At 43.7% G+C, this 136,776-nt stretch overlaps 4 protein-coding genes across 7 annotated transcripts in view; 2 read left to right on the forward strand and 2 right to left on the reverse strand.

The window, feature by feature from the left end:
* Nucleotides 1-71,824: 71,824 nt before the first annotated feature.
* Ccn6 (cellular communication network factor 6) lies at nt 71,825-87,307 on the forward strand. Its single transcript, XM_036168963.1, is given in 6 exon segments — nt 71,825-71,882; nt 77,036-77,321; nt 79,676-79,918; nt 85,682-85,875; nt 86,941-87,075; nt 87,077-87,307. Coding segments are annotated over 6 exon segments (1,053 nt in total). The 5' UTR covers nt 71,825-71,834; the 3' UTR covers nt 87,224-87,307.
* Nucleotides 87,308-88,941: 1,634 nt separating this feature from the next.
* Tube1 (tubulin epsilon 1) lies at nt 88,942-107,078 on the reverse strand. The gene is made up of 12 exons (XM_036169313.1): nt 106,981-107,078; nt 106,809-106,882; nt 106,136-106,188; nt 103,223-103,280; nt 99,144-99,259; nt 97,462-97,583; nt 95,002-95,189; nt 94,640-94,815; nt 93,571-93,711; nt 90,902-91,042; nt 90,625-90,799; nt 88,942-89,137 (listed from the first exon to the last, which is right to left on the reverse strand). Exons 1-12 carry the CDS (start codon nt 107,003-107,005, stop codon nt 88,979-88,981), a joined length of 1,428 nt encoding a protein of 475 aa, XP_036025206.1. The 5' UTR covers nt 107,006-107,078; the 3' UTR covers nt 88,942-88,978.
* A 107-nt stretch (nt 107,079-107,185) lies between these two features.
* Fam229b (family with sequence similarity 229 member B) lies at nt 107,186-120,689 on the forward strand. 3 transcript variants are annotated; one of them, XR_004943167.1, is made up of 4 exons: nt 107,186-107,285; nt 108,621-108,762; nt 110,744-110,790; nt 111,769-111,798. XR_004943167.1 is itself a non-coding variant. In XM_036168573.1 (4 exons), the coding sequence occupies exons 3-4, from the start codon at nt 117,616-117,618 to the stop codon at nt 120,202-120,204; spliced, it is 243 nt and encodes an 80-aa protein (XP_036024466.1). In that variant the 5' UTR covers nt 107,186-107,285; nt 108,621-108,762; nt 117,602-117,615; the 3' UTR covers nt 120,205-120,689. The 3 variants fall into 3 exon arrangements, 2 of the variants coding, with proteins under 2 accessions (XP_036024466.1, XP_036024465.1); XM_036168573.1 differs by lacking the exons at nt 110,744-110,790; nt 111,769-111,798 and adding exons at nt 117,602-117,740; nt 120,087-120,689; XM_036168572.1 differs by lacking the exons at nt 107,186-107,285; nt 108,621-108,762; nt 110,744-110,790; nt 111,769-111,798 and adding exons at nt 114,910-114,941; nt 115,790-115,949; nt 117,602-117,740; nt 120,087-120,689.
* Nucleotides 120,690-132,550: 11,861 nt separating this feature from the next.
* Lama4 (laminin subunit alpha 4) overlaps nt 132,551-136,776 on the reverse strand; it is a 148,957-nt gene continuing 144,731 nt past the window's right edge. For both annotated transcript variants that reach the window (XM_036169087.1, XM_036169086.1), the window contains exon 38: nt 132,551-133,013. In XM_036169087.1, the coding sequence (XP_036024980.1) occupies nt 132,868-133,013 (146 nt within the window). In that variant the 3' untranslated portion in view covers nt 132,551-132,867. The remainder of the gene's footprint in view (nt 133,014-136,776) is intronic.

Consider the following 136,776-nt stretch of genomic DNA (forward strand, 5'->3'; position numbering starts at 1 on the left):
AGGTTTCCTAGTGAGAGCTTACTCAGGGTCCGAGAATCTGAGCTTGCTTTACCCATAGGGCTGCATAAGGGGATGATTTGACCACAAGCTGGTTACCAGATGTTTGGAAGGGCCTACACTTGGCTGTGCCGTATGCTTTGATCTAGCAAGAGGAAGGTCTTTTTGCCTCACTCCTTGGCATTGTTATAAAAAGCCCTTTTGCAGTGGCAAAAGGGACTGATGGGTTTTGATCCAGGTCCTCGCGAAGTTATCCTGTGTTTCTCTCTTTCACCGATTCACTATCTTTCTATCTAAAAGTTTCTTATCCCTCTCTCCTCCTCCTAGGAACCCTTTTAAAAGGTGGGAGCTGGCCTCCCACAAGAAGGCACTGAGCAGGAGTCACCAGCTTCAAGTAAGACATGCTCCCGCAGTGGGATGAGGACAAGGCATTTGGTAGTCAGGAGTTCAGACTCGCTCTCACACTGACTCAGCCTGTGGCCTGTGGCTGACTCTTCAACCTTAATGCAGGTGTAATGACCCTCGCTGCTTTGTGAGGGGCTATTAAAGTTGGCAACTGCGTGCCAATGCAGGGATGAAAGGGGTTAAAAACTAATTGGTGAGGCCTGGGAACTTGTGTCGCCTGTCATCTATGTTGGGCTGAGAAGTGAAGCAGATAATTCTTGGCCTCAATGCCACCTTCTTAGAAAACATGAGAGCCAAGAGGAAGAAGAAGCAACGTGTCCCCAGAGTGCAGAGGAAGACCTATCTATGTTGGCTGTTTGCCCTGTGACGTTCAGGACTGGTTCTGTTGTCAGTTGTGGCCGTCAGCCCTCTGCTGTTTTAGCTGAAGGAGGTGCTTTGCATTGTTTCATTTTGGGAAGTACGGAAGTAGAAAAACTTCATCTTAGAAGCTAGGCTCTGAGGAGAAAAGTGCTCACAAGAAAACCTGTGTTGGAACACTTGCTTCTGCATTCATTAATTTTGCGTTGCTGTGACCGGACAGCTGACAGATAGCAGCTTAGGGAGGGAAGGTTCGTGTGGCTCACAGTCTGGTGAGTGACAGTCCATGTTGGCGAGGGAGGGATCCTGAGCTAACTCAGTTGGTAGCAGTAGGCGTATGTGACACAGAGGCCTCCTGTAATTCAGACCAGGAAGAGAGACCACCGAAGTTATAGCTGAAGGCTGGCCCCTCCTTCCTTCTTCCCCCAGCCAGCTCCCATCTCCTGCAGACTCCACAGCCTCCAAAGCAGGGCCACAAGGTGGGAACCAACCACTGAAAACATGGACCTGGCTGAGACATTTCATATTGAAACCATAACAACCCCCAACTAGAGTCCCCTGGACCAATCACAGGCTGGTGCTTCCTCGGGAGAAAGGTGATTTTCACATGTCATCCATTCTAAGTTTTCCTTTGGAGACTTCATGTCTTTTTACTATCTCCCCATACTGATGGGAAACAATGCCTCCTGGGTGAATGAAGCATGGCAGAGGGACACACCTACTCCGCTCTCATGGCCTTTCTTCTTACTCTGGTCCTTAAAGGCCTGCTGCCAGGGCTTCTCCCTTGTCCCTGACCCAAATCCATGACCCTGGATCATCTTCAAAGCATTGCCATATGCGTTGGGCTGTGACAGTGTCACTGGGATGGAGCTGAGTCTCCAGATTGTCACTATTGCTGTGACAAAGCTGTGACTTCAGAGCGTCACTGTCCTCTCTTACGTGTGCCAGCTGAAATCCCCAAGTGAATTCTGAATTAGTCAAAATGATGTCATGGGCGAGGCTAATGACCTGGTTATAAAAATCACAGTCTCTTGGGGAAACTGAATTACTTCACAGGTCCCAGGGGATAGCTGTGAGTATCACCTTCTGCCTAGTGGGGACTTGGACAGCGTCGGGTGTGGTGCAATGGGTTTGGTGTGTAAAAGAAAATTTAATAACTAAGGGAAATACTGATGCTGAGGAATCTCAACAAGTTGAGTCTTCCTGCTTTGTCAACTCAGGCAACACCTGGGCTTCATGAGTGATATTGACTTACTGAACATTTCCTGGATTCTGTTGAAGCACTCGCTGGGAGCTGATACAGCTATAGAATACACAGCAATCCTTGTCCTTGTGCCAATCATTTGTGGGAGAGATGTCCAAAGCAGGAGAAAACAGGATCACTGACTGAATGATGAATGCTCTTTCTGGCCACCCTGCATCCATATGAGATTGGGATCTTGGTCCAGTTCATACCCCAATAAGTCTTTCTCCATGTCTGGGTGAGCCAGTGGGGCTCACATAAGGAGCAGTTGTGGTTGGCTTTAACTTGGATGCAAGAGTGACATTTACAATTCTTAGCACCCAGTACAGCACAGGTGCTGGCCAGTCAGATGGACATTTGTGGCTCTGGTGTCACCATCAATCCATTTGGGGATCTCAGGAGAAAGCCTGGAGTAGCTGGAGGTGCACCCAGAGGAGGTGCCTGCAACATTGACTATGAGAGGATGCAGAAGTAGCCATGGAATGACTAGATTGGACAAAACACATTCAAGTATCAATGCTGGCTCCAAAAGATTCTAGAAAAATGACATGCTCTTGTGAGGTATCAGTTGGTGCTAACTGTTCAAAAGTCCCAGGGTTAAACTTATGTATTTATGTATTTTTTTAGTTTTTAGATTTATTTATTTTATATGAGTGTTATTTTATATGAGTATATGAGTGTTTTGCCTGAATGTATGTATGTGCACTACATGCTATGGTCCACAGAGGCCAGAAAAGAGTGTCAGATCCCCTTGAACTGGAGTGATAGATGGTTGTGAACCTTTCTGTGGGTGCTGGGAATTGAACCTGGGTCCTCTGCAAGAACAAGTGCCCTTAACTACTGAGCCGTCTCTCTGGGGCCCCTACTGTTGACTTCAAAGTTGGAATCTGGATTAGCACTCACAGCCACTGAGTCCTCAAAACCTTATGAGATGATGTGGAAATAAAGTGACCTTAAAGATGGTCATATGGGGCACCAGCTGGAACACCAGCTGTCAAGGCACTAGCCTTTACTGGGAAGACTGTGGCAACCCTGCTGTGAGCTTTGATGTGGTGACCTTTTCCTTTGGATCTGCTTTTGCCCAGCCGTGACCTGCTTTCCCCAAGAATGGCTAAGACTTGGAGACACTCCTCTTTGACAGGGAGAGAGGACACACTGTTTGGAGGGAGTGGCAGTGACCCAGCAATCCTGGTTGTGGTTGCTGGAGAGCTGGCTGGCACATTACTGGTCCTGCAGGTTCCTAACTTGTCATCGTGGCTGGCAACATCTTCTGGCTTTTATTGAAGACTTAATTGAAGAGTGTCTGATGCCCGCATGTCTTTGCTGCCTGCCAACCTTGGAGATGGAGGAAGAAAGAAACTGAGCCAAGCAACAGTGTGTCCTGTGCACGCTTTCCACTCTCAGGTGGAACCCGGCAGGTGTGCAAGATATCTTCTCTATGGTGTGCACGATAATGCGAGGATGGCTAGGCGGGTTAGAGGCTGCCTGGAGCGTCACCCACCTGTTTAAAAGGCCGAGGTGTCAATCATTTATAGTCCTTAATGAGGGCACTGCTCCATGCATGGGCTCTGGTGGTTGTTCACTTGGGTATCATGTGATCAGTGATGGCCAGAAGGCTCCAGGTGAGTTCATTCACAGTCTGGGCCAGAGTACTGTGACATGACACACAAAGAGAACTGGACCAGTTTGGTTTTGCCTCTTGGGATTATGATCCAGGAACTGTTGAGAGTCTGGGAGAGGGACGAGTGGGTGCAGTGACTTGACAGTCATTGGGTGGAGTCTGAGAGGGGGTGTGTGACTGCATTCATGGCGGTGCAGCTCAGATGAGAAGAAGGATGTGGGAAGGTAAATCGGTGCCATGGTGATAGGATTGCTTCAGCCAACTCTCATTAATGAGCTTCTCTTATATGTCAGTCACTCATCTGGGTAGCAGCGATCCATTAGTGGACCAAAGTGACAAAAATCTAACCCTCATAGAGCTGATGTTCTAGTGGGGAGACAAACCAATCAGGGGACATTGAAAATAGATATTAGGTGCTCAGGAGGCTTAGAAATGATGCAGGGAGTGCTGGAGGGGTAGGGTGTTGGGCTTCCAGTACAAGGCTCTAGGTTCCATCTCAAGCAGTACACACACATGCAAGAGAAGCGCTGAAGGGGAACCGAGTCAGCAAAATGGTCAGAACCGGACATCCGATGGGTAGTGGATAAGTGAGATTCAGTATACTACTTTTCAGTGTATTTAAATTTTCTTCATAATAAAAATTCTGTAAACATATGGGGAGGCCCTGGAGGAAGGATGTGGTCACACGGGGCCTGTGGGTCATGATAAGAACTTTGCATCTTGCCGTGAGTTGTGACATAGAGCCTTTAGAACATTTTGAGCAGAGAAGAGACACTGACTGGACAGGGCATTTTGCACATCTTAGAACTGTGTGACGTGAGGCCTGCTGCCTGCCTGGAGTCCGTGGCGGTTCTGGGGGTGGGTCTGTTACAGTTCCTTTTTCCGATAGAGCTAAAGCACTGTTGTTGCTGGTCCCCTGTGTATTTCCACAATCAGCTGCCTTTCAGCTATCTTCAGGAGTCTCTGTCCATCTAATAGGAACAGCCTATGACAACAACAGTTGCTCTTTCCTACATTTGGCTGGCACTCTTGGGCATCAAGCAAGATGTACAGCATGAATAGCTGGGCTGCTCTTCACCTCAGGTCAAGAGGTCAGGGAGAACCTCCAAGTGTACGAGTGGTACAATCACCCCGTTACTTCAGGTGACTTAAGTGGCCTAAGACTTTTTATTTCATTTGGAAAGCTTAGGACAAAAAGCACATTTGGATCGAGAGCGAATGAAGGTCTACTAATTTATTTTAAAATCTCATGTTATTAGAAACTAAGAAATTACAAAAGCAGGAACTAGCGAGGTGGCTCAGTGTGTTTACTGCTCTTACAGAAGACCCTAGTTTGGCGCCTAGTACCCATGGGTGGCTCACAATCACCTATAACTCCCTCTACTGGCCTGCATTCAGGTGAACATACAAAAAAAAAAAAAAAGACACACAAAGACACATAATTAAACATTTTAAAAGACTACAGTGACACTCCCTGTGGTCCTCAAGTCTGGGAAGGTGGACTGCTCCCTAGAAGTTGTTGGGTACACCTGACCGGAGATACAGACACTGAGGCCAAGCGCCCTCACTTATCTGCCGCTGTGTTCCATGGACCCACCAGGTCTTGTCCCTAATGGTCCTGTCTAACTTGTCATGTCTCTAAGATTGAAGAAATACTATCGAAGGACAGAGCTGCCTCTGAGGCCGGCTTTGTTCCCATCTCAGCCTCAACAACTACACTCTTTCATCAGCCTTTGCCCACGGACAACACCAGGGAAGCCGGGATTCACACTTGGAGATGGGTGCAGATGCCCATGTGACTTCCTCAGGATACTAGAATGTCACAGAACCAGTTTGCCAGAGAGCACTGGAGCTCTTACTAATGAACAAGCAAGTATGAACTCGATAGCTTCTAATAACATTATTTTGCCTGTGATTCCTCTTGTAATACTTGAGCCAAATGCCGCATTTAATTTTTTCCAAGTAAATGTCTTACTGAGGGAGGGAAATTTTGAGGCGATACGTTGGTTTAAATCCATTGGATTTCTTATACCTCGTAGGAAGATGTTGAAACATTGAGACTAATTAGCATGCACACAGTGTTTGTATATAGTGCTCTGCATCTTTGTGTTTATAGCTCATTATCATCCAACATCTATGATATGAAGTACCCCTCCCCCATGAACTTGGCCAGTTTCATCAGTCCCGTTTTACAGAAAAGGATGGAGGAGGCGGGGAAGGTGGTTTAGATGCCCTAATGCTGATAAGATGGCTGTAGTGACAGTTGGAGGCAGCATACACACTGGTCAGGACTGATGTCTTAGGGCAGCAATGTATTTTGACTTGAGACTCACCCCAAAGCAGCATGCCCAAGCCTTTGTGTAGTTGTGCAAAACTGCAGCATGGTCCCTGAAGTCAGGGCTCCTGTTTGGCCCCAGTACTTATTATTTCAGGCCATGGTGGGGGGACGGGATAGGATCATGGTCTAGAAAGGCCCTGGGGGAGAATATTCATCTGATGCTACAGAGATCCTAACTGTGGTTTAAATGGCCTGTGCATAGAGGCAATTCTGGCTGGAATGTGACTTTGCTCCTGACTTTCTTTCCACCTAGGGCACATAAATCAGAATCATCTTAGTGGCCGCCATGAGCACAGAAACAATGAAAACTTTACTTGCCTCTTGACAGCTGCCAAAACCCCTCCCAAGAAGCAAGCTGGTTCACATAGAGTTATCAGCTAACAATGGTCTAAAAATACTTGATACTTTATTAACATGCTTCAAGATAAGTTACGTTCCCACGAAGGCCACCCAAAGCAGAGCATGGTATGTCTCCTGGGCTGGTTTCTTCAGATCCATGACAGGAATCATTGTCTTTGGACTTCACTTTTTACTTCTTTGGGTAGCTGCTGAAACACAGGGAGCAAACGTGTTTCATGGTGAACATAATGGAGGTATGGTTTTTCCCCTGCTTGGTGCCTTTCAGTGTGCTGGCTAGTTTTTTAATTATTATTACTATTACTATTATTATTATTATTATTATTAGTCAGCTTTATACAAGCTAGAGTTATCTGAGAGGAGGGAACCTCTATTAAGAAAATGCTTTCGTTAGATTGATTGATATGGGAGTGTCCAGCCACTGTGGGTGGAGCTATGCTCAGGCAAGTGGTCCTAGATGGTAAAAGAAAGCAGGCTGAGCAAGCCATAGGCAGCAGGGCAGTGAGCAGCATTCCTCTGAGGTTCCTGCCTCCAAGTTCCTGTCCTGACTTCCTTCAACGATAGACTGTGAGGTGGAATTATTAGATGAAATGAACCCTCTCCTCCCCAAGTTGCTTCTGGTCATGGTGTTTTAGCACAACAGCAGAAACCCTAAGACATCAATAATCGTGTTCTTTCTGTCTCCCTTGCTATCCCCTGCTGTCTCCTTCAAGCTGGAGGAATGGGGAAGAGAATGCAAAGCCCTGACCTGTAAGGCCAGATGTCACTTCATTCCCTTAGTGAGACTGAGCCGAATAGGAGTAAGCAAAGCTGGGAAAACAGGGCCCCTGGCTGGTCAGCCAACTCTTAGCAAGAGTGTTACATTGCAAAAGAGGGGATGAGAATGTTGGTGGGTATCTCTCATTTCTGCTACTTCCCGTAATAACAACAACTACTTCCCATGGTGCCCTGAAACTTGGCACCATTTTAGAACGTACCAGAATTGCACAATTCCCTGTCTTGTCAAATTACCTGTGACCATTGTAGAGCAAGGACCCATGTCACACAGCTATTGTGGGTGGGTTCTGGCATGCACACCTGGCCTGTCTGGAGGGCTGGATGGGACTCTGATTGCATACAATCCCGATGAGCTTCAAGGACAGGCCTGGGAATGGGAACCTTCCAGGCAGTGATGGGGATGAGGACAGAGCAGCTGTGAGAGAGGCTGAACCCTGTAGGTCTACAGTTTCTGTCAGCAGTGTAGGCCAGCTCTCAGGGACCAGATCAGAGAGATACAATTGGACAGTAAAGTTGGCATTATTGGATCTTGATACTATTGAGAACCAAATCTCTACCTTGCAATGTGTACACATAATTTTCCTCTTCTACCATCTTGGTTTATATAACTTTACTCCCCCGGGGAACTCCTTAGGAGATAGAAGTCATAGCTGGCTTTATGCATCATTTTAGACATTTCCTGGAAAAACTGTCCTTTAAGAAAAAGCATCAAACAATAGTTTGCGTCTTAAGATTCTTGCAAACTCTTAACTTAAAAACCCACTTTGGCTGGGTGGTGGTGGTGCATGCCTTTAATCCCAGCACTCAGGAGGCAGAGGCAGGCGGATCTTTGTGAGTTCGAGGCCAGCCTGGTCTACAGAGTGAGACCCAGGAAAGGCGCAACGCTACACAGAGAAACCCTGTCTCGAAAAACCAAAAACAAACGAACAAACAAACAAAAAACAAACCAAAAAAACCCACCTTGTTTTGTCCACCAATCCTAAACTTTGGTATTATTATCCTTGATCAGTCCTGACCAGGCTTCCACATAGAAAGACTGTCTTCAACAACACCTCCGAGTCTCTGCAACTTCCCTTTCTCTGCAACTGTGCAGAAACAAACTGGACTCTCCCGTCTCAGCAAGGTGTTTGTGGGATATCCTGTCCTGTGCAGCCGGTATTCCACCTCATCTCTTAGCGCAGAGGATGTGTGCCAGCTTCCGAAAGGAAGGGAAACTGTAACAATGTTATAAATAATGTAATCAAAACGTTAGCGTGACAGAGTGGCTCCACCGGCTACTGAGAGACGACCAGGTAAGCCACGTTCTTTGGTTAACTCAGTGGTTCTCAACCTTCCTAATGTTGCAACCCTTTAATACGGTTCCTCATGTCGTGGTGACCCCCAACCATAAAATTATGTCATTGCTGCTACTTCATAACTGTAATTTTGCTACTGTTAAGAACTGTAATATAAATATCTGATATGCTGTCCTGGAACTCGCTTCGTAGACCAGTCTGGCCTCGAACTCACAGAGATCCACTTGCCTCTGCCCTCAAGTGCTTCGAATAAAAGTGTGTACCGCCACTGCCTTGCTAATGAAGAGACTTTTAGCATTGGTGAGGGAAGGATTTGCCCTTCGGTGAATCAGAAAGGTCGGAACTCATCAGAGCCCAGCCTAGTGATTGGAGTAGCTGCAGAATAACTGGGACACAGGGTCTCCCAGGGAAGAACTTGAGGGTACAGAGTGGCAGAGCTGGAAGACTAACAGTGGCCATCCCGGGAGGCACTCTAGACACAAGCAGCCTCGTGCAGGCAGCAGTGATGATTTCATGGATGAAGTCTTAGCCTGGCTCCAGGTGCTTCTGTAACCTTCAAGCATCCTCATACATGCTTTTGCTTAGAGGACTGGCATCAGAGGTCCTACACCCTTAAGAATCAAGGGTCTCAGTCTACACTCCAGACCACTGAGCAGCCAGAGAGAGGCTGTTGTGATGTGGATGCATGCTGAGCAGAAAGCCTGTGCAGTTGGGATGGAAAAGAGCCAGGGGAAAGAGGTGGCTGTCTTCCCCACACACCCACACCCTCAGGCTTCCAGGCTCCTCCCATAGCAGGTAGGTCAGTAGGTCACAGATTGACATTACTCTGGGACCAGGAGGGAAGAGGAAGGAAACACAGAGGATCTGGAATCTCAGCAGAGTAGAAAATCTGCACAGACCACTTCTGTTCACCTTCGCTTTCCCTGAGAAGTCCCCAAGGTTGCTCAGTCACACTATAAATCCCGTGATGGAAGCAGCTTACTTTGCTTTTTGACAGTTTCTAGGGGCAGGGGAAATCTGGACTGTGTGAGGGGGACCTCTGAGAGGCATGGGAGTGTTGGGGGGGAGAGGGAGTTCTGTGGAGTTTGGCACACTTCAGAAAAAAAAAAATCAGGTGTGACAGGATGTCATAGGGGGCCCTGCAGCCAGAGGAAGCAGCATGACATTCAGCATGGGCTGTGTGGGCTGCTCACAGGAGAGGAGGGAGTAGACAGCCCTGCTTACAATTTCCTTTCCTACACTACAAATCTGGCGCATTTGGATTAACATTGGCTCAGTGCTCTAGAGAATTTAACCTGTGGGATGAAAACATCTGGTTGGCGCTGACCTGCATGCCTAAAGAATAAGTATTTCATAGTAAAAGTATCTAAGACAAGCAGTATTAAGAAGAAAATGGAAAGACATCAGTGGTCTGAGCTTTCTATGTAAGTCAAGTGGCCCCCTCTCTGTGGGTACAGGGAGGGGACCAGCTTCACTCTCAGCCCCAGCTGCTGAGAAACTCACCCTGCAAACAGAGAGGTCAGGTTTATGTCTGGAGGGTGAACCCAAGCCATGTGCACCTGAGTGGTTGGTTAAGTGTTCAGAGAAAAAGGAAAGCAAGCATCAGGGGCCTGTTTCCACTGAAGAGCTCTAGAAGGATCCACTAATTCAGGTGGAATGAGTGTAGCCAGAAGAGAAGAGTGAGCAAGAGGAAATGCTTGGAAAGAGCTGGAGGAAGGTTCCTGTGGAGAGCTGGGGGAGGGGTTCCTGTGGAGAGCTGGGGGGAGGGGTTCCTGACCCCTCTATAAGCCACTATCAGCACCTTGCCACAATTAATACATGTTCGCTTAACAATAAATGTGTGGAGTAGAAAATACGTGAAACAGTTACCGGCAGACACGTGCCTGCAATCCCAGCACTCAGGAGGCAGAGGCGAGAGGAGTGTCACCACAAGTTTAAGGCCTTCTGGGTCTGCCTAGAGCTCCAGGCTAACCTGTGCTGCACAGAGAGTTCCTGGACACCTTGGCTAGAATGAGATCTTCTCTGAAAAACAAATAAAATGAGAGTACTTATTGAACCTACTACGAATAAACTGAAATATGAGGAGGTACATAAAAGGGTAAACTATAACTCACTTTTGACAAACTAATAAACACTCCCATCCGTTAAAAATGAAAATATACAGAGAAGTATAACCCATAATTTCTTCAGTTCTGGGTGGATGGACACATTAAATTTACCCCCTCTTTCCTTTTATGGTGCCACAGGTTTAGCTGCCCATAACCCTGTAGGAGGAATATGGTGCTGAACCTTCTCTCGGGTACCCACTGGCTAAATCAGAGCACTGGGCTGGCTGTGTTAATAGGGGTCCATATAAAAATCATGGTAGGTCATACCTGCCCTTTGAGGAACAGCTACTTGGGGCCACAGGAGAATTTGTTCATTATTTTAATCCTTATAATATGCTTGCAAGAGCATTCATATTATCAGTGATCACAGATGAGGGCGGAGGAGAAATCTGCCCTGGTAAACAGCTGAGTAGTGGAGCTGGCATTCACCAATGCAGAGCCAGCCAAAGGTTATAAGAGAAAATGTTAGAGATGCATGGGCCTCCGTTGTGTCCTGATCCCAGCCTGGCTGCAGCATGTGAGGCAGGGAGACCCTGGTAAGCACCATTTCTTGCCAAGAGCTAAGGAGCTAGGCTGGAATTCAGCTGCTACCCTGGGGGGAATCTTTCTAGTACTCTTGTGGGTTTGCATGTGTGGGCCACAGAGGCCGTTCTCCCCAAGAAACACTCCTTCAGACAGAGACTCATCCACTCTGCCTCAGTCACAGGAGGTGGCCCTGAGACCTGGTCCTGGCCTGTTCTCCCCCAGGCACTTGTGAGGGACAAAGTGGGGAGATTATTATTCACACCACCCTGCTTCTGCATGGCATGGTCGCCATCCTTTCCTGTGGCATTGGGCAATGCTGGTAACCGAAGCTGCTTAGTGCTCATGTTCATTGACTGTGTTTTCAGGAAAGGTGAAGCCCACCATTACCAGTCTCTCAAAGTGCAGGGAAAAGCATCCAGAAGAGACATCATCAGCACATCAGATGTGGTGAGGCCATCTTCTGCATGAAGGGGCTTCAGTCAAGAACCATGAACAGCCAGCTTGGGCCGGATGCCACACCAGAAGTGGGTTCAAACATCAAGAAACCAAACAGGAAGTTCGATGTGAATCATCGACGTCAGAGCAGACTGTACAGAGGAGGACCACATGGCTTAGTCAGAGGAAGGGACCCTGCATTGTGCAGGGCTGAGGGCAGCAGTCACAGGAGTGAAATCTAAGATTCAGATGTACTACTAAGGTTGTGTAAGGCTGACAGGAATGGGTTCTGTGGCCCAAGAAAGGACAGCTTAAGACACTGGACATGAACCTCAGCTCCAGGCTCTGTGAAGAGAGGCCCTGTTGACCCACTAGCCAGCGAGGCCAGGTGTACTGTTTCTGAGGGGCTGTGAAAAACCTTCAGCTTCTGTGTTCCTCTGGCTCCCATTCTGCTCCTTTATCTACTTATTTCTGTGACACCTCCTACTGTGGGGCTGGGTGACAGCATGTATATATGTGCTGCCAGGCATGGCATAAGTCCAGCGGCACAAAGGTAAGTTCCACTCAGTAAGAATGTTGTCTGGAGTGAGTAAGGCTGCCTGCACTTTGTGTGGGTGTCAAGAGATGTCTCTGTGAGACAAGGCCTAGAGTCACAAGTTTCTACTCAAATTGGTTTCTTCCACATATGCAGGCCCTAAGGGGGGTGGGTTGTAAGCAGGCTACTGTGAGCCTTAAAAACTGGAGGGTAGCATGCTGAACAAGGCTGAGACCCAGTTTGTCTCAGGCTAGTCTAAAAGCAGCAGTGGGCCTCCTTACTCACCATCTACCCCTCCCAGGCTTCAGAACTGACTCTTGGAGGCCACCGACACAAGCTTGTGATGCCAATACAGGCTGTCCAAGTGGTTTGGAAGCCATCCACTTGTATTCCGTAAGGGCATTAACACAGTTCTGCAGTCTTAAGTGGAAAGAAAGATGCAGTGTGGTCCAGATAGCTCTGGGCTCAGACTGGAGATAGATGTGGTTTCAAAAGCCCTTCTCGAAACTGCACTTGGGCGTGCCATTTTCCTGTCTCCCTCTCTTGTGTGTGAGGAACAGGTTCATTCCATTTTTGAGGGACAGTGGGAAATAGTCCTCTGACTGCTTCCTTACATCATCCAATCTCTCCTGTGTCCAGGCCAACTTGAGCAGAAATGAAATGAAAAGTTATAGAGTGTCTATTATAATACTATGCAAAGTGCTTTACACATAGATGCTTGCTTAATTCTTACAGAACTCTATAAATTTAGGTAATTGGTTTTTTTTAAAGTATTCATTAGTTCTTTGAGAATTCTGTACATGTTCTGAACACATACATCACACTTGCCCAACTCTCTTCCCTTCCAACTCTCTCTCCATCCACCTAACATTTTTTTTTTCTTAATGTATCAAGAGCCAAGAGGTGATGGCGCACGCTTTTAATCCCAGCACTCGGGAGGCAGAGCCAGGAGGATCTCTGTGAGTTCGAGGCCAGCCTGGGCTACAGAGTGAGCTCCAGGAAAGGCTCCAAAGCTACACAGAGAAACCCTGTCTCAAAAATAATAAAAATAAAAAATATAAAAATATAATAAAATAAAATATATCAAGACCTACTTGTGCTGCCCAAATATGCTTGGCCATGTGGCCTTTTACTGGAGAGTGGTCAAACTACCGGCGGCTACATGTAAAAAAATCTGTCCTCTTCCTCTCCCAACAGCTAAAAATTGTCAATAACTCATGCCTAGGTTGAGCTTTGTGCCCAACCCTGCACATACTAGGATTTGGTCTGGCTTGGACTTGTACAGTGGTATCACAAACACTGTGAGTTCATATGTCCATCTCCCCTGCTGTGTCCAGAAGATTCTGTTTCCATAGTCCTTACCTGCCTCAGTTGTTCCCACCCTCTTCCACAGTGACCCCCAAGCCTCGGGAGAATAGGAGGCAGTGTGTGTGTTCTACGTATGCATGAACACTCCTTATTTCCTGCACCTCGACCAGTTGTGAGTCTCTCTGTCAGTCACCATCTACTGCAAATAGAAGCGTCTTTGATGAGGGTTGAAAGATGCTGGCTGGCTGAAGAAAATGCGTGATATAGGTACAGTGGAATATTAATCAAACTTAAAAAGGAAGGCTGTTCCTCCATGTTGCAACATGGAGGAGCTTTGAAAGCATGTTAAATGCAATAAGCCGGGCACAAAAAGACTGACTTTTGTATATGATTCCATTTATGTGAGGTACCTAGAGTGGGTTAATTAGGGCTCTCCCAAGGACCAGAGCTGACAGAAGGAATATAAATTATACAGGATTTATTAGGCTGGCTTATGTAATTTGAGTGGGGTGATCCAGCAATGGCCATGCACACACTGGAGAGGCTGCTCCGGCTAGGATACCTCAATAGTCCCAATATGGCTCTGGAAGCTGAGGGTTTTTGGAGAACCGCAGTCTTTAGTCTGTGGTGGAAAGCCAAAAAAGCTGTGTCATGACAACAAGGTAGATGTACTCACAGACCAGCAGTGAAAACAGGCAGACAAGAGCAGTGGCTTTATCCTTGCATGTCTTCACATCCGGGCCATCGCTGGAAGGGACAGCTCACTCTGGAGAATTTTACCCTCAGCCAATCCTTCCAATAAAATACCTCCACAGAGCCACCAGGAGGCCTGTCTCTTAGCTGATTCCAGATCCAGACAAGCTGACAATGGAGATTAGCCATCCAATGCAGGACACCTAGCACCGGCAAATTCTTGGAAGAAAGGTCATTAGGGGTTGGCAAAGAGAGGGGAGGGTGAAGAGCTATGATGTGATGGCTGTAGGATTTCAGTTTGGGATGACAGGAAGGTTCCGGAGATCCATCCTGGTGACGGTTTCATGGAAATGAGAATGTAATGTATGTCACTGAGCAGTCTGTTTAGAGATAATTAAAATAGTAAATTTCATATTCATGTCTGTCAGTTTGAGTTGCTGTAACAAAATACTTTAGGATGTATACTCTAGAAGCTCATGGCTCTGAAAGCTGAATGATTCAAAATCAATTGAAATTCAGTGTGTGGTGAGGCCCTGTTCCTCACAGATGGCTCCTTCTGGGTGTTCCTGGGTCTCCTTTATTTATTTATTTATATTTTTATTTTGAGACAGGGTTTCCTTTTGTATCTCTGACTGGCCTGGAACTCACTATGTAGCCCAGGCTGGCCTTTAAATCACAGAAATCCACCCGCCTCTGCCTCCAGAGTGCTTAAAGACATGTGCCACCAGGTCCAGTCTCCTGGGTCTCCTTTAAAGGAAATTAATCCTACTCAAGGGAGCTTTGCCTCATGACTTAACCATCTTCCCATGGATCCTAGCTCTTAGCAATACAGCATTGGAGAGTAGGCCCTGGTGTATAATGGGAGAAGGAAGGGGCAGGACTCACACACACACACACACACACACACACACACAGAGAGAGAGAGAGAGAGAGAGAGAGAGAGAGAGAGAGAGAGAGAGAGAGAGAGACTGTAGAAGTTTTTTGTCATGATTTTTAAAAAGCATTTTATCAGGCTCCTCTGCCCTGAACAGCAGAAAGGCCATGGCCTTGGGTCTCCTACTCCTTAGTGACCCCTTCTTCTTCTCCAACTCAGCAATGGCAGCTCAGCCTGGGGCTGCAGAGTACACAACCCCAAGCCTTTGCACACTCACATCTCTTTCCCTGTGCCTGGTCAGTTCCTGCTTGTGGCTACAAAGTCCCCGTTGTGAATCAGGAATCTCCACCCTGTGAACATCATTGCCCCCGGCTCTGCTAGCCGTGGCCACGAAACCTTGTATGGAGTTGGTGCCACAGTCTGCGCTGAGCTCCACTCAGTAGTGTTGTCTGTGTGCGTGGCCACACCCATCGCCCTGGAGCTCTGAAGAAGTCCGGGAGTGAGAACTCAGCAGATAGCAAGTTCGCCACTTGCCCTGAAACCGTGACCCCGCCGTGTCGGCCGTGGCTTGTACACCACCTCTGAGACTGGTCTGTGTTGAAATCAGTGTCTAGAGTCGGCACCGAAGAAAAGACAGGCAAACACAATTAGGAAGAATAGCAGGCAGCTGGGCAGCCCTCTGGTTTATTAATAATGGCTCTGATTACAGTCTTGCGCTTTGAGAAGCATCTTTAGAGCTCTAGCCGTCGACAGAAGCTGCAATTGCTCAGTCTTCCGCTCTGCTGTCTCCTCGGGCTTCTTAGCTAGTTTATATTCTGGGCATACTTGCAGCTGGAAAGAAACCCAGTGGTGTCAGGTAGTGGCTAGCTACAGGTATATTATAGTCTGTGTTTCAGCTTGGCTTTTTACTCAAGTCTGATTGCTTCATGGTCACCTGGGGGAAAAAATGATACATTGGGGGGGGGGGGGAACAGACGGACAGACTGCAGGGGACCAGTTGAAAAGTCAAATTGTGCAGTTTTGGGAGAAAATTCTTTGATGATTTGCTGTATCTTCGTTTGACTTCTGCAGTAGTAAGCAGTGTCCTTGCGGGCAGCATGTACATACTCCGGGTGTGACCCGAGATGATTTTTCTTCCCTGACGTCTGCAGGTTACTCTGTAGAGAAGACCACGCGGCTCAGGCTTCCCCGCCCAACAGGGGAGCCGGGTTTGAGTGTGACGAACAGCGACCTCTAGTGGATAAATCAGAATTTGCATTTGGCAAAGACAACACCACCAAATGGGGAATTCTGATCAAATTCCAAAGGAACAAAGGCAAGGCGCTTTCCCATTGTTTTCTCGGATGAGGAAGCCCAGGACCCAGGTCTGAAGAGTTCCTCTCCTTTGCCACTCCTGGAGAGGATATCAACACATTGTCTTTTTTTCTTTTTCCTTCAAACCTTTTCACTGGTTTTGATTTTTGAAGGCTCTCCTGCGTGGCTCAAAGATTTAACCCCGAGAACTCCCATAAACAGCACCTACTTCTCTTCCTGTTCTTGTGCGTGCGTGCGTGTGCATGTGCGTGTGCGTGTGCATGTGCGTGTGCGTGTGCGTGTGTGTGTGTGTGTGTGTGTGTGTGTGTGTGCATCACCCTGAAGCTAGACGATAGGAAATCAGAAAACTACACAGGCCTGTCTCAGTGAGCTATGGAGTGGGTCTGAGTGCCTACCTTGTTTGTCACAGTCACAGATTCTTCCTTGGGCTTCCAGCCCTTGTTCCCACACGTGGCTGTGTGTTGCCTATAAAACAGACGATGCTTTCCCTGACCCAGCTCTTCCACTTAGCAGCAGTTGGCTGGTGTAGGTTTTCCCCTGTTCTTTGGCTCTGGGCTTGGCTTCAGTCATACCTCGGATTCCAGGGTCTGGTCTCCTGGGTGATGTCCAGGCAGTTAGCTCTGTCGATAGTACTCATTCCCAAGAAAAAAATGGAGCCAGACAGTCAGTGATCTCTGACTTGGTCAGGAGCCAGGAGAATTCTACTGGAAAAGGGCTAAAATCACAGATCCTGACCTGTGACCTTGCAAACTTGTGATCGGAAAAGGAGTTCTGGGTCAGGGGAATGAGAATATATGTATATATATTGTAACTTCAGAAAGTTTAAAGCCAGTATAGCTTTGATATGTGTATGTGTATGCCAAGCCCGATATGGCCTTTTAACCAAGTTTCAAAATGGAAGTGCTGCGTGTCTTGTTGTCGCTCTAAGCTGTGAGTGATGCTTGTACTCAGACTGCCTGTCACCTGTCACCTGTGCCTCCCTCATAATTTGACCAAGGGTCAAGCAGTCACTCAAAGACCTCACTCTCGGGGCCAATCTGCCTGTCCCACCACTGCACACACGGTCTCAGAGTGTGATTTAAAAAAACAAACAAAAAACCTTAACCTGTTAGGAATAAAAAAATAAATTATGTAGACACTGTTTGCCTTCTATTCCGCAGCGACTGTTCTGACAAGGATTCTCTTCTTGGCTAGATTCCAGGCGGGCTCCTCTGAGCCCTCTTCTTCACAAAGACCTACAAAGACTTGGACAAACTCGAACATAGTTTCTAAAGTTTAAAGCTACATCCCCTGGCTGGGCAGTGGTGGCACATGCCTTTAATCCCAGCCCTTGGGAGGCAGAGGCAGAGGCAGGCGGATCTCTGTGAGTTCGAGGCCAGCCTGGTCTACAGATCGAGATCCAGGACAGGCACCAAAACAATACAGAGAAACCCTGTCTTGAAAAAAACAAAACAAAACAAAAAAAGCTGCCTCCCCTGGATGGCCCCAGGCTTCCTAAACATGCTGACTTTTGAAAATTCAAAGCTACCAAAAGGACTTACTGCTTGTCCCAGTCAGTACCTGAAGACAGGGCCCCCAAATCTCAGTCTCTGTGCATAGGAGGAGCCAAGTGTCAATAAATGCCAGTTACCAAACCCAAGTGGCCTTGAGGTAGACCAGCCCCCTCTTATAAGAACTATTTAAAAATGCATATGGGCTGGAGTTTGAGTCCTAAAGTGTACATACACTCCAACGCAAGGCATTTTGGCGTGAACCTACAATCCCCACCCTGGGGGCCAGGAAAGGTGAAGGGATGAGAGAGTAAGGACAGAGATGGGCGGATTTCTAGGTCCAATGAGAGACCTTGCCTCAAAACACAAGGTATGAGTAAATGAGGAAGACCCCCCCAAAATGTCCAATGTTGGCTCCCCACACATGCACACACACATGTGTATATACCAAGCAGAACACATACATACACAAGCAATGTTAAGAACATAATTTTATAGTTTTGAGTAATTTTATAGTGACTTACGGCTTTCATTTGTCTTAAGTCTACTCTGTCCCCGTTCACCTTCCTATTGGTACCCTTCCATTCTCCCTTTAAAGCTCCCAGTCACCTCTTCAGATGAAGACCAAGCTCAGCCCAGGCTGCAGCTCTCACCCGTGAAAATGACATTAGTTGTCAATATGGTCGTCACCACCCTTGCGTCAAGCCTTGCTTATCTCTGCTGCTCCATTCAGTGAATGAGGGACACTGTGGGCACTACTTGTACACAGATACCACAAAAATTAATACTGAATATACAAAGAAAGAGACCATAGCCATAAACTCATCAGAAAAACAAACACAAGATGTTAAGCCCCAATGTGGTTCTCCCACAAAGCCCCTGTGCACAGAGAATCATAAAGACCCAACTGAATTCCATCTGGGGGAACCAAGAGGGTACAGAGAACTTTAGAGAGTGGATCCAAAAAATGTGGACTCACTCCACACTTAGCCATTCTTGTCCATATTTGCATGCCCGGAGTGGGGAGTCACTGATGGGAATGTGCACACAAACACCACACAGCAAGACAGTAGTACCAAGTCGGGAGCTGCGTGACAAGAAGGTCTGCCATTTTAAATGGACACATTCATCAAAACTGCCCAAATGTCATGGCTGAACATGTGGCACAGCCCAGGAATAGGTTGTGGGCCAGATGTGGAACAAATTCAGAAAGCCAAAGGAGACGGACTCAAAGGAGATTAAGACAGACAGAACCCCACAGTCTTTGGTCCGGAGCTAACACCTCGGCTTTCTCTCCAGTGCCATGAAAAGATGTGAGAATCCCGACCTAGAAGGCTAACATAAGAGACACGAAAAATGATGGTTTCATAAAAGCAATATGGCTGTGGGAAACTAACTTGGGTGGTGAAAGGTTAAGGGGAGAGTGAGGGTAAATTCTCAGGAAGGAGTCTGAAGTGGACAAAGGTTCTCATGGGAAATGATCAGTGCCATCCTCAGAATGTGGCCCTAGAAGGGAGAGGCAGGAGGTGACCTGGGGAGCGGGGCTGAGTGACAGTCAGAACTGATGAGGCAGACTGAAATCTGAGGTCACACAGAGGTTCTCTGCCATGGGGTTGGCACTCAAGAAGAACCAGCCTCTTTTGGAGACAAATGGAGAACTAGATACAGGTTGTGTGTGCCCTGAGGCCGAGTGCCTCGTGGCCTCGCTTCTGACTACAGCTGTCCTTTCTCTGTAATCTCTGCCTGGTTCCCGATCATCTGCCCCACAGTCATACCTGCTCGATGCCAGGGACTGTTCCAAGCCTTCCCTCCTCCTTGTTGTCCTCCTCCTCCTCCTCCTCCTCCTCTTTGTCTTCCTCCTCCTCCTTCTTTTTCTGAGACAGGGTTTCTCTCTGTAGTTTTCGCACCTGTCTTGGATCTCACTCTGTAGCCCAGGCTGGCCTCGAACTCACAGAGATCTGCCTGGCTCTGCCTCCTGAGTGCTGAGATTAAAGGGGTGCGCCACCACCACCTGGCTTGACCTATGTTTTTACCATTTACCTCTCAGATCAGGAAGAGGCCAAAGAAAAAAACGTCCTGTTCTGTCCCTGGTCTGTCTGGATGAGGCTTTGCTAGCTAACCTGTGTCAAAATGTATTTGCATCATCCTCTGCCCCATTGTCCCACATCATCTGTACCCATTTTATCTTCCCTTTCCAAGTGCCTGATACATGTTTATTTGTGTCATCTTCTCTTTTGCACCAAAATGGAACTCTTTAGGGGACCCTGCTGTGTTCAACACTGGACTCAGGTAAGGCCAGCAGTGCTTGGCACATTGTAGCTGTTTGGTGAATGACTTATGGACATCTCTCTCTCTAACATTAGTAACCCTTCTTTCTGGAAAAGCTGTCCTCATCACATCTTCCTTCTTGCCTCACCCTCTGGGTTATAGTTTCCTTATTTTCTATTCTCTTATTTTTCAAGCTCAGGTTCACACTTTTCTATTGTTTGCATCTTGAATGTTCCACCAAGGCCCATTTATCGAAGGCTTAACCCGCAGCCCAGAGCACTGACGGGACGTGATAGAACGGTTGGGGGAAGTTGGGTCATGACCTTGAAGATAATTTCTCTTTGCTTCCTGGATACCACAAGCTGAGCAGCTTGTCCTGAGAGGCCCATGCCACGATATACTGCTTTGCCACAGACCCAAAGTGACAGGGCCTATTGATCATGGGTTAAAACCTCTGAAACAGTGGGCAAAGCAAGCCTTCCTACTAAGTCAGTTGTCCTGGTGTCGTCTTAGTGATGGAAAATAAAGAACAGAGTTTTTTCAGTGGGGAGTCTGTATGTAGTCTCGGATGATATCCCTCATATCTGTGTTCACTTCCAGTCTTAAATGCTCAGCTTCCCATGGTTCATGAAGCTGTCTCATGGCCCCTAAAACTCAAACCACCTTCTGCTCTCAGGAATGCCATCCTCACCAACGTCATGAGTTTTCTCCCATTAACCTAAGCTGTAATTCCAAGTGTTCTTAACGGTCTCCTTTTTTTTTTTTTATTTATTTTTTTTATTTTTTGGTTTTTCGAGACAGGGTTTCCCTGTGTAGCTTTGCGCCTTTCCTGGAACTCACTTGGTAGCGCCACCACCGCCCGACACCTTTTAAAAGTGTTCCCCGGCTGGGCGGTGGTGGCACACGCTTGTAATCCCAGCACTTGGGAGGCAGAGGCAGGCGGATCTCTGTGAGTTCGAGGCCAGCCTGGTCTCTAAAGCGAGTCCCAGGACAGGTGCAAAGCTACACAGAGAAACCCTGTCTCGAAAAACAAAAACAAAAAATGTTCCCCAAATCAGCACCAAGTCTTAAGAGTTTTTCCTCGCAATTTTATTTAGTTTTCTGTCATGTGTGTGGAGGGGGGTGGCATGTGCATGTGTGTGTGTAGATGTGTTCACCTGCCCATTCCTGTGTGGAGGCCAGAGGTCTCCTTCCAGTAAGTACCTGGCTCTGTTGCTTTCGGTATCTGCCTCTTTTGCTCTCCACCTTATTTTTTTCTGAGGCAGGGTCTCTTACAGAACCAGGGCTTACCACTTTGGCTGCACTAGCTGGGCGGTGAGCCGCCAATGTCTGCATCCCAGCACACCTGTTATAGATCTGCCACCATTCCCATCGCTTACCTGGGTGCTGGGGATCCAAACTCAGGTTCTCAAGCTTGTCCAGCAAAATGAGCCTGGTCCTCATCCCTATTTGCTTACTTACATCTAAAAGGTTTTGTCATGTACATATGCAGGGTGCATAGGTAAAGTCCTAAGACAGCTCATGGGAGTCAGCTCTCTCCTTCCTTCCACCACATCAGTTCTGGGGAGTCAACACAGGTCATCAGGCCGGTGGCAAGTGCCCTGACCCACTGAGCCACTTTGCTGATCCTTACTTCCTTGTTACGGGGTCGTCCACGTTCAGATCCACTATGTAGCTGAAGCAAACCTTGATTCCACCTGCCAGGAGATGGGATTGCATGGGCGTGTGCCACGGTACCCACTTTCACATGTATAGAGAGTCAGCTTGGCTTGGAGCTTTGTGCATCCCAGGTGAGCACTGTACAACTGAGCCAAATGCCCCACCCCTTAAAACTGTTAATTAAAGAACTATCTGTTTATTGCCTTGTATGTGCAAATCACTCTGTTAAGTGCTCTGCCTGGGGACGTGGTATCAAGAATTCTATTCTTTTCATGAAGAGTTTTTATACATGAAGTACAACTTAAGGTCAAAAGCATTGAGTCACATGTTGCATTTTATGAGAATCTAGATGAAGTGGGGGGGGGTAGAGAAAAATCCCTTCTATTTACATTAGGGAAGACTTCAGAAAGATGAGACATTTTTTGGCATGGGCCTTGAAACTCAGGTGGTATTTGAACATACAGATCCCAGGGGAGGGAATACCATGAACAGAAAACTCGAGGCAAAGCAACTGTGAGTCTGGATGGGAGGACTCAGCTGAGTGGACACAGGGCCCAGGGGTGCAGGGCCAAGAAGCGTGAAAGGTCAAGTGGGGAAGAGTGGCTGCAGGGGGGGGGGTCTTCAGTTTATTTGAAAGGCACTGGGAGGAGAGGAAGAACACTGAGCAGATAAATAATGCATCTCAGCTGCAGTTCAGGAATGCTAATCTAGTTGCAGCCTCTAAAATGCATTACAGATGAGAAATGCAGAGCAGGGGTAATTATCTAGGGCAGAGGACGTCGCATAACCAGGGCAGTGGATGTAGAAATGCATCCGGAGAGACGGATGAGAGGGTAAAGCAGGCTGAGCAGAACTTAGCATGCCATCGGATGTGGAGGACCAGAAGGAATCAGTAACAAAGGGATGCTGAGATGCCGGACGCCCAGGGAAACAGGGACGCCCAGAGGACCCTGAAACTCACAGCCACAGTTGGATAGTTTAATAGCTGTTGTGGGGCTCTTCTCCCCTCAGTCACGATGAGCCCTAAGGCTAAGAAATCGCGGGCTATTACCAGGGTATGGCTGCAAGGAGAAGACGCCACAGATCTGTCTGAAGCACACCATTGTATTGGAAGGACGAGCTCTAGAGGAGGAGGCATTGAGAGGCAAGGAGGAAACAATGTCAGGAGAGGCTGAGTGCCGCTCAAGGGGTCCCCGGCACTGCCAAATTAGCCAAGACCGGGAAAGATGGAAGAGGATGCTGGGTTCACATGGCCATAGCTCCTCTCTTCACCAGGCTCTTCATTTTATTAACTGGTAGAAAGAAGTCCTTGTTTCAGAGCTCTGGGATCCTCTCTCTTCTTCTCCCAGCTTTTACACTCCATGAACCCAACAAGCCCATATGCTGCTGTTTACAGAGGGTAGAATCGATGGGTGCTACTGGGTGAGAGTCGAAGGAGGTTTTTGAATCAGAAGGAACTTGAAGAGTTTGAAAATCTAGATGCTAAAAGAAAGAGAAAAAGCTGTCATTGGTAGAGGGCCCTGGAAATGTTTGCATTGTGGGGGTGGTAGAGAGGGAAGGAGGTTCGAAAATCCCAAGTCATCAAGTGTGGGGCTGAATTAACTGAGGCAAATGTAAGGGCTTCAGCATTAGGAGGGAGGTTTGCTGTTGCTCACATAATAGATGAGAATTAAAGATACAACTTGCCAAGAACAACCTAAAACATGCTAAGCGGATTCTTCTAGTGACAAGAGCAAGAATTCTTGACTGAACTGTTTTTAGATGACAAAAGACTAATTTTTGTCTGGAAGTTGGTTTATTTCAAAAAGAAATTGTGGAGATAAAGCCTTGTAGGGAGTAACTACACACACACACACACACACACACACACACACACACACACACACACACCAACAGCAAAACAGCTTACAGCAGAGATGCAGATATTATTGCAAAACCCTTGGAATTAGCATCGCTGAGAAATTCCACAAACTGATGAGTTTCACCATTAGCCTTCTGTGCGTCCAGGCAAGGAGGCATCATTCCACAAATTACAAGCCCGGAGAAGGGGCTTTTCGCTGGGGTGAACTTGCTAGAACAATTAAACCAAAAGCAATTTCGCCTGTCTGCAATTCCCTCTACTCCCCTCACGACCGTTGAAGATATTCATGCTTGAGCAGAGTGCTCACCCCCAATCTGCTGCTCTCTCCTCTTTCTCAATCCAGCCATGAAGTCATGAAGGATTCTGTTTGGGACAATATGATTTGCTGCCATGGAAACAATTGAGATATCATAAATTTATCAAGCCCCACGAGATCAAAGAGGAAAAGCAATAATACTAACATTTTGCAGTTCAATAATGCCATTCGCCCAGCAGTCCCTGCCTAGTAAATACCATCGATCTGCCCACGGGGGAAAATGAAGCTGCAAGCTTCCATGTCTTGGTCTAAAGCTCTTGACTTATAGACTGTGCCAAGAATGTCCAGAGAGTTCTAATACCCACTCAGAGCAGCCACTCAGGAGTCAACTCTGGGTCTCCATTACTCTCTTTCTGAATGAGGATAAAGAGTTGGCCCCTTCTCAGCGCCTGCTGCTCCTCGTTACAAGAGTATTTGGTGGAACCTTGTTTGATGACGCAGACAAACAAAAAGCCCTTGGCATCTGTCACAGGGTGGAAATATTTATAGAGGGAGTGGAAATGAGGCTTAACACAGGGCTTTCCTGCCCAGCTCCCTCCTCCAGTGCCCCCTGCAAGTTCCTTCTCTTGGCTCCCAGCTCTGGGTGAATTGCTCTAGAAGCTAATGGGCCTTACTTAATGAGCCCCTCACTTGTACAGATCCTCCCCCCAGAGTCTAGGAGAGACCTTAGTGATGTATTCATTTGAATAGACTAAAAGCCATTTTTAAAATTTCCTCTTGTGTTAGAGGATGCAGAAGATTTGGGGGGATCCTGTGATGGGGAAGTGAGTTAGAGAGGCATTTGGGTTAGCCAGTTTGTATTTCAGTTCATCATAGATTATTGTCTGAGTGTGAGTGGCTTTCAGGAATATTTTTAATGGCCATTGCCTGCTAACTCCTCATCCCAGGTGTGGTAAGAAGTTTGAGTATGTCTTGGGTACTCACCACTGGAACAAGACACTGCTAAACTTTGTGAGTGGGATGAGCAAGATGCAATAATTTATCTCTTCTTTTGGAGTGGATGACTTGGCAGTCTTTGGACCATCTGATGATGAAGTTCCTGAATCTCCATCAAGTTTGTCTTCTGTCTTTCTTAGTACATGTGGCCTTGCACTTAGGTATGTGTGGGGTACGGTTTGAGGCTCTTCTCCATGCCCATAGCTACTGCCCAAGGAATCACTCTGCATCTATAGGTATCCAGTTTACATCTGGAGTCTATAGAAGGTACATTGATTCAATGGCTCCATTCTGAGTGACACTGATGTAACCCAGTTCACCTTCATGGTTAGCTGGGGTTCTTGTTCCTTTGCTCTAACAAGAGGGCCATGATGATGCTTCGGTGATACAGTTATCAGTTCAAAGACTGACAGATGTGTCTGGGTATCCACCTTTGCCTCAGCATTACTGAGGCAAATGGCCATGAGCCTCTTCCAGGACAGACTGGAAGCATCATGACTGTGTGCACTTTCTATGATATTACAGGTGCTTTATTTTAAGGACCCAGACTCTCTTTCAGTTACAGCTCCACATCCACAGGCTGACTCACACCTAGAAATCTGGCAAAGAATTAAAACATTTGATTATGGTCATAGCCTTCAGACTTTTGAGCTTCCATTTTTTATTTCTTTTTGTTACCAACTTTGGTGGTGATTCTTGTTGTCAACTAATTACATCTGGAGTTAACTAAAACTAGACACAGCTGAGAGGTTCTTCTTCTCCTTCTTCCTCTTCCCCTTCTTCTTCCTCTTCCCCTTCTTCTTCTTCTTCTTCCCCTTCTTCTTCTTCTTCTTCTTCTTCTTCTTCTTCTTCTTCTTCTTCTTCTTCTTCTTCTTCTTCTTCTTCTTCTTCTTCTTCTTCTTCTTCTCCTCCTCCTCCTCCTCCTCCTCCTCCTCCTCCTCCTCCTCCTTCTCCTCCTCCTCCTTCTCCTCCTTCTCCCTCTCCCTCTCCCTTTTTTCATCAGAAGACCCACTTCTAATACAGATCTTGGAGGTGGGAAGAACCATCTTTAATCTAGATCTTTTGCGGTATGAAGGCACACCCTTAATCTGGCCCACACTTTTTGCTGGCAGCCTAATTAAGGACATGGAAGAAGGAAGCTTGCTTTCTCTGCCTACATGCTCTTACTCTAGCTGGCAAATCCATTCCTCCACAGGCATTAGAGCATGCTTCTTCAGAATTCTGGCATATACTGAAGATCAGCTGAGACATCCAGCCTTGTGGACTGAACAACTACTGGATTGTTGGGCTTTGTGTTGGCAGACAGCCCTTATTGGACTAGCTGGACCACAGCTTGTAACCCATTCTAATAAACACCCCTTATATATAATATAAAAACAATGAATATGTATGTATATATGTTTATTCTATTAGTTCATTCCTCTAGAGAACCCTGACTAATCCACTAAGTAGCATTCTTGTTGGGTGGCTGTATTTTATCCATGGGAGACTATTTGTTACTAGTGCACTGCATCTCCTTTGAGGGCTCACAATAATCCAGAAACTCAAGATCTTTCCTTAGGACTAGATAACTTTCCAGGTGAGTTCAGCTACAGGTATCTCTCAGGAGTGACCTGCTCTAGCCAATTCTAACACTCCCTAAGAGGCAGCAAAGTACGCATTCTGGGGACAGATCCCAAAGGCTCTACAACTTACTACCTAGGGAGCCTTTAGCAAGCTACTTAATATCTTTGGGACTCAGACTTTTTTTTTTTAAAACCTGCAAAATGGGGACAGTATGGGACTCCTCTGGAATGAGTTTAGGTATATAAAGCATTCATAACAATACCAGACACACTTTGGCACCATTACCCAATGGCACCCTCATTTGACTCACTCACTCATCTTCACCCATTTCCAGATGCAAGCTGTGGTTTCTGCCACCTCTCTGCCCTTGCAGCAGGCTGTGATGACCCGCACTGCCACACTCTGCATGCTGTGGAGGTCCACGCCTGTCTGTTTTGCCTGCCTGCCTTTGTGCCTTTCCAGGGCTCAGCTCTTGACACAATGCAAGCTGTTTTCAAATTAAAAAAAAAAAAATGATCTTAATCACTCACTTATGATCTTGTGGCACAGGAACTAGTTCCTCTCAGGCTGGGTTCTCAAGTGATTTTAGAACCCACCATTTCTTTGCCAGCTGTGACTAAGTACTGTCAGGTGTGCACATCTGCATCACTTGTTTGAAGCTATTTGCCAGCCAGGCTCAATAAATCACACTCCCCACCCTGTGGTCAGCTGCTATGATACTTACCGCTCGGGCTCATTTGGATTCTGGACCCTTGACTTGTTTGGGCTGTTGGACCGGCTCGTTTCTGGTTGTCTCATCTCTGGGTTCTCAGCTTCTGGACTCCAGTAACTTCCACCTTTCAGTGTCTTCTTTGACCTCCAGGTTCCTATGCTGGTGCTCTGCTTTTAAGAAGGTTACACCAGATCCTTTGTTTCTGATGTGTCTTCCTAGTTCTTAGATTCTAACATCCCGAGAAGTCCCAAGATCCCCGTTTCCCTGCTAATCTTGCCCAGCTCACAATGCCACCATCTCTGTGTCAGTCAGAACAAGGGCTTCCTGGTATAGGAATAGTTGGGATTAAGCCACTTCCCCATTCAGCTACAGCTGGCCAGCTCCATGCAGCCTCATATAGGAGAAATTTATCTGAGGAGGAGGCCAGGGTCTAGAGAGCTGACTCAAGATCATGAGGAAAGCCACCAGGAATCCTGTAGTGTTTATGGCTTTGTCTGCAGTGTGAGCGTTAACGGTACTGATCCTGGGTCCACAAAAAGGCCAAATGTCCTACTTTGGGTGACTGTTGCTGTGATGAAACACCATGACCAAAGCAACTTGGGGAGGAAAGAGTTTACTTGGCTTACACTTCCACATCACTGGTCATCACCAAAGGAAGTCAGGACAGGAACTCAAACAGGGCAGGAACCTGGAAGCAGGAACTGAAGCAGAGGCCATGGAGGAATGCTGCTTATTGGCTTGCTCTTCATGGCTTGCCCTGCTTTCTTGTAGAACCCAGGATCAACAGACCAGGGATGGTATCACCCAAAATGGGCTGAGCCCTCCCCATCAGTCACCAATTAATAAAGTGCTTAACATGCTTTCCTACTACCCAATCTTGAGAGGTATTTTCTCAATCAAGGCTCCCTCCTCTAAGATGACTATAGTTTATATCAAGATGACATAAAACCAGCCAGTACACCATACTATCTTGCATCATGTAAAAGATCCTGGGACCATGTAAAAGATTCCAGGCCTATAACTGGGATGTATTAGCCAAACTGAACTGTGCACAGGAGATAGACACGTCTACTTACACTACCCCCACCCCCGACTTCCACCAATACAGTCACACATCAACAGCCAGGAGCCAAAATGGTGGTAATAGCACATACCTCCCCAGTCCCATTCATTCTTTTTAATACACAATATGGTAGCTTGAATCCTAATTGGTCTTAATAAGAAGAACCCAGAGCCAGATATCAGAGAGACAAAGGAGCAAGCCACAGCCACCTCTTTATATTTTATTTTATAATTAACTTAATTTCACATATCAACCATGGATTCCCCTGTCCTCTCTCCTCCCAACCCCAGCCACAGACACCTCTTACCTCGCCAACTCCTCAGCCAGAAAAGGGCCTAGCTCCTGTCTCCACCCCACCTTATCACTTCCTCTCTCCACCCAGCCATATCACTTCCTGTTTCGTCTCCCAAGTGCTGGGATTAAAGGCATGAGATCCCAAGTGCTGGAATAAAAGTGTGTGCCACCACTGCCTGGCCTCTAGTGGCTAGCTCTGCACTCTGATCTCCAAGCAAGCTTTATTTGTTAGAGCACAAACAAAATATCGCCATACAATATTCTAATTTTGATATCATCTTTGTGAAAGGACATGGCGTTTTCTCTCCTTTCTTGGTTTCTGTGGGGGAGTTTTCATTTATGTTGGTTGGGGGGTGGGGTGGAGAGACAGAACATTTAAGTAATACACTGAATCAAGGCCAGACTTAGCCCAAGGTGGAGCTGACTGTGTCACTGACTGTCTCAACTGCCCAAACCACAGATTTATCAGTGCTCACGAAGCAAGGCCAGCGCCATGCCTCTAATATTTTAACTCTCTTCTGGGTATGGTGGAGATAAGTCATTTTTGTCCTTTTTGTGACATAACTTTACATAATTAAAGACTAATTGCTCCCCCCAGTCTCTTTCTTACACACCCAACACAGGCTATCTTCAGTGTATTCTCTCCTAAGACTTATTTTTCAAATTTTTAATAGTTCTCATTTTTTTTTCTTACTCTGAAACTTCTTTGATTAGTTTGCATTGATTTTGAAATTTGGAACTTGAAGAGGAATATGCTTAGCATTCCCACTAGGTTTGAACTTGGCAAAGGCCAGATCAAGAGTAATAAACACATTCCTCTTGGCTGAAGAGTAAGATATCTACACACCCAGCCCAATATGCTGTGGTTTGCTGTTGAGGGGGAGCTCTCTGTGGACTTCTCAATCATTACTGATTCCATGCTCAGCCAGCCCCCAAACCCCAATTCTCAGCTTGATACATATGGAAACCATTTGTTTTCCCTTGCTGAGTCTCATTTTATTGATTGGAGCTTGCTCTCCAATTCTGGCTACACACATATTTATTACCCTCCCTCCTCCATAAGGTACTTTTTTTCAGTGTCCTAATGCTTCAGCGAGAACTTTTTGTCTGATAAGATTCACATCTTTTGAGCACATACTAAGTGAGACATTTGCTGATTTACTCTTTCAATAATGACTAAGATTCTGGCCTATGGAAGGACATAGGGAATGTTAATGGAAGACAAGCATAATAAGAACTAAATCTGTATTTGTTCTTTCTTGGACATAGTTCTTATTCAGAGTTTATGCTCACTAAAGGGCCTTTCTCTGTGACTAAACATAGTGGCCTAATTGATTCTCATAGCTCCCACTCCACCCTCTCTTTAATACACACACACACACACACACACACACACACACACACACACAAAAAAAAAAAAAAAAAAAAAATGACTAACTATGTTGGTTTCTAGTTGAACTCTTGACAGTTTTAATTTTGTAAGCGAGTAGGGAAAACAAAAGAGTGGAGGAGGTAATGTAACATCTTGCACACCTAGCCATAAGGAATAGTGAGTCTCATGGTAGGGCTATGGGATGCATGTTGGAGTTGTTTACACTGTGAGCATAAACCCAGGTTGAAAAGCCAAGAAGTTTATTGTTCTGGAACTCTGATTACTGGACATGGTGAGCCCATTGTGTAATCCTCTTGACAGGAGGTCTTCCAGTAAGTGGGTATCCATAGAGTATATAGGAGAGGCCCATGATGCTAAACTGGCTCCTCTTGGGAATTCTAAGAAACATGAATTGGGAGTGTGACAACTATCTTGGAAAGTAATGAGCAGTATATAAGATCACGCGGTAAAGACTTGACCATAGCAGTCAATGAGAGTAGAGCAGGGAAAAGGGAAAGTTAATATTATCTTGAGTTTTTAATTATGTATTGGCCTATATTTTATACTAGGCTTGCCTTTCTGTTTAATAACCCTCTGAGACAGACAGCATTATCTTTTTTTCCAGATAATTAAAGTAATATTAATAGGGCTAAGTAACTCGGCTAAATCAGGGTTTGGTTGTAATTCAGCTTGGCTCAGAGACTATACTTTCCATGACATCATGTCATTGTTTATTGGGAATGAGATTAATTTCATATTGTCAATTGTCATGTCATATGAGCTAGTTGTGTAAACTCAGTGTCCCATGGGAGAGAGGCTTCACTCTTACAGTTTTAGGATGATAGTATGACTCATCGTTGTCCTCTCGTGGAATCCCTCAGGGAACAGTGAGGAAGCTGGACAAGACACCTCTTTTCTCTAATGAAACTCTCATGAACTTGGTCTGGTATGAACTTGGTATAGAACTTTTCTTCTGTGGCATAAACATTTGTGACTTCCTTTTGGAAGAAAGGATACACACATTCAAGTTTCTATTGACTTTTGCTAATCTTATTATATTAGCATTTGGTCTAGGAGATAGTGACTCACCCTGTTGACTCTCAGGTGACTATCAAGAAAGAGTTCAGAGGCTTTCAACCAGTAATTCTGCTTTCTCAACCTGCTCTCAGTATTTCCAGCATTCCCTCTTCCTTTGACTCAGCATAGGTGAAAATTTGAATGAGAATGTCCTACATAGGCTTGGATGTTTGAATACTTGGTCCCTAGATGGTAGTTCTGTTTGGGGGCGGCTTAGCAAGTAAGGTCTTGCTGGAGGAAATATGTTACTAGGGGAATGCTTTAAGATTCCAAGCCATCTGCCATGCCCAGTTAGCGCTCTGTTTTGTGCCTGTAGTTTGAGACATGCGCTCCAGCCATCAAGTCTGCCACTTGCTATTATTCTGTCCCCGCCATTATGGGCCCTAGTTCTTGGGAACTATAACCCACCCCCCAAAGAAACTCTTCCTTCTTTAAGTTGCCTTGGTCATAGGGCTTTATTGTAGCAATAGAGAAGTAGTTAAGACAGCTCACTGCAGGCCTTTTCTACTTACATTACACTAGTGATATAACGTGTTGATACTTGCTTCCAACTAGATTATCTTAACACTTTTCCTTTATCAACTACAAATCATAACCAAATCCTTAAAATTCATCGAACTCCCACCAGGCAGGTTTCTAATCACATTACACATGTTATCGTAATATTTTTATAAACAGCTGATAAAATATACTCTCACAAATGAGAACATGGAGACCCTGAGAAACTAAGTAACTTGCATGCCTCATGACTCATTCAGGGATATAGTTGTCTTTATGAATCCAGTTTAACTTCAGTTGTCCAGTTTGAAATGTCATGATCATTCTATGACCTTTTCACCATCCCTTCAATCATGAACTTGGATTTAAAAAAAAAAAAAAAAAAGGACCCAGTTAATTAATGTCCAAACAGACATCATGGAAGCTGTAGAGAGGGAAAAGCAAAATCACTTGTGTAGCAATGACTGTTATTGACCCAAAGGGTTGAAGGAGTGGGGTTCCCAGCACACAATCATGGTGATCAGCCAATCTAAAATGAGCAGGAAAGGTCTTGAGCATGGTGTAGGATCTGATAGAAGCAGATGCAGCTGACTCTAAGACAAGTCTTTATGAAACCCTTCAGTGACAATTTATTCTGGGAAACTGCTGAACACCAAGGCCTGCTACATGCAAGAGAATGCGTTAATAGCCAGTTTAAAAAGAAAGTAAGATAATATACTCTGCCCATTATCAACACCCATACAGCAGCATTTCACAAAGCAAATTCAGTAATATGTTGACTCTAGTATACTTCCATGTTTTGTTTCTATCTGTGGACCAACCACATTCTAGGTACTGGGTACATAATAGTGATAAGAGAGTATTTTATAAGACCCTGACTGTCTGCTGACTCTCAAGGGAGATGACTTTAATTATTGAGGGCACAGATGTTTTATCAGGTTGTAGAGCTGAAGAGTAATATTCAGAAGTGAGGGTCTGCTTGTTGTGCAAGTGTGAGGACCTGAGTTAGGATCTCCAACATCCATGTAACAGCCAGGCACGGTGGGACAGAGACAGGTGGATTCTAGCTCATTGGTTAGCAGGTATACTGAAACGATGAACTTCAGATTCTCTGAGAGACCCTGTTTAAAAAAACAAGGTGGAAAGTGATAGAGGAGGACCCAACATCAACCACTGGCCTCCATTTGCACACATTCTGCCCCTTTCCTGTGTGTGCACACATGCACACGCGCACACACACAAACAAGGATGTAATGATGTATGTTATGTGTGTGTGTGCGGGGGGAGTAGGGTCCTTGCAAATAAGATACTTTGAAGTTTACAATTGTATTGCCCTTTAGAACATGAACTGCTCTTGTATCTAGTTTACAATCTTATTTCAGTGTTCTTTTTCTTTCCCCAGACTGACTACATATAAATCTATATTTTGATTTTCTTTGAATCAGCTCTATCATTCTCATTAATAAGTGGCTTAAACAATTATCCCATGATCAGAATACATTTTAAGAACATTGCTTTTGTGTGTGTCTGATGGGTACAATGGGTGAAGAAGGCAGGAAGGAGATGGAGGGTTAGTGAGGGAGAGGAGCTTATAAGATCAAGTAGGGTGGTCTCAACAGGCTTTGGGACAATGTAGCATTTGAGCTCAGCGCTCAGAGGTGACTGATGCAGCCTGCAGGCACCCTGAGGAAGAATGTTGGAAGGCAAGGGATGATGAGGACCCAAGGTAGTTCTGAGCCAGAAACTTTTTTTTTCCTCATCCCCTCCCCACCCTTCCCCTCCCTCCTTCCGCCTGTCCCTTCTCCCTCCAATTACTCTATTTTTTATGGGGATGGGGGTGGGGGGCAACCCAGGACCTTGATGCGCATGCTCAGCAGAAGGTTTTACATCGCTGATTACAGTCCAGTTCTCTTTTTGCTTTTGCTTTTGAGACAAGGTGTCACTAAGTTGCCCAGGCTGTCCTTGAACTCACCTGTGGCTCAAGCATGCCTTAAGAGTTGTGACCATCCTGCCTCAGTCTCCTGAGTAGCTGTGATTAAAGGCATATACAATCAGCCCAGAGGAGCCTGGCATTTTCAAAGTCCCATAACGAGTTCCAGAACACCGGGGAAGGCCTGACAGAGGGAAGGGGAAGGTATGGGGCAGCTGAGCTCAGAGAAACAGGTCATGGAGCAGAGACCAAAGAGCCAGAGGCTCCTGTAGGTGTTTGTAAGGCCGTCTTTTCCTGAGGTTTTGGTTTGAGGAGTGACATGATCTGACATATCTTCAAAGACTCACACTGTGCTAGCAAGGATTTGGGTCTCCCCTATAGAGATGTTTGTAGGAGCATCCTTCTGAGTACCCATTTCCTGAGTTGTATTTTTTATAATGTCATTTTTTAAATTTGATTATCACTTTTATTTTAACTTTCACATCTAAAATTGCTTTTTCCAGGGCTGGGGAGTTAGCTCAATGGGTATAGTGCCTGGCATGCAAACGTGAAGACATGTGTTCAGATCCCCAGTGAGAATATAAAAAGCAGGGTGAAACAGGCACACATCAGTAACTATAGTGCTGGTGGGGTGGGGAGTGGGAGGTGAGGTCGGGAAAGGGGGATGGGGAAAGGGAAGAGATGTCTCAGATCTCTGAAGCCCATGGACCAGCCAGTTTAGCTGAACTTATGAGATTGTCTTAAAAATTATAGATGGAAAGTAACAAAAAGATGTAGCTGAAGTTTTCCTGTGCTCTCCCAGCACTAAGGTCCCACAGCAACTTATAAAATTCCTGTGTTCTGCTGGTCCTGCAACCACTTAGACCCAAATAAATATACAGAGGCTTATATTAATTAAAACTGTTTGGCCATTCATTGACTAGCTCTTACATTTAAACTCAGCCCATTTCTGTTAATCTATATGTTGCCACATGTTCTGTGGCTTTACCTGTGTGTCATTACATGATGCTCCCTGGACGGTGGGCTGGCATCTCTTTCCTCCTTCTTCCTGTCTCTCCCTTTTAATTTCCCACCTGCCTCTAAGCTGCCTTTCCATAGGCCAAACGGCTTTATTTATCAACCAGTCAGAGCAACACATATTCACAGCGTACAGAAAGACATTCCTCCATCAAAGAGACACCTGGTATTGACTCCTAATCTCCACACGCATGAGCACAGACCTTTACCAACCAGCACATACATATACACATTCCTCTCATGTGCGCACATGACTACATTTTTCATGTTCTGGTAAATACCTTTTGAGGTGTTTGGCAAGCTATACTTTTTACTTTTGGAGAGAGTCATTTCCCCAAATCTCATGTCTGTTACAGAATTCTTGATAGGTACCTTATGTAATCCTTAACAAATAGATAACCACTCACTAATTTATCAGTTAATGAGCCTTCATTTTCTTAGGTAGGCTTTGGCTGTCAGGAAGATAAATCTCACAAGTATCCACAGAAAATGTCATTTAAATGACTGAAGTGCACATGTGTGTATCCATGTATGCTCATAGATTGTTCTTACTTGTTATGGTTTGAATGTCTCCACAGGTTCATGTGTTTGGACACTTGGTCCTTAGCTTTTGGTGCTGGTTGGAGACATTCTGGAGCTTTGGTAGGTGGGACAAAGCTGAAGGAAATTGGTCACTGGGAACCCAGCCTTGAGGATTATAGCTTCACTCTGCTTCTAGTCCAGTCTCTACGTCCTGGTCCACTGACATAAGGAGTTCCCATAGTGTGTTCCCAACACTGTTCATGCAGCTTGGCCTTCCTCACCTTAATGGACCAAACCCTGCTTGGATGTCTTTCTGTAGGCTGTGAACATGTGTGGCTCCCATTGGATAATAAAGAAAGCAGCATTGACCTATGGCAGGGCAGGATAAGGTTAGGCGTACATTCAAACTGAGGACGAGGTGGAGAAGGGTAGAGTTGGGGGAGACTCGAGCCCACCGCAGAAGGAACAACAAGATGTCAGCAGACCAGGAACACCACGGTCGTGTGGCAACATATAGATTTATAGAAATGGGTTAATTTAAGGTGAAAGAACTAGCTAGCAAGAAGCTGAAGCCATAGGCCATACAGTTTGTAATTAATATAAGCCTCTGAATGATAAGTATATAAGCAGCTGCAGGACTGCAGATGGGAGAGATTTGTCTGGACTTCTGGGCAAGGCAGGACTGGAGAAAATTCCAGCTACCGAACCCTCTCAAACTGTGAGTCGAAATAACTTCTTCTTCCCGTAAGTTGCTTCTCTCAAGCATTTTTTTCAGTGGTGGAAACCATATCTAGTCTGTTTTCAGACGCATTGGCGTCTTAAGGCTATCAACATCTAAAGTATGGTCTCCAGGAATAGTCCTCAGCTGGGCTGCCTAAACACTCTTAACTTTATCAAGTTCTTATTCTTGAATCAGAGAGAGAGAGAGAGAGAGATGAGGCCCAGGTACCCAGCAGCCTCCCCAGGGCTCTGACGCCCCAGGTGTAAGGGGGCTATGTCTTCACCCCCTTTCCTGTCTATTTCTGCTACCCAGTGAGGCCACCCAAGGTATTTTAGTGGCAGCTACCAGTCAGACCACCTTGTTGAGTTCTTGACTGCAAGGGACAGAAGTGACCTATGCACAAAACGAATTCACTGAGTAACTGCGGTGGTTTGAATCAGAATGTCCCCGTAGGTTTGGAGGTTTGAATACTTGTCCTCAGTTGATGACCCTGGTGGAGGTGTGGCCTTGTTGGAGGAAGTATGTCACGGGGGTGAACTTTGAGAATTCAAAGACTTGCCCATTTCTAGTTGTTGTTTCTCTCTCTCTCTGTTTCATGCTTGTTTAAGATGTGAGCCTTCAGTTTCCTACTCTTGACTTCACACTGCCATCGCGGATTCTAACCTTCTGGAATTGCAAACTAAACCCTTTGATCTATAAGTCACCATGATGGTGGTGTTTTCCTCACAGAAACAGAAAAGTGACTAATACAGTAATGAACATAAGGACAGGTCCAGGGCAGTTTGGCTTCAGGAATGGAGGGATCCAGGTGCTCATAGGACCATGCTAGGAACCTGTAGCTCTTCATTTCCTGACTCAGCTTGCTTTGATCCTCAGGCAGGACGAGTCCATACCCATTGGCTGCTCTGGGTTAATTCTTCTTGGTTTGTGACTGATGAAAGGGGAACTAACTCCACAGCTCCATCTCAAGATTCAGTGCGTGTCCCTAAGCTGCCTGTACCACCAGAGGTGATGCTCCATGTGGGACATTGTGGTGGTATCGTGTTCCCCAAAATATTGTGCACCCTAATACACTTACCTGGGGTCAGAGAACAGAACAGCCACTAGAAACAGAGGCTAGAAAATGGTGGCACTCATGCCTTTAATCCTAGCATTCCAGAGGCAGAGATCCATCTGGATCTCTATGAGTTCAAGGCCACATTGGAAACAGCCAGGCATGGTGACTCACACCTTTAATCCCAGAAAGTGAGCCTTGAATCCCAGGAAGTGAGGGCAGAAAGAAGAAAGGTATATAAGGCGTGAAAACCAGGAAGTAGGCTGGTTAAGCTTTAGGCTTGTGAGAAGCAGTTTAGCTGAGATTCCTTTGGGATGAGGACATAGAGGCTTCCAGTCTGAGGAAACAGGATCAGTTGAGGAATTGGCCAGATGAGGTTAGCTGTGGCTTGTTCTGCTTCTCTGATCTTTCACCGTTCACCCCAATAACTGGCCTCAAGTTTGATTTTATTACTAAGACTCTTTTAAGATTCACGCTACAGGACATAATGGGTTTGACTCTGGAGGGAGAGTGGGAAAATGATAGAAAATTGAAAACTGCCAGAGGAAGGGAATAGATGCTGAGCTGACCTACCATCAGGGAAACCCCTTTTAGATCTGAGTTACTTTTCTGCCCCCTCCCCCCTTGAACTCTGCTTAGGGGCCTAACACCCTCCACTGGGGCCAGAGTTCTACCTGCCCACTGAATTCCCAACTCAAGACAAAAATTGTCCTTTTTAAAAGTTAAACAATGGAGTTGTTTCTTGAGGAGTTTTAAGAAAAAACATCCTCTCCCACTCCCTGCTTGAATTTAATCTCTTGTATTCCAATAGCCCTAATTTCTAGTGTTCTTTCATTTGCAAATAAGTGCTGGTGTTGTTTTGGTCACATGTTTTATTTATCATTCATCTCATGGTGAGCCTTCCCTCCCTTCCTGGATCAGCCTGTGGGGGTGTGCTTGAATTGAAATGAGGGTGTATCTGGATGGTCAAGAAAGTCCTTTAGGCAATCAGCCCTGGGAAGAGGCTAGAAGGGCTCTGTTGGCCTGGTGCTGGTGGAGGAGGCAGGCAGCCTGCTAGCCTGCTTGCAGCAGTGAAGCCCACAGGGGAGCACAGAGCCCCTCTGGGCTCTCAGATTACCAGGGAAATGCATTGATCTAGATGCCTGAGAACATTTCACAGATGGACTCCAGCCCTGTAACTCTGCCCAGTGGAGTTCCTAGGTGTTACACTGCCAATGACACCCAGTAGAGGATTACCTGTGTCTCACACCCCTGTTCTTGTTTCTCACTTATAGTTCTCCTCAAAAGAGAGAAATGCCAGGGTAAGGAGCCAAAGTTCGGTTCTTCCGATCCTTTTTGCTCTTAGTTGGGTATAGGTGTTCTGAGTTGGTTGAAATTATAGGTGCTGTTGGAAAAATAAAAACAATAACAACAGCAACAAAGCCACGCATCTCCACATGAAGCCGGTGATGGATACAATAGTTCTCCCTACCAGAGGGCTTCTGTTCCCCATGGCAACAGGAACACTCACAAATAGAGGCTGGGAGACAAATACCCTGGGGCCCCTTGGCTCACTCTGTGAACCCTGGGCTTGGTTTTGTCCATTTTGGCTCTGAGATTTTGTTGGCAGAGTCAACCAACCACTAATGTCCCTGGCCTTTTGGAGCTGGCTTCATCTTGATAAGCCCCAGAGAGCAGATCTCAAGGCGTCTCAGTTTGTTTGATGGGATTTTAAGGAGATTTTTTTTAAATTGAGACTGGATGTTTTTTCAAAGAATTGTTCAGTTGGAAATTATTCTTTAGAATTCCTAAAACATATATATATATATATATGTATGTATGTATATATATATATATATATATATATATATGTATGTATGTGTGTATATATATATATATATATGTATGTATATGTATGTATGTATGTATGTGTGTATCCTCAAAGGTTTTCTTCTTTCCTTCTCAAATACTAAATAAATACTAAATGCCATTAGTTAAACACACATCAGGGCATCAGCCAAACTGGAGAGACAAGACTGAGACAGAGCCAAAAGCAGCCCATGGCAAGAGACGTGCTCAGGGCCCCATCACACAGTGACCACACCAGCCATCGCGGTCTCAGAAACATGAAGCAATGTCAGACAACAATCGTTCCTTTTGTGACTCACACAAGAAAACATTTCAACATCAAACACGTCCTCAGAGCATCGTGCATCGTTCACGAGATTAGACAAGCTGTCCCTGTAATGCCACCACCTGGACTGAATTTGAGTTATGACTCTCGGAATGTGATTCTATTTTCCCTTTGTCTCTTTCTGGCTCTGGCTCACCTTCCTTCACCCATACTTTTTGCACAGCATCTCTTCTGTGTCTCGTTCCTGATGGCATTTGTTCATTCTTAGTGGGGGAGCATCTTCTCCTCTAAGTTTCCCTTTGAAACATTCCATAACCGTGAAGCTAAACACACAGATGTCTGAACCGTTCCCTGCCAGCTGGGCACGGAAGGCTCCATTCTCCTCATGGAAGCCCTCTCCAGCAATACGGCCTGCATACTGTTGAGATCAGCCGGTACTCAACCTTAAGTCTATACATATTGTGTAAAGCGGGGATTTCTCCGCCTGTGCCTTGCCCTGAGGGGTGCCAGTTTACCATGATTCCATTCTGAGTGCAAATTCAGAAGCAAGATGACTCTGCATCTTGAGGGCCATGTAAACAGCACCTTTAGTCTCCAGCCACCCACGAGGTACAGAATGATAAATAACTTATTTCTAAAAGTAGAAAGGTCCCCCTATAAATTTATCAAAGAAAATGGGGTAGAACACATGAGCAGATTAAGGCCATATGAGGATAACCAGGGCCAAGCACTTGCCAGACATTCCATACTGAGGAAAGTGTGCAACTTCCTTACCTGGACCCATCACGGGAAGAGCACCTAATGCTGTGATGGTGACGGTTACACCAACCTGTCATCCACAACCCTGTGTGCGGATTACTCAAATTGCCAGCTGTTCATTTATCCAGTGGGTCCATCTGGACCTGCTGTCCATCTGTCCACCCCTTTGTCGATGTTTGTCCTTCACCTCTACTGCCTCCTCACACTCTGAATCCTCAGTTTATCTCCGGCCTGCAGCCTGACTGTAGAGCAGAAGCAGGAGCATTTGCACTGGATCTTTCTGCCTCCAAATCAGCTTCCCAGTTCGGCAGCTCGGAACTCTGAGATTCCTTGAACTCAACTGCAGCCTCTTTAACCCTTGGCAGCCATTCTTTAACCTACATTATGTGCATACATACATAAATACAGAGGAAGGGGAGGAGGAAGAGAGTGTGAAGGGGAGAAAGAGAGAGGGAGGGAGGGAGGGAAAGAGGGAGGGAGGGAGGGAGGGAGAAGAAGAGGAGGAGGGGGGAATTACTGTGTGATATATAATGCATCATCTGAGAATTAATGATTAAGACTGAAAGAAGAAGCCAGTGTTAGCTTTGGAAGGCTCTCAAGGAGAAGGCTACTTGGCAAATTATTGCACCGTGTGAAATGTTATTCCATAAATTCTGACACTGGGAAAAGACACAAGTGTGTTCATCTGTGTTTCTGATATAACCAGCTCCTAACATTTATTATACTTTTTCTTCTAGGGAGAGAGTCCATTCACAACATCTCCTTTGCCCCAACCAACAGACTTTTCTTGTCATAAATCAGGGCTCAGCCTTCTGCGAATCCTAGAGCTTCCATTAAACGTCACTGACTGAACTTGGTGGTTGTGGTGAACGTGCAGTGGTTGCTGCCGCTCTCCTCGGGTTTGTGGAGTGGGCCCCGTCTACGTGACCTTGGCAAAACACGTGGTCCTTCTGTGCTTTCATTTTCTGCTTTTCCAAATCAGACAAAAGCGCCCGTATTGTAGGGTAGTTGTGAACAATTAAATCTTTTCCTTATGTCCTTGTGCCCGGTAGTTTTACATAAACTCGACACGAGCTGGAGTCACCTGAGAAGAGGAAGTCTCAATTAAGAAAATACCCGCAAAAGATAGGGCTGTAGGCAAGCCTGCAGTGGTTGGTGTGGAAGGGCCCAGCCCGTTGTGGGTGGTCTGGTGGTCCCAGGTGTTGCTATAAGAAATCCAGTAAGCACCATTTCTCCATGGCCTCCACATCAGCTCCTGCTACCAGGTCCCTGCTCTGCTGGAGTTCCTGTCATGATTTCCTTCAATAATGAACAGCGATGTGGGAAGTGTAAACAAAACAAACTACTTCCTCCCTGAGTTATTTTTGCTTGTGGTGTCTCATCACAGCAATAGTCACCCTGATTAAGATTGTACTTAAGTTGACACAAGTGCTTAGAACAGTGTTTGGTCCTGGGTCAGCGACTGCTCACATTTTTTTCAAGATAAGTCACTCCGCACGGGCTGCCTTCCGAGGGCCTTCCAGGTTTGTGTAGTCAGCACACCAACATGGCAGACTTTGGGTGCTCTTTCCTGGATTTCTTCAGCTCTGGTTTGCCAGATCTCAGTTTATGAATGCCATGCATCGTTGTGGAAATTACTTTAACTGTGTAAAGGAATGTTACATTTGTTTCTGGTGCCTTTGTTAACTGTGTAAAGATGTGTTACCTTTGTGCTGCATTTGTTTAACTATGTAAAGATGTGTTACATTTGTTTGTACTGCATTATGTAAAGGTGTGTTGCATTTGTTTCACCTTGCCTGCCTAAGGCACCTGATTGGTCTAATAAAAAGCTGAACGGCCAATAGCTAAGCAGGAGAGGGATAGGTAGGGCTGGTGGGCAGAGAGAGAGAATAAGTAGGAGGAGAAATCTAGGCCTGAGAGACAAAAAGAAGGAGAGAACATGGGAGACTCTTGCAGCCAGCTAGGTAGCCGCTAGCCAGCAGACACAGAGTAGGGCATACAGAAAGGTAAAAGTCCTGAGGCAAAAGGTAGATAAAGAGAAACAGGTTAATTTAAGTTAAAAGAGCTAGTCAGAAATGAGCCTAAGTTAGGCCCAACATTCAAAACTAATAATAAGTCTCCAAATCATGATTTGGGAGCTGGTTGGTGGCCCAAATGAAAAAGCCTGCTACAATAAATACTTAGGGGACTGGAGAGATGGCTCAGAGGTTAAGAGCACTGACTGCTCTTCCAGAGGTCCTGAGTTCAATTCCCAGCGACCACATGGTGCCTCACAACCATCTGTAATGAGATCTGGTGCCCTCTTCTGGTGTGCAGTCATACAGGCTGTATACATAATAAATGAATACTTTGGAGGGGTGAAGCTTTGGCACCATGTTACATTCAGTTGGTTAAAAACATCACCATTATGTGTTTTTTAAAAATAGCGTCTTCTGGGGTGGTAGTTTGAATGAGAATGGCCCCCCATAGGTTAATATATTTGACTGCTTAGGTCATTATGGTGTGGTGTTACTTGACAGGGATTAGGGAGTATGGCTTTGTGGGAGGAAGTGCGTCACTGGGGGTGGGCTTTGGGATTTTAAGGCCCAGTCTCTCAGTCTCTCTCTCTCTCTCTCTCTCTCTCTCTCTGTCTCTGTCTCTCTCTGTCTCTCTCTCTCTCTCTCTCCTGATGCCTATGAATCTAGATGTAGGGCTCTCAGCTACATTTCCAGCACCGTGTCTGCCTGCGTGCCACCATGCTTCCTAACATGATGACAATGGACTAAACATCTAAACTATAAGCCAGCCCCAGTTAAATGCTTTCCCTTGTAAGAGTTGTCATGGTCATGGTCTCTCTTCAAGCAATAGAGCACTGACTGAGACATCTGAGGACATTGAAATTATCTTTTGCTTGTCTTTGTCTCCTCTCTTCTTTTTTCAACTCTGGGGAATTGAACCCAGGACTTCATGCACACAAAGCAAGTACTCTACCAACTGAGCTCCAGTTACATTGCCTCTCTCTTTATATGCTATTCCAGCTGAGTGATAAAGTACAGCCTCCTTCAGTGTCCTCCGTGAACTGCCTTGCTCAGAAACAAATGTCTCTATGATTACCTACTTTATTTTCTATTTATTTTTATGTGTATTCGTGTGTGTGTGTGTGTGTATGTGTGTGTGTGTGTGTATGTGTATGTGTGTGTGTGTGTGTGTGTGTGTGTATGTGTGTGTGTGTGTGTGTGTGTGTGTGTGTGTGTGTTCCTTTGTCTTTATGTGGACCACACACCTGTCAACCCCTTGGAGCAGGAGTTATAAGCAGTTGTGAGCAGCCTGATGTGTGTACTGGAAATCCACAGTCCTCTGCAAGAACAGCACATACTCCTAACTGATGAGCCATCTCTTCAGCCCCTTTAAGGGAGAAGTTTGACAGCACTGGCAATTTCAGATGTCGGGCAGTAAATCAGGCTCACACTCAGACATCCAGCCTCTTCCTAGGGCCTTGAGTGTAGTTCCCTTTCTGACCTGCAGGCTCCTTTCTAGGTATGGTGGTTATGCACCCATCTGCAGTTCCCAAGGTAAAGACTGGTCACCATGTGACCTCACTGAGTCTCTTTCAGCTGTCTATAAAATGAGGCTGGCAGAAGCCACTGTTGCACAGGACTCTTATGAAGATTAAATGTCAGTGCACATGTGTGTAGCACATGGGCCAATGCTTGTCACCTGGCAAGCACTCAGTTTGTGATAGCCGGTGCTATACCACCAGCCTTGATTGAAAATGGTCCCTGGTGACCTCTTAAGTGGTGCCCTTTTGAGAAAACAAGTGTGTTGACCCTTTCTTCTCAAAGCCTAAGCAAGAGCCTTGTGGTTTTCCTTAGCAGACTTCTTGCAAGCTGTTGCTAATTCAGTATGCCTCTTCCCATTAGCATTGAAGGAATGTCTCACAATTTCTCAAACCTGAAATTAAAATCAGAGACTGCAGTCATTGCTCCAAGTTACACTAAGGCATAAATAAACTTCCCCGGGAGAGTTGGAAACTTGCCTAGTTTGAAGATAATTAGCTCTACATCTCTAGAGGCAGTATATAAACATGCTTGGGCTCTCACCAACTCAGAACCTCACAGTGTTTAGGAGCTGGCTGTGTAGCATCTACCTTAGGGCCAAGGCACCCCTGCTTATGTTTGGGGCTTGTATTGGGGTATGCCAGCTTCCATCATGAAGGACGTGCTTTTTTATTTATTTGTTTGTTTGTTAATTAATTAATTTATTTATTTATTTATTTTTTGTTGAGGTTTGTTAGAAGGACTCATGAGATAGACTTTGGACAAAAGAACCAAGGAGAAAAACCCTACATCCATTTCCTCTCTGCTAACTCCTAGAATTGTTATTATTATTGTTGTTAATTTTCAAGACAGGGTTTCTCTTTGTAGCACTAGTTATCCCAGAACTCCCTTTGTAGACCAAGCTGGCCTTGAGCTCACAGAGATCTATCTGCCTCTGCCTCCTGAGTGCTGGGAATAAGAGTGGGTACCACCACCAGGGGTGGTTCCTAGAATTCCAGCAAGATCAGCTACAGCTATTGGAGCAGGAAAAGGAATTCTGCCCAGTAGTGTCCTTCTGGACAATACACCTTGAAAAGCTCTTGGAAGTTCAGAAAAATGACTTAGTGTCTGCATGGTGATATGCACCTTTAGTGTGAGTGACTTCATTTTTACTCTCAACCTGGTCTGTGCATAGATCTGGAATCACCCCATGCCCCTGTCCAGTACAGAGCATAGTCTAAAACAGTGGACACCTAAGGTTTTTATTTAACAACATTTAAGTTATTTCCATGTCTTGTCTGTCATGAACAATATGGCAATTGGCATGGACATGCTATTTTTTTGTGATCTTTGGATATATACACATAAGTGGAATTAATGGATCAACTTCTGTTTTTAACTGCTTGAGGGGCTTACATATTGGACATCTTGGCCTGTACTCACTCCCAGGCTGCTCCACACTTGACCACATTACCTACCACCCAAGTACTGAGGATGTACAGATTCATGCATCTGTCTCCATCACTTCTCTGAAGTCCAGACTCATCGAGGGCATGGCTAAGACAGCATTTGTACCTGGATACCTGCAGTGGTCTGAGAAACGGCATTCTGAAAACATCCACAGTTAAGCCCCTGCTACTTGTGTGGACCTTAAACAGCAACAGTTTTGCATATGTGCTGTTTTAAGGGTCTTGAGGTAGATAATCCTGTTTTGTCTAAGTGGATCATAAAAGCAATCACATGTATCCTTCTAAGAGTGGGAGGACAGGAGATGGGACACACAGAAGAAGAAATGGCAAGGTGACTGTGGAGCGGGGCAGACGTGGAAGTGATCTATCTAGTCCCAAGTCTGGGGATGTGGGCAGCCACTAGAGACTGGAGACAGCAAAGAGTGGATTGTAACGAGCTTTTTATTTTGGGCCACCAACCAGCTCCCAAATCACAACATGGAGACCTATTATTAGTTTTGAATGTTCAGCCTTATCTTAGCCCTTATTTTAATGTTTCTTGTTATCTCCGTTTTGCCTCAGGACTTTTTAGCTTTCTTACCTTCTGTGTATCTTACTTTCACTGCTTCTCATGTCTGACTGGCGGGCTGCTCTGGCTTCTGGTCCTGGGCACCCCCCCCCCACTCTTTCTCCCTTGTTCTCTTCTTCCTTCTTTTCTTAGCCTAGGTCTCTCCTCCTATTTATTCTCTCTGCCCACCAGCCCTGCCTACCCCTCTCCTGCCTTGCTATTGGTCATTCAGCTTTTTATCAGACCAATCAGGTGCCTTAGGCAGGCAAGGTGAAACAGCAACACATCTTTACATAGTTAAACAAATGCAGCACAAACAAATGTAACACACCTTTACACAGTTAAAGTAATATTCTGCAACAGAAACTAATGTAACATATCTTTACATAGTTAAAATAATTCCCACAACATGGATTCTCCCTTCAAAGTTCACAACAGAGTACATCCCTTCTAATACCTTAATTTCTGTCCAGAGAGACTGATTTCAGACTTCCAGCTTACAGAATGGCTTAGAAAGTTTGCGTTATTTTAAGCCAAGATGTTCCTGGTAACGTGTTAGTTGTAGAAAATGAATACCACATCCACTTGGCATCTCACCCCTACTCATCCAGTCCTTAGCTCCCTGCAAGCCTGAGCTTCTCACAGTCTTCCTTGTCTCAGAACAGTGACAATTCTGCCCTTCCAATTGCTCAGGCCAAACTCTTCAGAGTCATCCAGAAGTCCTCTCCTTGGCCTGCACTTCACATCCCAGCAAACCCCACATCCTCTGCTTTGTGCATAGATCTGGAATCGCCCCCATGCCCCTGTCCTGGGTGAGTCACCATGACCTCTGGTTTAAGTTACCAAATCAGCCTCCCAACTTATTTCTGTGAGTCTTGCTCCTCTTGCAGACCACACTGCACAGATGTGTCTCATGGCTTCTTCCACACTCAGTGCAGAAGCTGAAGGTTTTGGGGTTCTTTGATGATCTCAGGCCCCTCTGAGGCTGGACGGCTGTTACTCCACCCTTCATCCCCTCTCCTCTCATCCCCTGTCATCCCTCTCTGGCCACCCTGCTGTCTTCCTGTTCTTGACACTCTAAAGCAGACTCTTGCTTCAGGGCTCTGCATTCGCTATTCCCTCATCTCTCAGATGTTAGGAGCTCACACTATCACCTCTTTTCAACCCTTTTTAAAATGTCAGCTTCTCAATGAGGTCTCCCTGGCCACCTTAATGCAGACTGTACCTTCAATCCATACTCTCATCCAATAATATATTCCTGCTTTGATTTTCTCACTAGCATTTATAACTATAGATTTTACTTATTTATTGTGTTGGTCATCTTTCTCTGACACGACCATGAAGATAGGGGCTTTTGCTATTTTGATCTATTACCGTATTCCCAACACCGAAAACAGTGCCCAGCATGTAGTAACTGCTCAAGACAAACCCTGTTTGAGGACTGTCAGAATGCACTTCCTAGTGGCATTTTAGAATAAAGAAGATAGAGAAATTCATACAACATTCCCCAGAAACCTGTGCAGCTCACATACCCCTTAATTAAGAGTCACGCATGCTGGGCGTGATGGCTCATGCCCATAATCTCAGCTCTCGAGAGGCTGAGACAGGAGGATTGTGGAGGATGTGAGGTTAGACTGACATGGTAGTTTGAATGAGAATGACCCCATGGACTGCTTTGTTTGAATATTTGGACCCCAGTTACTGGAACTGTTTGGGAAGAATTAAGAGGTGTGGCCTGTGTCACTGGGGGTAGGCTTTGGGGTTTCAAAAGCCTCCTGCTATTCTGAGTGCACTCTCCACCTCCCGCTTGCAGCTTTGAGATGTGAGCTCTTGGCTGTTCCTGTTATCATGTCCTCACTCTGCTATCATGGGCTCTAACTAACCCTCTGTAACTGTCAGCCCAATTAAACACTTTAGTTTATAACTTGCCTAAGCCATGGTGTTTTATCCAGCAAGGGAAAAGTAACTAAGACACCTGAGCTGCATAATGCAACACTGTCTCAAAAACAAAGAAACAAAAAACAGTGATCACTGGTGGCCTGTAGCTAAGAGGGGATACTGTTGGCTAAGCAGAAGACCCTCTGGAACAAAACAAAATTGAAATTTGGCTGAACATGATTCCACATTCATAGACCCTGACAGTAACTAGAGCAGATACTGAGTAGCAGAGGCAGGGCTTGAACCTGCCTCTGCCCTGGGCAGCACACTGAGCTCTGTCCTAGTCATGCTCAGAGTAGGTGGGGTGAGTGTTTAATCTTGGGCTAGAATAGTTGTATGATTATGTGATGACCAGAAGATTCACTGCCTTTCCTTTCCTACCTCCATGAAAGAGTGTAGAGTAGAATGGAGCAGATGTTTTGCTGTTTTTATAATGAAATTTGTGGACTGTTCAATTGTATTTCTGACGGCTTGATGGTTTTCCTTTGGTAATTTAGGATTTACTTTTGGGTATTATGGGGTGAGCATGAGCCCCCTCATTTTGAGATGAACTGGAAACTTAAGGATTATTTTTGAATTTTGTATAATCAATAAATGATGGATTGAGCCTTCCTATTGTGCCTAAAATGTGCTGGTCACAGGAGTAACCTGGACCTGTGTCTGATGTGTAGCTCTGGAAGATTAGTCTTGCATCACATGGGAGATTACAGTAGAGCAGGACAGACACAGGACTGCAACCTGGAGCAAGCCTTGGACGTCCAAGAGCAAATGTACATACAGACAGTGGTGACAAAGAACCAACTTACAAATGTTTTAGTCTCCCCTGAACCCCATCATCAAGGCCAGAGGAGGACATCAGGTAGCCTTCAGAATTACTTTCTGCTTTATTCCTTAGAGACAAGAGCTATTACTGACCCTGGAGCTAGGCTGGTAGCCAGAAAGCCCCAGTGAACCTTCTTTATCTGCCCCTGCTGTGGGATATTCTGTATGCTGTGAATGTGTTGCTCTGATTGATTAATAAATAAAACACTGATTGGCCAGTAGCCAGACAGGAAGTATAGGCGGGACAAAGAGAGAAGAGGAGGCTGGGAACAAGAGAGCTGGGTAAGAAGACACTGCCAGCCGCTGCCACGAGAAACAACATGTAAAAATAACAGTAAGCCACAAGCCTTGTGGCAAGGTATAGATTAATAGAAATTGGTAAATTTATGATAAAAGAACTAGATAGCAAGAAGCCTACCACAGCCATACAGTTTGTAAGCAATATAAGTCTCTGTGTGTTTACTTGGGTCTGAGTGGCTGTGGGACTGGTGAGAGAGAGAGATTTGTCCTGACCATGGGTCAGGTAGGACTAGGAAAACATCAACTACATGCCCCCTCATAGCACTGAGGTTACAGGCATGTGGCCATACACAGCTTTTTACAGGCGTTCTGAGGATTTGAACTCAGATCTTAATGCTTGCACAAATGATGTTCTGGGAAGGCAAGACAGATTCCATCTTAGGGTAGGACCACCATCTTAGACCACCTGCTGTACTCAGTTCCAAGAAGGACCTCAGGAATGTGCCATGACAACTCATATCAACAGACACAGGGAAGTATGCTCCTGCAGACATCCTGTCTGTGGCTTAGGGCCCTTGAAGGTATCTAGATAATCCTGCTAAGCAGCCCAGGTAATCCTGCCCAGCAAGTTGTAGTTCCATGCCAAAAATTCCAGCCCAATAGTTTCAAATGTGGTTTCGTGCTGAAAGTCTAGACCAATAGTTTAAAAAAATCACCTTGCCCTGTATCCCTTCTACCTAATCCCAAGTTGCCAAAGCATGTATTCCTGGCTTGTCATTTTTCCCTATAAAAACTCTCTACCCCTGGGCCTGAGGCTGCCGCATTTCCCTCCATCTGCCTGGCAGTGGCCCAAGTTCAAACCTGACAATAAAAGGACCCTTATGTGCTTGCATCGGAAACTGGCTCTTTAGTGGTCTCTGGGGGTTTCACAAAACAGGTGCAACAGTTCCTGACTGAGCTATCTTTCTGCTGTGGGATGTTCTGTATGTCAAATGTGTTGCTCTGATTGGTTAAAATAAATAAAGTGCTGATTGGCCAGTAGCCAGGCAGGAAGGATAGGGTAGGTGGGACAAGGAGGAGGAGAATTCTGGGAAGTGAAGGCTGGGGCAGAGATACTGCCAGCCACCGCCATGACAAGGAAGATGTAAGGTAATGGTAAGCCACGAGCCACATGGCAAAGTATAAATTAATAGAAATGGGTTAATTTAAGATAGAAGAAGTAGATAACAAGAAGCCTGCCACGGCCATACAGTTTATAAACAATGTAAGTTTCTGTGTGTTTACTTGGTTGGTTCTGAGTGCCTATGGGCCTGGTGGGTGAGAGAGATTTGTCCTGACTGTGGGCCAGGCAGGAAAACTCTAACTACAATCTTCCCAACCCAGAACCAACTTTTACTATCAATGAGCAGTGATTCACAATTCAGGGTAAGACTTGACTCCAGCTTCACATCTTAAACAGTACTGAGGATACGTGGATGCAGGACTCGACCAGGGGTCTATTAATGAGCAATGAAAAGGTGGGAAGAAGTAGAGTGAAGTAAAATTCAGATGGCTGCTCTACCAGGTCCCTTCCATGGTGGTTTCCCACCATCTCCTGTTTCTGCTCTGCTTGACCTTGTCAGAACTAGCTGTGATAGAGAATGAGCTGTAGGATAGGGCACTGGATTGTTTATACAGGAGCACACGGAGCCCACCTCCACTCAAAGGAGAATCTGCCTTTGCATCAGGTGCCAGCTGCAGGAAGCGGTTTCCTTCATCACACTCCTTCCGTCCCATCTTTTTACTAGAAGTACAGGTATCTTGGGGTACTTGTGTAGAACATACACCCAGGACTGCCTTCAGTCCTGGAAGATGCACAGAGTGAGATGCCACCTCTCAGCCCAGAGACAGGAAAAAGTTGCACCATGGGAGATGCTGCCAACCCCCAGCCTCAGAACTCAGACCCTGTCTTCATACAGGTTTCCACTGGTGCCCGAAAGACAAGGAGGTAGACTCCTTTCTCAGAACCCAACACATGCCATTTAAAGTTATGTGCTTAGAGACTTCTAGGTGAGCTGTGTGCCAATGGGCACAAAGTTCTTTCTGGGGTATCATTTGCTTCAACCTTTTCCCAACAAACGCTTTGTTTAAAAACCCTCTGAGATACTGCTTTAGGTAGACAGATGGAAGTGAACCCTACCTAATAATTCAAATCTAGTTATCAGAATGGGAAAAGCACAATCCTTCCAGAAAGGAGCTTAGGCCAGGTTCATTTCAGTCCAAGTCTGTAGGGCAATGCACCCTTACTTCAAGCAGCCACTGTCTCTGTGAAGCTAACGCAGTACCTTGCACAGGGTAGTCATTAACTAAAGTTATTTTTAATTAAACTGAATTTCCTAACATTGTCAACAAACCCATTGCCCAATAGGGCTCCCCAGATCTCTGAGTTTCAACTGCCTAACCGCATCCTGTTGTGCTCATCCGCTCACAGCCAAGGACTTGCAAAAACAGTTGATTGTACTGAAGTCTACAGTGATAAATGATTGCTTATGATAATGTTCTGTAGTTGCCTCCTGAGTATGAGAGTTGTATTGTCCCCGTTGTTTGGAAGTTAGATGGGAGGTGAGGTCTCTTTCAAAACTGTAGAAGGGAACAGATCTTCTAAGTGGCTTTGGTCAAAAAAAGTATCAAATTCAAAATGGCCTCTAATTTTGAGTTAAGGTATTTGATATGTAAGAGTGTTCCTAGTACAGACTGGGGATAGAGCTTAGGTGATACAGTACTTGTCTAACATGTATGAAACCCTGTGTTTGACCCCTAGCACCAAGTAAAACCAGGTTACTATCACATACCTCCAATCCGACTATGGGAACTAGAGGCCTAAGGATCACAAGTTAAAGGTCATCTTCAACTATATAGGGAGTTCAAGCCCAGCCTGAACTATGTGAGACCCTGCCTCAAAACAAACAAAAAAGTGTGATAATTAGTTCTATTGTCAACTTGACACAATCTGGGACCACCTGAGGAGAGTGAGGGATTGTCTATGTCACGTTGGCCTGTGAGCATGCCTTAGAGATTATCATGATTACATTAATTGAGGTGAGAAGATTTGCCCACTGAAGGTGGCACCATTCCCTATGCAGGGGATCCTGAACTGTCTGAGTGGAGAAAGGGAGAGCACAAGCATGCACTCATGAGTCCATTCCTCTCAGCTCTTGATAGGATTCACTGCTTTAAGTTCCTCCTGCCTGGAGTTCCCCCTAGCGATGAACCTGCCACCTGGAATGGTGGGCTGAAATAAACCATTTCCCCGTAAGTTGCTTTGGTTGTGATATCTCATCACTTCAATAGGAAATGAAGTGAATACACAAACAAACTAAACTAAAACTCACTGTAGTGGTATTTGCTCCGCCCATGACCCTGAGCTATACAGCCCAAAGGAGGTGGTGCTTCCTGCCCTTCTACGAGACCTCTTATAAGGAGTTGGAGAAGAGTCATGTGCCCTTTCTCTCTGCTCCTGCCTGTGAGGTGGATTTGCTCCCGGTCAGATCAGAGGATGACTTCAGCTGTCTACTCCGTTCTGTAATCATGAGTGCATTTCCTCATTTTGTATCTTAATACATTCTGTTACCCATTTAATAGACTCCCGTGGATGGATCATAATAACTCACATGCATGAAAGTAAATAAACTCAGTCCCAGGTCAAGCAGAGGCCAAAGGACTGCTCCTTTTCTGGTGGGGCCTTGGAGAGGCGGTGGGTGCTTGCAGCCCTCCATGAGGCCCAGCTTAGCTTTGGCTTGTCTTTCTTCTCCTTCACTTCTTTCTCGCTTGCTGCCAGTCCGCCCAGCCTTCCAGACTCACTTTAGAAAGTGTAGGCTTGTGAGGTTACCAGCCTCTGGGACATCAACCAGCGAAAGCTGCCGAGTGATGGTTTTGGATTTGAAATCAGTGAGTTTCCTCTGGTGGGGACTTCCTTTGTTTTAGCCAAATAAAATGCAAAACCAGTGATACACGAGGTAGTGAGGAGTCGAGAGGAGCAAGAGGCTTATACCCCCGTTAAATTATAGTTTAGGCAAATGGCACAAAGAAAGCACAAACTGAGCGCCTTGAGAGGCCTGGCTTTCTGCTTGAGTCTCATGCAATGGGCAGGGGAAGGAATGTCTTCGGAAATGTCCTGATGGGGCTGAGAAATGGCTCAGCAGTTAAGAACACCCATTGCTCTTGCAGGGGACCTGGCATGAGCTAGCATGGCAGCTCACAACTATGTAACTCCAGCTCCAGATCTGCCTCTCTGGGCACTGTGCTCACCTGCTGTACTTACATACATGCAGGCAAAACACTCATATACATAAAAAAATAAATAAATCTTGACCTTCTTAACTGCCCTGAGGTCAAGAGCAATGTGGACCAGTTTAATGGGGAGGAGACTGAAGGGATGTGTTGTGAGTGGTGTTCTACCTACTCTGTGAGGCTTGCATCATTCACCACACTCCTTGTAGATGACACCCCGCTTGGGTACTTGTCACACTTGCTCATTAAGATGGCACCAACTTTTCCAGTGGGTTCTTCTTTTCTTCTCAGGTACTTGAGGTTGGACACATATAAGCGAAGGAGTCGTTGCTGTAGGCTGGTCAAGGGTCACACACAGACACAGCATGGTTTGCGTATGGCTAGAAGCAAGAGCAGAAAGAAGAGAAATACAGACTTCCGTCTGCAGTGCTTCTGGAGGGATTGCTTCTCCTGAAGACTTCAGTAGCTTTCTCCACGGACCAGCAAGCCCTTCTTTTGTATGTTTTTTTTTTTTTTTTTACTATTTAAGAACCAGAAAGCTGCTCATTTACTTCCCATACAGATGTCCTATGAGTTCTATGTCATGGACATTGTTCAGGTAAACAAAAGATGCTCAAAGGAATTTTAGGGCTGAAGGTTCAATATGGGCCATTCTTGCAGAAGAGGCCTGTGTCCAGGGTCACATCTCTGTGGGTACAGCTGCTCCAGGGGCTGTTATCCTGGTGGCAGCTTTCTCGGGTGGTACAAGATCCATCACAGTGACTTTGACTTACCATCTCTCTGCTATCCAGAAATCAGGACAGAGGCACAGCCCAGGCACTGTTCTCTGCTGACTCCCACTCTGTGTCTGAGTGGTCCACCAGACTGGGGGAGTCCGAAGACCTGAGAAGTATAGACTTCTACCCGTCTGCCATCTCAGAACAACTCCACAGAGATGCAAATATGACATTGGTGTCTTGGTGCCGTGTGAGAACCGGAACCTGTGACTCAGAGAAGACTGTTCTGGGTCCCGAGCAGTTTCCTCATTTTAAATCAAGCATGAGTTCAACAAATCGTGTTAGGACACTGTGCCCTGAGACTTTAATTAGAGGCTTTCATGTTAATCTCCTTCTTCCCCGGGCATTTTGTGATATGGCCTCGCCCTGCCGAATCTTACTTTCCACTCAGGCTCAACTTGCTTTCCCTGGGCATCTCTCTGGGTGGGTGGGAAGTGCAGGACTTCCGGGCAGCTGAGCCTAGCTTACCTGCCACATCACCTTCCATCCTTATTCTGCCTGTTTCTACAACATGTGAAGAGCTGCTCTGTCATCAGTGTTTGGTCTCTGGATGAGCTTGTGAGGTCATCCTCTTTAAGCAGCCAGGAAAACAATGGTAAGGAGTGTTTCGAGCCTCTTGGTGCCACAGGAAGAAAGGCGGGGTGGGGTGGGGGGCAATTTGGAAAAACAGGAATCTAGGACAGTTTCTGCTTAGCATTGGAACCAAAGCTGAGGTCAAAGGCTGCCAGAAATCTGGAACCATTTTGCTGGCTGCAAGTTTTCAGTGACAGCATGAACCAGCATGTTTCCTTTTTCATGAGACCAGTTCCTAACACCCTGGAAACTGTCCTTGGCTCTGTCACTGGAGCTCCATGGCCTCCATGCTGCCCTCCCCTGTCCTTTGGGTTGGCTTGTCCTTCCCTCTAGACTGTAATGACCCTCATTCCATCCCTCCCTCTTGTTCGTCCGGTGTCTTTGATCTTCTCCATTTTGGTTCCCAGAATTCATTGTCATACTTCGCCTTTTTCTTGGAGGCGGTCTGAATGTTACCAACATGGAAATGGTGTTCTGAAGGATTTAGTAAGTGACTTTCCACATTCAGAGCTGGGCTGGACAAACACAGGACAGGCCATCACGCAATCTCAGCAGCCAGCCGTTGGGTGTGCCATCCTTATGTTGACACACTCACATGCGTGGATGTTTGGGACTTGGCACCAACTAATAAGGACTCCTTACCCTTCCCTTTCTCTCCGTTTTCCGTGATCTCTTTTCTTTCACCTGCAAAATGGAAAAGAAGGTAGTCTGCTTCACAAACTAGGTAATTTACCCCGAAATCCCACCTAGGCATTCTTGGTGCCACCCGGCATCATGCCCAGCATGCCATGTCTGGTGCTTGGTAGTTTGTTTTTTGTTTGTTTGTTTTTTGTTTTTGTTTTTGTTTTGTTTTGTTTTGCTTTTTGGTTAGGGGAATGAATGAATGACATAAGAAAGCATTATATTTGCACACATTAGGAACAGGCTGGAAAGATGGATGCACAATGCTGACAACTAGAGACAATAAAACCTTACTTCCCAAAATGCCCTTTTTTGGTCACAGTAATTTTTAAATAAGATTTATTCATTTTTATTTCTTTTGTGTGAGTGTTTGCTGGCACATACGTGTGTGTACCACATGAGTGCAATGCCTGATGAGGCCAGAAGAGGGCATGGTGCTGGGAATTGAGCCTGGGTCCTCTGCAAGAGCAGCAAGTGCTCTTAGCCACTAGGCCATCTCTCCAGCCCTAGGTACAACAATTATTTGCACCATAGCTGATCATCATTGTTCCTGGAACAGCCAGGAAGAAAATACCCCTCAATGTCTTCCTAAGCTCCATTTGTTGACATCCTCTGACTACACTATCCTATCTATGTGCATGTTGCCTGCTGACTTTCTAAAGCAAGTCTGACCTACTTGCTTGGGCTGCACAAAAGTGTGGGCCTGTTTGCAAAAGCCTTCCTCCTGGACACTGTGTAAACGTACCCAGGACTACTCACATGGAAATCCAACATGGAAGGAGGGCCCTCTCTACTGAGGGCCCTGGGTTAGGCTCCTTGAAACCTGGCAGTTCGGGTTAGCAAATACATATTTAATGCACATTTTTGAAATGGCAGAGAGGAAAATTTGTTTTGAAAGGAAGGAAAGGAAACAAAGCCTTTCTCCTGTAGGTCCTCGGCTGACAAGCTGCAGCTGAAGGGTTGGCTTGGGCTCTGTTTTCATTTCCAGTGGGTATGCTTTGAGTTGGCACACATATTCAATGTGCGAATGGCGTGGGAGTTGAGAAAGTTGTATTGCTACTTCTCTTTTTAAAATTAACAGTGGAGTCCTTCTGAGAGCAGTGTAGGCTCTGGAATGTGCCGCACACTATTCTCTGACTGCATAATTCAGGAGTTCTCCATCATAAAATAGTCTTCATGCTTGCCAAAGTTGATGCCCCTCCTCCACTCCCTCCTCCAAGAGGCAGCAGGCTGATAGTTGGTTTGCTGGTTTCCCTAAGTCTTCTAAATCACTCCCAACCTCGTAAATGCCCTGGTAATGGGGTTTTTTTCAGGGAAGCCTGAGATTGCAATTCTCTGCCCTGAAGCCAGCCGCCTTTACCTTCCTGGCTCTTCTGAGTCCACTTTGAATGAGACTCACTCTGTACTGTGTACATGAGTGCTCCATGGGGTGCTCCCTGTGAGGTCAACTTCTAGGGGCTGGCTGCTCCCTTTGTAGGAAGACTGTGGGGCTGTAGTCCTTCACCTGCAAAATTCTGCTCAGCAGTTCTCATTAAGAGTACAGACGCAGAGGCCCCGACTCAGCTTTACTGAATCAGAACTGCTTTAAAAACCAACAAAGAAGGTCCCTGAGGTTGAACCCAGGGCCTTGCTCCAGCTAAACAAATGCTCTGTCACTGAGTCCACCCCTGGCCCCAAAATCTGCATTTTAAGATGTTCTCAGAAGACAGTCTGAGAAGACAGTCTCGGCATTGAGTATCAACCAAGCACTCAGGAGCCATCCAGTCGATTCCTAGGGAACATTTACCATGTTCTACTTGTGGAAATCAGAATCACAAAAAGGAGCTGTTTTGGGGTTCCTAAGGAAAACCTTCTCCCAAGCTTGTAAGATCCAAGGCAGTAACTTGGTCTATGAATGGGATAACGTAGGGACATGTGATGATTCTGTGGCCATTGTAAATGCAGACGCTGTAGTGAAGGCTAGCCCCGCTGTGGTTATCTTGTCCTGGGAAGTCAGTGCAGACAGAAGAGGAAGTAAAAACTCTCATTTGGGGTTTGGATAAAAAGTGGTAGCTGGAGCTGGGCGGTGGTGATCTCTGTGAGTTCAAGGCCAGCCTGGTCTCCAAAGGGAGTTCCAGGAAAGGCACAAAGCTACACAGAGAAACCCTGTCTCGAAAAACCAAAAAAACAAACAAACAAACAAAAAAAAGAAAAAGAAAAAGAAAAAGTGGTATTTGGGGCAGATGAGTGAGTAGGAAAGAAGGTGGACACATGTCCTATTGTGGCTTTTCCAATGGTGACATCAATGCTCTTTAAATTGTCAACTAGACATGCATCACGCTATAACGGCTCTGAAACCATCCCTCGGGGACCCATTTCAAGTGTTCCTTTCATGTTCCTTAAAGTCATGCTTAAGTCTTTCTCTCCCATCATCCAGTGTACGTCCAAAGCTGGGTACTTTCCCTTTGGAAAGGCTTTCCTGTTCATTTCTTCCCCTTTCTTTCCTGTGCCATCCCTAAAGTCTGGATACTCTAGCAACTGACTATAACAGTTACATGACTTCCTTGCCTAACAAGAAACACTATAACAACATAAACCCAAACTAAGGCAGAACTCAACTAGAGAGCAATATCCTACAGAGACAAAGGCCGACATCACACTGAATGAAAGGCTTGATGTTACAGGGTTGTTATGCCCTGATTGATCTAGGGAGACAGGGTGTCTCACTGAGCGTGGTGCTTATGGATAGACTGGCTGGCCAATGAACCCAGGTTGTTCCTGTCTGCCTCCTAGCACTAAGATTACAGGTGAGTGCTGCTGCCCTCTGCCTGAGCTCAGGTCTTTATGTTTGCACAGGGAGCCTGTTACTGATTGAGGCCCCTCCCTCACAGCCTCTTATACTTTGTTTGTTTGTTTTTGTTTTTGTTTTTGTTTTTTTTGTTTTGTTTTTCGAGACAGGGTTTCTCTGTGTAGTTTTGCGCCTTTCCTGGAACTTGCTTTGGAGAACAGGCTGGCCTGGAACTCACAGAGATCCACCTGCCTCTGCCTCCCGAGTGCTGGGATTAAAGGCATGTGCCACCACTGCCCAGCTGGTTTTGGTTTTTTGTTTGTTTGTTTTGTTTTGTTTGTTTTGAGGCAGGGTTTCTCTGTGTAACTGCCCTGGCTATCCTGGAATTCACTCTGTAGACCAGGCTGGCCTAGAACTCACAGAGGTCTGCCTGTCTCTGCCTCCCAAGTGTTGGGATTAAAGGCACCACTCTTATAAATTTATCTTAAAAAGTGAATGGAACCTTATTTCATCCTAACGAAAGCCCTCAGTTGAGTATAGCCATTCCTTGATCGTCCATGTGAATCAGACACTAAATGCGTCTGGCCTAATCTTATTGTCCCACAGAACACGAAGCAGCTGAGTAAATGTAGACTTGATAACCATGTTTAAGACATTAGGACACAATCAGAAAAGCTTAATGTTTACAGCCTGGAGCAATACATTCCAAGGATTGTTTTCTGCATCTGTCCTTAAAAATAAATAAGTAAGTGAATAAACTAATAACATTTTCACTGTCAACTTCATTAGGAAAATGTCTGCATTACCATCTTACTGGGGGCTAGCCCACTGCCTCATGAGAAGATGTGGGCAGTTAGGTAAATAAAGCTGGTTGGTAGTTGCCTGTTTTTAACCCAAATTATATCACTAAAATAATAATACACTAATTTCTCTTTTTAAATGGTGCTGATGTCACTACAAAATTTATGTTTTGCAGAGTATGCTCTAGAACCCATGTGTTGGCCAATAGTAGGATGAACATAGGCTCTGAGAGCTTAGGTAGTCCTAGATACCCAGAGATGGACACTCCATGGCCAGTCATCATGACTCTGCAGGAAGGTAGCAGTTGTCACTAATATGAGCCCAGGAGGCCACTGGAAGCTGGTGGTCAGTGCCCGTGGTGATTCATGGTAATAGTTGCTCTAGGGCGGCTACCCAAATCCTGGCTGTGCATGGGCAGTACCCAGGAGTTTTAAAACACCTTGTAGCCTGGTCTCGCTTCATAGACACTGAAGGAATGTTAGAACACTCTCTGTGTCATTGAATCAGCCACCAAAATTGAGACCCTCTGCTCTGGGAGTATGAGGGTTCATGAGCACTTTTCTTCTGTAGTCTAGGATCCCTTCTCCCCTGCACCCTCTTTCCCCCTGTTCCCCTCCCTTCACCTCCTCTCCATCTCTCATCTTCTGCTCCTCCTCCATCCCTCCTCTTCCCTGTCTCTTTTGTGGTAGGAGCTGAACTCAGGTCCTTCTTGTGCATGCTAGGCTAATGTATGGCTGAGCCCCAGTCCCAGCCCCTACATTCCCTTTACCAGAAATCAGAAGCTGGATAGAAACACAGGATTCCGGGCCCTAGCCAGCTCTTCTGTGCACTCACCTGAACAGGGTTGGGGAGCACTGAGCTGAACCTCTTGGGCAGGGGACTCTCTTCCATTTCACACCTGTGGTCCTGATGTCCATCCTGTGTGACTGCTCTCTAATTCATGGTCACCTAAAATCTTTGTCAATCCTGGGCTTTTCAGGCATCACCTACCCTGGAGGATGGTTTTCTGTCTGTCAGATGAGCACCCAAGGGCCTCCAATTGAAGGTTTCAAAGGCCTGTAAGTTAATATTTTAAATGGGGACCTGAAATTGGTGACAATCTCTCCAGCCCTGAGATAGTACGTTGGACATTTTAGAAATGTCATTTTATTGACACAGATGACAAACAGTATCAGAAATTATCCTTTTCCCTCTTTCTTTCAGATGACATATAGGAGAGAGAGAAATCAAAGATGGAGGCACCAACAGGTGAGCAATTGATCCAACACATTTGAATGGAATAGAGATGAGTTTGCCAGGCAGGTGGAGAAAGAGAATCCCAACAGAATGGACGGAAGCTGTCCGACTCCCGCTTTCAAAGGATCCTGCCAGCTCCATCAAACAGGACTTCAGTCTGCTCCAGGCAGGACCACTGTACAGCGCACGTCTCTATTCTGACTGTGTTCTTGTTCTTTAGCAAAGGGATTTGCTTGTCAACTCTCCTTGCAATGAAAAATAAACCAACTAAATAGCCTTGTGTTTTTGTGATAAGTAGATATTGTGGGTCCCCGGATCTACTCTTTTTCTCTACCCTCAAGCTCCCTGAATGTTATTTTGGTGACCACACACAGTCTCTCAGTGTTCTCTCTCTGTCTCTCTCCATCTCTGTCTCTGTCTGTTCTCTCTCTCTCTCTCTCTCTCTCTCTCTCTCTCCCTCCTTCTCTCTTTCTCTTTCTTTCTTCCTTCCTTTTGACAGGGTCTCTCTATGTGCACCAGGTTGGCCTCAAACTCACAGAGATCCATCTACCTCTGCCTCCCAAGTGCTAAATTAAAGGCATATGCCACCAAGCCCGGCTCCTCTCACATGAAAGCAGCCGTTACTAATTCCTCACTCTACTCTTGTTTTAGGCTTGGCATTGACTCATCCATGAGCTCGGTTATTTACCTGTTCTGCAGACCCTGGTTAGCCATTGTGCTCTGAGAGCAGCATTAGTCCCTGGGCACACCAGTGCTTGTCCACAGCTGAACTCATAGCCTAGAGACAGTTTCTAGGAATAATCTTGGATTAAAAGAAGACACCTGGAATCCTAGCAAATGGGAGATAGTGGCAAGAAGATCATGAGTTCAAGGTCATCCTAAGCTACCTAAAGGACTCAAGGCCAGCCTGGGCTTTATGAGATCCTGTCTCACAAAATTAAAAAGAAGGGCTGGCGAGCACTTTTTGCTTTTATAGAGGACCCGGGTCCCGTTCATTCACAGCACCCACATCATGGCTTACAACCATCTGTAATTCCAATTCCAGGGAATCCAACACCCTCCTCTGTCCTCTGAGGGCACAAGACACACACATACATGCAGACAAAACACTTATACAAAATGTTTTTTAAACAAAACAAATACAAAAAGAAAGTCTGATATATTATATCATCAACAGAGCAGGCTCATTTTTTTAGCTAAACAAGATGATTATTTTGGAGCTTGCTCTGGTACCTTGACTTTCAATTCCATCTGAAAGAGAAGGAAGATTGTCAATTTGTTTATAAATCTTGTCAGTCTGAGGACAACTTATTTCTCCTTTACAGGAAGTGAAGAAATCTTCCCCAAATCTGATACCAGTATCCTTGAGAATAAAGGGCATGGTCCTTCTGGTGTGTCTGTCACAAGCTATGACATGGTCTGACAGTCAGGCTGAATGGAACCAAGTAGCAAGAACTGACAGACACTTTTGCCTGTTCTGGACACTGCAGCAATAACATTCCTTCCTGTAGCAAGAACACAAGTCTATTTATTTTGTCTCTGAATTCCTCAAAGGGATGGAAGGGAAAGGTGAGGTTCTTGGTTACAAATCAAAGACCCCTTCTTGGCTATCTTATGCAAAAAGCAATTTACTGTTAACACATTGGGCAGGTTACAGAGCTAACAGGAAGTGTGGAAATGGGCAACCAAGAAAGGCCGGGCTGGGAAGCCAGTGAGAAGGTCATGGCTCAGGTACTCCAGGTGAGCACACTGCTATTCTGCAAGGCCTGCTCTGAATAATAGCATCATCCTCACTGTCACACCAGTGCCATGCCTCTGTCACCCCTCATTTAGCTAGCCTGGGCTGTGTATCTACATTGCACAATCTAGAAGGTGGGTCCAAGTGTATGTGTGTTTTGTGACTCTTCCTGGGGAGATGTGGACAAATGTTTATTTGCCTCAGATAAGGCACCAGCAACAGACCAAGGGAATGATTCCACCTCTGTGTAGTTGGGTGAGCCAACTGAGTTCTAGGAAAGTGGAGGACCCCAAACATTTGCATCAGTGGAAAGTCCTAGCCCAGAATTCCCAAATGGAAAACTGCACAGGTAAAGACTTGTCTTCAGTCAGCTTTCTACCCTCTTATATGTTCTAGAACCTCCCAAGATCACATGCAGCTGCAGCATTATTGCATGCAACTTGGATGTGGGAGATTCAGGAAGGACTGAGTGTCTAGAATCTCAGGTGAGGTCTAATGACCCTCCCCCGACATTCTAGGAGAGAACTTGATAGTATTCATCCTGTATCATGTGGGGTAAGCAAAGCTGCTCTCATTTGAAGACGTTAATGGACATGCCATGCATGAAGGATAGCATCTACAGCAACAGTCTGGCATGTACCACTCCAAGAGTACATATTATAAGAGGTTAGTTACATACAAATGGGGGGACAGGCCAGACATGACATGTATCCTCCCAAGGTGGTCCTCTTTTTATTTCTGCACTCACCATAATAAAGTGATTGAATACTTTTCAATAAAGATGGTTCCTTTAAGACTGAGTTCACCCGCCCTCTTCTATTTTGTGCCCCTTGCCTATGCTATGGTAAGAGTCTGTGGAGGTTTGGTGTTGTAATGGTTTAATTGTAAACTTGACACAATCTAGAATCACCCGAGAAGAGAATCTCAGTGACAAATTGTTTAGATTAGATTGACCTGTCTGCAAGGGACATGCTTTTTTTCATTCAAGACAGGGTTTCTCTGTGTAGCCCTGGCTGTCCTGAAACTCAATTTAGACCAGGTTGGCTTCATAATTCAAAGATCCACCTGCCTCTGCCTCCTGAGTGCTGGGATTCAAGGCATGCACCACCATTTCTTTGTAGGGATTTTCTGGAAGACCCACCATGAGTGCTGGTGGCACAGTTTCACGGGCTGGGTCTGGACTGGATGGAGAGGGAGAGGTGCCCTACACTGGTGGGCATGCACTCACTTACTGCGTCTGCTCTCGACCTGGACATAATGTGAGTGGCCGGTTCGGGTTCCTGCTGCCCTGACTACCCTTCAGTGATGGACTGGAACTGGGAACCGGGAGCCAAATAAACCTTTTCTCCCTGTAGTTACCTTTGCCCTGGTGTCTTAACGCAGCAACAGGAAACAGAGCTGAGACAGGTCCTCACAGTTAGCCTGTGCAGGGAAGAAGACAGGAAGACTTCCAGACGAGGCAGCACCACCATGTCGGATCCAGAAGCCCCATCTGAATTAGCTTAAGCAAAACTGACAATTTATTGTAAGTGTATGGAGATTTGTAAGTCGCAGTTTAATAAAATAAAATAAAACAACAATGAGAGAAGTGTGCTTCTCATGGAACCCTAAAGGGACAGGATGACGCAAATCCAGAAATCGCAATACTTTCAGGCTCTGCCTTTAATACTGTTAGAGAACTAATATAGTATTTGAAGAATAGTTTTTATATCCTAGGAATTATGAATATTGCTTGGGCCCATTGCATTTTTTTTCTTATAACTTTATGAAGCCAGAACTAAAATTATCCCATTTTACAGAGCAGGAAACCTCGAGTAACAGAGGCATAAGGTCAAGTGCTGCCTAGCTAGTCTCGGGTGACCCAGAGCCTGTCCCTGAGACATCACCATGCCCATTTTCCTGCCTTAGTGCACTGTTCTTAGCCCTTTGTCCCGCAGATCCCAAGAGTTACACATGCCATCATCAGTCCAGACAGAGGCCACTTTCCTGTGTCTAAAGCTCAGTCCCTCAGAGGGAGGGCTATGGCTAGAGAGCTTGTGTTTGGTGTTGGGGCCGGCAGGTAGGATGTAAGCTCTGAGCACCGTGCCTGCCTGCCGCCATGCTCACCACAACTGTGATCATGGACTAACTCTCCGAAACTGTAAGCCAGCCCCCAGTTAAATGCTTTCTCTTGCCCATTGCCTTGGTGGTGATGTCTTTTTCACGGTAGTAGAAGAGTTACTCAGACAAGATATTCACGGACATGCGCTTCTAACTAGGGGGATGGGTGAGTGTGGGGCTCCGGGTGCTGGACAACTGTTTCAGGGACAGAGGTTGTGGGGCCCCCAAACAGTTGTTATCTGCACAGTTCAAGTTTGCCTTCAGGGTGGCTCCTTTGTTTTCCTTACTTTGCAGATGTGTAGAGGTGCATTTAACTTTCCAAGGCCTTGACTTACCCGCTCTGTGTTGTGAGCATCTGATTCTGGTCCTCTTTCACATAGCTTTGTTTTCCTACCACTATCTTGCCATTAATAATAGTAATAAAAAAATCAGTTCTCTTCTTTCGTGCTGTGCTTGGTTACTTTTTTTTTTTTTTTTTTTGGTAGACTATCTTAGAATAATCATGGAAATAGGGGTGAGGTAGAAATCATTGGTCAAAAAAACCCCACAACTATTATGTTGTCACAGTCACCTCTAGCTACATATGGCTAGTTAAATTTAATTAGTTAAATTAAATACAATTAAAGTGTCATTTCTTCATTCACAACAGTTACACGTTCAGCACTTAAGGGCACACCAGCATTCTGTACCATAGAATATTCCAGTCACTGTGGTGGAATACTGTTTTAAGATGTGTCATCCCAGATTGGCGCACAATCAGCAGGGTCTTCGGGTTTGAAGAGAACCATGAAAGGAGGGCAATGTGACCTGCAGGCTGCAGAATCTGGAATCTCAACCCAGAACAGGACGCAGGAGCCTGGTAATGATGGCTATCAGCTACAGGAGGGGAGCCTGGGGTGACTTAATTTAAAGGATTTTAAATAGATCCAACATTTCTTGAATACTTGGGCTTAAGAATGAAAATACTTGGTTGCCTCAATTGTGTGTACTAAGGTTGGATACACAGCCTTGAGAATCTCTGCAATGGGCCCAGCAACCAAACGGCATTTTAGTGGCAGCATCCAGGACTGACTGCAACATTGCTTTCCACACTGAACTCTTGACATGGGCTTATTTGGGGAATCTTTTGTGGGCGGCTCTGAATGAACTCAGTTAGGATCCACTTCAAGGCAAAGGAAGACGTATTTCCAGTGAAAGCCTGTGTAATGCTTTGGAAGACTCAGGAAGAGAAGCCACAGGAAGATGGAGAGTTATGTTCGAAGGCTTTAAGTGCAAAAGCTCTAGGGTTTGTTGAGTTGCTCAGCACTGCATTTAAACGCTTATTTTGTTTAGGAAAAAAATCCAGACGAGACAACCAACATAAAGATGCCTCCTATGTCTGATTTGCAAAGAAAAGGAACAATACAGCGTTCTAATCTGCAAATCCATGGTCAAAGAAAACACTGACCAAATAAAGGGAATGCTGCGTTAACACTTTCCCCTCTACACTGCAGTGGTGAGCGGTTGCATTGTCTGAGAGTCCCATTAGATCCATCGCCCTCTACTGGTCAGAGGGCGAGGTGCCACCGCGGGGATCACGTGGCGGCCCCACCCACGGTTGAATGTCCGAGCATTTCTGTCTGTCCAATTGTGCACATTTCCGGTGACAAGGGTTGGTGAGCACATGGCTGCGGTGAGACCGGCACAACGAGACCGTTTTATGGGACGAGTCCTGGCGTCGATCTATATAAGTGTGTTTCGTGACTGGAAAAGCCTAGGGACTGATGGACATCCCGCCCCGCCCCGCTATTCATTGTCTTTCTCTTGCTGATGTGTTATGTATCACCACTCGGTAGCGAGGTAACACAGATGAAGATTTCCAGGCGCTCGAAAGCTCCAGCTGCCGTTCAGAGTGCAGTGTGAAATAAAAAATGATTCTCACTGCGGAAAGGTCTGATCTTGCTGGGGAATGAAAAAGCCGAACGCCTGCGACAGAGAAAGCCCTCTTCCTACCCAACCGGGGACTTATCATAGGGACGGCAAAGCCTCCGGCAGCAACCCTCCTAGCGCTACTGCAGGAGACTTGGCGAGATGGCGGCGGGCTCCTCCCACCTCTGCGGCAGCAGAGATCAATAAAGCAAGGCTCTGCGGCAAACACGCGCCTCCTTTCTTCCCTCGCAGCGGCCACCCAGAGCCTGCGGCTGGAACATTGATCCGTGGCGCCATCTAGTGTCCTTTAGGGTCCGATGCAGCTTTGAGCTGGAAAGTCTGGAAACAGCTTGAAAGCCGCACGGGGTGATGAGTTTTCAACAGCCGACCTCAATTAAAAGGACAAAGGGAAAAATCAGTAGTGTGTCTATTTTCCTGTGAAGCTTAAAGTAAAGGCTAGAACTCCTAATGCCAATCATCACATGACATAAAGACTTGTTACGTTTTATTCCCCTGTCTTAGTCAGGGTGACAGTTGCTGGGATGAAACACCATGACCAAAGCAACTTGGGGAGGAAAGGGTTGATTTGGATTACACTTGTATATCACTGTTCATCATCGAAGGAAATCAGGGCAAAAATTAAAGCCGAGCAGAAATCTGGAGGCAGAAGCTGATGCAAAGGTCATGGAGGGGTGCTGCTCACTGGCTTGTCCGTTATGACTTGCTCAGACTGCTTTCTTACAGAACTCAGAACCACCAGCTCAGAGATGGCACCATGCACATTGGGCTGGGCCCTCAACCCATCAATCACTAATTAAGAAAATGCCCTACAGGCTTGTCTACAACCCAATCTTATGGACTCAGTTTTTCAATTGGAGTTGCATTTAAATACTTGTGTCTTAATGACTCTAGCTTGTATCAAGCTGACATAATTCTAACTAGTTCACCCATTATTTTGAATTACTCTGTTTCCTACATGATCCAGGATAATAGGAAAACCCTATACAAGCATATCGGGCTAACTTTGAATTTCAAGTTAAAAACCAATAATTATTTAGCATAAGCTTGTCATATATATGTTAAAGCATCTCACTAGGCATCCTGTCCTGATTGTTATCTTTGGTTTTATTAGCCAAGGTTGACAGCACACCTACAAACAGACTGCTGTAGTACAGGTTTTACAAGGGCAGGTAGCAAGGCTTGGACTGCTTAAGGCATTTTGCTGTGGGTGCCTTCTTCTGGATTCCAAGGACACTGCACCTGCCTACTCCCTCCCATACACAACTCAATATAGATCCATTTAAAAAGAAAACCTAAAAGTTAAAAAGAAAACTAGGATCCAGACGGTGGTGGCACACACCTTTAATCCCAGCACCGGGAGGCAGAGGCAGGTGGATCTCTGTGGGTTCAAGGTCAGCCTGGTCTACAGAATGAGTTTCAGGACAATGAGAGTTGTTTGTTACACAGAGAAAACCTGTCTTGGAAAAAAACCAAAAAAACAAAAAAACAAAAGAAAGGAAGGAGGGAAGGAAGGAAGGAAGAAAGAAAACCAGCAACAGCACACTGCATTTTGCATGCTTTTCTTTTCCTGGGACATTAGTTCCACCCACACTTGGAGCTTAGACAATACTCGGTCGGTCCTCTTTTCTCCCTACTTTTCCTGTGGCAGTTTTCTGTGTCTGTGTCTAATTAACTCAGCTCTCTTTTCCACTCAGAGCTCCCTCTGCAAACCAGACTAGCAAGGCAAGGTATTGCACTTACATTTGGCCTTGTGTTTCTCACGCCCTTGGAATGAGGACATTGCTTCTTTTCAAAAGGCTCTGACCCAGGGCCCACACAAGTGGCAGGGCAGGGCATTTTGTGGTTTGAGTGCTGTTAGGGAGCTGATTCACTAAAAGCCAAGCAGAGTGTGTAGCTCCTCCACTCCCCATGCATGGAGAGAGACACTGCAAACCTTGGGCCCTCTCCTCACGCTGCCTCTGAGAATGTACAAGCGTTGGTTCATGGGGCTGGGCACAGGTTAGTGAAGGAAGAGAGGGCACGCCTTCCCTCATGCGTGTGTTGCTGCAGTCGTGTTGGTACCTTGAGGCTAGAGCTTGGTAGATTTGGGGACACATTTAACAGAAGGGCTCAATAATTAGTGTCAGCAAAGGGGCATGAAAGTAAACATCCAGGAGATGTACTCAAAATTACACACATGCTAGACTTTTGTGGTTAAAATGTTATTGCGAAAAGAATTGTTTCCAACTCCCAGCAAGTTTCTATTCTCTACCTGCTGCGTGAAAGCCCCTCAACACCATTGAGCCTGTGGGACTAGCCTGGCTGGAAGACTCTCCAGGTTATGTACGTTGCTGGCTGTATGAGTTAGTTTCCCTATTGCTGTGATAAAATGCACCGGCAGAGAAAGCGCTTCCCTAGCTCACAGTCTGAGGGTACAGGCCAGGAGCTGGGGTTCTGTCTACAGTCGGGGAGCAAAGGGCAAAGGATGCTAATGTTCATCTCACTCTCTCCTTTTCATCTGGTCTAAGGCAGAGGCTCCAGGACTGCTTTCGATCCCAAGGCTTGAAGATTTTCACATTATAGTACATGCAATCATATGCGTTCTTGGGATTTATAACATATGTGACTATGGCTCCGCAAACTCACTTTCTCTGGCTCTAACCCTCCTCCTCACCCCTACCTGAGGATGGACTTTTTTCTAACAGATCAGTAGTGTACCCTTCCTCCTCACCTTCAGTACTACCACCTCACGGACCACTTCTACCACTAGTAGAGGCTGAACAGCAATGTGGTGGTATTGTGTTCCCCAATATATCGTGCATCCTAATAAATTTATCTGGGGTCAGAGGACAGAACAGCCACCAGACAGACATAGAGGCCAGAAAATGGTGGCACTCACGCCTTTAATCCTAGCCTTCTAGAGGCAGAGATCCATCCGGATCTCTGTGAGTTCAAAGTCACACTGGAAACAGCCAGGCATGGTGACACACACCTTTAATGCCAGGAAGTAATGGCAGGAAGCAGAAAGGTATATAAGGCGTGAAAACCAGAAACTAGCAGCATTTGGCTGGTTAAGCTTTTAGGCTTTTGAGCAGCACAGTTCAGCTGAGATTCATTCTGGATGAGGACTCAGGCTTCCAGTCTGAGGAAACAGGATTAGCTAAGGAATTGGCAAGGTGAGGTAGCTGTGGCTTGTTCTGCTTCTCTGATCTTTTAGTGTTCACTCCAATACCTGGCTCCAGGTTTGCTTTTATGAATAAGACCTTTTTAAGATTCGTGCAACACAGCAGCAGTGCAGGAGGCCCAGATGGTGCCTTGACAAGTGTTCCAGCCACTGAGCTTCAGTCCCCAAGTTTTCTTACTGCACCTGGATTTTCCTCCTCTGCAGATATGTGCTTGAGGCTGTGGATCCACAGAGAGTCCTCCAGATCCATGGAGAGTGCTCCTAGGAAGTTTGCTGACGCTGGATCCTCTGAGATCAAGCGAATTTCCTGGATGCATCATACTGAGCCAAGTCCCACCAGGGTCTTGTTCCTTCCCTGGGGTCACTCCCTGGTGGGGGCCGGAGTACCCTGTCCTTACCCAGGCCTCCAACAGCATTCTGCCCCCTGTACCATCTTCACTGAGATCAAGACAGAGCTTCAAGTGACAGGATGAGCCACTTTGGTGGCTTCCACTTTCTGTTTGGGGCATGGTGGGAAATAGAGCATTCCCCACTTTCGTGAACTCTAGGAGGAGAGCAAGGGAAAGAAAGGCTCTGAAAACGCCAGGCAAATTAACGTGCTGTGGGTTACTACTGTGAGACCTCTAGGCTCTGTGGCGAGGCTGTGGAAAGGGACAGACAGCTTGGGGCCCTGGCCCTACCTCTTACTCTCCAGGTAACCTTGACTAGCTTCCTAGTCAGTGAAACAAAGGAGGTGGTGGTTCTATCCATCCCACACAGGGGGTTTTAAGATCACGTGATCCCTCTCCCACAGTGAGCGCCCTGTGGAGACCGGGCGCGGGGGAGGGGTAAGGGGGGTGCTCATCAGATGGTAGCTGTTATTATTATTCAGTCTACTTTCCCTGAAGGGAACACAGACCCTCTTTCACAGTGTGCCTCCTTTCCAGTAGGTTACTACACAATAATCTCTCTCTCTCTCTCTCTCTCTCTCTCTCTCTCTCTCTCTCACACACACACACACACACACACACACACACACACCTATTGATCCGTGACCCTCTCTATCACCCAAGAGATCAGAAAAGAAGGATGAAGAAAGGAACTCATGCTGTGGGAAGCTTGCTCACCAAGAGTGTGGGTTCTGACTTTTGCCTGCCCAAGAAGGCTGATGGTCCTGGAGAAGGGATTAGACTCCCTGTGAAGATACCCTTAATGGAAGGACCAGCAGAGGGATGTGTCCTTTGCTGATGGGGGCCTCTCATGATGAGAGGCGTGCAGCCTGCCTGAGCACTGGGGCAGAAATCCTCTCTTCACCTGGTGTCACGTCTGAACTTTTGAAGCTACTTGTAATGTAAATTAGCTCTTATCTGTCACTCTGTCTGAGCTTCCCTTCTGTCATTAGCCTTTATGCAGTTTTTAATGATGGATATTTTGTGTGTTTATGCATTCAAGGTCTGCTCTGCTGGTAGATTGCATAGCTCTTGAGGGCAAGGATTAAGAGTGTTTTATTGACCGAGTACAATGACTTAGCTTTAACTTTTTAATCTGTTAAATGAGGACAGTAATACTGCTTTTGTCCACCTCACTGAGCTGTGAAATTAAAAGAGATAATACATGGGAAATGTCCTTGTGAGTCACGAAATGTGCTTCACATATTAGTTATGCTTAGGGCTGTGTCTGTTTGAGGGGACATCACAGGCTGAGTACTTTGTGAATGAGAGAATAGGAGAAAGTCCTTGGAAGAGGATGCACTGTGACAGCTTTTCCTGCAGAAAGCTGAACACAGCAGTTCCCACCTCTGAAAATACCCAATTCACTCAGTTCACTCCGTCAGGATTGAACTAGTCAAACAGCAGTGACGGTTGGAGAGTCTAAGTGTGGGTGGCAGGGAGTAACCCAGAGCTGAGGAGTCTTTTAAGTGGGTGGCAGGGAGTAACCCAGAGCTGAGGAGTCTCTTAAGTGGGTGGCAGGGAGTAACCCAGAGCTGAGGAGTCTCTTAAGTGGGTGAGGTTTTGCTAGCTAGTTCTTCCTTTCCTACTGAGAGCAAGGAAGGACAGACAGTATAACACCTTCCTATTCCATGACAGAGAGCGAATGGGAGGAGCAGGGATCTCTGCAAGATACTTGGAACTTCCCGTTCGAAACAGAGAGAGTTAGAGCCAGAGAGATGGAGTTGATGAGCCAGGGACCAAGAACTTATCAAATCTGATGGGGCAAGAATCACTGTGCCTGGGGATCCAAATGCCAAATGATCACCAAACCGGAAAATAAAAAGAGAAAGAGCAGACCGGACCAAAAGCAGACACAGTTTCCTTCACTGAACCACTCCGGGGTTTCGTCTTAATTCTCAAGGAGCAGGATAACCCCGTGATGCTCAGTCCTGACAGGCTCTGGGATCAGTTAAGAAATATGTCCTTCCTTGGATCTATAGGGGTATTTTTTAGAAAGGACGAGCTGAGGTGGGAAGACCCATCCTGAACACAGGCATGGACTGGGGACCTGGGCTGGATAAAAAGGAGAGAGCAAAATGAGCTCTGACTTTCCGTCTCCACTTCCGGCTGTGACTGCAATGTGAACTGCGGCCCCGCGCTCCCTCCACGACTTCCGTGCATGAACTGTGCATGGAAGCTCTTCTTCCTTAAGTCGCTTTCTCAGGCATTTTATCGAAGTGAAGAGAAAAGTAACTGATCGGAGGCCTCAGAGCTGGCGCAGCATGGGGTGTCGGTGGTCCGGTGTGCATATAGCTCTGGGCTGCGTGTGTTTGTGTACACACTGATAGCATTGCGGGCTCCGTGGGAACATTAGGCTCCTGGCGGTCACTGCGGGAGGCCTTAGGTGCTACAAGGCCCTGGTCTCCATCCTCAGCTTCAAAAAAAAAAAAAAAAGACACCAGGAGTAGGCTAGGGGACGGGTCCAGATGAACAGGCACGGGAAGGTGTTTTGACTGCTGGGTCCTCAAGAAAGCAAGGCTCTGGTGGAGAAAGAAGGAAGGGCAAGAAGGGTACACAGAGGTTCTAGGGACAAGAGGGGACAGGCTGTCAACCGCATGTGGGGAAGGATAGGTGGAGAGAAATGGTACAAATTCATAAAAACTTAACTTTTTAGATTTTTTTTAAAGGTTGTTTTAACTGATACATACAAACATAAAGTTTATATTAATGTGTATCTTGCAGCGTTTCGTAAAATTTTAAAATCCTACTATTTCTATGAATGTGAATGTTTGGTCTTAGGCTGGGAAACATCTGGGGTTAACTTCTCTGTTGTCTTCCACGGAACTGTGACCGCAGAAAGGGGCCTAGCTTAGGCAATGCACTATGGGAGTCCACTCACACCCATCTAGGTGTACTGGTTACCGGTTCCCAGGGGCGAGGTATGTGTTGGAGCAGAGGACAGGGGTGTGGTGGGGGCAGCTCAGAGACGGTGAGCTGGGGGCTGCCCGCTCAGGAGAGGCCTCTAGAACATGGAACTCAGGTGGTACCTGTAGGGGAGGGGGCGTACCAGCACCCAGCAGAGGAATCACAGACAGAGACCAAGGCAGGGAGGGAAGGCTAAGGCCACCCACCTCCTGGAAGACAGGCTCAGACCTCAGAACAGGGCGCCAGCCCTCCCTCAGAGAGAAGCCTCCGCTTGATTTTACAGAGTCCCTGCAGGAAGGTGCTGGGCTCTCCTGACTGAACTGTGCAGAATGAAGTACTGCTAGACGTCACATGAAATAAGCAGGGCACCGGAATGGATGGATCCTCAGAGAGAAAGTGCAGCCTGGGAGTCGGAAGCCTGGGAGGTGGAGACTTGGTTCCCAGTGCAGGACACAGGGGAGCTTTGTGCCCTAAGCAAGGACTCGCCAGTGCTCCTCCATCTCCATCCTCCCACGTTCCGGGATCATGCACGGGTTCCTCTTTTGCACTCTGCTCATTACTGGATTAGCACAGGTAAGTCTTTGTTTTACACCCAGGCTTCAGCTGTACTTCTTCAGGCCCAAAGTAAAACGGCAAGATAGGGATGGGGTAAGATGCGGGTAATTATTTCGTGAGAAATGGGGAGCCATTTTCCTTTCCAGAAAGTTCTGTTTAATTTAGCTCAAGAGCTTTGTGAAAGATGCTCGACATTTCCCCCTTTGAGGTGTACCCTCTGAAGTTTGCTTGTGATCGTGTGCACAGTCCACAAACGTTACCTTGTATCTACTTACAAACGTTACCTTGTATCTGTTTACAGTAGTGGGGGCAGCCACAGCCCTAAACACTGTCCCTTACTGCGGCCGGGTAGAGGTGTGGGCTCATCTTTCCACAGCTTGCGGTGTGCAAAGAGCCCCTGGAAAAACGGTTTTGGGCAATAATTTTTTTTTTTTCCAGCTAAGCCTGTCCTTGTTTGAAAGGGGCACTTAGGAAGGAACATTTAGTTTTTAAAAATGTACTATTACTTTGTCTTTTCTCAAGCCTCGGGGCTCTCACTTTTTGTGAGTGACTATCATATGGAAGAAAGCTCCAACTATTTCAGAGGGCAGATCAAAGGAAGTTTAATTTAATATGAGCAATTCATTGTTTTAGTGTTTTTAAATGAGACAATTAAAGCAGGGCAACTTATTTATTGATTTATTTACATGGTGAAGGTCACTGCTGGCACGGAGGACAGAGCTCTGACCTCTTCCAGGGTCACTTAGAAAACATGCACGGATGAGGAGTTAAGAGCGGATTCTGGCCTGGGCAGCAGAGGTGTTTTAGCTTACAAGGGAAGTTGTTACTCTGCTGAAGGATGTAAGGTTTCAAAGGGATCCCTGGGAGGATGTCGGGTGGGGTTCTTCCGCTCTCACAGTTGGAACACATTTCTTCAGCAGCTGTGCGACCAGCTCTCTCCTGTTCTGCATTCCCAGAGGAGGCAGGTGGTTGTCAACTGAGGGCTAGGATATGTTCTTAAACAGTCAACATTGCAGCACACAGAGCTGTGGACAGAATAGAAAACAAGTACAAACATAGAAAGATATTGGGCTCAGAGCAGAAAATATCACTTTGTGCTTATTTTTGCATTATTGAGGGTTTTTTTTTCCCCCTCTTGGTCACTGGGATTAAAAAACAAACCCTCCCCTCTTGGTCACTGGGATAAAATACCCAAGAAAAACAACCAAGGGAAGGAAAGGTTGACTTTGGCTCGTAATGTCAGAGGTTTTAGTCCACGGTTGGCTCACTGCAACCTCTGAGGAGACACGACATGGTAGCAGAAGTATGCAACAGAGGAGGCAATTTACATCAGAAGCAGAGGGAGAAGTCAGAGGAAGAGGCAGGAGAAAAGCTGTAATGATACCCCCACCACCACCACCAAATGACGTACTTCAGTAAGGTACCACCTGAAAATCCACGAATGTGTGGATCCGTAGACCAGGTCAGCATACTCGTGATACATTCTGAACAATGGTGACCAGGCTTGTGTGTGTACCTCTGGCAAGCGTGTGCACCTGTGTGTAGGTGCTCATGTCTGTGTGTCTGTATGGTGGTCAGAGTTCAGCAAGAGTGCCTGTCTCTGTCACCTTTTTTAAAAAAAAATATTTTATTTTATTTTATTTTTTCGAGACAGGGTTTCTCTGTGTGGTTTTGGAGTCTGTCCTGGATCTCCCTCTGTAGCTCAGGCTGGCCTCGAACTCACAGAGATCTGCATGCTTCTGCCTCTTGAGTGCTGGGATTAAAGGCAAGCGCTACCACTGCCCAGCCACCTTTTTTTTTTGAGGCAGGGTTTCTCACTGAAGCTGGCACTTGTAGTTTCTAGACTGGCTGTCAGCAAGCCTGGGGACTGATTCTCCTAGTCTACCCCTAGACCAAGCTTTTCTAAGGCACACTTCCGAACATAACCAAGGGTTTGATGCCAGGCACTTTGCTAGTCAATAACTTAATCACCTTGACTCAAAACAACTGAACCAAGTGTGTATTAATCCCATTTCACAGAGGCTTGATACTCAAAGACCAAATAATAGGAAATTATTTAAGATCATAGATCTATTCCAAAGCTCAGATCTGTTTGTAGAACATTCTCTTGCAACATTCTTGTGGTCTCAAGACTTTGCTTTTGAAACAAAATGTCTGAAAAGAAAAAAAAAATATGGGGTTGGGGATTTAGCTCAGTGGTAGAGTGCTTGCCTAGCAAGCGCAAGGCCCTGGGTTCGATCCTCAGCTCAAAAAAAAAAAATGTAAAATTCATTATAGTCTCAACATATTTTCTTTTTTTGTTGAGTCCTACTTTTTGTTACTTTTGTGGAAATTTTGTAGTTATAATTTCCTTGATGGTTTTTTGTTTGTTTGTTTGTTTTGTTTTGTGAGGTGAGTCTGCTAAGAAAAACAAAAAACAAAAACACCCCCCCCCCAAAAAAAAAAAACCCACAAAAAACCTAAGCCAGAAATACAACAACAAACCAACCAACCAACAAAACAGTTTTGTTTATCTGGAACTTTTTATTCCACATTCATTAGAAAATATCTTTGTGCATGTTTGTGTCAATGTCATTTTGGGTGTCTGTCCTTACCCTCCACCTTGGTTGAGATAGTTTTCCTGTTTACTGATGCTTTAGATAGGTCAGGTGGCCCATCGATTCTGGGGCTGTCCTGTTAGCTCCCTGCATCTGGCATGCTGGCAGTCCAGATGCACACTCTGCATCACATCTGGTTAATTCAGGTTCTGAATTCCTGTCTTCATGTTTTCAGTAAAAACTGCCCATTGAGGCATCTCCTCAGCTCTGTTTGCTTTTGTTTATGCTGGTGTCACTAGACACAGGATGCTAGGTAGACAGTTTGGGGCTTTGTTTGTTTGTTTGTTTTCTTTTCTTCCAGCATCATCTCTGGGCACCTTTACCCCTCCTTCTTGCCTCTTCTGCTGAGTCAGCTCTGTTCTCTAGTATGTAGCATTTCCCTCTTCTCAGGCTTCTAACATGAATTTCTCTTTTATTCATGGATTTCCCCTGTGTTACTCTTTAATTTCTGGGATGGCCTAAAAAAATTTCAAGACTGGGAAAATAAACATTTCCAGGTGGACAGTTTGGGGAGTGGACATTACATAAGGGAAGGGAGTGTATTAGTCACCTTTGCTCTGCTGTGGCAAAAATATCTGATGGAAACAATTTGGCTCATGGTTTCAGGGGGCTCTGCCCTTCATGGTGGTAAAACTTTTCATATCATGATGGAAGAGGCTGCTCACATTACAGCGGACCAAGAAGCAGGAAGCCAGATGGGAAGTAGGCAGGGATAAAGGGATAAATATGCCCATACTCCCCAGCAGCATATTTTCTCCAGCTAGACCCTCCCACCTCCAAAATTTTCAGAACCTCCAAAAACAGCATCACAAGCTGAGGGCCAAGTTTTCAAAACAGTCTGTGGTTGACATTTCAAATTCAAAGCGTAACAGGGATCAACAGGAGAAGCAGGGATGAGAATGTGGCATGGCATCTCATAAACAGCAGGGAACAGAAGGAGACCATTGAGATAGGCATGGCCGGGACAGACTTGAATGTCCCATGCTCAGAAGTTTGCATTGTAATTGGCAGACAGTGGGGGCCACTGGGGGACTTTAAAGAGTAATACAATCATATAGTATGGCATTTAGTATCTGTGAAATAAGAAAGAATAAACCTTAGAGCATGAGGACGATACAATAAGCAGTATTAGCCATGGCATGGCTATGGTTGTGAGGGAGAGGAGCTTGGCCTGGATGACTCCAAGTATTGTCTGGGTGAAAGATGAGTTTTGAACCCATTTTTTCCTAGAGGACATTTGGGTATCCATGCCCATTGGATAGTCAGCTGTGTGGGCCTCTAGGTCAGTGGAGAAGTCTCTGCCAGGAATTTGGTTTTGAAGGTACATAACATAGGGAGAAAACTGAAGATGAGGTGGGAAATGAGACTGACAGGTCGTAGTATTATGAAATGAGTAATGCATCAACATGACAGCCATGTGTCTAAGGTACAGTCCAGCATAGGCTAACAGGCCAGGAGATCGGGGATGGTCAGGTGTAACAAAACCAGGGAAAGGGTTTCATCTGGAAGCATGAGGGACTCATGCCCTGTGAACATAGAATAACATGAACTGACGTATTAAAAAGTAACTGTGAGGGGTTGGGGATTTAGCTCTGAATAAAGGTGACTGTATAGGTGGCTTTTCTAATCATCCAAGTGGAAACTAATAGTGGATTTGATCACTGTAGTAGGAGTGAGGATACAGAGGCCAGGGGGTAATGGTGGTGACTGACTGTCAGAGGTCAGCTCCAATCTGTTGAAGGGTTCTTGGGGGAGGAGTGAGAATTGAGAAGTACTAGATAGAAATAGAGACAGAGACAATGATGAGAAAGACAGAGACATAGGATAGCTTCGGGAGGGCCCTGGGTCAATACCCAGTTGCCTGAGTTTATTCGTAATGGGCCTTTTATACATCAGTAAGGTTGAGGCATAAAATATTAACAAGTGTAGACTCTTCAAAACTCCTGGTGCCCACACCTTTGGCCAAATCATCCTATTATGCAGCCCTGACCTTTCTGACTTTTAGTAAGGCCTTATGAGGGAGCCTCTGTGGGCCTCCAAAGCTGATATATTTTAAAGGCACAATCAACAAGATTGATCAATGAAATTGCATGCTAAAATGTGAGTTCAGCATGATCCAATACACCAGGTATTTTGTAAAAATGCAATAGACATTTGCTGAAATAGGGAAATGGGTAGATGGAAGATGACTGGGGGGAACTGGGAAGTTCATTCTGGCTATTTACCATCTAAGTGGGGCAGTTAAGCAGTGAGTTCAGAGGAGAGAGCTGGTTGGGAGATGAGATGAAGTGAGGAAAGGAGAGAGCTTACCCAAGAGGCTTCAGTGATGAGCTCAGGAGGATGAAAACAAAGCAGCTCGGAGACTGAGGAGTGGTATAGAGGAGGAAGAGGATAGAGAGATGTCTTAGAAACCCAGTGAGGAGTCAGGGAGTGGCCACATCAAATACTGATATTGTAACTCACTGGACTGTCAAATACTAGTATTGTAGCTCACCACCTGTTTAGCACAAATCTCCTACAGACCTATGTTGTCTCAGGAACCTTTTCTAACATCACCTTTATTATCAAATGAAGTTCTGCTTTAGGACGCAGGGCACTGTGTCATCAGACGAGACCTCTGGAGGGCCTGGAGAAGCATCTCACCGTAAACAAATCTGTCATTGGCCCTGCAAATGTCCTGCTCAGAAGCCCAGTTGTCCTCCTGGGGTGAGCTTGGTAAGGGATGGCTGTGGATGCTGCAAAATCTGTGCCAAGCAACGAGGAGACATGTGTAATGAAGCTGACCTCTGTGACCCACACAAAGGGTTGTATTGTGACTACTCAGCTGACACGCCTAGGTACGAGACAGGAGTGTGTGCATGTAAGTGTCTTCTGGGCCCATTGGAAAAGCTGAATTGAGACACATTTCCCTGCCCAACTGTTAATTCAGAGTGTGAATTTAGTCCAGCCAAATACAAGATGGGTGCAGTTTTTGTGCACCAGTGGGTTGGCTCAATTGTACTGGCTAACATGAAATTCATAGACATGTTTGAAAGCCTGTCACAGTTATCTTGCAGGTCTCAGGTTGCTGTTTTGTTTTTGAGATGGGATCTCACTACACAGCCCTGGCTGTCCTGGAACTCACTATGTAGACCAAGCTGGCCTAGAACTCACAGAGACCCACCTGCCTCTGCCTTTAGTGCTGGGATTAAAGGCATGCGCCACCAAGCCTGGCTCAGGTAGCAGCTTTTCATGACAGAATATAGCAAAAACCATATAACTAGGGTCTGACTTAAAAATGATAGCCTTTGTTAATACTGTCTAAAATTAATCTGAATTCAGCCTTTCCTGAAAGGAGAAAATAATCTGCTTTAAAAATGCATGGATGTTTTCTTCAGAAGGAGGAGTGGAGGGGAGGGGGGAAACTTTGGTCTGGATGTGAAAACAAACCAACTTGTGGATGTGCAATGTGAGGATGTAGACGTGGCATTCACTTTCGGCTTTACTCTGACTAGCTGGGACGTACCTTTGCACACGTGGCTTCACATAGAACATGAGACCTTTAACAGTAGAAGGGGAGGCGGTCTAGGACTGGGACCTCAGCTACTGCCAGGGTTAACCCAGACCAGACTGGCCTGTAGCTGAGGCCTCATGGGAACACAGCTCAGCCGTTTGCAGTCTATGCCTGCTGCACAGAGCAAACAGTGCAGAGACCATGCGGCCTGGAATGATGAAGCCGTTCAGTCTTTTATGGAACATTTGCTGACTTCTGACAGAGAACACTGATGATCAAACTTCTGTTTTAAAGTCCGGGCATTTCTTTACAGTCCTAGCAATCCCCGAGGATTAGAGCTTCTGCTAATGTGGGTTTTTGCCAATTGATATTTAATGGATTTGTAATTTTGAAGTTTGTTTAAATGAAACACATCCAATATAAGCTAATAGTAATAATATATTTTTCTTAAAAAAGACTGACAGCAAAGAAAACTTTAGTGAGGAGAATGTGTAATTTGAATTGCTAAATGGTCTTATAAAGAAAAAACCCGGAGCCAGACATTGGGGTGAGAACTGAGACCAGAGGAATAGAACAACCTCACCTCGACAACTCCTCAGCCAATCCTGGTTCCACGAATCCTGACTGAAAGCCTCTGAGTCCTCACCCCTAAGGGTCTCAGTTGAACTGCTCTAAATGGTCTCTAGTCCCTGGTCCTCACACCTTAAATTTACCTTTCTGCTTCCTACCATCACTTCCTGGGATTAAAGGTGTGTGTCTTTCCCAAGCAAAGACATGAGATCTCAAGTGCTGGGATTAAAGGTGTGTGCTACCGTCTGCCTCTGTTCCCAGTGTGGCCTTGAACTCACAGAGATCCAGGTGGATCTCTGCCTCCCCAGTGATAGGATTAAAGATGTGTACCACCATTGCCTGGCCTCTGTGTCAAATTTAGTGGCTGGCTCTGTTCTTTGATCTCCAGATAAGTTTTATTTGTTAGAACACAAGTAAAATATCACAAGAATGCTGTTTTACATTTTTCTAAGTACAAGTGCACAAAAGGCTAAGCACAGCCACTTCCTGTACTGCCCAATTGGTTCCAGCCATTGCTGACTGTCCCATTGATGTCATACATCAATGACAATGCCTATTACGTCCCAGTGTCTTGAAGAGCTTTGACTTTTCAGATTCTTTGAACATACACCAGCTATTCCTAGAGGGTTGGTGGAACACATTTGGAAGGCTGCTCATCCTGAAAGGGAAGACAGTCCTTGGAGGAAGTCAAGGTCTCCTCCAATTTCCAGTTAGCTTGCAGTACTCCAGTTAAACCATGGTTTCTCCAAACTGCCTATGAATACATTCTGGCCTGTATTTGCGCTTCAAGGTAGAACTGTCTCACCAGGCATCAACCCTTTATTTATAACCATCTCATTGCCAAGCTTAGGGTTTTAATAGCTGCCTTCAAGTAGAACTTCTGGGATTTTTGGAAGTGACTATTTAGGGCTTATAGCCTATACAAAAATACAAACACCTCACTTTGACCTTTCTATAGATGCTTTGTGAAGGGAGATTCCAAAGTGGCCTAAGGAATTAAGAACTACATTCATAAGAGACAGCTACAATTGGATTAGGTCTATCTAGCCAAGCTATATAGTTTTATTATATATATATATGTGTGTGTGTGTGTGTGTGTGTGTGTGTGTGTGTGTGTGTATTTGACAATCTGCTGCTTTTTTTCTTTTCAGATCTTGTGGCTGTTGGATGTGAGTTCAACAGGGTCCATTATCAGAATGGCCAAGTATTTCAGCCGCATCCACTGTTCAGTTGCCTCTGTGTGGGTGGTGCGATTGGATGCACACCCCTCTTCATACCTAGGCTGGCTGGCAACAACTGTGTTGCAGCTGAAGATGTAAGGAGATCTGGTGCAACCAACTGTAACCCGGGACCACTGCAACAGGGGCGCTCAACAGGCTACAGAGCAGTGCCAGGTGATCCTCAAAACTACCCCAGGACCAAAGTACCAGGGGCACTCAGCAGGCTGTAGGGCAGTACCAGGTGCTCCTTAAAACTACCCCAGGACCACAGTCCCAGGGGTGCTCAGCAGGCTGCAGGGCAGTGCCAGGTGATCCTCAAAACTGTAGCCCAGGACCACAGTGCCAGGTGATCCTCAGCAGGCATGCTTTCATGGATTTCTTCTGGTGGCTCTTCCATGATTTCTTTTATGCACCTCAAGCAATAAGAACCCACCAGCTGCTGGTTAGAGATTTACAGTGAGTGTACTACTGTGGTATTTGCCTCAGGCAGGTATATTCCAAGTGTCTGAAAAGAAAACTTTATATTCTGGTTTTGAGGATAAAAGATTCTGATTTTTAATAACCTACTAGATCAGGAAACTTCTAAAATCTTATACCTCTGTTTATCCCCACCCCCTTCTTAGAAAAACTGAATACTGTCCACATGTACTCTAAAAACCTCTCATTTGTAATCTATTACAGGCAAGAAGTTTGACCATCCAGTTCCTGCAATTTCAAAGTTTTTTATATGGTACTAGGAGGAATGGAAAGTTATTTAAAAACTTTTTTTTTTTTGAGGACTAACACATTTTGAGGTTCAAAATATTATTTTCAAAACTAGCAACAGCTCCAGTTTTCTTGTTCACTTTAAAGCAGGCCACTATGTCTGTAGTCAGGACGCAAAGTAAGACTCCTGAGTGCTCATCCTGAGCACCAGGTGTCTGAAGGCATAAATGACGTACTTATATGCTGGAGAATTTTCCATATAGGAGTTCCTCTAGGCTCACCTTCACTATGTTTAGTCAGTAAAAATTATCAGAGAAATGACTTTTAGATATTTAAAAATACAACACACACACACACACACACATCTTCAGGGATTCTTGTTGGGTCAGTTAGTTTGACAAACATTTACCAGGTGGTTTACATGATCACTCAGCCAACAGCATGGCATTACTCACATTCCTAAGAACTCTGAAATGGGAAGCTACAGAAGTGAGCCAATCTCCTACCTCTGGTATCTGAGATTTAGATCTCGTTTGTTTCAAAGGCATGCTCAGTCTATCACAACTCTCCTTTGCTTATGTGTAAAGATGCATTCATGACCACACAGGAATTTGGCTTTCGCAGCTAATGTTAGTGAAAGCATATGCTTTTAAAAGGCATGTGTGAAAATAACTAATACGATCTATTATTCAAATCTAGCTTTTGCTAGGTTGGTACAAAGCAAGCAATTGCATAATCCCTCACACTTTCTCAGTGCTTACCAACACTAAGCTTTTGTTTTATTAATCTCATAATTTCTTTACTTTTTAATGAATGCTGAACAAATTCCTGAACTGCAGGCATTGGTTACCTGTACGCAGGGTTATTAGCAATGCAATAATCTAAGCTGCCTTTATCTATTGCAGATGTGTGACAGGCTTCTAATCTGCTTCCTGCACTGAGGTCTTTAACTGTTGTCTGCCCTCCACTTGCTGTTACTCAGCTATGTGAAGTACAAGATCTCACTGCACTGAGGGCAGCATCGTGATGCCACTTTCATTGGGCAGCACATGTTTCAAAGTGACTGATATTTTCTATTGAGGTGGTAGTTTTTTGTTTTTTGTTTTTAATTTTTTTTCAGCTTTAAGTTTGATATTCTCAAAGTATAACTGTGCTATGTTAACTGTGGGCTCAAATCACCACTTTACTCCCAAAGTATCAATTTTAAGATGTACTGTGGGGGGCCCAACCCTACCTTTTACAGGGTTCCTATGAGGAGGAGAGATGCATAAGGAGTTAGTAGATAGAAAGACAGTGGGGATGAAACAGAAACACGGGATAGCTTCGGGAGGACCTGGATCAAAATCCATTGGCCCCCTTCTGTCTCTTCTAAAGGGCATTTCAAAGGAATGTCAAGGGGCAGGGCAAAAGACTTCCCCCGCTTGCTAGATCAAAGCACACTGCACAGCCAGGTACAGACCCTTCCAAACACCTGGTAACCACACATGTGGTCAATCCACCCCCTTATGCAACCCTGCCGGATAAAGCAAGCTCAGATCTCACTAGGTAAAGAGCCCCTCAGATAGACTGTGTCTGCCTTAGGTCGTCTTCTTCAGTTAGACAAACCCATGGAGATATACTTTCCATCATTTGTCTTAGGTTGGCAGCTAACAAGAAGAATGTTGCCCGTCCCTGACTACCAGCCTCTGGCAAGAGGGTGTACAGAGCTTAACTCAACTCTGACTTAGGTCCCTATTAAGAGCTTGCAAGTAGTTTGAACAACCCAGCAATTCCTAGGCCACATGCCGTAGTAAAGGAGTAGAGGATGACCAAGATGGAATATTCTTTTTTGAATGGGTCTTAAGATGTCTAAGCTTTAGCTGTGCCAAGTCCTTTTTTAAATCAATACTCTTGATGCAAACTGCATCCAATAAATTACATCAAACTTAAAGCTTAGCTTCCCTTAGCTTCCCCAAACCCTGGTTCATTAATGTCAACATAATTCTAGTATGAACATACTATACATATTTACAACTAGCATGACTATTTAGTTTACATATTTACAGTTCTTACAAACTTACATTCAAAAGCATATTCTCTATAGGATTACCATGTAAACTTTAGTAAACATCTAAAATAGATCTCTTAACAGAACTATTTACATTTTCTCCAACAAGATGGAGTACATGAATCAAGAATCACCAGTTAAAATTGCAGGTGAACTCAAAACTGCTTCATTTCTGAAGTTCACAGTCAGTTTTGATAACATCCTTAAAGTTCCTCTGACAGAAACCAGAGCCAAATTCGTCAGTGGCTCTAGAGTCATATCCAACTCCTCCGACCCTGGGGTTTGGTGACTGCTGTGGCTTGGGGGCTGTAACACTTGGGATGATGCCACTCCCCAAAGCCACCTTCTGGCCGTTCTGGAATCGGCAGATGTGTGCACAGCAGCCAAACTCACTGCAGCTTCCCTGAATGCCACAATTCAAACAAACATTGCTGGATTCACTCAGTTACAGCAGCACTTCTGGTTCATTCTACCCAGAAGCCTAGCCTCAGGGTGAGGGTAGAATTGCTGTATTGAGCTTCTGTAAAGCTTTCAGAAAAAAAAAAAAAATTCTTGTGTAGCTATTAGGAACCATCTTTCTTAAAGGTGCCTCACATCAATTTGCCAACAGTCAAACAAAAGCGGTGCGGCTTTGATCTCTGTTTCTTTTCAGCTTTACTAAATAGTGACAAAACCTTTGTCCCAAACTCCTCAGTAGTCTCCTGCTTTCCCCAGACTGCAGGATGGAACCTCAATATCAGTAACATTGGTTCAGGGGCTTTCACCCCAGTTCCTCTGAAGGAGTGTCATTGGAGCTGACATTCCTCTGTTCCACATTTCTCACCAAATGCTCAGACAGCCATCAGGTTTCTGGGGGTACAATTTCCCCCTTCTTAATTTTTAAAAACTGCTTTAAGAAAATACTGGCTTGAAGGGGAGACAGGACTAGCAGAGAGGGTTGCCATATTCCAAGAGGTTTTGTATTTTTTTCTAGGGCAATTACAGGTGACTGGCTCTTTCTGATAGATTTTATTTCTAGGTGAATCTAATTTTGCCCTTACAGGAAGAAAAGAGATCTGAGAAGGAAAGACCTGAAAAGCTTTCAGTTTTTTAGAGAGAAATTACTAGATTTTTCCCAAGACTTCCATTCCCTAAACTCGGCTTTTGCCAAGAGGAAACTAATTCTGATGGTACGATGCTGTAAAAGTGTTCTCAGGCACCGCTGGTGGAGCGGAGGGTTTTTGTCTCTTCCACATCAACCTCAGGGAAAATTACCCCATGCTTCTCAGGGCTTAGATCTAAACTGTCTTAAATCAACACCCACAGGCTAAAAGCTCCTATGGGAATCTTTTCTGGCCCGTATTCCTCATAATATTTTTTTACATTTCAATCCCTGATTCTTCCCCAGGAGTCTGCATTCAGTCCCAAGAACACAGCTCCTCTGTCTTGTTGCTTTCCTAAGTTTTTTCCTATTTATATTCCTATATTCTACCTTACCCTGTTTTATTCCCCTATACTATATTCCTATACTTAAACCTATATTTTTATTTAATAGAAATTGAGAGAATAAAAAAACCTAGACAAAGAGAGGTACTCACTGCAGCTTATTTCTATACTGCTTTATATTTACAGTTATAGCTCCCGAATAAAATACCACTGTCCTTATTCTTCACTACAAAACCGGACATGTCCAACTGCTTCCGTGGGGTTCTTTCCTACTCTCACTTAACTTCCTCTGTACCCAAGTCCCTAGTTCTGATACCATTTGTGTGTGTGGGTTACTTCTACCTTTTACAGGGTTCCTATGAGGAAGAGAAAGGCATAAGAAATTAGTAGATAGAAAGACAGTGGAGATGAGACAGACAGAAACACAGGGTAGTTTCAGAAGGACCTGGATCAAAATCCACCAGCCCCTTCTGTCTCTTCTAAAGGGCTTTTTAAAGGAATGCCGAGGTACAGGGCAAAAGGCCTCCCCTTGCTAGATCAAAGCACACTGTACAGCCAAGTGCAGACCCTTCCAAACACCTGGTAACCACACCCATGGTGAAGTCATCCCCTTATGTATCCCTGCTGGGTAAAGCAAGCTCAGCTCTCAATAGGAAACCTCTGTGGGCTCCCACAATGTACATCAACTTTAGAGAAGTGCCTTGAGGTAACAAATCTATGCTGTTTACTTACTATGAACCAAGAGGTCTGTTCCACTCGAATATAGTAACAATCTCCTAATGTTTTTTCATGGAAAATTATTATGGAAGAATTATCTTTTTCCTGTTTCTTCTAAGCAATAGGCAGTGAAGGGTTTCCATTTCTCCCTTCATAATTCATCCACAGTTGCAATGCCTAAGTATTTCATAGGTGGTTTTATGTGGCTAGTTTACATAGAGTACTGTGGGCCCGACAACAGGGAATGAGACATTTGCAATGATTTATATATAAAACTAATTTAGTGCAGTGTGGTATTGATTCAGTTTGTTATACATTTGCTGTGCAGTCTGGTGACCTGAATTTGAGCTCCACACAAAGGGGCAAGGGCAGAACTGATGACAGAGTTGTCCTGACCTCTACATGCACACTGAGGCATGTGGGCCTCACCCTAAGATTTTCTAAGACTAGATTTTAAAGTGGAAGGGACTCATTTTCTTGTCTCATTCTTAAATATGACTTTATTTTAGATTTTTAACATACCATGAAATTTAAATACTAAGATCATACTATTACATCAGCCATGGTGATACAGGTATGGAGCCTGTATTCCTAATGCTTGGAAGGCAGAAGGACTGTAAGTTATCGGGCAGTCTGAGCTACACAGCAAAACCATGTCTCAAGGAAAGAAAACCCACACTATTCTGACTAATATCCCAAATTCCCTAATCCTACCAACATTTACTTCAGTATCTGCTGAAAATATCAGGCAAAAGCAAACTAAAGACAGGCACTGATCAGAACCAGTCTGATACTTAAGAGATAGACGTGGCAGAATGACATCAGTGGGTGAAGATAAAGAGTCTTTATTCCCTAGGAAACTACATGGTCCACTTGACAGAAAGGAAACTTAGGTACCAGGAAGGGAAGGATGATTTAGATTGTAAGCATTTACACTTCCATGCAAAAAGCCTTACAACTTTTAAATACAGACTTTATGTTTAAAAATTAAATCCAGGTTAAGTACATATGTACACACATACACACTCCCCCATTTATGTTAGCTTACAGGAACCTTCCACTTACTTGGAAAAAAAAATGCCTTGTGCAAGCAACCAAGTGGACTCCCTGCTCCAGAACATGTGGAATGGGGATTTCTAACAGGGTGACCAATGAAAACAGCAACTGTGAAATGAGGAGAGAGAAGAGGCTATGCTATATTCAGCCCTGCAACAGTAACATATCAAAGGCCGTGAAGGTAAAGTGTAAACAGACTTAACTGAATTATGCTTCAGTGTTAAGAAGTTCCTGAAAGTAAGTATGTGTATACATTCTGGAGGGAGGGATAGTGTTTGGAGCTCATCAAGCAAAATCCTCTCACTGTGACTACTCAAAGTCAAATTGTCACAGAGGACAACAGGTGTTGATCTACCTCAACTCTGCAGGAAAATTTTATATAGCAGTGATGTTGACCTGCTGATTGTAGGTGTTCTGTCAGTTTAATAATGTGGGTCTTGCTGGGCAGTGGTGGCGTACTCCTTTAATCCCAGCCCTCGGGAGGTATGCAGATCTCTGAGTTCGAGGCCAGCCTGGTCTGAGCTCAAGTTCCAGAACAGCCAGGGCTACATAGAGAAAACCTGTCTCAAAAAACCAAAAACCAACCAAACAAACAGAAAATATGGGTCTTGAGTAACCCAGTTTCTTATAACCCACCATGCATACCTTTTCTTCAGAATAGATATTTCTTGGATTCTAACTTTTTTATTTATACTAATTATAGGAGTGAAACCACAGTACTGAACATAAAATTCCTGTTGTTATACCACAGTTTTGAAAACAGATGTTCTGATCATAGTTACATGACTGGCTGGCTCAGAGGAGGATCATACCAAAATGCTCTGCACATTAGAGTAAACTTACCAAAAGACATTTTATCCTACAACTGGCATAAAAGTGTAGAGCTGGTCTGATTTCTTGATTGAAGCAAGAGGATTATCTTTTTATTTATGTAGTTTTAGAGACAAGGTCTCTCTGTACTGTCCCGGAACTCACTATGTAGTCCATGCTGGCCTCAAACTCACAGGTATTTACAAAGAGGGCCTTAGCTGTCACAAACAACTACTACTATTAGTGCCCAACAAAGAACTGTATCTAGTATCTGTCACAAAATTCTTTTTTTTTTTTTGAGCTGAGGATTGAACCCAGGGCCTTGCGCTTGCTAGGCAAACGCTCTACCTCTGAGCTAAATCCCCAACCCACAAAATTCTTAAGTTATTGTAAGCCAATTTAAAGAATGACTTTGTAACTTTATTATCTTTTTCAGATCCCCAGAGGAAAAACCTGTCAACCCACTTTCCAGCTCTCCAAAGCTGAAAAGTTTGTCTTTTCTGGATGCTCAAGTACACAGAGTTACAGACCCATTTTCTGTGGACTATGCCTGGACAAGAGATGCTGTGTTCCCCAACAAGTCTAAAATGATTACCGTCCAGTTTGACTGCCCCAGTGAAGGGTCATTTCAGTGGCAGATGCTCTGGGTCACATCCTGTGTGTGTCAGAGAGACTGCAGAGAACTGGGAGATATATTTTCTGAGCTCAGGATTCTATAGAGCCAAACACAGGCAGGAAAGTTGAAGGCCAAGTCATTCATGTCATAGAATCAAAAAACTAGAGTGCCTATAAAAGGTTGAAAATTTTATTTAATGGATTTAAAACAGAAAAAAACATAAGTCATTCTTCAGTCGCTATATTTGTGACATCAGAAGTTTCTAAAAATATTCCAATAAAACAAAAATGAGGGGTTGGGGATTTAGCTCAGTGGTAGAGCACTTGCCTAGCAAGCACAAGGCCCTGGGTTTGGTCCTCAGCTCTGGCAAAAAAAAAAAAAAAAAAAGAATGCCTGAAAAATTTTAAATACAACTCATTTCTTGAGTGTATCCCTATAATTATGTAATATACACATAGATGATACCATATAAGGATTTCACATTATAATGAGGAAAAAAAACCCAATTTATAAGAAAATATTTTCTATAGATATAGAAAGACATAATTTAAATTTTATCCTGTACTTAGCAATGCAATCTATCAGATCCCATCACATGATAATTAGAGGGAAAGCAAGATTTTTTTTTTTTTGGTTTTCCAAGACAGGGTTTCTCTGTGTAGTCTTGGTGCCTGTCCTGGATCTCACTCTGTAGACCAGGCTGGCCTCAAACTCACAGAGATCCACCTGGCTCTGCCTCCCACGTGCTGGGATTAAAGGTGCATGCCACCCTGCCCGGCTAGATTCTTAATGACGATCCTGTAAAAGTATCTATAGTCTTCATTGCCACATTTTGAATATCAGTTAAGATTCTTCTAGGAAGGAGAAAATGGAATGTCTGTGACTACTGTTAATAACTGTAATATTGCAATTTTTATACCAAATACTATAAAAAACTAAATTACCAATATAAAACCAAAATTAGAACACTTATTTAGCAAAAGAAACAAAAAATATTAATAAACAAAAGATACAATAGATTATTTTTTTCTTGAAATTTTTTCCCCCAAAATTGTTTCCTTGAAGGATTAAACCAACCAATGGATCAGAAATATAAATTGTAACTAAAAACAGCATTAAAGATTCCAAAGATTATGGAGACTTGAATAGTTTCCATAGATAAAGACCATTTACTACCAAATTCAGATGACGACAGCAAGCCTAGCATGTTCTGCTCAGTGTGCAAATGGTGATGTGATAAACATTTGCCTTTCAATTTTTCATTTTAAAAGTGACTGGATGTCTAAGTTGTGATTCTCTTGAATACAAACATATTATTACTCAAAGAGCAAAGCAATCTTATCAGTTTTAATAAACACTACCCCCAAAAGTCCAGACATCACATACACTGTGTTCTTCCATTCCTAGACCTCCTTTTCCAGCACTTAAACCGAGTATGAGAACGTAAAGCATGAATGTAAGAAGATGTGCAGTCTTTGCTGAGGTGTCCACAGTGTGCAAAGGACTGCAGAGGAAGCCTGAGTAAAGCAAAGGGAACCACTCTCTCACTCTACAGCGGCTCTGGTGTAGCCCAGGCTGGCCCTGAACACGCAGTCTTCCTGCATGTCAGACACACTGGGATTATGTGTGTGTACCACCCTGCCAGGCTCTATCTTAATTTCAACAAATTGCTAGGAGTGATCCCACACACTGGTATAAAAAAATTATAATAAAACAGAAACCATTGTTTTAGAGAAAATGCTTCCTGATACTGTGAAAAACAAATTGGGCTTTCTGAATCACAGAAAATGCTGAAAGAGAAGGGACAAACACCAGTGTGAATCAGAACAAAGTAACAATGCATTTTTAGCTGCTTCTTTCACAATGCCACACTCAGCCTAGGCACATCCTGCACAGGCATGCCCTTTGTGGCATCCAGTTCATTATACTCCTGTATGAGTGCTGACAGAGAGGACAGAGCATCTGCAAAAGCACCTTCCTCCATCCCGTCAACGTGCAGATAGTGATGCAGGTGAGCCTGCAATGGAAAAATTGCAACGTTACCATCTCAGGAACTCTACAACATACAGCTACCCCATAAAGCAAATATTGTTAAAGTTATAGGTCACTCACCCATTCTTCCTTGGGAGCTACATGCACTTAAGGGTTGCTGGGGAAGGGGTGAGGCAGTCCTCAGTGGTTAACCCACTTGTAAGTAGCCTTGCTTAAGTACAAGCCCCACCCACACTCATTCAAGGACCCTAACTAATTACAGTGGGGGAACACACACACACACACACACACACACAAAGACATGAAGGTAGGAAGAAGACAGAAGGATGGGGTTCAGCTAGAGGGGAGTAAGAGAAGATAATGGGGAAATATGATCAAGTAGGTCCTATGTATGTAGGAAAAAGCGAGAAAGATTAATTAAAAACCCCACACATACAGAGCATTAAGCTCTAAACTGGGAGCAGGAACTTACGTCAAATAAATATTGTGCCTAAAGATGTGTCCACATGCACAAGAGTGGCATGACTGATCTGGGGGTAACCAACCAATTTCTCATTGGATCTGAGGCTCCCTCCATTGGAGCTGTAACCCAGGCCAAAGCCCACTACTCAGGAGGTCCTAGGATGTAAGGGACAATCTTTTGCCATTGTTCTGCTAAATGGACATGTTGTAAAAGTGTCCATTTGTATTTCTATTCATAGAATAGTGCTGCTCTCAATGTTGGTCACAAAGGCTTTTTTTCCTTCTAGTGGACAGTGCAGAGACTAACTAGTCAAAATGTAGAGAATTGACTATTGAGAATTTAGCTTTAAAGGGGACATCTAGAGAATCCCTCCCCCCAAGCCTTGGCCTCACCGAGGCTCAGGGCACACTGTAGAAGATAGTGTAGAAAGACTGTAAGAGCCAGAATATGGGAAGAGTGATGTGAGCTCAAGTTCTGGACATGGCATGGCCACTGTGCTCATGAACTCACGGTAGCTGTGGTTACCTGCACAAGATCTGCATAAGATCACGCCTGCCAACAGGGTAACATGGATTGGGGAGGGGCTCATGAGGCCCCACCCCTAATGCAGAGCTACTGGGAGTTAATCTTTGCTGGGGAAGGGTGAGTCACTCTTGTTCAGTGATGCAGCCACTGGTAAATTGCCATGCACCAGTGAAACTCCACACTCTGCTCATGCAAGCCACCGCAATAATTCAGTGAGTCACTAGGAAAAGCAATGAAACTGGGGGACTAGTTGGGAAGAAGCGGTACAAAGGGAGTTGAGGGGGACAGTGTGGGAAGAATATAATCAGAATACATTAAACACATTTGTGAAATTGGCGAAGAATTAACAATTTCTCTTAAACACAATTAGTGTACTGCCTAAATCCTTTGAATTCATGGAATTTCTCATTTAGATTTAAAGTAGCACAGGTGAACTTCTCTTTGGTTACAACTTGAATAACAAATATGCTGGACAACTTTAGCCCTGACTTCCAGTACCTCTTGGCCAAAGTAAGCGCAGTTACCTTTTTCTTGTAGAGCCTCATGAACCTTTCTCTCAGTTCCATGAAAGTAGGCTTCACACACGTGTTGTTTGCTAAAGCTAATAATGAGTGGGAGTGGCCCACGGGTGGTACTGAACACAGGCTAGTCTTCCAGCCTTCTTGATTCCAGGAGACAAATTGCAGAGCAGGTTTTAATCTGAGACACAAAAACCCTAAGGTAAGAACTAAGGTACTAAAAATGCCACATTACAGCAGCTCAGTCCACATCAGCAAAACAAGGACACCAGCAGAAGCAAACCTTTCAATATTTCTGCGAAGATCTGAAATCTGTACGTTTCCTCTAACGATGAGGGCACAGGCGAGGTAGAGGCTATGTCTGGGGTCTGCTTGAATGAGTTGGTGATCTTTACTAAAGGCATCTGAAAACATCTGGTCCAACCTACAACAGGAAAGCGCCACTGTTTACACATAGTAAATCTTTCTTCTAAACATAATTATAAAATGAAAACATACAGCAGTATGATGGCAGCCTTTGGATTATCTATAGGAGAGCAGATATAGAAAACCAAAACAAACAAAAAACCCACTAAATCCTTGATGACAGAAAAGGACACCATGACAAGGTAGTGTAGCATCTTAAAAAGTCCTTGTGGATTTTTACTAAAATACTTTAATGAAAATCAGCCACCACAAACTGTCATGATTAAAATTAAAATGTTGGCCGGGCGGTGGTGGCATATGCCTTTAACCCCAGCGCTTGGGAGGCAGAGCCAGGTGGATCTCTGTGAGTTCAAGGCCAGCCTAGGCTACCAAGTGAGTTCCAGGAAAGGCGCAAAGCTACACAGAGAAACCCTGTCTCGAAAAACGGAAAAAAAAAAAGTTGATACAAATATTATTCTTATCAAAACATACCAAGAAGATTACAGAATATTTCACTAACTTTTTATTTTATTTTATTTTATTTAAGTTAGAGGACAAGTCAAACGTTCCTTTTTCATTATGATGTACCTAGAAATACAAGATTAACTTTAAATATAAAAATCCCACTACATAATAGTTTACTACTGTTGGGTGTGGTGGTGCACGCTTTAACCCAGCACTCAGGAGTCAGAGGTAGGTGGATCTCTGAGTTTGAGGCCAGCCTGGTCTACAGAGCAAGTTCCAGGATAGCCAGGGACACAAAGAGAAACCCTGTCTCAAAAAATGGGGGGAAAAAGTTTCCTACCAATTTCCAATTGGTGTGTCCACAATGAAAATGCTCACTCTTCTTAAACTTGGTAAGTACTGATGATCCAGTGAACAATCAGTGATTATGATCAATGCACAACACCCTGCTTCCCTACTGAGATCATTTGTAGGATCCCTGGCAGACAAGAGTCCTAGCTACTGGCTGGCACAACTGGCCATTTGCTAGTTGCTTAAATAAAGTTTACTAACATCACTTGTAATATTCCTGAAGTATAGAACTGTTACCTTACCAAAACTTTAACTATAAAAAATAATTTTTGAGGGCTAGAGAGATGGTCCCATGGTTATTCTGCAGAGGGCCTGAGTTCAATTCCCAGCACCCACATAGAACAACTTACAGTAAGTACACTTTCAGGGGGATCTGTTGCCTCTAGCCTCTGCAGGCACCTGTTCTGACACTCACATACACACCTACAACATACACTTAATTAAAAAAAAAAAAACTTAAAATAACAATGATAAAACCCTTTGGGCTCACAAGATGGCCTAGCAGATTAAGGTGCTTGCTATTAAGCCTGGCAACCTGGGTTCAATTCCTGGGACCCATGGTGGAAAGAACTGAATCCCACAAGGTGTTCCCTGCTCTTCAAACACACCATATCACACACAAAATACAAAATTTAAAATGTAATAGTAACAAAAAGTGTCTTTAATTTCTCCTCTCTCATTTACAATCTCCCCACTTGAGTTTGTAAGAACCTTTTTCTTTCAACAGTGAATGCCAGTGTGAGCTTTTCAAGCTCATCATCGCTGTATAAGCTAAAAGTATCATTTTAAATAAAATAGTTAATTTAATTTTATTTTTTTATGTGTACGTGTTTAACCAGTGTGTGTGTGTGTGTGTGTGTGTGTGTGTGTGTGTGTGTGTGTGTGTACCACCACATGCATGCTTGGTGATCCTGGAGACCAGAAGAAGGCATCAGAACCCCTGGACCTGGGGTTACAGGTACTTGTGAGCCATCATGTGGGTTCTGGGGTTGCCAGGGCTTCATGAATGCTAGGCAGCATTCTGCCAGCTGAGCGACACCCCAGCCAGTTTTTTTGTTTTTTATTTTTGAGACAGTCTCACTATATATTCCAGACTGGCCTGGAATCCATGAACCTCCTTCCTCTGGCCCCCAAGTGCTGGTATTACAGATGTGTACCACTATGCCTAACCTAAAAACATTTTTTTTTTCCCCTTGAGACAGGAGCTCACTATGTAGACCAGGCATGGCCTCAAACATAGAGATCTGCCTGTCCCTGCCTCCTGAGATCTTGGATTAAAGGTAAGTGTTTCCATGTCTGGCCCTCAGGGCATCTTTAAGGTGGTCTGAAAATGATGTGCATTAGCTACCATATAAAAGCCTTCTATGGTGCTAGGCTGTGGTAAGAACACTAAAACATATACTTTCAGCTACTCCACAAACAGTAAGATGAAGAATTTAAGACATTTGCCCAAGATTCTACAGCTAGCAAAAGAATCAGGATTCAAGTCTGCCAGATTCTATTCATTTTCAAAAGTCCAAATATTAGTTACCAGGTTTAGTTTCAGTTTAATACTGACATCTTAAAATAATTTACTTATAAATAAATATTTGCGTAATTAAAAAATGGCTGTCACTAACAACATTTTATATGATTCTTACCAATAAAATATGAATAACCTGAGTTAATACAAACTTTTCACTGAAATTTCACTTCAAGTTCTCAGGAAAATGGAACCCAGTTCTGCCTTACCTTCGAGGGGGAATGTTAACATCTGCCAGTGTGTACAGAGGTGTAAGGCTTGAGACAAGATAATGAAGTTGAGGGAAAGGAACCAAGTTCATGCTGATCTCATTCAAGTCCATATTAAGGGATCCCTCAAATCTCGCAGAGCTAAAAGGTCAACATTAGAACAATGAGAAACATTTTCCTTTAAAAACAGTAATTCAGCAGGTTATTTTCTCAGATTCTTAGTTATAATGATCAGAGCAGAATGGAGCCTTTTTTTCGGAATCACTGAAATTTACTATCATGAATAGTCATGTAAAAGGCTAATTAAAATACAACAATGCCTAGCAAGTCTTATTTCTAGATTTCTAATGTGCAAGCAACATTTATTATACTTGTTTATTATACATGTAAAAGTATCTTCTTAAAACAGTCTTTATACCAAGTTAAACACATATAGGTCAATTACTTATTGTAGAAATTTTGTTAAATTTATTAAGGGTCTCGGTAATACATTCATAGTTATAAAATCATAATCACAATCCTAAATGCTTGAGAAATTTGAGACCCACGTCATGGGAAGGTTTTGGATCTGATGACAAAGGTGTATAGATGAGCTGGTTCACAGCAGTGGCAGCACGTCTACCATGAGACTGCTTATCATGGAACTCCCACCAGTGTTCCAAGTAACATACGTGGAAAAATGCTGGCTTATCACTCCAGCACATGAAAATCCAACACAAAATGAGTATTTGGGCAGTACAAACTGTCCTTGATAGGAACAAAAAACAGACAAAGTTGGGGAGGAGGGGCTAGGAGGTTAATCATGACCAAATTATGTTGTAAGAAATTCTCAAAGAACTAATAAAAAAGTGTCAGACAAATCTGGACAAAAGCAATCAAAGAAGCTCCTACAACTTAGAACAACTGACTAAATGTAACTGCTGAGTCTGTGGCTCAGTGGTTCAGTGCTTGTTTCAACACGTTCAAGGGCTGGATTTGACAGTGTCCCCAAATCAAACAAAGGAATAAAACACCTGAGTGTAAACATCACAAAGGCACAGTGACTTTGCCAGCGTCCTGGGAGGGTTACCTTGTCAGGCTGAGGAGCAGATTGGCCACAATGTTGTTCATTGCATCAAAAGGCTTCGTGTGGCGCTTTTTAACAGCCCCCATATTTGAAGTAACTAGACTCTTAGGCTTCACAGCTGTACCCAACTTTCCAGAATTTACCACAAGATCAATTTTGCTAATGATGTCAAATAAAGACTTGAGAAAAAAAATATTGAGTAAGAAACTATTAGTGAATGACTTAGATGACATTTACTAGGCAAGAAAAGAAAAACAATTCAAACTTATTCTTTTTCTTAGATGGAGAATACTGAACACGAAGGCACACAACACAGGATCAAATGTCTACAGCATATGTCCGTCAAGTCCAGTACCATTTCTTACTTGGTTGTCAATGGGAAGCACACAGTCTGCGTGCTCATTCAGTTCCTTCATGGCCAGCATGCTGTTGTAAGGTGAGGTGATGACATCGTCCTCGCTGGAAGGAAAAACCGCTGTCACAAATCTGTACACTTCTGGGAACTCATCTTCAAGCACCTTTAACAGAAACGTGCCAAGTCCAGAGCCTGTTCCTGAGAATTAAAATTTTAAGAAGAAAACAACACAAATGGTTCAAAGTATAATTATGATGAGCCCAGGATGTTTTAGTTGTAGGCATAATTTTCAACTCAGAGAGCACAGGCAAGGCTGTCAGGATTCAAGTTGAGAATTCCATCTCAGGCTCTGAGCACAAGTCTGGGGTGGCTTTCTCTAACCTTTTTTTAATTTAAGTCATTAGATAACAAATAAACTGAATATGGAAAATTCAACTAAGACAGCATCCAGTATTCCTTATAGTAAGCAACTTAAAAGCCAAACCAAACCTATTTTGACAGCTTTGGTCTCAAGATGCGTATTGTCTCAATGATACAGGAAACTATCAAGTGATTAAGCAACTTCAAACACCCAATAAGATATGTCCACTTTGTTGACAACGTTTCCACACATGTCATCATTGACTTACTTAAAAGCAGAAACTCTGGAGAGCTCATTAATAACTTTGACATTTAAAGTCACATTCATACAAATTCAGAAAAATTTTAAGGACTTAAAGTGGATCCTATAACTTAGTTCTATGAAACTAGTAATGAAGTTGGCAGGAGTGTTTTTAAGTTGAAACAGGAGAAAGCAGCAATGTGTCAAATGTAGTACAGATAAGTGATATTCTGAATCATGTTTTACAACGTGTACATATGCTATGTTATATGATTTATTGTGGTAAAAATGTGGAGCCAACGCTCCCAGGTATGTCCATCAGGTGCAGCAAACATAAACCCACTAATCTAAGACATGAAACCTTTATTCATTTGTTTCTGTAACTCTATTACCCGGTTCTTCACTGGGAACTTTGTATATGATAATGTCATCTTGCAAGCCCCAGAAAGTAGAATCTTAATGTCAGTTTTAGGAAGAAAAGTATGTTAACTTTTTCTTCCAAACTTTGTTACTATTACCATTTTAAAATTACCACATTATCTTGTTTCTGTTTTATGAACAGGAGAGCAAAATATTTCCATTCCAAATTAGACTCATCTGCTTCAAGCTCAGCAATTAAGTACCATGAAATGAATGATTTTTAAGGAACTGACTGAAATCATTTCTTTTACTCTTCAGTTTTCTTATTTGAGGGAGGCATGGGAAGGTTTAAAGGTCATTAATAGAGTATTAACTAGTATACTCATAATGGCGAGCCATGTAAGAATATGTCAGAAAAGCTCAACTCTACTTGGGATAAAGGAACAATCATTTCTCAAAAGTGCATTCCTACTGGAATGTGGCTGAAATATTACGAGAGAATCTAACAGTGAAAGAAAAAATTCAAAATTAAAAAAAAAAAGGATTAATAGCGAGTCTCACAATTTTTTTATGTGTGCACATGCCTTTTTGTGTCTGCTCATGCACTGCATATGTGTGTGAATATGGAGGCCAAACGACAATGTCAGGCACTATTCAAGTGCCATCCACAGTTTTGCTTGAGACAGAGTCTCCCACTTGTAGGGGGTAGCCATCCCAGCCTTGGCCTGTAAGTTCCAAGCCCCATTGAGGCTTTGGTAATGGTCACGCCCACAAGGCGGGGCTGAGGGAGGAAGCTGAAGACCCAGGATTGAGAGGAGAGGTCTCTCTTGGTTTTCTGGGACCCTGGACGCTGGAGGTAGACCGAGCAGAGTTCTCCAGAGAACACTGCTGGACTGCGCCATACCTTTGCCAGACCCTACAACCTACCTATCCCTTCATTTGTAAGTTACCCCACAAAATAAACCTCCCTTTTAACTACATAGAGTGGCCTTAATAATTTCACCAATACCCACTGGCCTGAAGATGGTCGTCCCGCGAGTCCCAGGGGCCCATCGGTCTCTTGCTCCCTAGTTCTGGAATTATAAGCACGTGCCAACACACCCAGCTTTTTTATGTGGGTTCTGAGGCTCAAACTCAGGTCCTTATGTTTGTATTTTATTTTACCCACTAAGCTATCTCAGCCCCAGCTTCACAAACTTTTAAGATGAAAAGCTGAAATGTACAAATGCTGCAGCATACAAATACTGTATCGGCACATCCCACCTACATCAAGGGTCATTTGTACCCTGGGCTAGCCATGAATGCGGCCCAACACAAGCATGAGACATCGTGAGGTTGTTCTGCGTGCATGGTCCTTGAGCAGAAACCCTGTGGTCGGCACGGTGTCTCGAGTGAAGAGGCTGGACAAGCTGGCTAGCTCAGTTCAGCAGGCATCAGGTCTGAAAACAAGACTTGTGCCTGCAGACTGACTCCCCACGGCACGTGACTTGAGGAAGGCCCGGGGCTCACCTCCCCCCATGGAGTGCACGAGGAAGAAGCACTGCAGGCAGTCACAGTGCTCGGCTGACTTCCGGAGCTTCTCCAGCACCTGTTCCCGGTAAAGACTTCCAAACACTCTGTGACCCACAGCCCTGGAAAACAAGACACAGATTACAGAACATCCTTGATTTAACACTTCACGATTTTACTATTTCTGCTCTAAATAAGGATTGAAGGAAAACAGTTTAAATGGTACTAAGAAACCTATTCTTCCATGTAATAAATCCTATTTATTATAGATTATACACCAATAATTCTTAAATACCCTTATAAGCAAGCAATGAGCATTAACTATTGTTTTCTAATTTTAATTTTTCTCCAGATAAATTATAAAAAAATAAGAATTCAGTTATAATTTTAAAAAATTTTTATTTAACCAAACTCTGAACTGCAGTGAATTTACATATTAAAAAGCAGATTGAGGTCAACAGATAACGAAATGAAACATTTCAAACTAATTTGTAAACATGAGCAAACTCCAACTTAGAATTCTCTTAGCTTGGATTTTCTATCAAGCTGTCAACAGCTTTGCCTTCAATTTGTGATTAAAGGTTTTGCAAACAGGATCACTTCCAGGACCTTGACACACTGTCATTCCTTGCTACTATATTTCCTGGATTATACAATCTAGTGTAAAATAGGAAAAACTGGTCACATCACATTAACAGGTGAAATGGCAAATGGTTGAAAATGATAGTGAAGAGTCTAAGTTGTCTTCACTAATCAAATCTTGGAGTATCACTATGATACAACACAAAATAAAAATGATCTCCCTGTAATCATTGCAGCTTGGATGGAAAGGTATCCTGGCAGCTGGAAGTCAAGGAATACCACAAAGCCACATTGCACACAAACCTCACACAAGAGATTTATTGGGAGGGAGAACCCAGGAGGGTGGCTGCCTCTGCAGTTAAAAAGAGCAGCAAACTGAACAGGATAGAGGGCTTATACAGAGCTTCTTGGGAAGGGGGTGGAACTTTCCGGCGTGGAGATTGGTGGGATTTCATGTCCAGAGATCGGGCTTTTTGTTCTGCAAGGTGGGGCAGGGTCCAGCAGTTAGGGCAGTTAGAGTATTCTGTGGGTGGAAGCTGGCAGTTAGAGGTCCTCCAGGAGGGGCTTACATTCCTCATTACATGCAGCTTAGTATAATGCAAACATTACATAACAAGTTCAGTGCAACCAGAGAAAGGCTAGGCGGGTGGTCAGCAATTGGAAAGTTTTGGCTGTCCCTGGTCTCCTGACACATGGAATTCAAATTCATGTTTTTTATAAAACTATACATCTGAACAATGTGAAGAGACTTAACTTTTAAGCAAGAACAACAACAACAAATCAGTGTGAATTCTTTTAACTGTTGGGGGTGTTTTTCCCCATTAAAGAGACTACAGATTTAAGACAGCCTGTGCCAGCTTGGATAGGAGGATCCTGGTTTGACTTAGATCTTTCTGTTAAGTCTACTGACTAGACAAACAGAAGAAATTGAAGAATCAACCATCATAAGACATCATCATCAATTAATTAATTATTAAAAGGTGAGCAGAAAGGCTGATGCTTGTGTGTGGCAACTGCACTTTGCTTTCGTTTTAGCAGAACCTATTAGGATAAGGCAGTGCATACTCAACTTCTTCAAATGGTATTCAGTATGTTCTCACCAATTATTTCCTGAGCCAGAAATATCTGTGATGAGCTGCTTGCTATCAAACACATCTCTCAGGGGTCCTTGGAGAATTTCATTCACTACTCCTTCTTCCATGTCAATCAAAACAGCCTGGAAAGAGAAGCTAAATTTAGCATCTTTTCTCTAGTAATTTATAAATTCAAGAATTCATGAGCTGTAAGCTATATTGTTCTTTTTCACAATTTAAGGCTAATTAAAATTTTTCTTTATGTACTCTACTGTTAGAATTAAAAAGATAATTTTATACAACTCAATAAGATGGAATTAAAAAGTGGATTCTAAACTCTTAATTCTATTCCAAAAGGGGCTATTAAGGGACAAAGGAACCCAATAGTCCTCTCAACTGAAGGATTTCTAACAGGGTCTTTAGAAATCTAGAAGGAAGTCCTGACCAGAAAAAAAATTTCAATAAATTAGGATGTATTAATGCATTTGCTCACTAGGAATGAACGTGGAACAATTATAGCCTAGAAATGTCCAGTTCAAGTGAGTTAACTTCTAAAGCCAAGGCACTGGACAGATGTTAGTGAGGACAAGGCCTTCCTTCAAGTAACACAGTCAAATTGATTAACTCTGACTATACTGACCGGGGAGACACCTACACTGAACAGTCAGAATATAAGAGAAAGAAGGTACAGCAAATGTGAGCAGGAACGGTCTGCCAATAGGACTGTAGGCTCCTCCTCCTGGTTTTCTCCTTTACTTTCCAAAGATTTAATGTGGACCATGCAATGGCCACTCAGCACTGAAAACAAGCTGGAATGTAAATAAGCTTGCATACTGTGCACCTCATGAGCTGCTCAAAATGAAAACAAATTGTTTTGAACTACTGTCCTCTCTTACCCTAGGCAGCAACAACAAACCATTCTAGCTTGGGGTGGACTGAGAAGTCTCAAAACTTTCCAAAGCCAAATTTACACACTCACACACACACAGAGTCACAATCACTAGTTGGTCTGCTGGTGGTCTGATCCACAACATCTTTCTGAATCCCACAGAAACTACTATAGCTCAGCAAATTGATGGGATACACTGAATTGCAACGCCTGAAGCTGCCATCAGTCAACAGAAACAGTCCAATTCTTGTCAACAATAAATCCTAACCACATGTCACAACCAATGCTTCAAACGCTGAATGAAGTGGTCTATTAAATTTTGCCTTATCCACCGTCTGTGTCAACCATCTTCTGCTTCAAGTATCTGGTACCTTTATGCAGGGAAGATGCTCCAAGAGTTTGTCAAACCTCAAAGCATGATTTTACAATAGAGGAAAAACAAACTTACTTCATTGGCAATAATGTGTTGATTCTAATGGTCCCTATGTGTTTGGGCCTAGTTATTTAAAATTCATGGTCTGGAACAGCAATTCCTTTTGCTCCAGCCTAGTCCATGCCATTTTTTAAACACTTTACTGGCCTAACCACACAATGCTGTGCACAGCACCGCCATTTTCATTTCACACATAAGGAAACTGACATCTAGAAAAGTCTGATAATTGGTGTAAGTACTGGTAAATGGTAGAGCTGAGACCCAAACCTAGATTGCCCAGAGGCAGACTCTTAACCACCAAACACTATGCAAGTTTGGTATTTACAGAGTGCTAACTACAATGGAGTTATATTTACACACATATAAATTCTGTGACTTTGTATAATTATGCTTATTTTAAGATTGTACTGGTTGTTCTGTCAACCTGACACAAACACAGACACATACGAGAAGAGGGAATCAGTCATAATTGAGAAATGTCTTCATAGACTGGGAAGGCCTGCTACACTGTGGGTGGTGCCACCTCTGGGCAGGTGGTCCTGGAGAGAAGAAAGCAGGCTGAGCAGGTCAGGAGAAGCAAGCCAGTGAGCAGCTTCTGTGTCTGGGTTCCTACCTTGAGTTCCTGCCCTGACTTTCTTTGATGATGAACCATGATGTGAACACGAAAGTGAAACAAACCCTTTCCTCCCCATATTACTTCTGGTCATGGTGTTTTATCACAGCGCTAGGAACCCAAAGACAAAGATACACAAAGGACATATAACGGCATATGTTCTAAAGACTGTAACTATCTAAAATTTTTTTTCAAAGATGTTGGGCATGGTGACACATGGCTATAATCTCACCATTCAGGAGACTGAGGCAGAGTACTGTAAGTATTTTTTTTTAATTTATTATTTTTACTTTTGTGTCTGAGTGTTTTGTGTATCATGTTCATGCCTAGTTCCTGTGGAAGCCAGAACAGGGCATTGAATCCCCTGTAACAGAGCTGCTATGTAGATCCTTAGTAATAAAATTCTGGATCCTTTGGAAGAGCACAGTGCTTTTAACCTTGAAGCCATCTCTTCAGCCCCATGTAACATTTTCTTTTCTTTTCTTTTTTGTTTTTTTAGGATTTACTATTGCTGGGTGGTAGTAGCACACACCTTTAATCCTAGCACTCAGCAGGCAGAGGCAGGTGGATCTCTGTGAGTTCAAGGCCAGCCAGGGCTACAGAGTGAATTCCAGGGAAGCGAGAGCTGTTATACAAAGATGTTTTCATGATTATGTGTGTGTATGTGTGAGTATATACATGACTGTGGGTGTCCTAGGAGGCCAGGGGTGTTGGAGTCCCCCTGAGGCTGGAGCTGGGGGCAGCTGCTAGACCTAGTGCTGTGCTCTTGTCTTCTGCAAGGACAGCAAGCATTGCTGACGCCGGCCATCTCTCCAGTCCCAACAACTAGGTTTTACAAGCATGCTCCAGTTATTTTTTAACATAAACCAGACTATACATGGGTGTGTATTGATTAATTTTAGGGATTTTCAAGGATATGTTGAGCAATATGCAATTTTTACCTTAAATGCAGACACTGAATGCAACAAGAGAATCTTGACTGAACACACAAATTATATGTAGGATTACAAATTGTATAAGATGATAATAAAAATTATATTGGTCTTGTTCCAAGCCAGACTTGATATGAACATGGAAGTTTACAGCTGAGTAAGCCACACCACCCGATGGCCTTGCTGGCTGGCAAGGGAAACAGTATGTGGCACATTTGCTGTAATTTGGGCCACAGCTGAAGGGAGATCTGACAGAATCATCCCTGTCCTAGTAACTTATGTAGCTCTTCTGAGCTTTCCTTAGACACATCAAGCCCCTGGTTTCTTCTTCCTTTGAGACTTAATTAGATGTTCAGAGTATTTTTGATTCTTTGCTTAGGCATCCCAAGTCTGCAGTCAAAACTGTCCAGGAATACAGAACTCTGTATTCATTTCCAGAGCTACATGACAGTAACCGGAATACAGGATTCACAACATTCTGTGTGCCTGTTAGCCTAAGACACTACAAATAATTAGTAGTCTAGGAGATGTCTCTAAAGTTTGGGATGCCAGCTTTCTGCCCACATCACTCAGCTCTTCTTCCCACTGTATTGGCGAGTAGGTGGAAGGTAAGGAAGGCATCCTGGCAAGGATAAGGGAGCATATTCCGTAGTCTGACTGTCACTGAGAAAGCACTTTCATTTCCTCCTCAGGAACTGGTTGTGTTATGTGTCAGGCATAACTTGGTGCCTGGCTTTTTCCACTGTTCACTGCGTCCATCAACTGTGCTAACTTGCATGCACATGATCTCTCCCTTCAGTTCTGCTTCCCAGGGATATCAGAGATCACAGAAGAGATTCTTCAGGTGCCACCTTGCTGCTCGACGGTCTCTCAGCCTCAAACACCATGTCTGACCACAGCACCTCTGTTCCTTACACACCACTTACACTGCCTTTCTTTTTCTTTGTGTGGTTTTGTTGTTGTTTTGTTTTTTGAGACAGGGTTTATCTTTGTAGCCCTGGCTGTCCTAGAACTCATTCTGTATATCAGGCTGGCCTCGAACTCACAGAGATTGGCTTGCCTCTGCCTCCTGAGTGCTGGGATTAAAGGCGTGCACCACCACCTCCTGGCTAACCTTTCTTTTTCTTATAGTCAAAGACTACTAGCCAACAACCAGCAGGGAAAAACAAACTTGCAGAGAAACAATGAACTCAAAATTGGCCATATTACAAAGAAAGAATCTCAGAATATGTATCTTACTCGTGCTTTTAAAGAAGATATTCTTCCTTTGGAAATGCTGCCGCCATCACCAACCACTCTGAAACACAAAGGGATTGAGAAAGGGTCACGAGATTTTCCAGGGCTGGGAGCACTCACTTGCATTTACACGAGGCAGCACACTGTCCTCCTATCACACTGGTCCAGAGGAATCAAAACTCAAGTGCCCAGCCTGGCAGCAGGCACCCTGACCTGCTGAGCCAGTCTCCGTGGCTGCTCTTGAGGCATTTCCAGTTTTGTGAGATAAGTGAGTATCTTTCTTGTTTAAGCTACTGTTAATTAGGTTTTCTGCTGTAGCCAAACAAATAAACTGATATAAGCATTACACACCACTCAGGCCATTTCTAGAATTTTGGTGAAAATACTACAACCTATGAGTGCTGTGGATATTGCTCTGTGTAAATAAAGTTCTGATTGGCCAGTGGCCAGGCAGGAAGTATAGGCGGGACAAGAGAGAAGAGAATTCTGGGAAGTAGAAGGTTGGGGGGAGACACCGCCAGCCGCCGCCAGGAGAAGCAACATGTAAAGACACTGGTAAGCCACAAGCCATGTGGCAAAGTATAGACTAACAGAAATGGGTTAATTTAAGATAGAAGAAGTAGATGACAAGTAGCCTGCCACGGCCATACAGTTTCTAAACAATGTAAGTTTCTGTGTGCTTTCTTGGTTGGGTCTGAGTGACTGTGGGACTGGCGGGTAAGAGAGATTTGTCCTGACTGGGCCAGGCAGGAAAACTCTAACTACAAATGGCGCCCAACGTGGGGCAATAATTTCCACCTAAAACCTGACAAAAAAGATTCTAAAATGGAGCTAAAAACAGCTTCCTAATTGTCTCTCTCAAGTTAGCGGCAGCCTGCCGGTTTCAGCTACTATGGCGAGTATGAGTAAGCATAGTGTGCGGGTCAATATAGTTCACAAGACAGAGACAAGATGAGGAGCTGAGCAAACAGTTACCACAGGCCAGCAGTAAACGAACCGTAATACCCAGGCCAACTCCGATTTCCGGCCTGTTTTGCTAAACAGAATTTTGTTTAATTCAGCCATCCCCATTCGTTTATGTGCCTCTTATCCCTGAAGGCAGATGAGGACCTGCAACTTACGCTCTGACCAGTGTCCAAGGACTTACCATCTGGTTGTTCGTGCACCCTCTACCATCGGCATATTTCTACCGCGCGGTTAAAAAGGACTGGCAGGCAGGTGCCCACAAAGGAGTGGTAGGAGTTTTCACAAGGAGTTTTGGGTACTAAACCTGGGGACCAGAGGCTGTACTGACAGCACAAAGGGAAGAACGAGCGAGGCACCCATGCCTTTCCCTCCTCTCCACACTCCAGACTGAGGAAATCTGAAAGCTTTCAGAGAATCACATGACAACCTTCTTAAGAAAACTCAATCTTAAGTGTCAACTATGAAATAAATTTATTTATTAACTTGCAAAGAATTTGGGTTCATTATGTTATTTTTCAAATATATATATATATTTGTTTCTCTCCCAATTCTATGCCCTCTGGTCTCCAAAGCTTCCTTCCTGTTTTCATGTGACATATGATCTCTGCCCATCTCTTAGTCCCCTCTCATGGTCTCCTACCTAGTACCATTCAACGTTGCAATAATCAAAGATGAGGCTAAAGAGGGTGTGGAAGTGGAACCAGCAAGGGAAGCATGTGTAAGGAATATTACACAGACAAACTGGAGTACAAGCATCCGAGGGAGGGGAGACTGTGGGCCTCAAATCAGTGAACTGGTCTAAATGACAGCCATCTCCCTATAATGACGGCTCTTCCTGCCACTATGGAATCACCTAATCCGACACCGTGTCTCCAAATAGCCTTGTGATTAGTATGTAGCTTCGGGAGCGTCCTTCCCGAAAATGTGCTGACAATGCAAAAGGCCAATCTGGCCAGAGTTCAGACTGTTCACCACTAACAATGACTTCCCACTTCTGAACCTCCTATTTCTGTGAATTTGACTCATCTGACCATACTGGAGAGCAGTGGGAACAAGTGTGAGCCTAAACACGAGGCTCTGGGATTCACCAACAAAACAGACCACACAGGTTTCCTGGGAAGATAACAGCTCCACCACCTAGCCCACAAATTCAAACTAAATTTCCACCAAATTGGAACAAAGCCCAATATTACTAGAGTTGCCAATGCGAGCCCACCGCAGTTGGTTTTATAAAGCCTTTTGAAAATGAGCAAACTTAACAATTTAACATGAAAGGCCCATGCGAATATCTCAAATGTCAAATTACTCTTTCAGGTAAAAGAATTATAACACATAGATCTCATATGAAACAAAATTACATGGTGTGAGCAGTTTCCACATCTGTCTTCTTTCTTGTCAGCATATTCTAAGACAGTAGCTGTCAACTGTCCTAAGACTGTGACTCTTTAATATAGTTCCTCATGTTGTGGGCCCCCCAACCATAAAATTATTTTCATAGGTACTTCATATCTGTGATTTTGCTACTGTTGTGAATCACAATGTACATATCTGATATGCAGGATATTTGACATTTGACCCCTATGAAAAGGTCACTGTTCTAAGGTCAAGTAATCAGCAAAATAATCTTCCGTACATTGGCCATTACTCGGCACACGCTACATGGTACCCTCAGTGAAAACTTCAGGCTTCTCTGATTGAAAGTTAATTTCAAAATCAATACGGGGGTGGGGAGGAGAGGTCTCTTTAAAGGTTCTTTTTTGTTGTTCCTAACTGAAGCCTGTCAAGGAAGCCTGCTGTTTGGCAGATAAGAAAATGTGACAGGAGAATAGGCTTTCAATCAGAAAGGCAGACAAAAATCACAGCTGGGAACTGCTCCCTAAGGAATCCTTCCACTCTGCTGACAGGACAGGACAGGAATCACAATGCTGAGACCGACTCTCGTCCTCTTACCTGGTATCCACATTCCTGAAGAAGCTGCTTAGTGCATCGTCATAAATTCCTTTCTAGAAACAAAGCAAATCACAGCATTTAAGTTTATTGTCTTCAAAGTCCTTTCAATGTTAGTAATTCTACAAGGATGAAAAGGCTAAGATGCGGCTCGTAGAAAGAGAAACCTAAGTCGGTCCTTCCAATTGCGTGTAAAGAGTGAAATACCTACAGAACTCCTGGCTAAATTTGAGAGAGCGACTAAAAAACGTATGCCACATAGCATTATACAGCTGGTACACCAAGTGAGAATTTCTTGGGATTCTCGATCGTTTGATGTGTTATCTATTTTATATCGCTTTCTACAGCACTTACTGCCTTTCAAAAACAACTTTAAAAAAAAGGAAGGCGGCTGAGAATGAGGGGAACCAAAGACCAAACTCTTTGGCCAGTGCCTTCTGCCTGTCACTTACAGCAACGTTGAGTTTAGAAAGAAATCCTACGCAACTTACGGTACAGACAAAAGACAAAAAACGCTCAGGTGGTCGCGGCACCTCTAGGGAAGCAAAGGCAGAAGGACGGCTGCGAGTTCGAGACCAGCCAGGGCCCCGTATGGAGACTCAAACCCTCCAGGGAACCCTTCCTGCCCTGCTGGCAGGCCCGGGTGCAGGCCGGGGGCTCAGGGCGAGCGGGGTACCTGGTTGACCGCGGCGTGCTCCCTCAGCGCCAGGTCCCAGAAGCAGCAGCCGATCTGGTTTCCGCACTGCCCGACTGCGGCCGGCGGCGGGGAAGACAGAGAAGGACATTAGGAAGGTAACCGGGTGACGGGGCTCGGCGGCGACCCGGGGGACGGGGAGGGGGTAGCTCACCCTGGACGACCACCGACTGGGTCATGCCGCCCCGCGCGCGGGCCCGGGGACACTCCCGCCCGCACTCCCGCCCTCGATTCGAGCCCGAAGACGCGCTACGAGGGGCGGCCGTAAGGCACGTCGCTGCCGCAAGTGTAGCCACCGTCGTTAAGCCCCGGTTTCTCCAAGACGCCGTGGGGGGTTTCCGCGCAAGCGCAGGTGCGGCTTGCCGTTACCATAGCGACTAGGCCTCCGGCAGGGAAATCCTAGCTGCCTTGACAACATCCTTGGGCATCCGCAGCTCCGGAGGCCCCGGAAACTGACGGGTAACTAGGTTTCGGAGTGGCATTTTAAATAAGGGTCTTCAAAACTGATCACGGGCCACGAGAGGCTCACAGTCTCAACAGCCAGGGCCGTGTGGGTCAGATTCCTTGGGTTGTTGCTCTAGTGTCGTTTTCTAACAGAAAACGAATGTGGAGGAGCGCAGAGAAACCCCAGACAACCGGAGCTAGGTACACCTGACCCAGTGGCACCGCTTTTAGAGGCCAACGCGGTATACTCCTCAAACTAACTTCTAAGGTTTCTGGAGAATTAAAAAGCAATTAAGACATAAATCCATCTTCAGACAGCCGGCAACGTCATTGAAGACACACACACGATGCACTCAAAAGACATGACCTAAAATGTTAGTAGCACTGACCAGGAGAGCAGTAATAGTCAGTGGGCAAGGGTGTAAGATAGAAGAGATGGGTTCAACGTTAAGGCATTTGATGTATGTACGACACAGACGGGATAAAAAAAAAAAATGCAGGGATGGGGGCGCAAAGTTTGAAAAAATTCAGTTATTTCCAGAAACTGAATTTTTACTGAGTAAATTAAGTGAGATTGCAATTAACAACTAAATTAAGAATTTAGGCCGGAGAGATGGCTCAGTCAGTAAAATGCCTGCCACAGAAGCATGGGGACCTAAATGCAGATCCCCAGCACTTCCAAAGAAACTGGAAGTCTGTAACTCTGGCCTTGGAAGAGGGGAGAAGAGAGGATCCCTGGAATATAGCTGAATCTGTGAGTTCCAAGTTCAGTTGGAGACAATGTCTTAAAAAAGCGAGATGAAGAATGATTAAGGAAAACACACCTTGTTTCCACACCCGTGCGCACACACAAAAACCCAAGAACTCTAGCACTTTAATGAAATTAATGTTTTTCCACAAAAATTCTGAGAAACTACAAAACCTTTAGGCTTGATTGAACAAAAATGAAGTTATACTTGCTATTAATGTGTTGGTGATATGAGCCCCAACAGGTGGTTGGTTAGAACACCTTATCCTGCCAACAAGATAAATAATAGTTTGTTATACATTTTGAAGTTGTAGTAGGTTGTTTATATTGCTGAGGCCTTTTCATATTGTTGTTTGGATGTCTTACACCTTAGTTCTTACATCTCCTGTAATTAAGGGGCAGATTTTAGCCAAGGAAACTTTGAAATTGCCTGATTTACTCTTTCCTGCTTATTGGGAAATGGTCAAGGTGTAGTCAGACACATTGGGTCTTAATGTTGAAATCCTCAAATCTGGGGCTTCCAAAGCTTAGACAAATAGGTACGTTGTGCTGTGATTGGGCTGAATCATGTGATTCAGGTGCCAACTCACTTGGTATTCTAGCCTTTGCAGAGCTCGGCCGGTGGTGTAGTTCCCATCATTCTCCAGAAGCCGCACATCAGCAAGGAGGTGTAAGAAAGATCCCTTCCGAGATCGCGGATAACTTCAGTCTGGAGTGAATCAGATGCGTCTGCTTACTAGCCAGGTGAGGCAGCCTTCTACTCTAGTCTCACCAGGACCGTAGGGCTTGCACACTTAGCAAGATGGAAGCAGCTTAATGGCGGATTGTCTTCCGTCTTACAAACAAGACATTTTTTGTTATGAAGTCATTGAGATTTTGGGGTACAATTGTATCAGAGTAATAACTGACTAATACATAGAAGTGATAGATTCAACGAGATTTTACGTGTTAACTATCGGCAGAAGAAAAAGTCAGTGATATAGAAAGAAGGAAGGGAAATGGAAGAGGAGGAGGAAGGGAAGGAAGATGACATATTAAGATGGATGGAGCACATGATGTAAGATAAAATCTAACTTGAGGAGAAAAGAGAATTTACACGAGTAAACTGCCCTGTGGAACAATGTAGGAATATGAACAAGACGCTAAAGTAATTCATTGAAGAATACAGGCTGAATTGAGATAAAAGAAATAAGGAAATCGATTAAAGACATTTTAAGGATTAATGAACAAGTTTTAAAGTCATGGAAAAAGCAGTCTAGAGGAATGAAATCAGATTACTGGAGGAGGAAAGGCTTGAAGTAATCACAGAGAATGCGGAGGGAAAGGTGAAACGTTTGAAGCTATTAAAAATAATTTTTGCCGGGCAGTGGTGGCGCACACCTTTAATCCCAGCACTCGGGAGGCAGAGCCAGGTGGATCTCTGTGAGTTCCAGGCCAGCCTGGCCTACAGAGTGAGTTCCAGGAAAGGCGCAAAGCTACACAGAGAAACCCTGTCTCGAAAACAAAACAAAACAAAACAAAACAAAACAAAACTAATATTCATGGGGGAGGCAAAATGGCTCAGCATAAGATTAATAAATACTCCTGAAATAGAGAGCACAGAATACACAAGGACAAATATACTTAATGATATAAAACAATGAAGGAACGGATGAAAAGGATGCACCATATTCCACAGGAATATTTCTGTAGAGCAATCATCATCAATAACTATGTCTTGGTTAGGTTACTAAGTTTTCAGAATAAGTAATTCTTTAGGTTTCTGGCTAAGAAATACGGAGTGAGGTGAAGAAAAGCAAATTAGGTTGCTTTGATTGACCTAGAACAGGGAACATCACTTGTTCATAATTATCTGTAGTATTTCAGCAATTGTGAGAAATTCTGTCCTAATCCCAAGGCAAAGCTCATTTAATTACTTTAAAAATTGAGATTAAGGGAGCTGGAGAGATGGCTCAGAGGTTAAGAACATTGACAGCTCTTCCAGAGGTCCTGAGTTCAATTCTCAGCAACCACATGGTGGCTCACAACCATCTGTAATGAGATCTGGTGCCCTCTTCTGGAATGCAGTCAGAACACTATGCATAATAAATAAATGAATCTAAAAAAAAATTGAAATTAAAGTCAGCAACTGAAACATCAATTTTAGAAGTCACACATTCTGACATGGTACAATCCAAAAATTCATTCATTTGATACATGCTGATGGATGACAGTAGGAAAATATTAAAAATCATTGTTTTGTATAATTAAACCACTGTGTTTCTATAAAAAGCAGAAAATTTTGCACGTACAGTAGAGACAATACAATTAATAACTCACAATCTCAAACCTGAGCTGAGGCCTTTCTGGCATTGTGTGTCTTGATAGTGTGAGTAGTGCAGTGTGCATCTGTGTGCTCAGAACCAAGACTACAGTGAAATTACATGGTACATGATAGGCAGGCACTGCCAGATACACGACAAGTTCGTTATATAATTAATTTCCAGTTGTTCTGTGTTTAGAAACCTCGGATGGTTGTTAAATATTTCATTTGGTTACATGACCCCACAGTTTAAGAAGCCACAATCAAACATATTCAGTACTGGATGTCACTGAAAAACCTCTACAGGGTTGTAAGGAGAATATATGTTCAGATGAAATTATACTTTTATGGCTTCCCAAGTTGTCATTTAAATAAAATTTGATTTTTGTCACTTATCCACATTCTTGGACACTGTCATTTCAGAATCCATCCCTTGTGTGACTTGACAGTCAGTAGCAGACACCATGTTGGTAAGATTGCCTTCCAACCTCTCTTACAGCACTTAAATCCATTAGCTAGATGCTCTGCATTACAGGTCATTACACTTCGCTTTATACTTTCCCCCCAAGGCTGGGAATAGTAACACTTGCCTATAATTTTGAAATATGGGAGGTAGACAGATGAATCTCTGAGTTTGAGGCCAGCCTGGACTACAGAGGGAGTTCTAGGCCAGCCAGGGCGACATAGTGTGACCGTGCCTCAAAAAGGAAGATTATTCCTCTACTATGTATAATGTAGATCACTACCCTATAAGCTTTCAATAACAGACTCTTGTCAACTGCTGCTGATGAGTAATGTGTAGTGGCCTGTAGTAGTACCTAAGTTTGGACCTAAGTCTGTTTAAAACCAGAATAAACTTTGCAATATTGTAGATACAATAACTGTAAGACTCAGCCTTAACAGTTCAGTGGTATCTAAGAACAAATGTTCATCTTCTGCATATGACATATGTCACTCAGGGTCCTCTGTCTGACACCTAGGCTGATGGGATGCCATTATTTGGTCCATTGCTGGTTCATTTTCAATCGATGAATAATAATTGTACACATTTACTGAATACAGTTGGTATGTTTTTACATTATGGGATGATAAAATTTACATATATTGCCTCATATACTTAAACTTTTTTATAGTGAGAATACCTGAAATTTGTTATCAACTTGGAACATATTAACTATAATCACCATGTTATTCAGTAGATTTCTAAAATTTCTTTTTCTACCTACTAAAACGTTATGCCTTTTGAAGATCTCTTTACTCCCCATCTTCTTCCCCTCTGGTAACCACCATTTTCCTCTCTTCCTTAATCCTTTAGCTCCCACACATAAGTGAGACATGTAGTGTTTGTATCTTTGTGCCTTGTGTACTTCCTTTAACATAATGTATTCCAGAGGCTCCTTCATGTTGTTGTGAGTGACAGGACTTTTTTTTTTCCTTTCTCCTTCCAGTACTGGAATTGAGCCCAGGACCTTGTGCATGCCAGGCAAGTGATCTACCACCACCAAGCTACATCCCCAACCCAGGATTTCTTCTGTTTTTAAAATGCCAATTAGTATTCAATATAGCAAATTAATTTACATGGTTGGTTATGGTTCACACTCACATCACCTTGAACAAAGACTCCTTATAATCCACAGATCATTGAGCAGCAGACAGGTTAGTCCTAATGAAAGGTTCTGGTGATGGAGCCTAAGAAAGCATAAACCAGTTTTCCGACAACTGGGTTTCTGGGTCCCAGACGAAAATTTAAAAGGACTTAGAAGACTAAAAATTAAAATTATTCAGCAATGTAAGATTTTCATTGTCTGGCATTCAAATAAATACTTCCCAGTATGCAAAGATGACGTCTGTGACTAGATAAAAAAAATTCAGTCAGTTAAAACAGACTAAGAAAGGGCCACAGATGAAAAAATTAGTAAACAAGAACATTAGTAAACAGGAGGTAAAAAGAATAATATCTGATTATGCAGCCTTGGCTGTCCTGGAACTCTCTCTGTAGACCAGGCTAGCCTTGAACTCAGAGAGCTCTGCTTGCCTCTGCCTCCCGAGTACTGAGATTAAAGGCACAAGCTAGCACACCTGGCCATATCAGACTTTTGGAATAAATGAAAGTCAGGAAATAGTGGAGCAAAATCTGGAAAGTACTAAAGCAAGCAACAGAAAACTGTCAGGTTTGAAAATTCCCAGTGGAAATAGTGTGCAAAACTTAGAGGGATCCAGAACCTGAGTATATTCCACACATCAGCCCTGTTCAGTGAAAACCTACAGGCAAAGGGGAATACTGGATGAAAACCTGGGCCTACTTAGTGTTGTAGGAAATACTGAAAATAATAAGTATAAACTATACCTATTATATTAAAAATATTTCCCCAAAAGATAATTGCTAAATGAACATTGATATGTTACATCATTCACAGTATAGGTACAAGTAAAATATATAATAATAAAAGCATTAAATTTTAATTTTAGTTTTGTATTTATTTATATTTTATTATGTATGGCAATAGAGGACAAATAAAATATACCTTTATTAGATTCCTTTACAATATGAATTGGTATACAGTCATTGGAAGGAAGTCCATAAAAAATTTAAAAATGTATACTATAAAACTTAAAGCAATCTCAAAAGTAAAGTACAAGAAATAATGTAGAGAATACATGGAAATACACCAGCATTGTAGGTAAATTTATAAAAAAATAGAATATTTGAAAAATTATATAAATGACTCATAGGTTAAAGGAGAAAACAAAGGACAATTATTTTGTTTGGTTTTTGAGTCAGGGTCTCTCTGGCCTGGAATGTGGGATTACCCTGCCTCAACCTCCCAAATGCTACGTTGTAGACAAGTGTAGAAACACCAGATTTTTACTTTTATATGTATTAAAAAATTAAGGGAAAAATTAACTGAAGGAAAAGTACAAACCTTTAACATTTGTAAGTGCAGGTAGAGTAGTTCTTTGTTGGAAATTTATAGACTTAAATCTGCTGGAACTGATGGAAGGTCCTAAATCAATGACTGGATTTCCACCTTTAGAAGCCAGAAAATAAGAAAAGCAAATTAAGCCAGGTGTGGTGGCATAAGCCTTTAATCCCAGCACTCCTGATCAGGTGATCTCTGAGTTCTAGGCCAGCCTAGTCTATATAACAAGTTCCAGGACAGCCAGGGTTACATAGAGGGACCCTGTCTGAAAACAAAACAAAATGAAAAAAGGAGAAAGAAAAAGGGGAGAGGGAGAGAGAGAGAGAGAGAGAGAGAGAGAGAGAGAGAGAGAGAGAGAGAGAGAAGAAACCAGGAAAAGGGAAATCATAAGATTGGAGTAGAGGGGACTGACGATAGGGCTCAGCAGTTAAGAGCACTGGCTGTTCTTCCAGAGTACCTGGGTTCAATTCCCGGCACCCACATAGCAACTTACAACTGTCAGTAACTTCAGGTCCAGGGGATCCAACATTCACGGCAAAACAGCAATGCGTATAAAATAAAAATAAGTAAATTTTAAAAAAGATTGGAGTAGAGATCAAATCCATAGAAATAACAAAATTTTTTAACAAATCAATGAAATTCATGTCCTGAGAAATTAGAATTCTTTGATAGGCTCTGTTCATAAAACAGACTAAAGTCTTTCACTGGGTTCCCTTCTCCTCAAGGATAGAGCTGTGCTTATCTCTTGGACTACACTTCTATGCAGTGTTTTACCAGCCTTTCAGATCTGTGTTTTTCTTACTGGCAAAGGACCTTTGCATATGCTGCTATTCACTCCTTTCCTAACCAACCAGATGTCTTTGCCCCACCTGCTTCTATGTAGTTAATGCCTGTTTATCTTTTACTTTAGATTGGCTATTCTCATCAAGAATTTATCTAATCTCCAAACTCCACTAGAGCAGAAACTGTTTGTTTTTGCTCATTCTTCTTATCATTTAACATAGTGTGGCTCATGGTAGAGTCTCAGGAAAAAAATTGTTGGAAGGATGAATGAAGTATAATAATGGGAGTGTTTTCTTACGATATAATCTTTTCTTGTATTTCATGAATATGTTATTTAAAGATCACTATTTGGGGCTTGTGGTCAAGAGAGCATATTTAGAGATTTCAGCATTCTTTTTATTCTTTGTTTATGCTTAGGTATGCATTGCTTTGTGGATGCTGCTGTAGAGCAAACCCACTTGGTCTTCGGATATGTTGCCTAGTGTTGCCAATTTTCACCAATAATAAATCTGTTGTCTGATTCCATTATACTAACTGCAGAGGGAAACTACACAGTTAGTGTCAAACCACTAAAACAGTACTAAAAGTAGTTAAAGAATAGTTGCCTCGAAGATACTTTACTTTATGGTTTTAATGCCATTTTACATACAAACTTTTGGTGATCTGCTTAGAGTTTCAGTGCTAACATCCTGTCAAAAGCCCACCTTTCCAGTGTTATCTTGTCTCAAACACACCAACTTAAGCTTTTTTTTGTTTTTTGTTGCCATCTTAAGATGTTATTCGTTTGTTAGCTAACAATGGGCAGCAATTATTTCAGTTGTCTGACTGTGGCACAGTAAGCTAAACGTAGTTTTCTCTAAGATAAACTTGTGATCAATATATTTACAGATAATCCTCGTAAGAGAAAGAAGATAGAGGTAAGATTTTTGTCCAACATAAACTTCATTCCTAGATAAGATGCCAGTTTTCTGTAACTTAAGTTCTGAAGCACAACAGAGGGGACTGAGTATAATTTGTGGTTACCAGGACTTTCCTAAACTTGAAGAGTATTGTCTGTCTTAAGGGTACACTAAATCACTGCCAAGTAGGGCAGACGGTGAGTGAGTCAGCGGTGGCTACAGAAGCCTAGAACCGGCGGAGACAGGACTCCTAAGACAGGGTCACCAGAAAAGAAGCTCTAGGGCAAGGAGCCACAGAACAAGCGGACAGAATGTAGTCTTCCCCTGGCAGCCGTCATTCCCTCCGTTTGGGAATTTCAAGGCTGTCTGGATGAAACAGGAAAAAGAGATGATCCAGGCATGACAAGAAATGGCCCAGGACCTGAAGAATTCCAGGCAAGAAGAGACAGAATCTCTTCTCAGCCTTTTAGCTGCTAACACAGAGAAAGCTTGGGTCTGAGTTTCATGATTCTGAGGTGGGAGAACGGTATAGACAGACTGGATGACTTGCTGTTTATTGTTACAAGAAGTCGGGAGTGAGGATGAAGAGGAAATGGTATAGAAGGTGGGAGGAGCCAGGAGTGTGGCTTTATGCGGACTGATTTGTTATATGTCTTCATGGACTAAGATGTGCAATGTTGAAAGTAAGCCACTGACAAGAACAAAGCTAAAATCCTTAGTTTTTTGAGCTGAGGATTGAACCCAGGGCCTTGCGCTTGCTAGGCAAGCGCTCTACCACTGAGCTAAATCCCCAACCCCAAATCCTTAGTTTTTGTTGAGCATTCATCTTGTCACAGAGCTATGAACTGAGATGCTTGATTCATTAGCAGGCAGAAAGCTATGAGAAAGAATCTTCTGATGTCATAATTTCTGGGGGTCACTGGAACATTTGATCATCATTCCTTTGGCAAGTCTAGCCTTCTATGGAAAGTCGGTCAAAGCAATTCATTTATTCACCTCTACAGGAATCAGACTGAGCCTATTTTGGTAAGTCCATGTTTCCTTGAGCAAGGTAGCTAAAGCTTAATGTTTACACAGCTAGTTACAGCAACCCACAGGTGATTGTGTTTATATAAGATAATCTTGAATAAGATCCCCTTTCTTGATAATGGCCACAGTCTACTAATCAGATTCTTAGAACTAAATAATTTAGTTTATTATTACTTCCAATGAATATTTATTTATTATGAATAGACTACTAGGTATAAGAAATTAAGACATTTTCATGTTTCCTATCCCTTGTGAATTAATAGTTGAAGATATGTAAATTTATTCAAGATAGAGTTATTAAATGTTCACTGTGTGCCCAAACTTTAGCTATAAAGGATTAAATGGTGACAAAGATGGACAAAGAATGGTTGAGGATATTTATTACAATTTTTTGTATTTAATACAAACATTTATTATAATAATTAGGCCAGGTCTTCTCAACAGGAGGATTTTTGCTTCTCTCTTTACCAGGAAATACTTGGCGATATCTGGGGATCTCTCTCTCTCTCTCTCTCTCTCTCTCTCTCTCTCTCTCTCTCTCCCTCTCCCTCCCTTCCTTTCTTTCCTTTTCTTTTTTAAACTGTCAAAACACTGGGAGAATGTTGTTGCTGACATCTAGTGGGTGACTACTGAAGAACATTTTGCAATGCCTATGAGAGTCTAACTTTCTCCAGATTAGAATCATGTGATCTCTCAAATGTCTATAGCACTCTGGTTGTGAAATCCTGAATTATTACAAAACAAAAAGAGAGTTCTGTGAAGACATAGACAATCAGGGTTATGGAAGAGTTCTTTCTCTAAGAAAGGGAAATGTAAATTTAAATTTAGTGGATGAGTTCACACTAGCTAGTAAAAGGTAGGAGCAGTGAGTTGTGGGTTCCAGGCACAGGAAACAGTAGGTAATAATGAATTTGTGTATGTGTGTTGCATATATTTAATGTTTCCCATTTACATTTGTGTTTACTAATGTTCAGCATCTACTAAATAATAATAGTTATTGACTGAGCACTTACTATGTGTCAGGCATTGTATTTTACATGATTTATCTCCTTTAAACCTACTGTTATCTGAAAGCAGGTAATATCATTACCCTTTGGTAATACAGACAAGCTGAGTGTTTTCACTAAGATCATGATGGTGGGATGAATCATATTGGACTGTTAACTCATGAACCCAACCCTCCCAAAGCCAATGCTTAACTAATGCACTATACTATAGGGAGTGGGTGAACTACATGGTTTCAGGAACAAAAGGATTATCTGAAGGTATCTGGATGGGCATGAAATTCTACTTGAAGAAAGCCTTAGTGGAGAGGCTTGGAAGGGTAGAGAATGAGGACTCAAGCTTGCTGATTTCAATAATCATGGGAAGGCAATTTGATCTTTTCTTTCCCCATAGTGGAGACATCACTGTTAACCATAGGCTAACTACAACATAGGCACAGTTTGCTTATACTATGAGGGGTTATTTTGAGTTTGTTATAAGACTTTAACTTGTTTACAAGGGATATTTGTATAATAGAGTATTTTACAGATTTTTCAGATGCCACCTTCTGAAAGTTTTTGTATACATATTACAAAATTGTAGAATTAAAAATGTCAACTTATCTTTGATATAAGCACCATCATTATTTTAACTTCGTATTCTAGGATTCCAGTGAATTATGCCTTTTCGGTTTGGGACCCAGCCAAGGAGGTTTCCAGTGGAAGGAGGAGATTCTTCAATTGGGCTAGAACCAGGCCTGAGTGCCAGTGCTGCCTGTAATGGGAAAGAGACATCACCCAATAGGTGAAGTCTACTCACTGTGCCAACGGAGGTTATGGGAATTGGCCGTCATCAATGGGAGCTCTAACTGACATTTAGTATTAGCAAGAGAAAAATTAAACCAGGGAATTCAAACACTGCTGTTATTAAATTAGTACTAACAGAGCCCAGATTTAACAGTCTATATTTTGTAACTTTGTAAGTATAGACCAATCTTTCCCCTGCTTCCATAATTTTATATCTAGATTGTGTCTATATTCTCAAGATCAACATCAAACCAGTAGTATAATTATGTGGTAGGGAATTATTCTAGGTACGAGACTAGAACTATAAAGAAAAAGATAGAGACCTCAGATTTAGTGTCACCTGGACTCGATAGACCATTGGCTGAGACGGCAGAAGTGAGATTCCTATGGGAGAAATCACTTGGACGAAATTAAAGCAAGCTTATTGTAAGCAGGATTTGTCTCACTCTTGTGCTGTTTACCATAGCGAAACTGCAAAGAATACACTGCTAATTCTCTCAGTGGATTAGAGTCTTGGAGGTCACAGAGTTAAACTTATTCAAATCAATACGTTAAGAGCTAGAGTTACTTATGGATGAAATTGGCTAAAATATCCAAGGTTGGTTATTTGGTGGGAGTATCAGAAAAGGAACTCAGTCACTGGATACATTTTAGACTAGTGTCATTTAAGGGTTCTTTTGACTCTGAAATTCTACCAACATTTGAGCATTAAATCTGCTAACTTTCACCCCACAAATGTTCTAGTTTTGAAATTACTCAGCCAAAGTGATTGAAGGTTCACGTCTGAATTAATTTCCATACTATAGTCACATATGCATTTTTGCCATTTAGTAATTACTGCACACCCTTGAAGATGAACATCTCAAGTGTTAATTTCATTTTTATGAATTTCCTGTAATTAAATATATGATAATAGGCATGTTTTCTTTGATATGTAAGTGTAGAATCTCATCAGAACCTCCGTGTTATAGCTTTTTGTGACATTTGAAGGCCTCAGGGAGATTTTTAAACAGTTGAATGCCGGGAGCCATCCCGGTGGGGGATGGGTCCTGCAGAGGATGTAAAGAGTTGGCTGGGGAAGGAAGTGATCCAGGTCATGGTGGTCAGGAGAATCTTGCAGCCTGACTGACTAGCAGCCAGAGTGTTTCTTTATTTATACAGAATTTAGTAAGCAGGGATACATTCATGATGTTCCAAAACCTAGATCATATCATTTTTGTTTTTGGACATGTGTTTCACTTCCTTTTGCTCATCTTTTAGTCATCATTAATAAACTATGACAGAACAGAGTTTTGACATCATTAATAAACAGATTTATCATTCTTACTCATTAACCCCATAACCCAATTTTTGAGAATCTAGAGGCATATGTATGACAGCATGTTCTCAGGCTGGTAGCTTTGGTTACTTCAAGGACACTAGACCAAAACAAAATCTTCAACCACCCTGGGCATTTTGCCATGTCCGAAGCAGTGTATTATTAACTCTTGCTGGTCAGAGTGCCCAAGAAAAATTTTCAGGCCAAAGCTTCTGCAGTTATTAGTCAAATTCTGGCATAAAACAATCAATGTTCACATTTATATCTCTGTAGAATTTGTCTGTATGTCTAATCCTGGTACTCTGTTGTTCCTTGGTCATATGACATTATAGTGGCTCTGCATGAGCTAACTTCTAAGAGAGGGAGGTCCTGACACCCCATACTTTTATCACCTTTCCTCTCCATACTTTGCTCATCAGTATGTCTCTATGTAGGGCAGAGTTGTATGCCACGTAATTGTCTGAGTGTACAGTGGAAAGAGCTTTGTAATCTGAACTGTGGTCAACTCCTCTAGCCCACCGGATCTTGTTGACCTTTTAAAGTTTACTTTGTTTTGAATATCTTGTTCCTCTGTAAGTACAGGGACAGGTGTTTCAAGAATATCTCATAGCCTCATGAAGAGACCGCTGGCTTCTTTATGTGTCACAACCTCCAAGGTGTAAGGAAGACCTTCAAGTAAATAAGGACATCTCCCTCAACGTGTGTGTGGGGGGATGGTATGTTCAGGACTTTCCTGGGAGAAGGCATAAATGATTCATAAGGAATTTTTCATCAACCCAATATCCTCAAATTGTACAAATATTAAAATTCCTCCAAGTATGTAACAGGTGGAGATGAAAACCAAAGGTGTCATGGCGGCCATTATGTGGCTCAGCTCTGCTGGATCTTTGTCAAGCAGCTGTGCTGGCTTTATGACTTCCGCCATTCTATTCAGATATGCCAGTTGAAAAGATATTAAAATGTTTTGCTTTGAAAATAATTTCCTATTTAGTATCTTAACTACATATAATTTGCCCTCTTATTCAGGCAACTCCGAAGATGCCCTGGAAGTCATTGCCTGACAATAACTGATGTTCCCATCACCGTCTATGCAACAATGAGGAAGCCATCTGCACCGAGCAGCAAGGAAATGCATCCCAAATAGCATCATTAAGTCTTGTGTCGAGGGTTGACTAGGTCAAGGGTGATGGACCAGCATCATCTTACGGTCTGTCTGGTAATCAAATAAAGGGGGAGGCGCTGCGCAGGTGATGCCAACAGCTGAATATCTGATTTTAATTAAAACGAACAACGTATTCAGTAGGGCACACATGATGATAAGCCATTGGTTACATCTGACAAGACAGAACACTTCACACTTACAAAGTACCTTAGAGATCATCTTGCTCACAGATTACTAGTTCTGAAAATTCAAGATAAAACCTGATCCATGGTGGTCATAATGCCAGATTCTCAGAGCTTATACAGAGCTGAGAGGCATTTGAATTTTTATTAGTTAAAGAGAAGAGGTCATCCATAAATGTGGGCTCTGAGTCCTGACTCTGTAGGTCCAAACTACCTGTATGAAGAGAGACAGTATAACTGTACCAAAGCTTGAAAATAGATGAGGCGCAAGGTGATCCCTAAGAACAGTTGTCTATCAAAAGAAAGAAAACTAAATCTAGCCTGGAAGTTGCCTAACAGTAGGAAAAGAATACAGGAAAGGTGTCATGAGGGTCCCTGAGAGCTCATCCAAGGGTGGGAATGATAGGTGCTTGCTTCAACTATAGCTAAAAGTCCTCAGCCGGGCGGTGGTGGCGCATACCTTTAATCCCAGCACTCGGGAGGCAGAGCCAGGCGGATCTCTGTAAGTTCCAGGAAAGGCGCAAAGCTATACAGAGAAACCCTGTCTCGAAAAACCAAAAAAAAAAAAAAAAAAAAAAAAAGTCCTCTCCTCCCTGCCTCCTTCCTGTCTATCCTTCCCTCCCTCTCTTCCCTCCCTCCCCTTCCTCTCCCTCCTTCACTTTCTCTCTTCTTCCTTCTCTTCTCTCCTTCCTTTCTTCCCCTAGAGATCCTACTCCGGGTCTTCCACATGCTGGGAAAGTACCCTACCACCGAGTTACACTGTAAGCTAAAAAGATCCTTTAACACAGGGACCTTGAGCGCTTAGTCCTTGCCATCGGGGGTGGGGGGGTGGGGGTGGGAGTGGGGGGGGGGTGGGAGTGGGTGGGTGGGGGTGGGGGGGAGGGCGGTGCTAGACTGTGAATGGTGAAGACTGCTCCGGCTGATTGCAGGGACATTTATTGTGACCAAGTGTTAAGAGAAGAAATCAAGAAACAATGATGTCATAAGAAATGTGCCTTACAACTCAGCAGTAAATAACACAGGCTTTCAGAGGAACAAAATTAACAACAGCTCACACTTTTTCTTAAAAAAAAAAAAATGTAAGAAAATAGTAAAGCATCCTTCCCTCCACCCCTCCCTACAAGACAGGGTATGTAACCCTGGTTGGGCTGGACCAGGCTGGCCTCAGAGGTCTGCTGTCTCTGCTTCCTAAATGCTGAGACTAAAGATGTGTAGCTGAAGTTTTCCTGTGTCCCAGACTGTCAGCAGCTGGGACACATCTCTCCCACCAGTGTCCCCCAAGTAAACACACAGAGACTTATATTACTTATAAACTGTATGGCCGTGGCAGGATTCTTGCTGTTTTTATATCTTAAATTAACCCTTTTCTATAAATCTATACCTTGCCACGTGGCTCATGGCTTACCTGTATCTTACATCATGCTTCTCCTCATGGCGGCTGGCAGCGTCTCCTGACTCAGCCTTCTTCCTCCCAGAATTTTCCTTTCTGCTTGTCCCACCTATACTATACTCCCTCCCTGGCTACTGGCCAATCAGCATTTTATTTTTCAATCAATCAGAGCAACACATTCACAGCATCCCCAGCAAAAATGTGTGCCACCATGCCTGACTTACAGCCTTATCTCTAAAGCACCTTTCAAAAGTGTAAATTAAGTAGAGATGTGTTGACTAGGCATGCTGTAAGAATTCATCCCCAGAAAATCTGCACTATGTAAGATGTGCAAGGAAATTTAAGCAAAAAGAAAATGGTACCAAATGGAGATTTGAATGTGTAGAAAGAAACAGCACAAAAAAAATAGAAAATATGTGGATAAATTTAAATAAGCCAATTCCTAATTTGTAAACATTTATCATGTAAGCTGTTAAAAGCAACACACACACACACACACAACACACAAAAAAACGGTAACATGAAAAAGAACAACATATGAAGATAAGAACCAAAAAGGCAGAGGAGGGGCAGACAGGATGCTCAGGGAGCAAAGTGTTGTCCAAGCCAGACCTGAGTTTGGTCCCTGGTGCCCATGGAAAGGTGGAAGGAGGGAACCGATTCCATGAAGTTGTCTCTGACCTCCACATATGCACCATGGCATGCATATGCCTCTAGCCAGGGTGTACACACACAACAATTTTTTTAAAGGCAAGGGGAGGAAAAAAAAGGAAGTTTGAGTTTGTAAATATCTTAAAAACTATGTGAAGTAGCATGATTGTGATAAATGTGTAAATTGTTAAGTTTAGAATTGTCTTTAAATAGCCAATAGAACAAATATACAAACAGCAGGACTGAACTATCACTCACTCTAAATGAAAGTAGGAAAAAAGGTAAAAAGAAGTGCATACAATAGATTTAAATCTTAGGTTATATCACTTACAAAAGGTCTAAATTTCATTTTCTGGGCAAACACTATCATATTGGCCAGAAAAAAATATAAACATAAACTGTTTACATGAACTCACTTTAAATTTAAAACTTATAAAAGGTTTGGGGCTGGAAGATGGCTTAGCAGTTAAGAGCACTGGCTGCTCTTCCAGAGGACCTGGGTCAATTACCAGCAACCACATGGTGGCTCACGACCACCTCTATTTCCAGTCTTATGGGATCTGATGTCCTCTTCTGGCATCTGTGGGCCCTGTGCAGACATATACATGCAGACAAAATACCCCCATACATTAAATATTTTTTTATAAAGTTAAAAGGTTGTAAATAGAATACCATGCAAACATTAATCACAAGGTTAGAGTAACTATGTTAATTCAGTTCAAAGTGCACTGAACTGTAGAAACTGATGCAACCAGAAGGGATAATTCTACATTTATAATATAGATTTCAAGTGGTATAATAAGAAAAAAAATCAGTGAAGACAGAGAAAACATGATTCAGTTGGTACAGAATGCCTTTTCACAAAGCCAGAATAGTGTATATTCTTTTCAAGTTTTCCTGGCTGACTACATTGTGGGGCATCAAATCTTAGAAAATTGAAAAGCATTAGGAGTACGCAGAGAATTCAGAGATATTCAACAAAAGAATTAAATTAAAAATAATAAAAACACCCAGAGAATTTCCAAATACCAGAATAGAAAATGACACAATTCTAAATAACCCCCGAATAAAGAGGGAACAAGAGAAATCACTTTGAGTCAAATAAAAGCACATATCAAAATACACCAGTTTTAGCTACAGTAGAGCTTAGAAATGAAGCATTAAATTATTTCATTAGAAAGGGGTAAGCTGGGTGTGGTGGCAACATGCCTATAACTCCAGCAGGGCCACGCAGAACATCACTACAACTTCTAGGCCATCCTGGCTGCAGAGTAAGACTGTCTCAGAACAACAAAATAACAACAGCAACAAATTCCCCAAAACAAAATGAGAAGCAGAGGGAAATAATAAAGATAAGAGGAACTGGAGAGATGGCTCAGCAGGTAAAGATGCTTGCTACCACGTCTGCTAACTTAAGTTTGATCTCCAGGAGCCATGTGGAAGGAGAGAACTGACTTCCGTAAGTCATCCTCTGGCCTCTAGCACATGCATCAAAGCATACATATCCATATATATGTGTACCTAAACAAATGTAACAAAAAATAAGAAGCAGAGAAATAATAGAGGAAAACAGGGGAACCCAAGTCTTTTCTTCACAGGATTAGTAAAATTGACAAAGGTGTGGGCAGAATTATCAGGAGGAAGAAAAGACACAAATTATTGATAATCAGGGTTGACAGTGGAGCATCACTGCTGATCTTACCAGGATAAACTCCTTTTCAGCACTACGGATGGATGCTTTAGTATCGAATGTCGCCCCACATTCCCTCACATTACTGGGAATAAGCTCTCTAGAGTAGATCATATTTTCTTAACTTGCCTCCAGATTGACATTAGCTCATGATTACTTGTAGTTTAGGTCACTGTGAATGCAGTATGATCTGGCTAGGCTGACCAGAATCAATTCTGAACTTCCTCTTACTACACTTTGAGAGCTCTGGGGAGATGCAAGGGCTGCAGCTGACTGGCAGTGTTATCCTACACGTTCATGCTTGAGCCTTTCTGTCCCGTGGTTACACAGACCATTGGGATGGCATCCTTCAGTCTCATTCCCCCACTGACTGTCCCATCTGCTCTCTCATGGGCTCTTCAGGGAATGATGTCCTCTGCTGTGAGGTTTAGCCAAATTTGTTTCCTGATTCTGAGAACTTCCTGACAGCTGTCCATCTTTCTTCCTGTCTCCTCACAAGCTCAGACAAGTCTCTTGGGCTCAGTGGCATCAAAAGTAGAAGCAACAGGTTTTGCTTTTCTCAGACTCCCAGGAACTTTATGGTTGTTTTGGAAGGCGAGGTGAGGGGAATAACCTTTATGGAAACTCCGCTTGCCTGGGGTTCACTTAATACTTATTGAGTATATTCCTATACATGCCAGACACAGTTCTGAATTTTTTAAACAACCAGAAATCCATGTTGTTTATATTAGAAAAACATTTTATTCTATATGTATGAGTGTCTCATCTTCTTGTATGTACCTGCAGTGCCTTAGGAGGACAGCAGAGGGTGGCAGAGCCCCTGGAACTGGAGTTACAGGTGGCTGTGAGCTCCCAAGTAGGTGGTAGGAGATGAATAAGGGTCCTTTGCAAGTGTATCATTTGCTCTTAATCACTGAGGCATCTTTCCAGCTTTTAGCTTCCATTTCTGAAGTTGTATGAGGAGACATGAACAGATGTTTACTAACAGATGGGGCACCAATGACAGAATTGATTCCACCCAAGTGAAGCATGGGGATCTGATGAGTTTAATTGGAGTTATAGGAGTATGGGTGAGGGGTTACTTATAGAGGCATGAGCAACTTATGGGTGGCTATACCACTGAAGAAAAATTGTTTCTTACATTTTCAGGGAAAGGCAGGAACTGTTGAATACCCCTCATTAATGGGCCTAATTCCTAGCTGAGGACTGTGGTAATCATAACTGGACAAAGGGTAGGATGTGTCAACCTGTATCTACAGAATGGTAATGCCAAGATTTGCATGCCTGTGAATGTGTGCCCAGAACTTCTAAAATCACATTTCAGTTGAAATCTCTTTGGCTTCAACTTCTACTAAGTGCCTGATTTTCTTGCTTCATAATCCAAACTCACAAGAGAAAATATTCAATTTTTTGCACTCATCTTTTCTGACCAGGCAGTGTCTTGTACAGTTTGTTGTGGCCATGAGAGAGGAAGTGGGACACAGGTACACAGAGGGCCTCCAACAAATGGGGGCCTCTTCATTTTGTAGGGGCTCTGAACTGGCAGGGGCCATGAGTGATTAAACCCACGTAACTCCTCTAGAACCTAGGCTTTGGGACACAACCAGTCCCTGGGAATCCCCACCCATAGCTGCCCCAGTTAGTGGCCAGCGGAGAAGACTCTTGCTGGCAGGCTCCCCCACCAAAACCCTACATTGGACCCTGCAATCTACAAAACCCATGCCCTACCCCAAACCTACCCACCCCCCTAGGGCCCCAGCAGCTTCCTAAGACACAGAATCTGCCAGCTCTCATTGGGCCAAGAGCTTTCATTGGACCAAGAGTGGCTTCCTGAGACACAGAATCAGCCAGCTCCAATTAGACCTAGAGAAGCTCCCTGAGACACAGAATCTAGCAGCTCCAATTAGACCAAGAGCTAAGATTGAACCCAGAGTAGGCCCCTGAGACACAGACACTGCAAGCACAGATTGGACCAAGAGCAGCCCACTCAGACACAGGCACTTTTGCATCTATTGGAGGAAGAGATGGGTAGACACCAGTGCAGAAATGCATAAAACAACAAAAAGAGCAATATGGCATCACTAGAACCTAGCAGTTCTACAACAGCAAGACCTGAACATCACAACGTAGAAGAAGCAGAAGAAATCGACCTTAAAAGTAACTTATGAAGATGATAGAGACCTTTAAAGAGGAAATGAAAAATTCCCTTAAAGAAATTGAGGAAAAGACAAACAAAAATTGGAAATCAATAAATTCCTTAAAGAAAGCCAAGAAATCAATTAAACATGTGAAGGAAATAGTTCAAGACCTGAAAACTGAAATAGAAACAACGAAGAAGACACAAACCAAGGGAAGGCTGGAAATAGAAAACCTGAATGAACAGGAAACAGATGCAAGTATAACCAACAGAATACACGAGATGGAAGAAAGAACCTCTGGTGTAGAGGAATACAATAGAGGAAATAGATTCATCAATCAAATAAAACACCAAAGCAAAAAAGTCATAACACAAAACATCCAGGAAAACTGGTACACCGTGAAAAGGCCAAACATAAGAGTAATAGGGATAGAAGAAAGAGAAGAATACCAACTCAAAGGCACAGAAAATATATTCAACAAAATCATGTAAGGAAACTTTCCCAACTTAAAGAAGGAAATACCTATGAAGATACAAGAAGCTTCTAGAACACCAAATAGACTAGAATCCCCCAAAAAGCCCCCCTTGCCACATAATTAAACCACTAAACATACAGAATAAAGAAAGACTATTAAGAGCAGCAAAGGAAAAAGGCCAAGTGACTTATAAAAAAGCAGACCCATCAGAATAACACCTGAGTTCTCAAAGGAGACTCTGAAAGCCAGAAGGTCCTGGACAGGTGTAATGCAGACACTAAGAGACCATGGATGCCAGCCCAGATTAATATACCCAGCAAAACTTTCAATTACCATAGACGGAACCAAATTTAAATAATACCTATCCACAAATCCAGCCCTACAGAAAGCATTAGAGGAAAAATCCAACCCAAGGAAGTCAGATGAATCCACAAAAACACAGGCAATAGATAACCCCATACCAACAAATACCAAAGAAGGGAAATATACATACACTAGCACCAAAAGAACAGGAATTAGCAACCACTGGTCATTAATGTCCCTTAATGTCAATGGCCTCCATTTTATAAAAACACACAGGCTAACAGAATGGATATGAAATCAGGATCCATCCTTCTGCTGCATACAAGAAACCTCAACTTCAAAGACAGATACTACCTCAGAGTAAAAGGCTAGGAAAAGGCTTTCCAATCAGATGGACTTAAGAAGCAAGCTGGTGTAGCTATCCTAATATCTAACAAAATAGACTTCAAACTAAAATCAGTCAAAGAGATCAGGAAGGACATTATATATTCATCACAGGAAAATCCACCAAGATGAAGTCTCAATTCTGAATACCTATGCCCCAAATACAAGCACACCCACATATGTAAAAGAAACATTACTAAAACTTAAATCACACATCAAACCCTACACATTAGTAGTGGGAGATTTCAACACCCTACTCTCACCAATGGACAGGTCTGCCAGACAGAAACTTAACAGAAAATAATGAATCTAACAGATGTTATGACTCAAATGGACTTAATAGATATCTACAGAATATTCCAACCTAACAAAAAAAGAATATACCTTCTCAGCATTCCATGGAACCTTCTCTAAAATCGACCACATACTTGGTCACAAAGCAAATCTCAACAGATTTAAAAAAAAATGGAAATAACCTCCTGTATTTTATCGAACCACCATGGCTTAAAGTTAGATTTCAACAACATCAAAATTACAGAAGGCCTACAATCTCATGGAAACTGAGTAATGGCCAAATGAATCACTACTGGGTCAAGGAAGAAATAAAGAAATTAAAGACTTCCTAGAATTCAATGAAAATGAATATACTACATATCCAAACTTATGAGGCACCATGAAAGCAGTGCTAAGAGGAAAATTCATAGCACTAAATGCCTACATAAAGAATTTGGAGAAAACTCACACTAGCGACTTAACAGCACACCTGAAAGCTCTAGAACAAAAAGAAGCAAACTTACCCAGGAGGAATAGATGTCAGGAAATAAATTGAGGGCTGAAATCAATAAAATAGAAACAAAGAGAATAATACAAAGAATCAATGAAACAAAGAGTTGGTTCTTGGAGAAAATCAACAAGATAGACAAGCCCTTATCCAAATTAACCAAAAGTCAGAACATCCAAATTAACAAAATCAGAAATTGAAAGGGAGACATAACAATAGACAATGTGGAAATACAGAGAATCATCAGGTCATACTTCAAAAACCTCTACTCCACAAAAAATGGAAAATCTAAAAGAAATGGACAATTTTCTGGATAGGTACCACATACCAAAATTGAATCAAAGCAAGATAAACAATTTAAATAGATCTATAACACCTAAGGAAATAGAAACAGTCATTAAAAGTCTCCCAACCAGAAAAAGCCCAGGACTGGATGGTTTCAGTGCAGAATTCTATCAGAATTTCAAAGAAGAGCTAATACCAATACTCTTCAAATTGTTACACACAATAGAAACAGAAGGAACATTACCAAACTTTTATGAGGCTACAGTTACCTTAATACCCAAACCACACAAAGATGCAACAAAGAAAGAGAATTACACACCAATTTCCCTCATGAACATTGATGCAAAAATACTCAATAAAATACTGGCAAACTGAATTCAAGAACATATCAATGAAATGATCCACCATGATGAAGTAGGTTTCATCCCAGAAAGGCAAGAATGGTTCGACATATGAAAATCTGTAAGTGTAATACATCATATAAACAAACTGAAAGAAAAAAAAAACACATGGTCATCTCATTAGATGCTGAAAAAGCCTTTGACAAAATCCAACACCCCTTCATGATAAAGGTCTTGGAGAGATCAGGAATACAAGAAACATATCTAAACATAATAAAAGCAATTTACAGCAAGCCCACAGCCAACATCAAATTAAATGGAGAGAAACTGAAATTCCACTAAAATCAGGAACAAGACAAGGCTGTCCACTCGCCCCATACTTATTCAATATAGTACTAGAAGTTCTAGCTAGAGCAATAAGACAACAAAAAGATCAAAGGGACACAAATTGGAAAGGAAGAAGTCAAACTTTCACTATTTGCAGATGATATGCTAGTATACATAAGTGACCCCAAAAATTCTACCAGGGAACTCCTACAGCTGATAAAAACCTTCAGTAATGTGGCAGGATACAAGATTAACTAAAAAACAAATCAGTAGCTCTCCTATATACAAATGATAAAAGGGTTGAGAAAGAAATCAGAGAAACATCACCCTTTACAATAGCCACAAATAATATAAAATACCTTGGGGTAACTCTAAGCAAGTGAAAGACCTGTATGATAAGAGCTTTAAGTCTCTGAAGAAAGAAATTGAAGATATCAGAAAATGGCAAGATCTCCCTTACTCATGGATAGGTAGGATTAACATAGTAAAAATGGCAATCTTACCAAAAGCAAGCTACAGATTCAATGCAATCTCCATCACAAAATCCCAACACAATTCTTCACAGATTTGGAAAGAACAATACTCAACTTCATATGGAAAAACAAAAAACCTAGGATAGCTAAAACAATCCTGTACAAAAAGCCACCTCTGGAGATATCACCATCCCTGACTTCCAGATCTACTACAGAGCTATAGTAATAAAAACAGCTTGGTATTGCCATTAAAACCAACATGTGGACCAATGAAATATAAATGAAGACTCTGTCATGAATCGACATACCAATGAACACCTGATTTTTGACAAAGAAGCCAAAACCGTACAATGGAAAAACAAAAGCATCTTCAACAAATGGTGCTGGCATAACTGGATGTCAACATGTAGAAGGCTGCAAATAGATCCATATCTATCTCCATGCATAGTCCTCAAGTCCAAGTGGATCAAAAACTTCAACATAAATCCAGTTACACTGAACCTGATAGAAGAGAAAGAAGGAAGTAGCCTTGAACGCATTGGCACAGGAGACCACTTCCTAAATATAACACCAGTAGCACAGACACTGAGAGCAACAATTAATAAATGGGACCCTTGAAACTGAGAATCTTCTGTAAGGCAAAGGACACAGTAAATAAGACGAAATGACAGCCTACAGAATGGGAAAAGATCTTTCCCAACCCCACATCTGACAGAGGGTTGATTTCCAAAATATATAAAGAATTCAAGAAACTAGACATCAAAATACCAAACAGTCCAATTAAAAAATGGGCTACAGAGCTTAACAGAGAATTCTCAACAGAATAATTTCAAATGACCAAAAGACATTTAAGGAACTGTTGAACATCCTTAGCCATCAGGTCAATGCAAATCAAAACGACTCTGAGATACCATCTTATACCTGTCAGAATGACTAAGATCAAAAGCACTGAAGACAGCTTATGTTGGAGAGGATGTGGAGAAAGGGGAACACTTCTCCACTGTTGGTGGGAACGCAAACTTGTACAGTCACTTTGGAAATCAGTATGGCAGTTTCTCAGAAAATTGGGAATCAATCTACCTTGAGACCCAACTATACCACTCTTGGGCATATACCCAAGGAATGCTCAATCATACCACAAGGACACAAGCTCAACTATGTTCATAGCAGCATTATTTGTAATAGCCAGAACCTGAAAACAACCTAGATGCCTCTCAGCTGACGAATGGATTAAGAAAATGTGGTACATATACACAATGGAGTACTACTCAGCAGTAAAAAACAATGACATCATGAAATTTGCAGGCAAATGGATGGAACTAGAAAATATTATCCTGAGTGAGGTAACCCAAACTCAGAAGGGCAAACATGGTATGTACTAACATAAGTAGATACTAGATGTAAAGCAAAGGATAATCAGACTACAACCCACAGCTCCAGAGAAGCTAGCTAACAAGGAGGACCCAAAGAGGGATGCATGGATCGCTCTGGGAAGGGGAAATAGATGAGATCTCCATGAATAAACTGGGGATGGGGGGGCAATGGAGGGTAGGGGGTGGGGGATGAGAACATAAGGGAAAGGATGGTCAAGCTGGAACAGGGATGGAGTGGGAGAGCAATGAACGAGATACCATGATAAAAGGAGACACCATGGGGATAGGGAGAAACAGGGTGCTAGGGAAGTTGCCAGGAATTCCCAAGGATGATCCCAGCTTAGATTACTAGCAATAGTGGAAAGGGTGCCTGAACTGGCTTACCCCAGTAATCAAATAAGTGATTACCCTAACTGTCATCATAGAGCCTTTCTCCAGTAACTGATGGAAGCAGATGCAGAGACTCACAGCCAACCACCAGGCCGAGCTCCAGGAGTCCAGTTGAAGAGAAAGAAGAGGGATTCTATGAGCAAGGGGCATCAAGATCATCATGGGGAAACCTACAGAGACAACTGAATCAAACTAGTGGGAACTCATGAAATTTAGACCAATACCTGTGGAGCCTACATGGGACTGCACTAGGCCCTCTGCATAAGCGAGACAGTTGTGTAGCTTGATCTGCTTAAGGGGCCCCCGGCAGTAGGATCAGGATCCATCCCTGGTGCATGAGCTGGCTTTTTGGAGCCCACTACCTATGGTGGGACACCTCACATAGCCTTGAGGCAGGGGGAGGGGCTTGGTACTGCCTCTAAACACATAACTCATTTTTTCCCTTGCATCAAGTACTGATAATGCTATGTTTAGCTAAAAGAAGAAAAAAAAACTTTTCATTTTGAATCTGGAAGAGTGAAGTCTTATCTAAGAACTGATTCAAGTTCATGTACATGGTGAGGCTTCGGTTTCAGAAGATCACTGTGTGGTTTTAAGTGGGACATGCTCTTTAACTAACTCTGTAGTAACTCTGTAAAAAGGTGGCCTCCTTTCAAGCCAGAAAATATTTAATTATACTATTTCCTTTTCTTTAAAAAATTTGTGTATGTATGTGTGCATATACACATGTACCTTGTGAGTGTTGATGCTCATGCATATACATGCCCCATGAGTGCTCACATATACAGTACCCTATAAATGCTGATGTACTTATGGCATTTGTTGGGAAGTCATAGGTTAACTCTCCCGAAACCTTGTGGGGGCTTAGGATCTAACTCACAGGTGCTTGTCCTCAAGCACCTCTGTGCTCAGAGTTATCTTCCCAGCCCCATAAAAGCATACTTTCTTACAACTGTTACTAAACCAGGTACTCCGGATGAACATCGAAAACACTCTTGTAAAGGTGAAAGTGGATAACCTAATTTTAGGTGTAAACAAGTCAGGAGATCCAAGGTAAGAGAAAGTAGTTAAGGACAAACATTGGGAATAAGCTGACCAATTTCCCCTGAAAAACTGTTGACTCTGAGAATGTAGGGACAGTTGGCTTGTATACCAGGGCTGGTTTGGAAGCCCTTCTATTTTATTAGAGACAGGAGCAGTAACGTTGCCAGCTGAAGTACATGGGCTCACAATATAAGGCAATCTGCTGCCTTTTCAATTGCTGTCCACCGCAGACAAAAATTTTGGATCCATTGTATGAATTCAAATAAGAAATAGGAAGTGGCTGGTCTCTGATTTATTGAAATCCCCTTCAACCAGGTGAGAGCCTCTGTGGGGAGGGAGTTCTGCCCCTCTCCCCCAATGGCTCTGTGTTTATTTCAGTGCTAAGAAGATCTCTTGTTGGCAGCCGAGTCCTGCTATGTCAGGCTGTGGGGCAGGAGTTGATGCTCACAGCACCGCTGACCAGGGCGGCTTTACTGAAGCTCACTGGGCGCCCGTCAATCACAAAGTGGCGGATGCAGCCTGTGAAGGGTTTGCTGGGAGCCAAATGCGGTGTCAGAAGAGACTCTGAAAAGAGAAAGAAAAAAGAGCAGAAATTTCAGTGGGGGAATTCTGGGCTCCCACATTACCTCCTGGTAAAAACTGGAAAATTGCTCAGACTGTCAAAATGATTTCCCCATCAGCCACGGCACAGGGTTCTCTAGCAGGCTCCCAGGACCAGCACTCCCCTTTGAAGGATGAGAACACAGAGAGGTTTTAATGTTTGCGTGTTTTCTATGATCACATTTCTGTGCATAGCTGCACGTGAAGCCTCAGCAGTGAGTTTTCATGCTCTAACTGTGCTGTTCAGAGTTAATTTCCCTGAGGCCTCATTTGCTTACTGTGCTTTGCTGAGAAGGGGAAAGGAATGTGAGCTTCCATGTTATTTTTGGACAGAGTTAATGTTTTTGTTTAATTCCTATCTTCATTACGCTTCACCCTTAAGTCTTTACATTTTTGCCAAGCTTATGGAAGTAATGAGAAAATAATGAATTCAAATGAGTTAAAATTTAATTTTTCTGAGCTCAGGGTTTAAGAACTATAAATAGGGAAGTGTAGGCAGCATGGATTTTGTATGGACACAGGTGTCTTGTATGTCAGGAAACCTCTCATTGTAATTAGGTATCTAGAAGCCTGCTGTTTATTAATTATACATATACAATTAGGTGTGTTGGGATGAAAGAAGCAATATAACAAAGCAACTTAGAGAGCTTATAAATATTATAAAATTAAAATCTCTTTAGTCAAAGCTCATTATTATAAACACACAGCTATGTGAGCGGTGGCAGGCAAAAGATTCTGCAATCTAACTTGGGAAGGAACATGAACTAGGACCCCCAAGCAAACCGCAGAAAGCAGCTGTGCATCTTGTAACCAATGTAGACTAAGTACGCACTGAGGCTGCGTGCTGAAAACAGTGGAAATCACATTCTGCCTTCTAACGGTAATCATTAAACTTTAGATTTGGAAGGACCCCAGAGAGCAGTTCCTTCTCTTTGGATCTAATTTACAATGGCTACATGTTTGCAAAGCCTGCTCCGAGTATTCACCCTCAGAATAAACACCGAGTGAAAGCTTGAGAGGAACTTCCTACAGCTTCAGCTACAGAAGAACACAACTTCCACTCTGCCTGAGCTGCCTACCCCTGGTTCATGCAGAAAATCATCTGGATGAAATAATTAGTATAGCAATTATGGTCTGCATGATTTACCATAAAATTAATTATATGTAGTGACAGAAGAGTACCCCAGGGCCTTAAGTTAACTAAATTAACATGGTTGTTTGTGTGTGTGTGTGTGTGTGTGTGTGTGTGTGTGTGTGTTGTATGTGCATTTGTGTGTAGTGCATGCACTTATGTGTGCAGAATTCAGAGGAGTGTGTTAAATGTCTTTCACAATCTCTCTTTGTCTCATTTCTTGGAGGCAGGGTCTCCACTCAACCCCCGAGGGCACTATTTTGTTTCCAGCTATGATACTGAACTATTGAGGCTCAGTTATTGAACTATGGATCCTCCTGTCTTTGTCTCATTGTTGGGGTTATATGCATGCTATAGACAGTATCAGGCTTTCACGTGGGTCCTGGGATCTGAGCTCTAGTTCCCATGCTTAAGCACCAAGCACTTTTACCTTTGAGCTATTTTTCCATCCCCCAACACCTTTTTTTTTTTTTTTTTTCTTTCCGAGACAGGGTTTCTCTGCAGTTTTGGAGGCTGTCCTGGAACTTGCTTTGTAGACCAGACTGGCCTCGAACTCACAGAGATCCACCTGCCTCTGCCTCCTGAGTGCTGGGATTATAGGTGTGTGCCACCACCGCCTGGCTAACACCTAATTTTAAGAGAGAATATTTCCAAGATGGAATGAAGACTTGACTATATCTTATAGAAAATAATGTAGAGTTTTCAATAGTGATTGGTTAGACTTGGGAATGGGCTACGCTAATCTCAAAGATTCTTTTAAATTACCATATGGGCAAGTTGATTGTGTGTGTGTGTGTGTGTGTGTGTGTGTAATAGTTAAATGAAATTTATATCTTTTTGTTGTTTTTGGAGACAGGGTTTCTCTGTGTAGCCCTGGCTGTACTGGAACTTGCTCTGTAAACCAGGCTGGCCTTAAACTTAGAGATCCACCTGCCTCTGCCTCCCAAGTGCTGGGATTAAAGGCACATACCACCACTGCCAGGCTATTTATTAACTTTCTAGTGAGATGTCATAGCTAGTTTTTTGTCGATGTGACATAAGCTAGAGTCATCCAAAGACACACCTAAATCTCATCAATTGCAGAATTGCCTCCATGAGATTTAGGTGTGTCTTGGTGGTTATTTTCTTGATTAATGATTGATGTGTAAGGGCCCACCCCATGATGGGCAGTACTACTCTTGGGCTGATGGTCCTGGGCTGTATATAAACCAGGAGGAGCAAGGCAGTAAACTCCACTCCTCCAGGGCCTCTGCCTGACCTCCTGTCTTGACTTCCCTCCATTTCTCCCCAAGTTGGTTTGGTTACAGTGTTTATCACAGTCACAGGAAGTAAATTGGAACATGAGAAAATGTGTTATCAAAGTCTTGAGTTGTACAAGAGTGACTGCCACTTCAAGAGAATTCAGGGCATATAGGATTTCTATCTATGCTTAATTTCTTTAGTTCTCATTCTTAATGCCCTGGTTTCTGATGTGATTTTAGTGGAATCAATCTCAAGCCATTCAGGATGATAGAATTAATCACAGCCTGCTTAAATTATAATTGCTTTTGCTGAAGGCTTGATGGCATGTTTTCTAGGTGGAATTAAAAGTTGCAGTGGTGTAGTGGGCTGGTGGTTCCGACCATGGTAAGCTAGTCCCTGCAGGGTGGCTCACTAGTGAAATTTTGCTGTCCATCATGTGGGTTGGACACCCTGGTTGTGGCTGTCGGTGTATCTTGTTCACTCAGTCTGTTGAGTGTCCCGTCAGACTCAGAAGGCAGACAGAAGTCAAAGATGAAGTTCTGTTGAATCACAGGGTGAACCCTTCGGGTACAGGGAGGAACAAGTGCTTTCACTCTCACACTGGAGAGACACACTTGCTTGGCCACCACGAGCTGAGGCAGGGGCTTAGCAGTGAGTGCTGGATGGGGTGAGGCCCTGTTCCCTCTCAGTAGGCAGTGTGCCACTTAGCTTCAGGGTGTTCTGTGGTAACCTGTGATAGTGTGAATGAGAAATGTCTTCCACATCTCAGGTATTTGAGGATGCCATTCCCAGCTGGAGGTGCTATTTGGGGGGTTTAGGAGGTGTGGCTTTGTTAGAGGAGGTACGTCACTGGAGGCAGGCATTGGGAGTTTAAAGACACACTGTTTTGAATTGGCTGTGTCTCTGTGCTTGTGTGTTTACAAAGCGATCAGCTTCCTGAAACCGCCTCCCTGTCTTCACTGTGCCATCATAGACTGTAACCCTCTAGAGCTCTAAGCCCAAATACACTCCTACTATTACAAATGGCCTTGGTCATTGGGTTTTATCATGGTAATAGGCAAGTAATTAATACATTTTCACAACAATGGTATTGTGTGTACCCTAGAGAGGAAGAATGGAAGGAAAAGGCAAGTCCGGAGGATCAATAGAGAACTAGGTTGGAGGGGTGGGAGAAGTTGTTCCTTGGAAAGGTACTAGAAGAAAAACGAAGAGCAACATTTACTAGAAATTCATTCCCTGAGCACCCGTGGGAAGGCCTGGAGCAGAGACAGACAGCATCCCTGAACATTGAGGAATTTCAATCTCAGATGGTACCGGGAGACCAGAGTGGACACAAAGGGAGCAGGTGCATGC

This window comes from Onychomys torridus, chromosome 19, assembly GCF_903995425.1.
Source record: "Onychomys torridus chromosome 19, mOncTor1.1, whole genome shotgun sequence".
Lineage (NCBI taxonomy): Eukaryota > Metazoa > Chordata > Mammalia > Rodentia > Cricetidae > Onychomys > Onychomys torridus.

Bases quoted from the DNA above. Each gene is read 5' to 3' on its own strand.
- Tube1 (XM_036169313.1), bottom strand. From the start codon at position 107,005: ATGACCCAGTCGGTGGTCGTCCAGG. The intron at 97,584-99,143 runs GTGAGAACATAC...CTTGTTTTCCAG, and splicing joins TCTGGCTCAGGAAATAATTG to GGCTGTGGGTCACAGAGTGT. The intron at 94,816-95,001 runs GTAAGAAATGGT...TTTTTTCTCAAG, and splicing joins TGCTTCCCATTGACAACCAA to TCTTTATTTGACATCATTAG.
- Fam229b (XM_036168573.1), top strand. From the start codon at position 117,616: ATGCCTTTTCGGTTTGGGACCCAGCCAAGGAGGTTTCCAGTGGAAGGA. The intron at 117,741-120,086 runs GTGAAGTCTACT...CCTCTTATTCAG, and splicing joins AAAGAGACATCACCCAATAG to GCAACTCCGAAGATGCCCTG.